Source organism: Haematobia irritans, chromosome 4, assembly GCF_050003625.1.
Source record: "Haematobia irritans isolate KBUSLIRL chromosome 4, ASM5000362v1, whole genome shotgun sequence".
Classification (NCBI taxonomy): domain Eukaryota; kingdom Metazoa; phylum Arthropoda; class Insecta; order Diptera; family Muscidae; genus Haematobia; species Haematobia irritans.
In genome coordinates, this window is record NC_134400.1 from 8,760,771 (window position 1) to 8,903,514 (window position 142,744).

Below are 142,744 nucleotides of genomic sequence, written 5' to 3' on the forward strand. Positions count from 1 at the left end.
TAATATGTCAAGAAGAATTGATGGCCATTGCGGGTAAAAAAGATAAACACGAAAATATGCAGGTAAGCTAAGAACAATTAACAACAAATGTTTAGAATCGAATAAGAAAGGTTCAAAGTTCGAGGTCGGGGTGAATCCTATGAATAATCCAGGATTGAAAACAATTTGGAGAAAATTTTACCAAAAAACTACCAAAGAAAATTATTTAGCAAAATTTTATGCCTATGTTATAGAAAGTTTTGTCAATTTTTTTTCTATAGAAAATTTTGTCAAAATTTTATTTCTATAGAAAATTTTGTCAAAATTTTATTTCTATAGAAAATTTTGTCAAAATTTTATTTCTATAGAACATTTTGTCAAAATTTTATTTCTATAGAAAATTTTGTCAAAATTTTATTTCTATAGAAAATTTTGTCAAAATTTTATTTCTATAGAAAATTTTGTAAAAATTTTATTTCTATAGAAAATTTTGTCAAAATTTTATTTCTATAGAAAATTTTGTCAAAATTTTATTTCTATAGAAAATTTTGTCAAAATTTTATTTCTATAGAAAATTTTTTCAAAATTTTATTTCTATAGAAAATTTTGTCAGAGTTTTATTTCTATAGAAAATTTTGTCAAAATGTTATTTCTGTAGAAAATTTTGTCAAAATTTTCTTTCTATAGAAAATTTTATCAAAATTTTTAATTCTATAGAAAATTTTGTCAAAATTTTATTTCTATAGAAATTTTTGTTTTTATTGCTATAGACAATTTGTGAAGTACCTCTTAGTTGGAGAGGAAAAATTTGCAAAATCTACCAAAACATCAAGAATTCTACGAATCTACCAAATAGTAAAAAATCTACAGGCAACCGTGATTATACCCTGCGCCACACTGTGGAACAGGGTATTATAAGTTAGTGCATATGTGGTGCAATGGTTAGCATGTCCGCCTTGCATACACAAGGTCGTGGGTTCGATTCCTGCTTCAACCGAACACCAAAAAGTTTTTCAGCGGTGGATTATCCCACCTCAGTAATGCTGGTGACATTTCTGAGGGTTTCAAAGCTTCTCTAAGTGCTTTCATTGCAATGTGGAACGCCGTTCAGACTCGGCTATAAAAATGAGGTCCCTTGTCATTGAGCTTAATATGGAATCGGGCAGCACTCAGTGATAAGAGAGAGGTTCACCAATGTGGTATCACAATGGACTGAATAGTCTAAGTGAGCCTGATACATCGGGCTGCCACCTAACCTATGGGCACCTACCTACCTAGTGCATATGTTTGTAACACCCAGAAGGAGACGAGATAGACACATGGTGTCTTTGGCAATTATGCTCAGGGTGGGTCCCTGAGTCGATCTAGCCATGTCCGTCTGTCCGTCCGTCTGTCTGTGAACATATTTTTGTGATCAAGTCTAGGTCGCAGTTTTAGTCCAATCGACTTCAAATTTGGCACAAGTTTCTGTTTTGGGGCAGAATAGAAACCTATTTATTTTCGCCCGATATGCACTTATATGGACCCAGAAGCCAAAGTTTTACCCTGAATTGCTTGAAATTTTGTACAAACATCACGCTTAGTCGTATAGATTTTAGAAGAAATTGGTTCGGATTTAGATATAGCTCTCATATATATCTTTCATCCGATATGGACCTATATGGCCCAGAAGCCAGAGTTTTAGCCCAATTTGGTTGAAATTTTGCACTAGGAGTACAATTAGTAGTGTAGTCAAGTGTGCTAAATTTTATTGAAATCGGTTCAGATTTAGATATAGCTCCCATATATATATCTTTCGCCCGATTTTCCGTCATATGACCACAGAGGTCAAAGTTGCAGTCCGATTTACGCGATTTTGCACAGGGAGTAGAATTAAAATACTTAGTATACATGTCAAACTTGGTTCAAATCGGTTCAGATTTCGATATAGCTTCCATATATATGTTTTTCCGATTTGAGCAAAAATTGTCAGAATACCCACATTTTCGCCAGTCGAAAACTTGTAAAAGTGACTAAAATCTTCCTTTGTTTCTAATACATATCTATCGACCGATAAATCATAGTACACTTTTGCGAAGTTGCCCCAAAATTGGTTCAGATTTAAAAGTTTCCCATATTTTGTTTTTTTTTTCCTAACATTGTGTTCCACCCCAGGGCAGTAGCCGACTTAAATTTAAAGTCTATAAATATTGTAGAACACATTTGACGGATTTGGTATGGTACCGAAAATGTGGATCAAGCAAAGTGGTGCAGGGTATAATATAGTCGGCCCCGCCCGATTTTAGACCTTCCTTACTTGTTGAAAATCCACAAATAACCAGAAAAGGCAAGTTATAGCTACGAAACTTCCCTTACAATTGGGAAAATTTTAAAGATCTGGAGCCCTTTAGCGACTTGCTATAGTTCCCCATTTATCGTGTTTGCGGTTCTGCAATCCAATATAATAAACTTGTGAGCTATTACTTCTACCCTATGAAATTTTTCTTAATTATTAGCCTCTTAAATATCCTTGAAATTTCCATAAAAACTAAAACAAAAATAACCACACATTTTCCCCACAAAAAATTAATACCAAAAAATCAATTTCATCTATTTAGGTCACCGTACACATGTCTACACGCGAAGTGCTGGCTGTTTATTCGATCGATGAGGCTCGCATGGAATTGGTAATTACACTTGCTTCCAATTATCCATTGGGTTCAGTGAAAGTGGATTGTAATAAACAAATTGGAGGACGTTCCTCTTCTCGTAATGTGGCTATGCAATTGACCATATTCTTAACACATCAGGTCCTACATCATAAAGTGAATTTTATTCATCCTTAATTCATGTCATATCTAATTTTTAGAATGGTACTATATTCGATGGTCTTGCTTTGTGGAAAAATAATCTGGACAAGAAATTCGAAGGTGTGGAGGAATGTTACGTCTGTTACACAGTAATACATCAAGACACATGTCAATTGCCTAAATTAACATGTAAAACATGTAAAAAGAAATTCCATGGACCGTGTTTGGTATGTATTTTCTTTTTCTTATGTTTATTTCTTATATTTATTTAAAATATTTCTATTTCTTTAGTATAAATGGTTTACGACCAGCTCTAAATCTACGTGTCCCATATGTAGAAATGTTTTCTAATTTCAACCCAACAATGAGCAACAATAATTTATGCATAAATTATTAAAATTAAATTATTATATATATAGAATGTATTTTCAATAAAGGATGTAATGTAATTATTAAAAAACAACTATTGGAAAAAATAAATGTGTTTAATTACACACAGAAAAAATGAGATTAAAAAGTCCCCCGTTCCGACACGTACACTAATCTCACACTGGTGTATCTGTCTAGACTAGAAACAAAATTTTCTATAGAAATACAATTTTGCAAAAGTTTTCTATAGAAATAAAATGTTGACAAAATTTTCGGTTAAATAATATTCTATATTTTTGCCAAGCTTGAGATCTTTTTGTTTTATTATTTATTTATTAAATTCATCACTCCTGATATTTCGCAATTTTCGCTGATTTACGAAATATCAGGACTGATGATTTGAATAAATAAATAATAACCCAAAAAGATCTCAAGCATTGCAAAAATACATACTATTATTTAAACAAAACAAGGTCGCATAAAAAACAAAATAACTCAAATTTTCGGTTAAGTAAAATTTTATTTCTATAGAAATAAAAATTTTGACAAAATATTCTATAGAATTAAAAATTTTGACAAAATTTTCTATAGAAATAAAATTTTGACAAAATTTTCTATAGAAATAAAATTTTGACAAAATTTTCTATAGAAATAAAATTTGGACAGAACTTTCTATAGAAATAAAATTTTGGAAACATTTTCTATAGAAATAAAATTTTGCAAAAATTTTCTATAGAAATAAAATTTCGACAAAATTTTCTATAGAAACAAAATTTTGATAAAATTTCCTATAGAAATAAAATTTTGACAAAATTTTCTATAGAAATAAAATTTTGACAAAATTGTACATAGATATCAAATTTTGCAAAAAATTTTCTATAGAAATAAAATTTTACAAACAATTTTCTATAGAAATAAAATTTTGCAAAAAACTTTCTATAGAAATAAAATTTTGCAAAAAATGTTCTATAGAAATAAAATTTTGCAAAAAATGTTCTATAGAAATAAAATTTTGCAAAAAATGTTCTATAGAAATAAAAATTTGCAAAATTTTCTATAGAAATAAAAATTTTGACAAAATTTTCTTTCAATCAATAGATCAAAAATTACATTTTCTGAATCGAAATTTGTCTTACCTTCTTGAATGTTCCGTACCTTTACAACAAAGAAGGAATGTTCCACCCGACAAAACCTGGTTCAATGGTAATATCATTGATCTAATTAAAAAAAAGATCATGCATACAAACGGTGGAAATGATTTAGAACTCCTGAGCTTCACGAGGAATACCGAAGACTAAGAGCGGTGACTAGCAAATCGGTAAAAAAGGCTAAGTCTGACTATTATGAAAATAAATGTCGCACTGCAATTGACTCAAAAAAGAAATGGGATATAATCAAAGAAGTTGGTATTGGTAAAACCAAAAACACAAGAATTGTCGGTGACCCAGATGATAGGAATGAAAACTTTATTAGTTTACCTTTTACAATACCATCAAGTAACCATCCACTTAATAATCTATCAGCATTACAAATGGACCATGTTTTTCCACAATTTTCTTGTTTCGAATTTAAATGTGTGAACTCTGCTGATGTCTTGGATGTCTGACGCTGTTGGTCTGGATAAAATTTATCCTAAATTCATAAAAGTGTTGTTGCCAAATTTACTGCTGCATATCACACACATATTCAATTCTATCATAACAACAAGTCAATATCCCATGGAATGGAAACAAGCAAAAGTAATACCGAACCCTAAACTGGGTACAAATAATGATTACGGGCCTATTGCAATACTGCCATTCTTGTCAAAAGCCTTTGAACGTCTCATACATAAACAAATCTGTGAGTATCTGGATCAAAATAAACTGTTAAATGCACGTCAATCTTGTTTCCGACCTAAACATAGCTGTGTGACAGCCTTGGTAGAAGTGGCGGAAAATATTAGATCTATCATTGACGAGGGATCATTGGCATTACTGGTACTTTTGGATAATTCAAAGGCTTTTGATTGCGTAAATCATGATATCCTTTGTAAAAAACTTATAAATCTTTTTAATTTCTCTCCCACTGCTGTACATATAATGTTATTAATCCTCATTTCGTTTTATGATATACTAAATATTTTGTTTAATCATCTTGAATCACATACTATATATATGAGATTGTAATCTTTTGTATGTGAAACTATAAATAAAATAAACTTGAAACTTGATATAAAAATTTTGCAAACATTTTCTATAGAAAAAAAAAATTGACAAAATTCTCTATAGAATAAAAAATTTTGACAAAATTTTCTATAGAATTAAAATTTTTGACAAAATTTTCTATAGAATTAAAAATTTTGACAAAATTTTCTATAGAATTAAAAAAAATTGACAAAATTTTCTATAGAAATAAAATATTGCAAAAATTTTCTATAGAAATAAAATATTGCAAAAATTTTCTATAGAAATAACATTTCGACAAAGTTTTCTATAGAAATACATAACTCAATTCTGAATATTCCCTAGGGAATGTGTTCCCTGGGAATTCATTTTCCCCGGGAATAAAATCCTCCTATTCTAAACAGTAGGGGAAGGGAATAACATGGGAGAAATAATTCAGAGTATTCGAAGTCAGCTGTTTTACTTCAACGGTTTTATTTTAATAAATTTTTAATATTAAAATTTTGAATTGAAATTGTATTAAATTGATGTAAAATTTGAGTTAAAGCCGAAAATGTTTAGTGCCGTGTTTATGGGAGTAGCTAAGGAGAGGCGTATCAACGTAACAAGATCTAAAGGATAGAACGGAGAAAGCTACGCGATGCAAAAATTTTCTATATAAATAAAATTTTGCAAAAAATTTTCTATAGAAATAAAATATTGCAAAAATTTTCTATAGAAATAAAATATTGCAAAAATTTTCTATAGAAATAAAAATTTGAAAATTTTTTTTGGGTCTAAACTAGTTTCTGCCGTGTCTTTCTGTTTGAGCGAAGAATAAAAGGAATCTATTAAAACATATTTTATTTATTTGTTATTGTACCATCAATTACATTTGATTTTATTCTTTCATACATACATCATTGATAAAAAGCACACAAACGAAAGACTCATTTACTTTCCACAATCACAAATACATTGCGCTGTATTGCCAATAGCTATACCTATAGTTATTTTATAATATGAAATGGATTCTACTTTGACTTAAAGAATAATTAGTTTGAAAAAGAAATAATTGTTCTGTGAGAAAGTTAGTCAAAAATGTTAGCTTTTTCTTCTTCCAAATTCTCAAGAATATGGCAAACCATATACCATATAAGATTTGCTAAATATAAATATGTTTATGCGCGTATGTATAACAGAACAGAATTTATATATTTAGTCTTCAATTGGTAACAGCAGAACCACTGCCCAAAGATTTCATGAGTTGGTAACACTCTTTTAGTTTACGTTTGTCGCCAACTTTCTCCAAAGTTTTTGCGGCTTCCGCTAGCATACCAGCACGTTCGCCCGGTGAGCATAGTAAAGCTGATGGTAAATACTTACAGGCGACATACATGGCCGCAGCTCGTTCACGTTCACCACCTTCAAGGCTGTGATTTTTATCTTTGCTGCCACAAATAATTGAAGATCTGGCATGACGATAGCGTAAACTACGATCCAAAAGTTGTTGAGTGGGACCTGGAGAAGCACCGGCCATAAGACGACAAACCGCTTCATACAAATATATACGAGATTGACCACTCTGAAAAGAAAATGAACGATATTGTGTGTTAGGAAAGGGAACACGACTTTATATACTTACTGGTATATTTTCAACAATGCTTCTCAAAGAGTTTAGATCTTTTTGGAATTTTTCCAATACATCGCCTGGTATTTGATAGTAACCATCATCATCGACGGTCATGTATTCCCTTTCCCATAGTTGAGTTCTTGTTTCCAATATCCAATCACATGTTAGTAATTGGAAAAGCTAAATTTACAAAATTATAACATAAAGTGTACATAACGATTGAAATTACAATGATGGGGATTAGTAAGTTTTAGTTTTTGGAAAATTTCATCACACTAACTAAACCTATAGACGTCTTGGATATTAACAAAGTTTGCATTGCAGAAGTATTGCCTGACTTTTATATATATTACAGACAATGCGACCACAATGCACCTTTGTCCAATATCAATTAATTTAAACTATTTTGCATTGGTCGTTATCATTACATGAAACTTACCAATTTTATTCCCTTGGCATTTGTTATTTTATTCACTGTCAAACATTCTTGTAGGTATGAGCTCGATTCATCACACATATTCATAATTTGTTGTATTTCACGAGTTTCCAAAGAATTGCCATTAGTTCTGCAAAGAGATATAAATGGAAATGCATACAATTATATTTGTTAATGTATATATAAAAAAATACATTGACTGCCATTTATTTTTACCATTGCAATGGTTACAGTCATTCATATAATTACTATAGCAGGGATATTGTATTTACACTAAATCATGAGAAATGAGGGTTAGTCGGTTAATAAACGGGAGCCACTGTGGTGCAATGGTTAGCATACACAAGGTCGTGGGTTCGATTCCTGCTTCGACCGAACACCAAAAAGTTTTTCAGCGGTGGATTACCCCACCTCATTAATGCTGGTGAAAATTCTGAGGGTTTCAAAGCTTCTCTAAGTGGTTTCACTGGAATGTGGAACGCCGTTCGGACTCGGCTATAAAAAGGAGGTCCCTTGTCATTGAGCTTAACATGGAATCGGGCTGCACTCAGTGATAAGAGAGAAGTTCACCACTGTGGTATCACAATGGACTGAATAGTCTAAGTGAGCCTGATACATCGGGCTGCCACATAACCTAACCTAACGGTTAAAAAGTAGCAGTTGTACCAAGCAATGAACCCTGGAAAAAAATTATGAACTGGACTTCGAATTGCCTCACTAAACACCGTGTTCACGGGATTTTCGTATGGAGGGGCTATTTCCAGTTTTCTGAATTCTCAAAAAAAATATATATACGCAAGTTTCAATGTAAACATTGTTATCGACCGTTTCTTGTTTTCTTAAGCTGGTATGCAGCTGTTCGAAAAATTCTGTTATGAGCTGATAAAATAGTTTGGCCAGAGTTTCTTATGAAGGAAAAATCCACAAAAAATTTGACGAACTACGTTCTGATTTTAAAGACCGCTATGCATCTCCTCTGAAAGTTTCTACTACTCATAAGAATTGCAAATATTTGCTAACGAAAATTCCGTTAAGTATTATTTTCCACAGTTTACATGTTGCTACCAATGTCGAGCTTATGAAAATAATTAAGCGAGGGTTTTTGAAAGAAGGTTTCGTTCTTGCAGTTAAAGCTATATATGTAATAAACGATCTGTATCGAAATACCAGTTTTGAAACATTGGCTATATGAAAGCCAAAGCTGTGGTTTCGGAGTTATCGACCACAGTGCTAATATGCTTTTTACTACAATGTCGACTTAAAAATATAAAAACAAATGATATACAACCTATTCCGGTAACTTACCCCATAAGAATAGATTTCGCCTTTAGGATTGTATGTAATGCCTTTGGCAAATGATCACCACTTTCGGACAATGCCTTTGGTAATATTTTCACTGTCTCCATAAGATTTTCAGCCAGATTATCTTCGCCCAAAAGCCAATGTACAGAGATTTCCAAAACACTTGACCACCACTCAGTTTTAACATCATGGTTATCTTCGGAAAATGTGTCATACATCAATGATGTATATTTCAAAACATTGCTAACAATAGTTCCAGGAGCAGCAGCTGATGTATTGCTGTTATTTGGATCTGAAGATGCCGTTTTTGTTGTTTGAACATGAGTCTTAGCATGACTTCTATTACTGCCCGAACCCAATAGGCATTGTATGGCTCTAAGAAGCAAATGTTCACGATAATGTTTCAAAACATATGACATGGGATCTGCGGGATTGTTTAAAGTGGCAAAGAGGGTAACATTGGGATTCTCATTTTCATTGTCCACAAAATCGAAATCATGTGTTATAAAGTAGCGATAGCCATACGATGTGAAAAGCCAATGGGTTTCTCTTGTGTGGTCACGAATTTTTGAATTTTCATTCTTGGCACGACTAATAAAGTAACGACCAAAGAATTTCAAATATTTGGGATAGCTACGTTTGACACGCAAGGCTGAAGTTATAAAGATGCTGGCCAACTCATTTGGAGTAAGCAGATGAGAAGCAACTTCTGTCATATTAATGGCATACAAAGACATAACTAAACCATGGGAATCATTAATTTTCGATGTCAAATGCAATTGATTTAAACGATTAAAAATCAAAGCCAATTCACGGGCAGAAGCCAAAGCTTCTTTACGTTGTTCCTCACTGCAAAATAGACCGCCAGCCTTGCGCGATAGAACACGTCCAATCCAAATACGATGGAAAAATAAACGTATAAATTGCCAAGAAGCCAGTGTAAACGATTCCAGACGTGTTGTGGGCAAAGATATTCCAAAAATATGCAAGCAACGTAAATATTCTGAATAAGCATTCTTCGAGTCTCCCTGAAATAGAAATAGAAAAAGAAACGAAATGGAAATAAATTTTTACTCTGCCAGATATTGTCTTGGACCTACATTTGCAAAATATTGTTCAGCCACTTGTTTGCATTTCCAATAAGCACCTGAAGCTTGAGTTTCAGAGCTTAACAATGGATCTCCATATACCAACAGTTTAACCATACACATTAACATAACCAATATATTCATTGTCCATAAAATTAAAGTGGATGTAGAATTACCCCATATAGCTGCATTTGAATCTGATAGACAAGTCTTGTTAAAATAAATGCACTTTTTTATAAATAACCAAAATTACCTTCATCATCAACCGATAATATTTTCCTTTGGCCCACCAGATCATCATCATCGAACATATAATTGTTGCCCAAAACTGAAGATCCCATGAAATTCTTAAAGGGATTAACAGCCAATATGGCAAACATAAACATACATAGTGCAAGTCGGGAATGGGCAGCCATTCCTTGCATACGTTTTGGTAAAATTTCTATATCACCATCTTTAACACTCGCCGTACTTGAACTCGATCCATCGTAGGGTGATGGTGGCATTGAAGAATCAGAATGCATGGGTGACAATGAGGGATCGGAGTCATCGCTGCGAGGAGGAGTCATTAGCGAAGCCTCTTTTCCATAAATTATTAAGCCCTCAATAGATGAGCCCTTTCGTTTCTTCCCTTGAACAGGGTGCAATAAATCTTGAACTTTAGATCCATCGCGTGACATTAGCTCGCCCTGTAGTCGCTGTACTTCCATTTTTAATTCATAATTTTGACGCTGAAGTTCACGTATTTTATCGACGGATTTACGCAAAACTGCCGATTTGTTCAATTTGGCCGCTTCTCCAACTACCAAATTTTTAAGTTCATTAATTTTATCATTGATTGACGTACGATATCGTCTTTCAATAGCATTATGGGCGGAACGTTTGACTTCTTTGACTTTGGGTGGGCCTTGCTGCAGTGGTGAACGGTTAATTGGTAGTTTATTTTCCACCGCAGATGGAACTGTCGAGACCGGAGGATTGGTAGTGTTACTTGTGGGCGCTGGTTGTGAAGGTGTTGTAGTTATTGAAGATTGTGTGGGTGATGGTGATCCAGAGGGTACTTGTGCCAGGGAAGTGACAGGTTCTAAGACGACGGGTATATGAGATGCTAAGATTGCTGTTCCATTTGCCGTGGTATACATAACGGGATTAGTTTGAATGATGACTTGGGGAGGCGGTTGTGCTGCCATTTGTGGTTGTCCTGCATTATGCTGCTGTAGATTATGTGGATTCGAAGTATACTAAAAGAAAACATTTTAGCACCCATAAAACTTAGATATTATAGAATTCCATATTACCTTTAAAGTTGTTTGTAGTCCTGTTGTTGTGGCCTGTGGTTTTTCGATACTCTGAGAATTGCCAATATTTTGTACTGTCAAAATTTGTGGCATACTTTGAAACTTCTTAACAAATTGCTGTTGTTGCGTACATATATTTGACGCTGGGCTTATTTTTACTCCACCATTGCTATTATGCGGGATTTGTACTTTCTTCTCGTGAGTTATATTAGTCGACACACTGTTAGTTGTAGTTGGAGCCGTTTGCAATATGAACGTATTATTATTGTTGGCATTTACTGTGGCTGCTGTTGTTGCATAAATAATAGATGGTAAAGCCGATATTTGATTATTCATATCCATGTGACCCAATTGTAGGGAGTTTGCCGCAGTTACACTATTGTTTTGCAAAATTAAATTTCCAGTGTTGTTTAAATTTGGAGTGCTATCCATACTTTGTAAAAGATTGGGTGAATGTTGTTGGGGCACAGGTGTTGACATTTGACTGTGCCTAGCCATGGCCATGGGTGTTGCCGTCTTCTGTCCCGCTGATATCATAGATGGCGAGGGGCTTGAAATATTGGCCACTGGACTAAAGTTTGATGCCATTAGAGGATCGGATGATAAAAGCGGCTTATAGGACGGAGATCCACCCATTTCATTGTGATGATGTTGTGGTGACATATGCATGGGTGAAAGCGATTCCTGTTTTATGTGTTGCTCTGGTGTCGAATGTTCTGATTTCATAACTTGTCCATCCATGGGACAATCAATGGTTGTGAGCAAATCATTGTTCAATTGTTCTTGATCTATGTCATCCAAAAAGTTTTTTAACATTTCTACAAGAAAACAAAAATTAATCAAAGCGGAAGACATGTTTTGCTACATCTAAATATTTATATAACTCAAAATTATATAGCTTATAAGAGTATTAAACGATCGGCAACAAAAATGTAACATATCAATTTTCTAAACAATATTAGGTACATTGCTATCAAAATTTTGATTACGACGGAATTTTTGATTGGTTATTTTTTATTTCTTTAGCCCGGTATGCACCTCTAGCGGAAATTTTGTTTGCAAGCCAATAACAATGTATTTCTTATGGGAGCAAAATATAAACAATCAATAATAACGTCTCACGGAATTTTCGTTAGCACATTTCGGCTGGAGGCAACGTTGCCACAATGAATTTTTATTTTTCCCAAAATTGGACGCCAAGTTCGTACCAGCGGACCATTTTTCCAAACTAAATTAATATTCATTTAAAATTAAATTTTTTTTCAAAATTTTACTTTGATAGAAAATTTTGTAAAGTTTTTTATTTCTATTTATTTATATAGAAAATTTTATCAAAGTTATATTTTTATAGTATAGTAGTAAATTTTTTCAAAATTTTATTTCTATAGAAATTTTCTTCAAACCTTTATTTCTATAGAAAATTTTGCCACAATTTTAATTCCATAGAAAATTTTGTCAAAATTTTATTTCGATTATTAATTTTGTTCACCTTCGGAAGTCCATAAATTCTTGGGGCTATAGCAGTTCTACTCGTCAATTTATTCTTTTCCTCAACACAAAAATACGTAAAATTTTATTTCTACAGAAATTTTTTTCAAACATTTATTTCTAAAGAAAATTTTGTCAAAAATTTATTTCAATAGAAAAATTTTTCAAAATTTTATTTCTAGGTTAGGTTAGGTTAGGTGGCAGCCCGATGTATCAGGCTCACAGACTATTCAGTCCATTGTGATACCACATTGGTGAACTTCTCTCTTATCACTGAGTGCTGCCCGATTCTATGTTAAGCTCAATGACAAGGGACCTCCTTTTTATAGCCGAGTCCGAACGGCGTTCCACATTGCAGTGAAACCACTTAGAGAAGCTTTGAAACCCTCAGAAATGTCACCAGCATTACTGAGGTGGGATAATCCACCGCTGAAAAACTTTTTGGTGTTCGGTCGAAGCAGGAATCGAACCCACGACCTTGTGTATGCAAGGCGGGCATGCTAACCATTGCACCACGGTGGCTCCCTTTATTTCTATAGAAAATTTTGTCAAAATTTTATTTCCATAGAAAATTTTGTCAGAATCTTATTTCCATAAAAAAAAATTGTTAAAATTTTATTTTTTTTTTTTGCTTATTTTTATTTATTCATTCAGAGCATGTAATTCTAAGAAAATTTTGTCAAAATTTTATTTCTATAGAAAATTTTGTCAACATTTTTTTTCCACATATCAGATTTTAAGCCCGATCGCATCCCGAGTGTATAATGTGTCATGCTGCTTTGATGGGTACTACAGATGCATATCTGGTCCTAACCCCACGAAAGATATTTTCAAATTCAATTTATTAAGACAATACAAATACAAATAACCCAAAGGAGGCCAATAATAGTGTTTCGCAATGTCCACGAAAATTTCCTGATTATCGATATATTGCTACCATTTTTGTATTGTAGGGAGAACGATGTTACCGATTGCCCCTCCACCTGACAAACTGCCTTATCGGCATCCGACAGGAAAGCATGGTATCGACTTTTTGCGAAATTTCCCGAATTTTTTTGGTGGTTTACAACTTGTGGAGAGATTGGGATTATCGTCTTCTATAGGTCATCTTCGAATTCCTGGTATGTTTTATCATTCCAATAATGCCGTGGTTGAACCTTATCACAAGAATATGGTTGATTTCAATTCTCCCTATCTTCTTATATACACAAATCTTAGCATTGATGTAGTAAACGTAAAATAATAATACATTCCAAGCAATAAATATTTAGTAAGAACTTAGGTCTTGATTTTTTGATTTCATGCAAAAGGTGATGGAGATATACCATCGAATTTTCACAAAAAAAAGGATATCGTAGAAACTCTGCCAATGAACGTTTCATCATGGGGGTAGTAAATTTTTCGCAAGAACTTTTATAGGAAATACCCAGCTAATAAGAAATCCCTATTTAGCTGGGTGAATCAGCAAACAAACGTATCTAAGCGTATTAGCAAATAACCATATCAAATTTTTAAGCAATGTAGATTATACGTAATATATAATAACAATTGAGTAAGCCACTTACCTGGCGACATCATTTCCTTTATAATTGATAGTGCATCCTCATCCTTAAAGAGGTCAAGCGACTCTACCATTCCACTTGACATTAGATCCATGTCAAGAGATGAATCCATATCCATTTTGAAAGTTTAACGTTTCCTATTCTTGTTTGATAACCGCAAAATTTTAACGATATTTCTAAATGCAAAAAATAAGAAAAACATAGACGTAAAAACAAATATTACAATTATACAAGCGTCAAAAACACCTAATTTCGCCAATACGCACTTGATGTTTAATCAATGATTAACACAATAACAAGTGGAATTTCACCACAAAAGTCGATGCATTAACTATTAATAAGACAAATGATAGTTAATATTATGAAAGAAAGAAACGCAAAAAATATATCAATGGACCATATACACGCGTTACGTTCTCCTCCGTTACAAATAAAAACATAAACAGCTGTGTTTGTGGACTCAAGAAGGGTAATACAGGATGGGGAAAGAGGGGATTTACTTGGAAAACAACCAATCATAGCGCTTTATTTTGATCATACGATTGTGACGTCACATAATACACACTATAATAATTCCTGCATTTTTTTCATATTAAAGGCAATTGTTCGACTGTAAGGATATTTATTCCTTGCCTATTTATTGCTACCAACCTTAAATTGGAATTATTAATCCAATCCATTTTATGTGCTTCTCTGATTTAGTGGAGCTTCATTGTGCCGTGTAAAGCCGATAAACTCTCATATATTTTTGAAGAATAGCTAAGAACACAAAGCCGATACTGTTCCGTTCGATGAAATGTACAGCTGATTGCTTCTGGCGACTTGAAGCAGACTACCATAAAGCGGGTACTAAGTTCGAGTATAAACCCAACAAACACAAGGATGAGTATTTTTCACATGTAATACGGCGTTCCAAGGCATATTAAAGAGGTAAAGTCATGCAATCAGGTGACTAATATCGACATTCATCTTGTCAAAGGCTTTGTTTACGTTTAGTATTCAACAATGTTGATGTTTTATATATGCATTCAACAATACAACAACACTACACATGCACAAACATAACAACACTACACATACAAACAAAACTTGAGTGATCTGCCATTTTAGTTTGACATTATTAATATCATGGGGGGGGGTACACACGCTTGCTCGTGACTTTACCTTTAATTAATATGCCTTGACGGCGTTCTCACCAAGCATGTTTTGGAGTTTGAAATGTTTTCCCTTTATAAGCACTTCAAAACGAGTCGTTTTCGCCATACTAAAAAACAAGTTCAAAACACAAGTTTTCCTCCAAAACACGTCAATTTTAGAATGTGAACCCACCTAATTTGGAATATACCCCTAATAACATGCCCTTTTCAAATAAATATGTCAAAATATTGAAATAGTTTTTATTTTCCCTTTGCGCTCGCGGTAATTATTTGAACATACGTTGCATATATGTGAATTTCGAGTAAATGTGAATTTCTAGTTTCCATGGTAACTGTAAAACTAAAACATCTCAAACCGGTGTGAACGGTGAAATGTTTTGGAAAAACGAATGAGGAAAACGAGTCGGTGGGAACATAGCATAACACCATATCAATTTGATAGTGAATCCCATACTAAAACAAGTTCGATTTCACGGTTACTTTTTTGAATCAATTATGCGCCGACAAGTCGTATCGATTGGACCAGAGAATGAAGCCGACCCAGACATTCCGTCCAGAAAAACTTATAGAGTGTAATGCGCTTTATGCGCTTTATGCGCTTTACAGACTATCAGTTATTCCGGACGACAGTGCCCTGCCAGCATTTCAAAGTTCCATTTCATCCTCATCGCTACCACAGACTCGTTAGTGACACTGCAACAATCGCACACTGTGATAGTATTTTGCCATCACTATTCGCATGAAAGTATGTTGCCATCACTATTGTTACAAGAGCCATTTTATATTTTGTGAAACACCAAGCATAACTAGCTTCTTATAATTTATTTAAATAAAAACGATAATGAAGTGCTGAAAACATAGTTATTTCGCTTAAAATTGTAAAAGGTATATTGGTGAACAATTTTTGACTTTCCAAATGGAATAAAGTGATAGTTTTTTAAATACTTTCCCAGGCACGCTGCCTCCATTGGGAATAAAAGCACTGGCTGATATACAACATGTAACTTGCAACTTGTAACTCAACATCAATCTTTTATTAATGCATAAAAATATGTTAAATGTGATGTGATAGTCGTATAAATGTTATATTTATGAGATTTTATAAATGTTTAATAAAATTAATAAACATCTAAACAATCGTGTATTACTTGACCACAATATTCTTTTACAACTATCTTAAAATGCACTTTGTCTGATTATTTGAAGGGGCTCTTATTGGCGTCCTTCTAAATGTATCCAGAAGGGCACCTAATAATTGCACTCATGCGATACTTTTTTATAGTAACTTGGCGTGGTACAACTTCTCAATAGTGATGGCGCTTTTCCGAGGAGTTTTTGATATCGTATACGACTGTTTTCGACGTAGTGGGGATTCTCAGAAGCGCCCCCAAATTCAAAAAATGTTGCAGGGAAGGCATAATCCATACTGCTGCATGTTTATGGGATCGATAACACATTTATCGGTTATTTAGTCATCGCCGACAAGTCGTATCGATCCAACACACTGTAAGATTCTTTACAAACACCAACATTCCGTCCGGAGTAATTGATAATCTGTAAAGCGCATTACAGACTACCCTGCCAACATTTTTTGAATTTGGGGGCGCTTCAGAGAATCCCCACTACGTCGAAAACAGTCGTATACGATATCCAAAACTCCTCGGAAAAGCGCCGTCACTATTGAGAAGTTGTACCACGCCAAGTTACTACAAAAAAGTATCGCATGAGTGCAATTATTAGGAGCCCTTCTGGATACATTTAGAAGGACGCCGATAAGAGCCCCTTCAAACAATCAGACAAAGTGCATTTTAAGATAGTTGTAAAAGAATCATTGTGGTCAAATAAAACACGATTGTTTAGATGTTTATTAATTTTATGAAACATTTATAAATTTTCATAAATATAACATTTATACGGCTATCACATCACATTTAACACATTTTATGCATTAATAAGAGATTGATGTTGAGTTACAAGTTGTAAGTTAAATGTTGTAGCGTCTATCAGCCAGTACTTTTACTCCCAATGGAGGGAATCACTTTATTCCATTTGGAAAGTCAAAAATTGTTCACCAATTTACTTTTCACAATTTTAAGCGTAATAACTATGTTTTCAGCATTTTATTTTCGTTTTTATTTAAATAAAATATAACAAGCTGGTTGCGCTTGGCGTTTCACAAAAAATAAAATGGCTCTTCTAACAGTAGTGATGGCAAAATACTTTCATGTACATTTTGTACTTTTTTATATGCTTCCCCCATCACAGTTCGCGATGGTTGTGGTGACATGTACGAGTCTGTGGTAGCGATGAGGATGAAATGGAACTTTGAAATGCTGGCAGGGTACAGACTCAGTTATTCCGGACGGAATGTCGGTGTTTGTAAAGAATCTTACAGTGTGTCGAATCGATACGACTTGTCGGCGATGACTAAATAATCGACAAATGGGTTATCGATCCCATAAACATGCAGCAGTATCGATTATGTCTTCGGATTTAACTCATAATGTGTCCAATATCCCTGCCAACATTTTTTGAATTTGGGGGCGCTTCTGAGAATCCCCACTACGTCGGAAAAGCGCCGTCACTATTGAGAAGTTGTACCACGCCAAGTTACTACGAAAAAGTTTCTCATCAGTGCAATTATTATGTGCCTATTTAGATCAATTTCGAAGGACGCCAATAAGAACCCCTGCAAACTATCAGAAAAAGTGAATTTTAAGATAATTGTAGAAGAATCATTGTGGTCAAGTAAAACACGATTGTGTAGATGTTTATTGATTTGATTAAACATTTATAATTTCTTATAAATATAACATTTTTCGGTTTATCTCATCACATTTAACATAATTTTTTGCATTAATAAAATAATGATGTTGAGTTTTAAGTAGCAAGTTACATATTGCAGCGTCTATCAGCCAGTTTGTTTATTTTCGATGGAGACAGCGTGCCTGGAAAAATATTTGAAAAACGATCACTTTATTCTATTTGGAAAGTCGAAAATTGTTCACCTTTCATATACCTTTCACAATTTTAAGCGTAATATCTATGTTTTCAGAACTTTATTTTCGTTTTTATTGAAATAAAATATAACAAGCTGGTTGCGCTTGACGTTTCACAAAAAATAAAATTGCTCTTCTAACAGTAGCGATGGCAAAATACTTTCATGTACATTTTGTACTTTTTGATATGCTTCCCCCATCACAGTTCGCGATGGTTGTGGTGACATTTACGAGTCTGTGGTAGCGATGAGGATGAAATGGAAATTTGAAATGCTGGCAGGGAAGTGGGATATGTACGACACGAGCACTGTCGTCCGGATTAACTGATAGTCAGATAAACTTATAATCTGAACGGCGCATAAGGTATATAATGCAATAAATTTAAACGACCCTTCTAATTTGCCGACGCTCGTAGTTTTTCATTGTGTTCATATGGTCGGCGATTGTATCAATTCATTCAACTGTCAAATTGACTGCTGCACGCCATTTTATGATTTTGGTTTTATTCAAGATCGAAGTGAGAAACAAGAACATCATCATAGCACAGCCTAAAAAGGATTTGGGAGTGATTTTTTTTACCATCCATCACTCGAAAATTAAGGAGTAGTTGAATGAGTCCCCAAAAATAAGTAAAATATTTACCATCTAAAAGAACATTCAGAAAGAGCAATTTTGTGGAAAGACAAGCTAACAAATTAATCGGTGGTAGGAAAAAAATTCCCGATACTGTCAGCTTTCTTGATAAAAAGAAGAATAAGACCAACAAATAGAATAAATATGGAAGACTCGAAGCTCCAAGAGCAGCAGCAACAACAACAGCCTCAAGACTCCCCACAAGGTGATGCTGCTCAACAAAAACAGCCGCCGATTGTCAAGGAAGTTGTTGGTGAGTATTCACAAACTCATGAATGGTGGTAAATATGTATATTCATAATTTAATTAGGAAAATTTCTGTCTGCAATAGTTTTACCTACTTCATTCACATGTGGCTGAGCTTTTCTATTATTGTGCTTAAAATACATTTTAATGGCCGCCATTTTGTATAATAGTATGGCCATCGCCGGTTCTGCACACTTTTTAGGTTGTTTTTCTTCAATTCCCTCTACTACAAGAACATTAAGGAGGGCAAAGGCTGGCAAAAATAAAACACACCGGTCTGTGAAACCAACCTCAAAACCAAAGAATCTTTTTAAACAATGAAAGAAATGTTGGCCGCCGTAATTTCCCACGTTTTGCATTGTAGACATAATCAACTACCCTTCTGTGGTCTTTCTCGACCCCTCTTTGTTCACACTGAAACTTGCATAGGAAAATTGAAAAGTCAACCCACTTCAAGCACACAAAATATTTCAATGTGCTATGTATTGCAATAGTGTGCGCTATCCAACTAAGAAGAGTGAACGCGCACACACATACCTGTGTAAATCCATAGATATCTTTTTGTTATTGAATTTTCTTGGTTCCGTTCACTTTTCCACGTTTTCTTTTCACACTTTTATTTGTTTTTAGTTGTTTGTGGTTATGTATGCGAGCGGGATTCGCACAATTTGTTTTTGCCATTTATTTATATACGGAATAGAGTTGCCAAGTTTTTGTATAAATATAGCGTTTTTAAATGCGTCTTCAACATCCAAAGTGTATGTGGGGATTTCTTCTAAAGCCAATGTAAGATTTTTATTGACATTTTCAGTTTTTCTTTTTGTGTTCTAAAGGCCGGTACTATGTTCCTTTTTCGAAAAAAAATTAGTTTATTGTCGCGTTTATTTAAACAATTTAAAATGTGAATCGAAACAAACATATTCCAGTTAAATTTTGACTAAATCTATTGTAGACGGTAAAACGATCACAGCACATTATTAAGAAGAGTATATGGTTAAATTACATCTGTCATTGAGTTAAACCTACAATCTGTCTGCTCTCTTTGGTAACAGAGAATCAAAGTGTAACAACATCATACAATCAGGGCTGTCAATAAAATTTTAAGAAAAATCGTCACTTTTCCCGAAAAAATCGTCATAATCGGCACTTGCATTATAAAAATCGTCACAAATTCGGAAATTTGATTAATATTTAAATAAAACATATGTTTTGGTTAAAAACAAAACAAATGTATTCATTTCATATAAAAACACACAATTCTACTGTAATTAGTACATGCATAGTGGAAGCATTCTGAGTATGCCATAGCCGAAAAGTACGCGAACGTCATCCAGTAACTCTTTGCATATTCTAAATTTCAACTTCCAAACAAAAACAATAAATACATACAGATTTTATATCCTAATCGACATAGTGTTTAGGGAATAATAACTTTTTTTTTTACTTTAGACTGCATAAAACATACTGATCGGCTTAGATTCACCACCTGAGTCGAATTATTCGTATTCGTCCGTTCATCGGTCGGTCTGTCTATGTATTGTTCGCAGGATTCCGATCGCAATTATTATATATATGCATCGCCCGATTTCAACAAATGGGGTCGTATTGAGCCTATTTACTAACCGGTCGTCTTCAAATTTAATACAAGGTAATTAAGTGCCCTTAAAGTAAGCTAAATTTAATCAAAATCGGTTAAGATTTCGAATTCGCCCGATTTTCCCAAATTTTTGAACGGAGTAAATATCGTCATTTTCGAGGCAAAAATCGGAAATAGATATTTTTTGAGTCAAAAATCGTCAAAATGCCGATAAAGCGGCAAAATTGGCAGCCCTGCATACAATAGCTTCTATCGAAATATAACGTAGCTTTCATTTACAATAGAATAGACAAGAGAGTAGTAATCAATTCCTCTTTTTTTATATTCATATATCAAATTGTTTTTGTAAGGTAGTCTAAATATAGTAGTAAGATATACATACTTAGAATTAAGGTGTAACTATATGTCAAGTTTTTGCAGTCCTTGATTGTAGTTCTAATAATTTTTATTATTTTTTTAAGTAAATTTAATGTATTTCTTTATGATGAGTATCTCTGTAACCGTATATGGCCATTTCGGCTTGGTGGTAAAATGAGTTAAATAAATAAAAATAAAAAAAAAAAAAAAAAAGTTTAATTGTGTCCGAGTATAACATATTCATTACATGCATTATGACTGACAATGGAAAGTACTTTTCTAAGCCAAAATGTACGGATCGCAGACGCCTCAACATTTAGATTCTGCAAAAATAACGTTTGGAAATCAAATTTTCAAAGCATTTCTCTCTCTTTTCAGCTACCAAGGTAACTGGTACCGTTAAATGGTTTAATGTTAAGAGCGGTTATGGGTTTATCAACCGTGACGACACTAAAGAAGATGTGTTTGTCCATCAAAGTGCTATCATCAGAAATAACCCCAAAAAAGCTGTTCGGTCTGTTGGCGATGGCGAAGTTGTGGAATTCGACGTTGTAATAGGCGAAAAAGGCAACGAGGCAGCCAATGTTACTGGTCCATCTGGTGAACCAGTACGTGGAAGTCAATTTGCCGCCGACAGACGTCGCGGTGTCCCATGGAAAAGAAACCGTCGTCGTCAGGGTGGCCCACAACAGCCACAACACCAACAAGAAGGTGGTCAAGGCCCAATTCAACATGGTGGTGCTGGTGGCAACGAACATGAAGGTCCTGATGGTGGTGATCAACAAAACCAACAGCAACGACAACAACGTAACTTCAGGCGCGGAGGCAGTGGCGGGCCAGTGAGAGGTGCTCGTCGTGGTGGACGCTTTAGAAACAGCTACTATCCACGTAATCAACCCAGACGTCAGGGTGGTGATGGAGGTGGTATGGGCGTAGATGGAGGCCACGACCAGAACGCTGATCCTAATCAACGGGGCGGCGATGGTCAAGGCGGTCCAATGCGTCGTGGTGGTCCACAAAGGCGTTTCTTCCGTCGTAGTTTCAATGGTCGCGGCGGTGGACCACGTGGTGGTGGTGGCCCACGTAATGACGGTGGTCAACGCAATGACGGTAAGTGTATAATTTAGATGTATCAATCATTCCAGCGAAACTATTACAATGCAAGAAAAAACGACAACATCAGGTTTCTAATGTCAATACGGGCTACTTCAGATTGTAAGCCTGTTCGTACCCTATTGTAAGTTGTTTATACTCCTTGTAGTATGAACTTCCCTAGCAATCCAATTTGAAATATTAAACGCACACCTTATTTCTACAATTTTTTTCTTTAAAACTTCGAAAAGATATACAATTAAATTATGGTTTAAAAAGTATGAAAACTATTAAAATTGAAACGATTCAATTCGGTTTTATATTCTACGATAAGGTTACTGACCTTGCCTTTAAACTATTTTCTTAAAATCAAACTCGAAAATTGTCATTTGCGTCCAGCTAGAAACATTAGCAATTTTAGCAGCTACACTAGATTTTTTAGCGACAAGCATGTTATTACATAAAAAACGTTTGCTTAAAAACCAGTTGTATTTGTAATTACCAGCACAGCTTTTTTAATTTATAACTAAAATATAAATATGAAGTTCAATTTTTTATGATTTGTTTTAGGCAATGGTGGACAAGGTGGTGGCCCCCCACGTAACAATCGTCCACACCGTCAAAACCGAAAACCCAACAACGGCGGAGGACAAAATAATCAACAGGTAAACTAAAGAAGAAACTAAAAAAGAAATCAATTCATTTTACTAAAATGCATACAAAACCATTATCAATAACAATATAACGAAAAAAACATAGCGGTCAGGTAATACATAATTATATTTGAAGGTGGGTATTGACATAATTTTCACTAGTGAAATAATATTTAAATTTAAAAATTTAATTTTTTTTTTTTGTAAAATGATTACAATATTGTCGTACATTTCTTCATCGAAGAAATCGATAATTTCGAAAAAAACAAGTGAAAATGAGATGTAGTAATACCCATCTTCACGTTCAAATCTAATTTTAAATTAAAAAAAAAACTGTACACACTTGTCGTGCATCAAACTAGCAGTGTACATACATGTGTATGCATTTAAATCCTGCTGTTTTTTTCTACACATCTATGAGAATTAACATGTATGTATGTTTTTTGTATTACTACAAAAATAACACAATCACATCATAAGAACTTATTGTAAAATGACTGCATTATTTATTAAACAAATAAATAAATAAATAAATAACATCATAAAATAAAACTAAAACGAATAAAATTCATTGTGAAAACAGAAACCATACGTTTTAATCTCTTTACTGTCGTTTTGTATAGACATATCCTTAGATGCTAATATTTACTAACACCTTGGTTGATTACACTATGTGACAAATGTCAAAACATTAATTCCCCCACAATACTTTTTCATACTAAGCTCGACACACTGATCACATAAAAAACTTTTAATGATATTGTTAGGATAGGTTAAGCCTGAAATTTTGAAGTCTCGCATTGACTATTCTGTCCATTGTGATAATGCTAACTGAAAATATCTATTATATATAGATACTTATAGGTTTTAACGTTGAAAGTGATTGTTCCAAAAATGTTGGCGCCTACTTAAGTTAAGGGTTTGCTTATACCTTTCTTCTTTCCTTCATTTGGGCAGATACCAAAATCTATATAGAAAAAATATTTTGAAAATGTAATTGAATCAATTCATTTGTTTTTTTTTTTTTTTTTTTTTTTTTTTTTTTTTTTTTTGTGATCAGTATGTTGAACGTAGAAATAACCATGGCAATACTTTTGGTCTAATAACGGTCAATATTGAGAACATTTAGAAGGCACAAATTGTTAGTGTTTAAACTTTTTCCTGTTGACATTTTGGCGGTTAGTTTATTTAAATGGTCAATTGTAAAGCATATAATTTTAGCCTTTTTCATTTAGATTTTGTTTATTTATGTTAAATATTTCATTTAGAACCAGTTTCTTAAACGTGTTCACTAAATACCGTTATTAGACACTTGATTTAAAATTTTTGTTTCATAGTGTATTCATTCTCACCTTTCTCCTTTTATCCTTATAAACATCAAAATTCAAAAATATTTTTATTCTGATTCACTAATTTTTTTTATTATTTTTGTTTTCTTTTTTTATTTTTTTCCCCCGTATCTTGACACACATTCCATATTCCTACTCGAAATCCTGTATTTATAACCTATTTAAAATCTTTCGGGGTATAGAATGTTGGCCAGGAGGTTCAAAATACCACTACTGAAAGCAGTGCTTAAATCAACAACTATTTGGAAAGTACACAACCAACATCAGTAAGAAATAAAACAACGTAATGATGATAGTAGTGGTGGTACAGACAGAACACTGAGCGTAACATTAACACACACACAACAAAATTAGAAACAAAAAAAAATAAGTTTTTTTTTTTTGCTTTACCAAAAACTAGACCAACTATGTATCTATGTAACATCTTTAGTCGGAACATGAAGAAACCAACCAACCAACAAGAACCTCCCCTCCTATTATCCTCTAGAAATCAAGTCCCTCGTTTTATTGTGCTAATTATATTAAGTGTTCTCTGTATTAAGGGAAATCTCGAAATTCATTTTAATTTTAATGCGACGAAAATATAAATTGTTTCTTGCAAAAATATTGATATGGTATGTATATATTCTTATACATATATATGTATGGACTGATTATATATAATCCATAAAATATTTTATATGCAAATACTATAGAGTATATCCACTATAGTTTTGACACACCGATTTATTATACTATATTATATATAAAAGATGTAACAAGTTTGTTTGAGAAAATAATGTGTGTGGATTCCCAAAAAGAAAATTTTAATAAGTCATTTAAAAAATTGGTGTACGAAATTTTAGTAATATGCAATATATGTATTTTAATAATAAACACAGTATTATGTTTTTTGCATTACTAAAGTTCAAATGAATTGATAGAGAAAATATCTCCCTTCCAACATGACACTTATGTATGGCATAACATCTTTTATGTACTAATAATAAAAAAACAAATATCATTTTGTTACAAATTTCTTAAAAAATGAAACCAAAAAGAAATTAAAACCTTGAATCATCATATTTTGCATAAAATGTTCTTTTATGTTGCCTTTTTATTTATTTTTTTTTTTCAATTTTTTCATTATCCTTTTTTTTGCAATTTTTCATATGGTTATATTTAAGTGGGGCATAGAAAAATATCTCTCTTGGTATTATTATGTGCTAAACAATTTTTGTTTTACCACGATTTTCTTGACTTGTCTAAAATATAATGTTTTTTACCAAAAACTATTTCATTTATTTTACATTAAAACACAAAAGCATACACATTTAAAAAAAGAACAATTACAAAATATGTAATGTCTGTACACTTTCTGAGAATCTTATTTAAATGAGAAAACTAAAACAATAAATTTTTGGAAAAATTGAATATTGGATTTTGATTGTTGGGTGGTTAGTGTATAATTTTTGCTATATCAGTAAGTATATTGTGTGATTCCTCATTTCACGCTTGTCCGGATATAGAGATCATATTGAAAATTAATCAAATCATGACAAAAATTCAAAAAATCGAAGTGATCTTTTTGTAGTGTACAAAGTCCGATTATAGACTGTGGATATTTTTTAGGTACCCAAGAAAATTGATTAACATATATAGCGCTTCTAGAATTATAGTGCTGTCTACTATTTATGATTATATACTTTAATGTAAGCCATTTGAGTCACGTATGGTCTGAGGACTATATTATTTATATAATAATAAGAGAAATAAATTCGTGCGATTAATTAGTTTCTCTTCGAAAGAGGCGTGTATAAATTTTATGGATAACTAGTTTAAGAATTAGAGCATTTTGAGTGAACCAACTTTGTGTGGATAAAAGGATTTTCATGTCGATTGATTACAAAGCCTACAAGGGCAAATAAATGAAAAAATAAAATGTGGACTTAAAAATATATAACAATCCAATAAAGGACCTGATGAGGATGTGGAAATCCAAAACTGATGTCTTTTTAGCCACTGTGGACAACATTTTTGCCTTTCCATAATAAATAATGAGTAATGATATGCTCATATATATGAGCCATAATATTACTTGTACTAGAGTACAATAATCGTACAGCAACAGTCTCGAAAGCGAGCATCATAGCTGGTCAATGTATTTTGAAACAGACTGAATAAAAACAAAAACAACATATAACAATTTTCACATGAGTAACTCAAGGAAAACTCCAGCCAATTAAGTAAACTTTCAAGAAATGAGAAATCAAAAGATAATTTTCGCATGTTGTTGAAATATTACCGGTTGAAAAAATGGTATTTAGCAACCGATATATAAAAGAAAGCACAGCCCTTCAGTTACGGGCTGGTCTCATCCTCCTCCATAATCTAAACACAAGATAAATTTCAGCTTAAATATTCTTTTAATAACTTTATACGTCCAACATGTAAAATATTAATCAGTGGAAGACATAATGGTACATGTCATATCAAGCTAAGCTAAAATATATTAAAATCATTTATTATATTACAAATCATATTTATATTAAAAAACATTTTTAGCTATTTAAATAAAAGCTACGATTACTGAAACTTAAGTATAATTCACATCCTAGCTTCATATTTCATATTCCTTCAAATGGTTCGCAAATTCAGTTGAAATATTTCTGTAAAGCTCCAGTTTCGTACATTTTTTTAACGTCAGTTCCGCCACCAATGAAAGTTCCGTCAATGAAGCAACGAGGAACCTACCAATAGGAAAAAATTAAAAAAATATTTAAAATTAAAATTATTTAAATTTAAAAATTATTTAAATATCATATAAAGGGTGATTCTTTTGAGGTTAGGATTTTCATGCATTAGTATTTGACAGATCACGTGGGATTTCAGACATGGTGTCAAAGAGAAAGATGCTCAGTATGCTTTGACATTTCATCATGAATAGACTTACTAACGAGCCACAACGTCGAATTTTCAGTGAATGGGCCCTAGAAAAGTTGGCAGAAAATCCGCTTTTTTATCGACAAATTTTGTTCAGCGATGAGGCTCATTTCTGGTTGAATGGCTACGTAAATAAGCAAAATTGCCGCATTTGGAGTGAAGAGCAACCAGAAGCCGTTCAAGAACTGCCCATGCATCCCGAAAAATGCACTGTTTGGTGTGGTTTGTACGCTGGTGGAATCATTGGACCGTATTTTTTCAAAGATGCTGTTGGACGCAACGTTACGGTGAATGGCGATCGCTATCGTTCGACGCTAACAAACTTTTTGTTGCCAAAAATGGAAGAACTGAACTTGGTTGACATGTGGTTTCAACAAGATGGCGCTACATGCCACATTTTGCCATGCTTTGACATTTTGAGGGAAAACTTCGGAGAACAATTCATCTCAAGAAATGGACCGGTAAGTTGGCCACCAAGACCATGCGATTTGACGCCTTTAGACTATTTTTTGTGGGGCTACGTCAAGTCTAAAGTCTACAGAAATAAGCCAGCAACTATTCCAGCTTTGGAAGACAACATTTCCGAAGAAATTCGGGCTATTCCGGCCGAAATGCTCGAAAAAGTTGCCCAAAATTGGACTTTCCGAATGGACCACCTAAGACGCAGCCGCGGTCAACATTTAAATGAAATTATCTTCAAAAAGTAAATGTCATGGACCAATCTAACGTTTCAAATAAAGAACCGATGAGATTTTGCAAATTTTATGCGTTTTTTTTTAAAAAAAAGTTATCAAGCTCTTAACAAATCACCCTTTATAATAGAGCGATTGATAGACGCAGCGATAGCGATACAAGAATAAAAGCAGTATACATTTAACAAAATTTTAGTGGACCAACCTTTGGCATTTCATAAAACAAAATAATAAAGATAAGAACAATAATAAACCACCACCCATTATATGAAAGGCGGGAATACTAACCCATGCACCAAAGTGGCTATGGAGTCGATCTACATTTGCTTCACTCCACTTAACTCCAGCAAGATTCTTGAGAATAACTGACTTGTTTCATTTATTGTTTTCAAGATACAATTAAGACTTGAGGTTATTCTCGCTCATGAATCCAATTTTTTTTTATTATAAAGAAAACGGTCCTGCCTTTTAAAGCCAATTTTTGAAGCCTTTATTAAGGCAAAATACTTGTACATTGTTTTGATTTTCTTTCAAATAAAACTAATAGCTAAGTAGGCTATAAATATTTTCCCCATTCGCAGGAACTACCAAGCATTTATATAAAAATTATTTGCAATGAAGAGCCATTAAAAACTTTTAATAGGGGAAGCATAGGTTAGGTGGCAGCCCGATGTATCGGCTCACTTAGACTATTCAGTCCATTGTGATACCACATTGGTGAACTTCTCTCTTATCACTGAGTGCTGCCCGATTCCATGCGAAGCTCAATGACAAGTCGAGTCCGAACGGCGTTCCCTATTGCAGTGAAACCACTTAGAGAAGCTTTGAAACACTCAGAAATGTCACCAGCATTACTGAGGTGGGATAACCTAACGCTGAAAAACTTTGGTGTTCGTTCGAAACAGGAATCGATCCCACGACCTTGTGTATGCAAGGCGGGCATGCTAACCATTGCACTACGGTGGGGAAGCATAGGGAGTACAATATGTTGAGGTAACTAATGTAATATATATATTTTTTAAAATACTATAGTGTTACAGCGAACAAGGTATATTCGGATATTAGCACAGAATTCTTTCTCAATATTTTAAATGTTTCTATGTCACCCCTATTGGAACCTATTTTAACTCACATTTTTTTTATAATGTGTGGTTATTTATATTATGGAATATGAATAATCCCTATATTTCCGGAAATAAATTCTTCAATATTTATCAAATAGTTGGTTCGTTCTCCAATCGTTATAACACTTACCGTCCTGGCACCCGTCATTTCTCCCAATACATTTTGTATATCAGAACAGTCATTACGTTGATCCAATTCCACAACGTGGTATGGAACATTTAATTTCTTGAATTGCTATGAAAAAGAGCAAAAAAAATTGCAATGTTTTGTAATTACAAAAAATGCTATGTATATTTACGTCTTTTGCCATGGAGCAATAGGGACAGGAGGATTTGGAGAAGATTACAACTTTATGCTGCTTCAATGTATTTTGTACAAAAACTGCTTGTGGAGAAGACATGTCGACAATTGATGCTTTTGGTAGCTGAGAAACAACTGATCCCATGTGTACAAAAGTTATTGCAATTAGGTGGTTGTATGAGATTGTAGGGTGAGGTTTTTTCTCTTTCTGAGTCAACTTTATGCGCAAGTGTTAGTAAGGCACCTGAAAAACATAATAATACAACTATAAAAAAAATGATTGATTTTAGGAGTCACTATGGGAATTTTTTCATAATAATAAACAGTTTATCACGTATTTTTCATTGGAACAAATGGTAGTATAAATAAAAAAGAAGTTATGATATTTCGCATTTTAGCTTAATACACACAAACGAGGACAAAAGTGATGATGGTGCAGAAATAAACTACGTAAAATAAAATATATACATTTCAGAGAATGAAGAAACCCTTACTTGATAGATTCTTAATTATTTTTTGTGCAGTCTTAATACATTTTACGTATATTTTCCAGTTGTCTCTTTATTTATTCTTTGGGGAACTTTGTTGTAACGTCGGCAGAAAATTTGAAGGCCGTACAAATATATAGGCGGCTAGGGAACGGCGAAATAGACGTAATTATAAACAGCTGTTGCATACTTTTTTGGATCGTTGCCACCTAATTATAAATCATAGTGACTAACGGTAACCGATTTTTTGGATAAATTCTGTGCCATAACAGAAGCCGCCTGTTCAGTATGACTAACTGTAATGTGCAATTTAGACTATAAGTTTATCCGGATCACAATGCCCGTGTCCAAAATTTCGAGACATATCCCAGGTGTTGGCCACATATAAGCTATGTTCGACAGCATAAGTGTGTAAATATAACCATAGCGATAGGCGGTAGGCGAAACATTTTTGCCGCAACGGCAAATACAATAAGCTTGACGGCGAATAATTCCCTTTTTCACGTTTCCTAGCGTTTTTGTTGTCAATACAGCACGCTTTGACAATATTAAACAATGAAGTTGAATAAAAACATACAATGGCTTGTTATTTGTTGAGTTATTTCAAGAAAAAATAATCTACACGTGTCCAGGCAACAGCAATTCCTAGTGGTGAGTTAAAAAAATTGATAAGCGATGGCAACACTATACCAGTTTTCGCCACGGAGTTCGAATAAGTTTTAATTTAGCGACACGCCGCTAGCCGTCACGGTATTCCGTCGCGGATTTTGGGCTTCCCATAAGAAATACACGTAAATAAGTGTTCGCCTACCGCCTATCGCTAGGGTTATATTTACACACTAATAGATACCGTAGCTTTTTATCGCGTCTGGCCACATTGTAAGATTCCGAACATTTCGTTCGGATAAACTTATAATCTGAACGGTGCATAACATTGTATTAACGTAACGGCGACGTAGGTCTTTACATGTCTATTGAGTATATTTACGTTATCTCCGCCACTAACCACGCTATAAGGAAAACATATGATAACAACTATCCCTCTGTGTCTTTTTTTCTGACATTACGCAAATTCCGTTCTTCGTATCATTCATTTTACTTCTTTCAAGTCGGACGATACTTTTCGGCCTTATGTGAGGTGTGAATATTATTAAAATTTTATATAAAAATAGTCCATCATAGAATTAAATAAGGAATATTTGCTAACAAAACAGTTAATTAATTTTGAAATTAGTCTTTAAAAGATATTAAGGTGAGTGTAGACAAGAAAAAGCATAAAATTTGTCTAGAAAATATCCACTATTAAGAGTGTGTGTGTCCAAATCAAAGTGTGCGTGTACGATTGTGTATTGGGGAGACAAATGTAATATATACTTATATATATGTTCAACAGAAAGCCAGTCGCCAAGCTGTACTTTTGCTATTTACGAAGTGTAGTGATTTATTTTGTTATATCAGTAAAATTCGGATTTCACGTTTTAATACGAAATTTTGTTTTAGAATTTTTATCAAAAAATATACGGCTTTTCTAAATAAAATGAATACCAGTGATGGAAGCAATGGTACGGGTGGTGGTCCAGGTGGAGGAGGTGCAACAACACCAACAGGAGGTAAGTTTGTAACATTTGTATATATTTAAGGTGCCTACATACCTCGTTTTCCCCCACAACGAAGAAAATATTCTCAAAATTTTCATTTTGTTTTTGTGGACGCTTTTCGTTTATTCGTTTTATTCTTGCCTTCATTTGGAAGTTTTCCTTTATCATTATTTTCAGTATCTATTAGCGTATTTTCTGTTGCCAGTGTTGCCATTACATTATTTTACAAAACATACCAAACTAGAAAAAATGCCATTTGAATATTCTACAACGCCAATCTCTAGCGAAATCTTTGATATCCGTAAAAAATTGCATTGCGGGTAGAAACAATTTTTCATGGGGAAAATGTAATTGAATACGAGGCTGGCTTAAATAAACTTAGTACAAGTGGTCCGATTGGTCCAATTGTAGACTTTTCGATTCTAAACACAAAATGTAATATCCCTGCCAACATTTTTTGAATTTGGGGGCGCTTCTGAGAATCCCCACTACGTCGAAAACAATCATATACGACATCAAAAACTCGTCGGAAAAGCGCCGTCACTATTGAGAAGTTGTACCACGCCAAGTTACTACGAAAAAGTTCCTCATCAGTGCAATTATTAGGTGCCTATTTAGATCAATTTCGAAGGACGCCAATAAGAACCCCTGCAAACTATCAGAAAAAGTGCATTTTAATATAGTTGTAAAAGAATCATTGTGGTCAAGTAAAACACGATTGTGTAGATGTTTATTGATTTGATTAAACGTTTATAATTTCTTATAAATATAACATTTTTCGGTTTATCTCATCACATTTAACATAATTTTTTGCATTAATAAAAGAATGATGTTGAGTTTTAAGTAGCAAGTTACATATTACAGCGTCTATCAGCCAGATAGTTTATTTTCGATGGAGACAGCGTGCCTGGAAAAATATTTGAAAAACAATCACTTTATTCTATTTGGAAAGTCGAAAATTGTTCACCATATACCTTTCACAATTTTAAGCGTAATATCTATGTTTTCAGAACTTTATTTTCGTTTTTATTTAAATAAAATATAACAAGCTGGTTGCGCTTGGCGTTTCACAAAAAATAAAATGGCTCTTCTAACAGTAGTGATGGCAAAATACTTGCATGTACATTTTGTACTTTTTGATATGCTTCCCCCATCACAGTTCACGATGGTTATGGTGACATTTACGAGTCTGTGGTAGCGATGAGGATGAATTAGAACTTTGAAATGCTGGCAGGGATACCACTTTTTGTCGGAAAGACCTATTTTCGGAGTTACGGGCCCCTAAAGTTTTCATTATCACGTATATTGGATTTAGTATCCATCGCACATAATCATCCTAATAGTAATATATTTAGAGTAACATGGACCCGGAGAGGTCCTGGGTTCGTTTACCCCACTTTGGACTCTGTCCATAGGATAAAGTCTCAAACCTCGTCCGAAGGCCGGCCACCTGTCTACTTTGGGTTCGCGTTAGCCCACTTTGGACTCTGTCTATAGGAGAAAGTCTCAAACCCCGCCCGAAGCCGGCCACCTAAAGGCCAATTTTCAAGGGTCGGTATCTCGAAAACTACGTTCTTGCGACAACATTTTTACTTAATATGTTCTTTTTAAAATGTACAATTTTTACCAAAAAAAACGCGCAAATTCATTCATTTCGTGAAAAATTGCTGTCAGAATTAACAAAAATATAAAGGAAAATACTGATTTTCAGATGTCGATATCTCGAAAACAATGCTTTTCCGACAAATACGATAGAATAAAATAGAGTTGGTCCCATGCCCATTTTGTATGCAATAATCACTCAATTCCTATGGAAAGTCAAAAATACGCTCCTTTAGAGTGCCTCGAATAACAAAAATTTTCATTCCTGTTGCATGCAGATAATACAGGGTTTTCATGTATTTTTTATGGCAGAAAAATGTAAACAATCGATAACACTCGGTAACGATAGTACCAATGCAATTTCTGTGTAGCGGAAATTTTGTTAAGGGTCCATAGGGGGCGTTGAGTTTACTCCACCCACGACCCTTTTGTATGCAAAAATAATTGCTCAATTCCTTTGGAAAGACAAAAATCCACGGTTATCAATGGTCTGTGATTCAATCATAACACTTTTACGTATTTTACCTATTCTGCATAGAGCCCAAATTTATTCCTTTGATATTTGTTGGTACAAGCAAAGTGGCAACACTGTTCATTTACATTTTCATGGCATTCGTGTCATGGTTGTATGGTTGTGTTCTTTTTTATACACTCTTATCGGTTGCAAGTAGAAGAAAATATATCGTTGACAAAATTTTCAATTTATAAGAATATGATTTATAATCTCAAAAGTAGTTGTGGATTCAGCAGCTAGGAAGGATCGTAAAAAAAGTGTAGTATATACATATAAAAAATCCATACAGTGTATTTCGCAACTGTCTGCAAATTACAAGGGTGGCCGGTAGTTGGAAGTATGAGTGGGATTATATTTATAAAGTACAGTATATTTATTAAAATATATGAAGTGTTTTAGCCGACAATCAATAAAATTAGTGTCGAATATGGGCTTGATTAGATATTATGACAGTATAAAAAGATTGTGTTGCCTTCTTTTGTGGAAGGGGTTGGAAAATTGCATACACCCACAACCTACAATAGAGCAAAACTCTTCAGATACAGAATGACAATACAAAAGACAAAACCAAAATAGTGCTTTATATTCTATACGTACGTATATACATCGTTATTGGTATACATAGGTATAAAGGTGCAACGTTCTAATTTTCCAACTAGAATTCAAAATAAATTTTAATATTAACTGCAATGGATTCATATATTCCGTATAAACAGGATATAACTTTCCAGAGTAATTTTCATACAGGTTTTTAGCATATTTCCCCTTAAATAGTTACCATGGCCATTTTGTTTCTAATATAAAGTGCAATATATTCGAAATCGGTTATAGCATGTAAACGGTATTAACCAGATTTGTGTATTTAGGATAACTCATAGTATTATAGCTTCCAAAAGGAGGAAAAATTAGTGTAACACTCTCCCATCCCTTTCCTATTCCCATCGCCTGTTGCAAGAGTATCATAAGAGCAATATGCTATGGAAATGTCATAGGTTTCATATCTTTGTTTTTTACTTCGGGAGTATGCTTGGATTTTGGAAAAACAGAAAAATCGAAATATGAATAGGTAATTTATTTTTATTCAATTTCCATTTATTTAAACAATTTCAAAGCCTTTTAGTTCCATTTTTGTTTTTACAAGGAATGTTGCTTAACAAAAATTGAGAAATACAGAGGTTTCGATGACAGGTGGACTGGTCGGTCGGCTATATTATGTCTCTTTTATTTTTAGTATTTCATCCTGAAAGGCACAGAAAAGGCAACATATGAGTAACGGACAAACGGCTCTATTGCAATTAAATTGTACATTAAAATACACATTCTTTTTTTTTTCTAAAATGATCCTTTTTTATTTTCCCCCTCTTCATAGAACCCCTGAAAATTATTAAAACCCAATTAATACCCCATCCACATCCAGTATCTTTACAACAACAATCACAAAATTCACCATTGTCTTCACCAACAACATCGACTCCAACACCGTTACAGTTACAGTCTTCCGCTATCACAACATCCAATACCAACACAATTATCAATCCACAGACAGCACAAGCCCATCATCCACCTTCCATACAATTGAAAAATCCAACAAATGTTACAAATTTATTTTCTTTAAATCCAGTTGCAGCCAAAATAACCCATGTCAAGACAGCTACCATTGATGCCAATGCCGCAGCTGGTGGGGGAATAACTTTAAGTGGTTTGACACCGACGGCTATAGGAGGCGGAAGCGGTGCGACTTTGTCTACTGTGGGAGCTATAAAGGTTGGAACTAGTGGTGCTGTTGCAACATCAATTAGTGGTACACCTATTGCTCTAAATTCTTCCCAGTCATCTGGTGCAGGTGGAGCCACATCAATTCGGGCCATTGGAAGTGGTGGCCAGTCGACACAAGTGCGTGTAGTTATGAGCAATATGATGACACCTTCGATGATAAAGCAATTGGAGAATGCCGGTTCGGGACGTACACAAATTACCGCTTTTCCAACGGCCCCAGCGAGATCGGTATCGAATACCTCTATAACTGTTACCAGAACAGCAACTCAAGCCACTTATCTACCCAGAGCAACTATTAGGACCACGCCTGCTCCGGTCACAGGTGGAACTAGTGGCGGGACCACTGTAACGGGTATAACTGCGGCTGGTAATTTTGTGCGTGGAACAGCGGTTAGTCGCAATACATCATCTCCGGCCACAACAGTCATATCACCAGCAACTAGCACTACATGGATGGCAGCAAATCAGACAGGACAAATGCAATTAATACGGGCTATACCACACCAATCCAGACAACGTATTATAACACAAGGTATAAGTGGATCACCCGTTTCTGTTAGTGGTTCTGTAGCACCAGTAAGCGGCACAGTGGTCACAACCACAGCTTCAGCTCTACAAACTAATGCAGGATTGCTAACGGGACAACACCATCCACCGACATCCCAACAGGGACAGCAATGTAAGATTTCTATAAACGTTACTGTAATATTTTTATAGCGTTGATATTTATTTTCATTTTTATTTCGTTTTGGTAGCAACCATACAATCTGTGTCGTCGGCTTCGCAACAGCAACAACAACAGCAAACTTATGTAGCCACCGTCTTACCACCTAGACAACATCAAGCCACCCTAGTATATTCCTCCAATGTGAGCGGTGCCCAAACACTATCGACCCAACAGCAACAATTCAATTCTTCCTCTGTAACTGGCGGTGGACCACGTTTTGCGGTAGCCACACCATTGACACCAGTCAGTGGAACTGCAGGAGCTCCACGTCAAATACGACCGATACCATTTGCAAAATCATTTTCGGCAACAAAATTGAATACAACAAGTATTAGTATAAGAGCTCCGAATTTGCCGCAATTAACACCTACAATGGCATCGAGTGTTTCAAATGCAACTCCTGGGGCCGCAAACTCCCCACGCAGTACCACCGTTACCGGCGTTACGGCGTCAAGTGTAAATGTTATACCATCGACAACAACGCGTATTATACAATTGCAGCAGCAGCCTGGAGGAACAACACAACAAATTATTGGATCTACTGGTCGCCTGGCCACGAATGTAATGCTGCAACCGATTATTGTGAATACATCAGGTGCCGGTAAGATAGGTGAGTTTTTATCTTAACATTTAAATGCGGCATCTTCATGGGGGGCAATATTTGACCATTAAGAACCCTTTGAACCCAGTAAAATTGACACCCTGAAGTCGACTTTGCGGTCGCTTCTTGTCGTCTTTCGACGTCTGTTATATTCTGCTATCTTTTATCAACGAACCACCGTGGTGCAATGGTTAGCATGTCGGCCTTGCATACACAAGGCCATGGGTTCGATTCCCGCTTCGACGAACACCAAAAAGTTTTTTACCAGTGGATTATCTCACCTTATTAAAGCTGGTGACATTTCAAAGCTTCTCTAAGTGGTTTCACTGCAATGTGGAACGTCATTGAGCTTAACATGGAATCGGGCAGCACTCAGTGATAAGAGAGAAGTTCACCACTGTGGTATCACAATTGACTGAATAGTCTTAGTGAGCCATCAACGAACCTAACCATCAACGCTGTCAATATTTTCGAGTTTAGTGATAGTTTTTAAATAAAAAAAATTATTCGAGCCTCAACGTTCTGAAAAGTTATTTTTCACTGGATCGACACACAAAAAATTGTCAATATCGGTACGTAATTAGATATAGCCCCCATATTAGCCGAGATTTGACTTCCTGAGTTAACTATTGCTTAGTTTTCATCCATCCCGCCTGAAATGCGGTACCTGTAGTTCATATCACAAAATTATGGTCAATCAGATTTGAAAATAGAGTAATCATTCGATTTTCGAAAATTGAATTAAATCGACTAGTCAAAATCATGTATGTTGCACAAAATTTTACACAAGGCTTCATAACAACTATAGAATTGATGATATAGAACAAGATTAACCTTTAACTGGGTACGTGGTGGTAAAATTTACCACCTCGAACACTCGTTTACATATATTTTAAAAAAGACGTGTGAAATAAAGTATATGTTAATCATTGAAAGAACATATAATATTTCGAAATATTGTTTTATTTTCGTTAAATACAATGTTTACTAATCAACAAATATAATAATGATACAAAAAAACAATTTTTTTACAGAAAAAATATTAATGTAAAAGAGGGGGTAAAATTTACCACACGTCGCAAATTACGCAAAAAAATTTCACCTCACCGGTTAAAGGTTAATAAAATACTATCTATGCACACTTTAATTATGACAATAAACTAAACATTACTCCTCTATATGTGTAATTGTGTTTGTATTGATGCGACATACTTACACATTGTTTCATATCATTAACCCTACACAGAAGGTTCTTTACTAGTCTGTGACTTACACATATTGAAAATCACATGAGTGATTCATTTTTATCTGTAATTTGTGATGATACTTCCATATAAAATTTTCTCACTGTTGAATCTGACACAATCATTTGCCTTCCCAGAAATATATACCTTGGAGGAGTAGATTTTTAGAAGAAATTAACAGATTTTATGTAAAATATTCTTTTGTTATGGTAGAGGGCATATTAAAAATATTTTTAACTTTTTTCCTTTACTCTCCTCCATAGGCATTCGACCACCCGTAACAATGGCTGCTAAAGTACAGCCATCTCTGACCATAACACAATTGGGTATTGGAAAACTTCCACCTTCTTCGGTTGCTGGCGGTCAACAGAATATAAACACAAGTTCAGGCAGTGCATCTCCATCAATTTCAAGTGCCAATATAACAGCCACAAATCTCTCTACAAATGCCACAGCTCAATTGGTAAATGTCTCGCAGGGTGGCCAATTGTTGACTACACAAAACTTAGTTACCCCTACATCGGCGGTGACGGCAGCGGGTGGCGCAACTGTAATGCCTTTGGCAATCAGTGCTCGAGGATCGGGTGGGGGTAATATTATAACCGGTACAATGACACCTATCAAAAATGCAAGTGCCATAACTGTGGGCAAAGTAATGACTCAAGCTCAATTAGCTTCTCCTATGGATAATTCATCTTGTGTAAATTCATCAAGCGGTGGAGCCTCTTCGACCAATGTATTTATACACACGGCTGCAGCACCACAAAGACCGCATAGCAACAGTAGTACTAGCAGCAATAGTGGCACCATTGTCAATACCCCAGTGTCGGCTGTTAATGTTGGAAATTCTGGGCAAACGGCGGCAAGTGTATTGAGCTCATCGGGAAATGTGCCTACAGGCACATTTTTACAACCAGGAAGTACTATTTACTATGAATCAGTGCCAGCAAGTTCGGTGCAAGTTTCGACGGGTGTATTATCGCTTACAACAACAACAGTCACCAGCAGCACCATGTCCCAGAATCAAATAGGTAGCTCTGCAGCTAATCTATCAATATCTTCATTGCCATTTGTTACTCATGCTGGAAGTGGTAACTCAACTACGGCCACATTTACGGTGGTGCCGTCAACTGGTGGACGTACTATTGGTCAATTGCAAATACCTGTTTCTAGTGCCGGGGCACAAATTCAAGCTGTCCCCGTAAGATTTAGCCAATTGTCATCGGTTGGGCAAATGGCCAGTGCGGCAGCTGCAGACGCAATTGCAGTTTCTCAAGCAACGCCACAGATATTGCAGCAAACGTCCTCAGGCCTGGAAACCTCACAAATTGTTATACCATCTTCACAATGCCAGCAAAATATTTCATCCCTCAGCTCTTCACAGCAACAGCAGCAAAGTCATCAAATGGTGATACCATTACAAACTTCTATAAAAGTGACATCTGGGGTAGGTTCAACGGGAACCGCTGTGGTATCAAATATCTTGCGCAAACGTGATATTGATGGATCTCCCATAAGGGCGGCCAAAAATCTCCAACCCACTTTACTGTCCATGGGCGGGGGAAGTTCTTCAAATATTGTTCCCAGTTCATCTTCCCCTGCATCCTCGTCCATTGGAAGTTCGTATAGTTTAACTTCAGTCACCACATCATCAATCGGTTCTACAGTTCTAACAGCCGAGTCATTGGCTAAAAAGGAAAGATCTCTAAATAATCCCTCAACTCCAGTTAATTCGTCTATGCCAATGACTAGATCTTCAAGAGCCGATTCCCCAGCATCATCTGATGGTTCTACAACGGTGTCTGCTAATTCTTCGCCGGGAGTAGAACAACAGATACAAGATAATAACATGATAATAAATCGTTTGCCAGGCGGAGGTCCAAACATCGATTCCCATTTTAATCCAATAAACGATGTAAGTTGTTTTCTTGACAAGATCAAAGTACTCCATACCCCTTGTCTTCTGTTTGTGCGTCCTCTATGTGTGTTTTTTCTTTTCTTGTATATTTTTCTGAAAATTATTAAAGCTTTACTCCAATCATCATTCTGTGGTTTCACAACAGCATGTAGTAACTGGTGCGCCAGTTACATCAAGAAATCTTGTGACCCTTGAGCATCAACATAGCATACATGGACCAACAGCGATGACTATACAACAGCGTCTTAATGGCGGACCAATGGATTGCCCACCACGCAAAAAATCTAGGAGATCAACGTGAGTTCTAATTGTTTGTTTTTGCATACCAAGTGTGTTGATAACTTCTTAAAATTTCTTATCATAGGAACGATAGTCAACTATCTACACAGAGTCAACCTTCACTTAGTCTCCCACCACCACAGGCCAACAACAACAATAATAGCAATAGTACGTCGCAGAGTTTAACAAATCCCTCGATAACTCATGATTCCAATATTACTAATGCTGTTAGTAATGGGACTCTTCAGAATATTGGATCAGCTACACAGGGTCATGAAGGTAAGCATTTGTCTTCAATTAAATTAGTATCGATTTAAATTTTTTTCATTTCAGTGATTAATGGTAAAGAAAACACTAAACCAGTGGAATTTATACTAAAACGTCCCAAAAACTGTACCTTATTGAGTGTAAGTAATATATCCAAATATATGATTTGTTGGCATTGACGCTTTAACTATGGTCCAATCTATTTCCATAGACCTACAAACAATCATGGAAATCGGCATATAACCATTTTCAACGTTATACGGATGTTAAACCTCGTGAAGAAAGACGACCCACAATAATGGATTTGGCTAATCAAACAAATGTAATGGGAAAAATAAATGGCTGGAAAATTTATCACTTGAAAAATCAAATGGAGGATCTGGTAAATATACTAGTTTAAGACCTTGGCTATTTCTTTACATAGAAAGGCAGATATTGGGCGGTGTTGGCAGAGATGGCAAAATATTTGCCATCAGACCATTTCCAAAAATTACCACCAAAAAGTTCGCTTCAAAATTGAGTTTGAAAAATATTTCAAAGTAATTGAAATAGTAATGTAACTGAAAATAATTATACATATAGCCTCTGACAATTGGCATAATCCCTCATGTTCCAATATTAGAAATCGCAAGAATTTATTTTTCTTATAATGGAAATATGAAGATACTCTTGGGCTACAATCAAATATTTTCGTTAAAGTAAACTATACTGGAACATTTTAAGTTTATAAAATAGGGTTTAACAAATATCGCCAAACGAAAATTTTGCGATTTTTTAGTCCGAATATCGGACCATGGGGAATGATGCGATTTTTGCGTGAACGGCCAAAAGTAAATGAGTCGATAAGAAAACGGGATGATTTAGTTTATTTTTTTACAATTATGTTAATACTAATATGTTTTTATTTTAGTTTGTTTCAGTCCTCATTAAAAGTAACACATTCTCATTCCTTATTTTCAGTGCGAGAATGAGTCTCTGGGTTATGACAAATTATCAAACATGTTAAAACAAATGGAATCGAATGGTATTACCAATGAAATTGAACGCATCAGCGATCTTTTAAAGGTTAATTCAAATGGAATTATAAATAACATCAGCATATAATAAATATTTTTTAATTTCTTTCTATTGACAGGGTAACATGCAGCGAAGTAAAATCATTGTGGATGGTGTTAGCGAAGCGCAAAATCAAATAATGAAAATATTTGAACACAAGTCTCATGTTTCGGATATCATAACTCGTTGTGCTTCCAAACGTAATTATAAAAAACGAGAAAAAGTGTAGATTGTCTAAAAGAGTCTACCGTGCATCCTCAGCAGAGCATCTTTGTACAGTGTACATTTTTATTATTTTCTCATAATCATTACGTACGTCTACACTAAGGTGTGTATTTTGTTAGCAAACAATCATAGATTGTCCTAAATATTAGACTATTGTTTAGTTATTTATATTCATCCATCATATGTACAGAAATTTGTATTGTTTTCCCATCAACACTCATATATAAATTAAAATTTATAAATATTTTAAATAAAGTTTTATAGTAGTATTAATTGTGCGCCAAAATATTGTACATATTTTATTAATTATTACCGAAATCTATTGAAATTACAGAAAGAAAAAAAAATAAAAAGGAAATAAAATTAAGCATATAGTATTTCAAAATTTAAACTATAATTATAAGTTTAATTTTAAATTACGAGTCAAAGATGCAAAATATTTTTTTAATTTATGGAAGCAACATCAATACAAATTTATAATGTTTTAAAAAGCCATGTAAACGTAGAATGAAAAAATACTTGGAAATCAATAAAGTGTAAAAATAAAAACAATTCATTAAAGAAACTTGTAATTATTGCTGGGTGAATTTTTGATATCTTTCTAGAAAATCGACTTTTTGAAATATGGCATGAACCTCAAAACCAAACAAAATCTGTACTCTAAACCAAGAAAGCCAAAGTTTCATTAGCGTTTTCTCCCGTATCTAATGTCCTGTTCGAAAAACTCATTCGAAAAGAAAGCAGTCTGTCAAATTCGAACCAATTTGGCGGTTTCTATTTTTAAAATTTCGGTTGTTTTGTATCAATGTATTCTCATTGATTTTCAAAAATTGCTATTTTTAAATTTGGATCCTGAGAACTCATTCAAATTCTACAAAATCTATTTTTCTTTCGTTTTGTAAACGAAATAAAGCTTTCGTATGAGATAGGGAGGGTATCAATAACTCGACGCAATCCTGCACCGCCGAATTATTTGGAGAAGGATAGGACGAAACAAGGTGTAATAGCGGTCTATTCCTGTATCTATGGGACCTTTATAATAAAACCAGAATTCTTTTAGCTTTTATTGGGAGAAACTTTATCTTCCCCATATTTATTTAAAAAAACGACCTGATTCGTACAAACTAGTTTTTCATTCTGCTTATATTGCATCGGAAATAACTTCTCACATCGGTGGTGGTGGGACAGGTAAAACTCCCATTGGTGGTGGTGGAGGAACCCCATTGAACATATGACGTGGTGGTCCAGGCATTGGGAAGCCAGCGGGAGCTCCTAATGCCCTATGTAGATTTGGTGGTGGCGGCGGTATAATTTTCGGTTCTAGTTTAAATGAGAACTGCAAGAAGAACTGTTTAGTATCACGATTCCAATGTGTCCAAAATTTCCCCTCTGTTTTTTCGACTTCTCTCGATGGAACCTTGAAACCAATTGTCTCATAGGGTTCGGCCGCAAATAGTAGATATTGCCATTTACGGTCTGGAGGTTCAATTTTTTGCTCATAGGCCGACATAAAACGATGACGCGGAATGATACCCTCGGTTATTTCTGGATAATCGATTTGGAACAAAAGTGATTGTTGGCCATTGCTTGGGTCGCGTTGTTTCGTCACTCTATAACCGGGACGACCGATTTTGACAAATTTCTTAGGTTCTACTCGAGGCTTTTCTGGTGCCATCATGGATGGGGCCTCCTTGGCCTCTTTCGCGGCACGTCTTGCCAAATTCTCTTGATGTTTCTTTCCCTGCGTATGTGCCAAATATGAACCTTCATTGTTATGTAGGGTTAAACATAATTTGCATTCATATGAGCCAAGATGATTTTTCATAAAATATGGATCCTTATTAAGATCTATTGTTTCCAAAGCCAATTGCCGCAGGCGTTCCTTCCTATCGCGGTTGGTTTCGGACCATGAGGCCACACCACCACTGCCGGTCTTTCCACCGGCTCGATTTTGGAAATCCATCGATTGATTGGTTGTGTTTTACGCGAATCTATCGAATCGAAATTAATATACGAAAAACATGCGAGACAAATATGTATGTAAATAATTGTCCGAACTATACAATGAAGCCAAGTCAATAAACTTGACGTCGCGTTGCCAATATTAATGATACTCTCCCTCATATGCAGTGTTGACCAGTGCTGCCGCTAGTGACAAATTGAGTGAAGTAGATTTTGGAAAAAAGTGAAGTAGAATGAATAAAATTGAAGTAGCATACATTTTTGAAAACAAACAATAGAATTCATTTTATTATACCCTCCACCATAGGATGGGGGTATATTAACTTTGTCACTCCGTTTGTAACACATCGAAATATTGCTCTAAGACCCCATAAAGTATTGTTACGTTTTTATATTTAGGCGTTTTTAATTACCCGACAATTAAAACACAGTTCTTTTAAATAACGACAATCTACAATTTATTTACTATGACTTCACACTTTACAATTCGTTCACACTGAAGTTATTCGTTTGACGCTTTAATTAAGACTGACTCGCAAGCAGCATGCGAGCGCTTTTATATATGACGGGGTGGCAATACGAGAACATTCTGGTAGCACTACAATATTCTGGCAACGCCAGAACATTCTTAGACAATGCTAGAAGGATCTACGACCATTAAGTAATTCGTCTGGTGGCTGCCAAACACATACACACTCACATTGATATATGCTCGCATTACTACAACAACAATGACAATAGACAATGAGATGAAATGAGAAAGCAAAATAACAAAGCAAAGGGGTTGTTATTCTATGAGAGAGTAAGAACTAACATTTCGGTAAGCAAACAAAAGAACATAAAAGAAATTCAGGAAAATACTAGAAAATGAATAGATGATTCCAACAAGTGATAGCGAAATTTTATCGTTACAATTTTAAATTTTAAATTAACGGAAACTAATTTAAATAAACTTATATCTATAATTATCAAATTCGTAACACTGCCTCCCGCTTAAGCCTGTTCGTCCCGAACAGGCACAGAACCTGTTCCGTAAGGAGCCAATCGTTCCAGATGTACAACTTTCATCTTTGATCTAGGGCTGTCGTCCTTCTGAATCCGGTATACAACATCATTGATCTTCTTGATGACTTTGTATGGGCCTTCCCACTGTGTTTGCAGTTTAGGACACAATCCTTTCTTTCGTTGCGGGTTAAATAGCAGAACCAATTCTTCTTCTTGGAAGCCTTCAGTATTTACAGCACGATTGTATCTCGCCTTCATTCTGTTGCTGACCATTTTTATTTTGTTGCGCACTGATTCGTGAACTTCACCGAAAGTGTTTGGGATGTCGTTTCTGTTTTCTTCCATGGCGAGCTCATTAGGTTTAGCACCGAATATCAGATCACCAGGCAACTTCAACTCAGTTCCGAATAGAACATTGGCAGGTGTTCGAGAGGTGGAATCATGAATGGCAGATCTATACGACAGCAAAAACTTTGGTATATGCTCGTCCCAGTCCCTCTGGCCGTTGTCCACTACTTTTCGAAGATGTTCCTCCAGAGTGCGATTAAACCTTTCTACCATGCCATCGGATTGTGGATGTAATGGTGTAGTCCTCGTTTTCTTGATACCAAGGGATTCACACATCTCTTTGAATATGGCCGATTCCAAATTTCTTCCCTGGTCTGAGTGAATCTCGGACGGCACACCGTAGCGACATATCCAGTTTTTGTTGACAACATCCACAATCGTTTTTGCTTCTTGGTTTGGAATTGCATACACCTCCGGCCATTTGCTGAAGTAATCCATGACCACAAGGACATAACGGTTTCCAGAATCACTTACTGGGAAAGGGCCTGCCGCGTCCATTGCTATTCTTTCAAACGGGGCTCCTGGTCTATATTCTTGCATAGGACCTCGACTTTTCCTTGTTGGACCTTTCGCCTTCATGCACTTCTCGCAATTGGCTACCCATTCAGCAATTGATTTCTGGCATCCAACCCAGTAGAATCGTTGCTTCACTTTCTCGGCGGTTTTGGTTATTCCCAGATGACCTCCACTGGGACCATTATGGAACTCCGCCAAAACATCTCTTATTTTGGAATCTGGAACGATGATCAAATTTCGGCTGCTCTTGCCATCTTCGCTTTCCCATTTACGTTGCAGGGATCCATTGACTAGAACTAAACTATCCCATTGAGCCCAGTATGATTTCATAAGTGGACTTTCGGCTGCGATGTCTTTCTTACTGGGCTTCTTGTTCTCTTCGTTTGCCGAAATAATTTTGTTCAAAATGGGATCTTTACGCTGTTCTGTTGGCCAGTCCACTCCAGATTCGACGTGTAACAGCCGAATATCAACAATCTCCTCCTTGTGTTCAGCCTTCGAGCAGTGCTTGCATTCTATACTGCAAGGTCGACGTGACAAAGCGTCAGCGTTACCGTGTTTTCCACCTTTTCTATGCTCGACACTGAAATCATAGCTTTGGAGCCTCTCGATCCAACGTGCCAGTTGAGCTTCCGGATTCTTGAATTGGAGCAACCATCGTAGAGCTGAGTGATCAGTCCTGAGCAAGAAGTGTTGTCCATACAAATATTTATGATAATGTTTTACACTCTCTATGACGGCTAGCAGCTCTCGTCGCGTTACACAGTAGTTCTTTTCGGGCTTGGACAACGTTCGGCTGAAATATCCGATGACCTTCTCCTTGCCGTCTATCTGTTGGGATAGCACACCTCCAATACCATGCGCGCTAGCATCTGTATCCAAAACAAATTTTTCGCCCGGAATAGGATACGCTAGAACAGGAGCTGAACATAAAAGTTCTTTTAAATGTTGGAATGAATCCTCCTGTTCGTCGCTCCACTGGAACTTCTGACCTTTTTGCGTCAATTTGTGGAGACTAGCGGCGATGCTGGCGAAGTTTGGGACGAATCGTCGGTAATATGTACATAACCCAATGAAACTTCTTAATTCGTGGAGATTTCGGGGTCGTGGCCAATCTCTGACAGCTTGGATTTTGTCTTCATCGGTGGATATGCCCTCTGCAGTCACATGATGACCCAGGTATTTAACTTCCCGCTGGAAAAGGGAGCATTTCTTTGCGTTAAGGCGTAGACCAGCGGCTGACAATTGCTGGATAACGTCTTTCAAGTTCTTAAGGTGCTCGTCAAATGTTTTGCCCATCACTATGATGTCGTCCAAGTATATCAAGCACGACTTCCAGTGCAACCCCTTCAGTACCCGCTCCATCAATCTTTCGAAGGTAGCCGGAGCGTTGCAGAGCCCGAACGGCATTACATTGAATTGCCAGAGACCGCCATTAACGCCAAAAGCCGTCTTTTCCTTGTCTTTCTCGGCGATCTCTACTTGCCAATATCCACTCTGCAAATCAAGCGTAGAAAACCATGTTGTTCCGGCTAGTGTGTCCAACGTGTCATCAATGCGTGGAAGCGGATAACTGTCCTTTTTGGTGACATCATTCAGTTTTCTGTAGTCCACGCAGAATCGGGTACTTCCATCTTTCTTTTTGACCAGCACAACTGGGGAACACCAAGGACTTGATGATGGCTCGATCACTCCACTCTCCGCCATTTCCTTTATGAGCTTTTGAACTTCGTCTCTTTTTGCCAGGGGAACACTTCGTGGTGCCTGTTTTATGGGCCTTTCTTCTGCGGTTTTAATTTCATGTTTCACTACAGATGTTCTTCCTTGATTTCCCTTTTCAGAAGCAAAAGCACAGGCGTTTTTCCACAACAATTGCTTGGCTTTATTTCTCTCTGACGGCGATAGATGACGTGTCCAAGCCTCGACATACGCTTCTAGATGTTTTCTCACTGCTCCATGTGTCTTTGATGAGTTGCCTTCCAAATTGACTATTGCCTCGGCTGGTGTACATTTGCCAATGTCAGAAAATTTTACAATTTGCTCGTGATTGTCAGACAAGTTCAAGACACGAACTGGTATTAGTCTCTCTTCGTTCGTTGTTACCAGGGCATTTGCTATCAAGATGTTGTTGCTTTTGTTTTCTGCTGGTTCAACAACCCACAATTGGCCGACTTCACAATCTCCATTCATAGAAACCCATATAATTGCTTCGGCATTCGGTGGTATAGACTCTGACTGGCTCGTTGTCAAACGTCTGACAGGTGTATTCCCGTCGTATCCCACGTTTACCGTTATTTCGGCATCGCACCATGTCATTACACGACGCTTCATATCCAAATTGAGACCAAAAGCAATCATGAAATCCGCTCCAATTATAACTTCGTCTACTATATCGGCCACAATGAAATCATAAGTAACGGATTTGTTAGCAATAGTTAATTTTACGGTGACCTTTCCATATACGGTTGCGGGTTCCCCTGTAGCCGTGCGTAGCTTGACTCCAATCAGTGGTGTAACTTTTCCTTTTACTAAATCAGATCTAATGATAGACTTTGATGCACCAGTATCCAACGTCAAAGTACGCTTGTCGCCATTAATAACACCCGCAATAGTTAAATTGTTATTTTTCTGTTGAACTATTGCTATGGAGATGGTGGGGCCATCGTATGTGGGAGCCAGCTCTTGCCCCGCTGAACTAGCTCGATTTAGTTTAAAGGTGACTCACTTGACTGTGGGGTCACCTTCTTATGGCTATTGTTTAATGGAGACCCAATAAACACAAACGTTTGAAAAATGCTAAATTTCAACAATTTTTCAAACATTTTTTCAAAGGATTAGGGTAATATTCAAGTTGAGAAATTGTTGAGAAAATCGCGTTCTCAACAAAAAACAGACATTACCCTCAACAGTGAAATTCAACACATTAGCAATAATATCTCAAGTGTTATCCTCAAATTGAAATGCATCGCTACTCAATAATTTGTCAAACAATTTTCGATGCGAGTCAAATTCAAAATTAACATCGTTGCAAATACTTTTCAACCTAAATTTGTATGAATGATATCCCCACTTCAAATTGAAAGTCAAAGCCAAAATTCTATGAATTTTGTATAATTTATTCATTTTCATCAAAATAAAATATATAATAATACACTACACTACATAATACACAACAATACCAATCGATAAATAATAATCTTATTAAACATATCAACAAATAAGAACAAAAAAAAAAAAACAACAAAACTTTAAATATCTTAAACATTATTAGTAAACACTTTTGCATTGATAATTCGTTTTCCTTCCTTTTGGTGTCATAAAACAGCATTAAAATTTATTAACAAGCGGGCAATTTGAAATTAGGAACGTACTGGACCGCGAGTTAGAATTGATTTCCAGCAGAAGGAATTCACAAAATATCCATTTTAAACTGATAATAGCATATGAATTAAACTGACGATGTGATGCCCATTTTCATCCAGAAGTTGTTGATTTCAACAATTTGTTGTTTTTAACAATTTTAATTTGTTGCACTTGTAATGTTTCTGGAAACTTTTTCTTGTCGATAAGCCACTCATTTTTCATTGGTCGTCTTCTTAATGTTTGCAAGAATGTAGCATCCAAAGATTTTGGTTTTCTGCAAAGAGATTTAAATTTAGTGACTTCTCTAAAGTGTTGATTTAATTTTTCATATTGACGTACCAATTATTATAAACTATTTGAAGCAGTTCCAGTTAATTGTCCACCATTTTTTCATCGGTCAGCTTTTTAATGTTTTCAAGAACGTAGAATCCATAATTTTAGTTTTCTGCAAAGAGATATACATTTAGTGACTTCCTTAAAGTTTTATTTCATTTTTTATTTTCACTTACCTATTTTTATAAACTATTTGGTTATTTGTCTAAAATTTTCCATTTTTTTATTTCTTGCAATTGACCACGAACTTCGTTGCACAAATAAGTATTGAAAACCACATGGGTTTTTCGTTGCATTTTAGGGTAGTGTTTTGTCAAAGTTTTCTCATATTATCTTCAACAACTTTTCAAAGATTTCGTCAACATTTTGGCAAATTGGAAGTAATTCGCAAACAGTTTGAAGATTTATTGAAGATGAGCTATTTCAAGTCAAGTTGAATTTATGTTGAAAATTATATTTACCCTCAAACTGAAAAGTTGTTGCATTTGAAAAACGCTCATCCTGTGTTTATTGGGGATGGTGATGTGGACCTTGACCGTTTGCGTCGTGCTTTGCATTCTCGAGCTAGATGTCCCGGCTTATCACAGTTATAGCATTTGATCCGGGATTTATTTGCTTCTTGCTTCATTTCTTGCATTGCCTGCTTCATGGCCTCTTTCATCGACTCAATAACGGACTTTGATTCATCACACTCTGTCTCTACTTTACGGGGGTCCCATATAAACGGACCCCCAAATTTGGACCCTATCACATCACATTTAACATATTTTTATGCATTAATAAAAGATTGATGTTGAGTTACAAGCTGCAAGTTACATGTTGTAGCGTCTATCAGCCAGTGCTTTTATTCCCAATGGAGGCAGTGTGTCTGGAAAAATATTTCAAAAACTTGTAACAATAGTGATGGCAAAATACTTTCATGCGAATAGTGATGGCAAAATACTATCACAGTCTATGGTAGCGATAAGGATGAAATGGAACTTTGATATGCTATCGACTATTCCTAGCGATTGACCACACTGTAAGATTGTTTACAAACGGTATAGTCATACTGACTACGTGGCAGGATGCTGTGCCAGCGATAGCAGCAGTGGGACGTCTGACTATGCGATCCCCCTGACATCTCCCGTACAACAATAGGGCTGTTTTCTTTTAGCACTGGATATCCTAAGCCGTGAAGGACTAAAAGAAAACAGAATACTCGCTTATCCAGAACATCTCCAAAAATATGCAACACTGTCATCAGCTGTTTAAAAACAATCACAGAAAAGAAGTTAAATCTTGCATTTTTAATATATGAAATGCTCCAATTTGTAATAAATATTTACTGCTGCGATTATTTATGACACTGTACTACTTTGAATGTTTTTTGATAAATTAGTCAAAATAAGTTGCTATTGTGAATCACTTTATCAAAATACAATCCGGCAACATTGGCGCGACTTGCACTGATGAGTTGTTCTGGATAGAACACCAGTGCAACGATGTTCTGGATAGCCCATACAAATGTTTCATCCAGTGCTAAAAGAAAACAGCCCTTTTATATGTAAGGATTTGGTATTTTTTTTTGTGATTTTGCCCTTCGGGAGTTGGCACCACTGTTTTCTACCCAATTTCAGACAGCTCACGCAGAAACGGCAATACTGGCAAGTGACAATTTTGTGCAGAGAAAATATATTACCACATGTTCTTGAAATAAATATATTTTTGCATGCTTTGGTATTGTTAAAATCTTTAAATCTGTTCAAATAAAGCAAATTAAAGTGAATTAAAAAATTTAAAAAGAAAATAAATATTTATTACGTGAGGAAAAATACGGCATGCTTGCAAATGACGTCGTCGTAATTAATGGTCGTCTGTTAAGTATGGAATGACGGAACATGAAATTATAAATAATAGTGTATTAATGCCATTGCGTGTTCGGGTTATTGAAAGTGCTAAATATGCGAATTTCTGTTGGAAAAAATATTAAGAAAATATTGAAAAAGCAGTTTTAACTTATCAAGTGAAAATGAATCCACAAGAGGAGCCCATTAAGAGGACCTACGCGAATCTCTTGGGTGGAGGTTCGTCAATATCTTCTCCATCAAATGTGGCAACTGAATCACAATCAACGCCTTCAAAAGATTGTTCGCTTACAAACAACACCAATAATGTAAAAATGATTAAAACCTCGAAAGCAGGGGGGGTTGTAAAGCCAGAGCAAACGAAAACATCCACGGAGGATTCAGGAGGAAGCAAGCGTTTAATTCGCACAATTAGACCCATAGATGTTAGAAAATTACAGCAGTCCGGTTTGGATCGTAAAATTGCCGAGGCATTGAGTAAACAGAAACAACAAAAAATCGTAATAACAAACAAAAAACCAAATCCGAATGTTTCCTCGAATGAAAAGAAACAATTTGCAATATTAAAAGAGCCACCAGTTGGAGGAGCACAAACATCTCCAAAGCCATTGCCAGTACTACCCACTAAACCGAAGACTGCATCAAATTCAGTTCCCAAGCAGGCACCAACACAGCTTTCGTATAGTGTAAAACCAACAAGCCGTACTTTGCCAGTGGTCATACCATCAACTTCGACGGCGCCGCTTCCAGTTGCACCAGGTAATTGTTGGAGTTGTTTTTCTTACTTTTTTTTGTATAAGCACACGCTTCCAGCTGCCAAAATTTATTTGTTTGAGTCACCATAATTCCTTGTGGTAAATTAAACATTAAACAGCCTGAACGCTGATGTGGCTGTGGTCTAAAGGTTAAAGTCGTTGTTCTGAAATCTGGGAGTCCGGGTTCAAATCCAGATTGGAATCATTTTATTTTTTTTTATTATTTATTTTTTTTTATATAATGAAAATGGGAAATTTCGTGTCCGTACTTGGGTGACACCGAGAAGTAGACTAGGTGAGTGCGTGATCCATGGACCCACATGAGTAGAGTTGGAGGAATGAGTGATGAAAAATTGTTCCGAAAGGGAAAACGTATCTTCATAACAAAAATTGTTTTTTTTATACCCTGCGCCACACTGTGGAACAGGGTATTATAAGTTAGTGCATATGTTTGCAACACCCAGAAGGAGACGAGATAGACACATGGTGTTTTTGGCAAAAATGCTCAGGGTGGGCTCCTGAGTCGATATAGCAATGTCCATCTGTCGGTCTGTCCGTGAACACATTTTTGTAATCAAAGTCTAGGTCGCAGTTTTAGTCCAATCGACTTCAAATTAGGCAATCGACTTCAAATTGGCTCAGAATAGAACCCTATTGATTTTGGTATATATCTCCCATATATAGCTTTCGCCCGATTTGCACTCATATGACCACAGAGGCCAAATTTTTAACTCCGATTTAGTTGAAATTTTGCATAGGGAGTAAAATTAGCATTGTAGCTATGCGTGCCAAATTTGGTTGAAATCAGATTTAGATATAGCTGCCATATATATGTTTTTCTGATTTCGACAAAAATGATCAAAATACCAACATTTTCCTTGTAAAATCGCCACTGCTTAGTCGAAAAGTTGTAAAAATTACTCTAATTTTCCCAAACTTCTAATACATGTATATCGCGAAGTTTCCTTAAAATTGCTTCAAATTAAAATGTTTCCCATATTTTTTTTTACTAACATCGTGTTCCACCCTAGTGCATTAGCCGACTTAAATTTTCAGTCTATAGATTTTGCAGAAGTCTATCAAATTCTGTCCAGATCGAGAGATATTTAAATGTATGTATTTGGGACAAACCTATATATATAGCCCCCAACACATTTGACGGATGTGATATGATATGGAAAATTTAGATCTACAAAGTGGTGCAGGGTATAATAAAGTCGGCCCCGCCCGACTTTAGACTTTCCTTACTTGTTTTTTCCTATGAAGATGCACTCTCCCCCATTTTCCGATATTCGGATTCGCATATCCTCAGAATTTAGTTTTCTCATAAAGAAAAAAATGAGACTATTGGACATATTAAATATCAAACCTAAAATTAGTATTGTGCATATTATTCAAAAACTAGGCCGCGTGCGGTATAGAGACCAGGTTCATTGGAAAGGCTTGAGCTCAGCTTTCATACCCACGAAAGTCTTCATTAAAAGTATTTGTGAAAAGCTCAAATTTGAAAATGCTTTTTCAACAAATTTTTACAACGGAGCCCATTTCATTTTTTTACAACTGAGCATTTTCAAAATTGCGCTTTTCACAAATACTTTTCTAATGAAGGCTTTCGTGGGTATAAAAGCTGAGCTCAAGCCCTTTCCAATGAACCTAGTCTGTATACCGCACGCGGCTTAGTTTTTGCACAGTGGGCCCGCTTTAAAAATTTGTTGAAAATTTTATGTTCCAATTTGCGCTTTTCACAAATACTTTTCTAATGAGGACTTTAGTGGGTATGAAAGCTGAACTCAAGCCCTTTCCAATGAACCTAGTCTCTATACCGTACACGGCTTAGGTTTTGAATAATAAGAAAAATACTAAAAATACAAAATTCGAAAAGTATTTTTGGTGGTTGTTTGTGTCTCGGCTAGGTTTTTGCCGCACATTTCAAATTCGAATTTATCTTCACACACATTTCGAGCTCCCTATTTGTTGTAGAACATTTTGGGATTTTAAATACATGACATGAACATAGAGAAAAACTAAGGGCAGCTCATAATATTGATTATAAGCCACTAAGAGCATTACGTCTTAGTTCAGTCAAAATAAATAAAAACCCCATAATAAGAATAAAATCTTTATTGTATCCTAGATCATTATAATGACACTGGTATACCATGGAGGTGCTCCAAAAAATTGCAATAATAGGTGAAGTGGGTTGTCAAGTGAAAGGTCTGTCCGAAGAAATTAAAATCAGACGTTTTAGATTATATTCATATCACAGCATTAGTCATATGGACATATCGAGCAAACGCGAATGGATTTTTTTTTTAAATTTGAATCAAAAATCACTTGCAAAAATATATTGTTTGAATTGGTAGTATTTCGTTTGAGCTTTCCTGTATTATCCAAAAAAATTATTCGAATACATATCTTTTGTTTGGTTTGGTAGAAATTTTAAGCCGATCTGGCGATGTCCTTTCCTTTGGTATTGTAATATGAAAATATTAAGCAGTTCCATAAAGCAGATATCATCCTAAAATTTGGTATACATACAAAAAAATGTTTTTCTGATTCAATCACGAAATTTATTGATCCAATTAATTTTTTAATTGAAATGTTCATAAAAACGTAACTATTTTCAATCACTTTCTCAACTGTCGTACGTAGTGTTTTGTTTTAAAAAATGTCTTCGTCTTCCGAGTTTGATTAAAAAGTTGTTTGTGTCAATTATTAATTTAATTAAAATTTAAAAATTCCAATCATTCATTTAATTGATTTTTTGTTTTGAGTTTGATTAAAAATTTATTAATTAATTTTTTAATTGAAAAAGTTTCAGCTTCAATCAACTTTTTAATTGGAAATATTTCGGTGACATTTTTTTCTGTGTAGATTCGATAGGCTTGATCTTTAAAATTTTCTGATATAATTCCTATACAAACCGATCTCCTGATTTGACTTTATGTGCGCATAGAAGGTGTTTCCGAAATTGGAAAAACCATGGACCAAAGATATCACAATGGACTGAATAGTCTAAGTGGGCCTGAAACTTGGAATCGGGATGCCACTTTAACCTAACCTTTATGGACCAAATATTTTTCGCATTATCCGATCGATGATTTTTATTTTCTCCACATCTCGATATCGCAGACTTGCTTGAAATTTTCAATCTCGCTTTACATCATAGCAAGGAGGTGTAGCGAATAGTTTTTATATAAACCCTATATAAACCGATCCTCCTAAGCCTAGAAAAACTGGCGATTTGTCGACGATCATAAAAGTAGAATTTTTTAATTAAAATTTGAGAAGAAGCGGATAGTCGACAATTGTAAATTTTGAAATCCTTTGGAGCCGATAAAAAGATAAGTCGATTTTTCAATAAACAAAGTTGTAGATTTTGCCAAGATTCTGGTGTCTTATCAGAATATAGATACCAGCCGACCGTTTTGAGAAGAAGACTTTTTGGAAAAGTGAAAAACTCGAAAAGTCTTCATTTCCATAAACAGATGACTTTTGAAAAATCGTCTCTACCAAAAAGTTTCGTTATCCAAATTCTGAAAAGTTTACATTTGATGACAATGAAGTTTTCATTGCAATCAGATTAATTTATATATATATATATATATATATATATAAGAGAATCCTCTATTATAGTGCAATAATGCTTATACATATCAAGGCTGGAAAATTACTCAGATATTCGCATGGGACCTATGTATCTATTTCTTCTACTAATTTTCGTTACGAAAAAAAAAAACTCCTTACTATCACAGTTCAGGTGATGGGTGTATGTAACGATAAACTATAGTAGCCATAGAAAATTGTCGTGTAACAAAAATAATACTCTCATCTTTTAAAATTGATGCTTCTTTTCTTATTGCTTCATTTAACCGATCTGCAAAAATATAAATATTTAGCCATTTGACAAGAATTCAAATTGACACCGAATAGCTCAGCTAGCTGAGATATTCGTTTCATTTGTCTTAATTTCCATAAACACAAGTTCGAATCCCAACAGAGCAAGTAAGGCTAAATTTGGAATTGTATTTATGACCAAACACAGCCAAACAAAAAAAAACCGGTACATATTTTATAAAACACTTTATTTGATTTTGTGTCTAAAAATAAGCCTATGCTTATCATGAACATATGCCACGTACCGAGTTTATGTTGTATGGCCGAATGTGCTAAGGCGCGCGCTGTCGGCATTGTCATTGTATGAACGTGAGTTCAAATTCCCGCATCGGTGTTTGATTTGTTGGTATAGAGTAAAAATGCTTGATAATCTAAACAGGTGTGTGTGTGTTTTTTTTTTCTTTTGTATATCGGCTAAATTTGTAATAGCATAATTTTAAAATGAAGTAATAAATTTATTTTTATATATTGAGATTTTCTTAACAGAAAATTAGAAAAAGCTAATTATACGCATGCACATTAAAACAATTCAATTAAGTTGATTTTTTAATTGTAAACCTATGGTTTTTTTAATTATTTATTATCTTTTTTTAATTTAATTTTTTAGGGCTATTATTATTTATTTGATTATAATATTCTCTATATTAATATTATTTTTCTTTAAACACCAAAAATATTAAAAATTAGTGGTGTGCACGTGACACGAAATTGTCGTGACTTACGCTGACGGCTACGGCGTGAGTGTGCGTGAGTAACGAATTTCGGAACAACACGCTCACGAAAATAATCCCGCTTACGAACAAAAAATGCCTACGAGTTGAATTCATTTATAATTTTAGTGACATCCTACTAGTTAATCATACTCATGTTTTTAGTCAGGTTCTATAGGTAAATTACTCATAAAATTATTCGTGAGTCACGAGGTTTTTCGTGAGTCACGACATTTTTCGTGAGTCACGATATTTTAAAGATTTTCGTGCGTGAGTCCTACCAAAAAATATCGTGCGTGAGTGTGCGTGAATAAGATTTCTCCGTCGTGAGTGTGCGTGAGCAAAACATTACTCACGTGCACACCTCTATTAAAAATTTTGAAAATCTCAATTAAAATTGAAAAAAAAAACAAAACAAAAATCATTCACATAAATTGGTTTTTTGAAAGGGATTATTTAATTTTTAAATGGCCTTTGAAATTTTTATTATAATTTCCTCGATGAAAGCAATTTCAATTAAAAATGTTTGAGACTAGTATTGAATTCCTAATACTTTCAAATATTTTTTATATTCATGCTTATTTAAATATAGTAATTTCCAATTCTTTTATTTAACCTCAGCTATGTACTTAGAAGTGCCCATATGTAATAGGTACTTTTAGTTAATGTGGTATCACAATGGACTGAATAGTCTAAGTGAGCCTGAATCTTAATCGGGCTGCCACTTTAACCTAACCTATGTACTTAGTTTTATCTATATGATTGTAGTCCTAATTATTTTTATTTTAAAGCAAATTTAATGTTTTTTTCTATATTGAGTATAGAATATGAAATAATAATATGGCCGTTTGGGCTTAGTTGTAAAATGAGTTAATAAAAAAAAAATTGATTGGATCAGTAAATTATTTTTGTATACACGAAAAAAAAAGAAAAATTTGACCAAATTCTTCAATATACATTTTAATTAAATTTTAAAAATATTTAATAAAAAATCGATGAGGATATTTTGTAAGCGGGCTATATACAATTATATTAAAAAACTGTGCGTATGGCTATCACGGTTGCCACAGTTGGTAGAATTCTTCCAAAAATGGTAGTTTTTTTTTACTGTTTGCTAGATTGGTAGAATTCCTGATGTTTTGGTAGATTTTGCAAGATATTCCTCTCCAACTAAGAGATACTTCACAAATTTTCTATAGAAGTAATTTTTTTTTACAAAATTTTCTATAGAAATAAAATGTTGACAAAGTTTTCTATAGAAATAAAATTTTGAGAGAATATTCTATAGAAATACAATTATGACAAAATTTTCTATAGAAATTTTTCCTTAGAATAGAGTAGTACATTGTAATTCGGTTAAGGGCTTTGAATTGCATAAATAAATAGAAATAAAATAAATAAATAAATAAAATTTTGATAAAATTTTCTATAAAATGTTGACAAAATCTTCTATCTTCTTCCAAAAATGGTAGATTTTTTTTACTGTTTGCTAGATTGGTAGAATTCCTGATGTTTTGGTAGATTTTGCAAGATATTCCTCTCCAACTAAGAGATACTTCACAAATTTTCTATAGAAGTAATTTTTTACAAAATTTTCTATAGAAATGAAATGTTGACAAAATTTTCTATAGAAATAAAATTTTGACAGAATTTTCTATAGAAATACAATTATGACAAAATTTTTCTATTTTTACATTGTACTTCGGTTAAGGGCTTTGAATTGCATAAATAAATGGAAATAAAAAGTAAATAAATAAAATTTTGATAAATCTTCAATAAAATTTTGATAACATTTTCTACAGAAATAAAAATTTTGTAAGAAAAGATTTTTTTGTTTGATAGATTTTTGGTAAAATTGTCTCCAAATTTTGGTGGATTATTTTTTGCTCGAGTGGCAACCGTGATGGCTATTCGTGAATGGAAACTTAAGTCACATGCCGGATTTCAACTGGATCGAATGGAAACTGCGTAACCAGGTGGCTTAGAAAGTCAAGTCTAGAGGTCGTTTCATCTATACAGCCACATACCAGGTGGCTTAGAAAGTCAAGTCTAGAGGTCGTTTCATCTATACAGCCACATACACAGAAAAAAAATATCACGGAAATTTTTCCAATTAAATTTTTAAGTGAGTTTTAAAAAATATTCAATTAAAAAATTAATTGATTTAATAAATTTTTTTTAATGAAACAAGAAAATATATTGTGTGAATTTTTAATTGGATCAATTAATTTTTTAATTGACTTTGGTGATTGATACTATCATTTCTGTGATTGAAGACATTTCATTTAAAAATTAATTGGATTAACTAATTTCGTGATTGAAGAGAAAAAATATTTTTTTTGTGTATATATATATCCGTTTTATGCGGATACCGACATCACGTGCAGAATTCCAATTTGATTGGAAGAGAAATTTGTCCCCATGAAGCTTAAGAATTGAAAATGTGAGGATATATGTAGGTTTCATAAATATGGATCGATGGACTATAATGTGCGATATATTTCGAATAATTCTTGGTTGGAGGCTAGGCTAAGGATGAACTCTGAGTTCATATGTATCAACCTATATAAATGACATATTTATTTTGAATCACTTTTACAAAACTAAATTAACTACTAAGAAATAATAGAAATATTATTGCATGTCATTACGGGCAAGAAGATGATTCCATCCTCTGTGCTTGGTATTTGTGTTATTAGTTTGAATTTGAAAATTTTCGCTTGTTGTTCGTTTTTTTTTCAGTCGTGACTACATCACCCAAACCAACATTAACAACAAAACCCATTGTACCACCTAAGATTACCATAACGGGACCAGAAGCATCAAATGTTAGCGACCACAATAAACAAGAAATTGTAAATCATAAAGAACATATGAAAGAATTTACTCCGGAACAACGCATGAAACATGTTAAAAGTTTGTTACATAAAAAAATCTTGCAAAGACAAAACTCTGGTGAGGAACGAAAATTTTATGCCCATCTCAGCATGCCTGCTAACGAAATGTCACCGCCTTCATCATTTATACAAACTCCAAAAATGCCCATACAATCATCTCAACAATATGGTTATAAGAATACTAATAAACAGAAATTATATATTCCAGATAAATCTGAGAGTTCCCAAACGGCACCAATTACGGGACCTGAAATTAGGATTAAACAGGATGGCCACTGCACACAGATGTCACCAAATAGGCCAAGAATTATAAATGGTAACAAACAATTTAGACAACAGCAGACAAATCAACAGCTACCCAATAATGAAGTAGTCTACAACAACAGCAAACAATATGTCCTACCACCAGTATCGTCCTCAAATTTTGGGCGGCAATCTCATCAAATGTTACCTTTAAAGAGTTTTAATCCAGCACCACAACAAACAAATCAATGGGATCAACAAATGTTGTACAAAAGACAATATGCTACTTATAATATGCCTGCAAATATATCAGGCAGGTCCAATTCATTTCCGAATATTGTAGGGGGTGCATATGATGTTGGAAGCTATGGTCAAAATTTCCCATATAATGACATGAATGATGACTATGGCAAACATTGGATGGTGCCCCAAGATGATTGGAAAGTTTCCAACAGCCTAAGTACTTCTTTAAATGTTGACCATAAAAATTGCATACAAACTTCAACTCCCAGCGTTACACCACATACTTATGCCATACAACGACCGATAAAAGGAGAATTTTCTGGTAGAGGGGTTTCAGAGACAAGACCATATACCATATCTAATTCCAATAGTTATTTTGTTCCAATACCATCACAAAATGTTTCGAATTCCCCCCAATTCGAAGTGGTCAAAGAGCAAGAGACTGCCACATCTTTGCCATATAACAAAACTACATTGATGAAACCTCAAATGAAACATTTACACCATCAAGAATATCCATTGGAGCAAAAGTATGATCCTCCATCACCAATTGTTAATGTCAGAAATATAGAAGGATTTGCCGAAACAACTCCCACCAATAAAGTGATCACTAAACCAAAAACCCCTCAAAAATCACCACAAGATATTGCACGAAAACTTGATTTTGAAAATGATGGAGATAAGGAAAAGCAAAAATCTCCTGGTGGTGGTGCTGGCGGCAGTAACAACACCAAAACAGATTGTTCCACTATACAAACGGTGCACAATTTGCTGTATCCTAATTTGCCCAGCAATAATATACCAAAAGCATCTGTTAAGCCAGTTCACACACCACCTTCTTTATCAAGACAGAGAATAGTTGTACCAGATGTGTCACCATTGAAAACACCATTTCCCACTGCCAATGTTCCACAGGAAACACCATTGCCCACAATTGATACATTCAAGAAGCCATATCCTTTGCCCGATACAAGTTACTATCATATGTTACAGCAGGATATGTCAACGATTGGTGCTTCATCAATTAGTAGTGGTGGAGAGGATTTAAACACAGCAGCAGCAGCTTATCGCGACCAACGTTCAAGTGATGAAAATTTCCACAACAATCCTAATACTCTACATACAATGCCGGATGAGAACGTGGTATGTGATAAAACTCCAGTTGTTCATGTGGCTCCAAATTCTTTGATTGTATTGGAAAATAAAGTTCTGTCACAGGATGAAATGATTGATTTAACAGCCTTACGTTTATCGACATCTAAAATTGATACTCCACAACGGTTTGCAAGACCACATAAACCCATACCTGAAGTGGTGATAAAACAGGAAAAGCTTGATGATTTAGCTACGCAATCGGAGAATAGTCAAACGAGTAATTTAGCTACACAAGCAAAAGCTAATAAAGAAAAAGACCAACAAACACAAAACCTAGGATTCACATTAACCTCTTCCAAACACAATAGAAAATATGTTATTAATGCATCCAAATTAAAATTACCTCCTGAGAAAATAGCAGATCTAGCTAAGAGAATTGCTGAAAGTACAGTAGCAAATAGGAATAATAATGGATCGAATGTTTCAATAGCAATTAGCTCTTCGCAACAACAACAGCAACAACCACAGCGAGATAATGGCAATATTATGGCAACAACACAGAGGTTAGCGAACTCCATCCCCAATCAGATCAATCAAAATCAAATTATTGGAAATTTTTTTGTTAATACATCTGCAACTCAAAAGATTCCAACTACGAATTTTACCAAGAAAGTTTTTCTAATTGTTAAAAAAGAACCATCATCATCCACTACAATATCATCCAATGCTAAAGAGATAGGCTCAATCAAACCCCCAACTGATTATAATCCTCTAATAAAGGTTGAAAAACCGGAAACGAAAATTAAAATAGAACCTTCCATGGAAAATGATCATAAATCTGCGGCGGTGCCTTTAAAATATTCACCAAATAAATACCGTAAACCTGCAGTTGAAATTATTGAAGATTCCGATGAGGATAATGCATCAGAGGAAGATTTTTCAGCAGTTGATTTTATAGCTTCTCTTAATCATAGCAATCCCATAACCGAAGAAACCCAATTGGAATTATCACCCGAAGAGTTAAATTTAAATGCCTCTTGTGCAATGAATTTCTCACCTTTACGTATACCATTTTCACCAAGAAAAGGAAAGCTCCCTCCATACTCACACAGATATTTACCCAACAATCCGGTATATAACAATGATGAGACTCTGGGTGAGAGTTCCATTGATATTGGTAAAATTGTTATGCTTAAACAAGAGAATAGTGTGGTTAGTATAGTTGAACCTAAAAATATAAGTTTGCAAAGTGACGATCATACAATTGGTGTGGACTCAGTTGTTACTGATTGTGATGGTACTACGAAATTATGTGAAACTCCGAACATATCTACAGAGAATTTCAGCCAGATTATTGGTTTAAAGGAAACTGACGAGAGAAGCAAGCAAACAAAGCCAGTGGATGATAAAGAACCAATGTCCAACGAGCTCAACTTAGACAATAATAAAATATCCCAGGATATTAGCATAAAGGAGATTCAAACTCTTAAGCCTTTATCTGAAGAAGCCTTGGACAAATCTGTCAACAATATCTTAGAAACGGTGCCAGATCCAGATGTAGGTGAATGTGATAAAGCATTTCAAAATATTCAACCTGTGGAACCCTCTACCAAACAAATTATTATAAAAGTGATATCACCTTCTAAGTTGTCACCTATGAAAAAAACGCAAATTATGGAACCAAACAAGGGCCAAGCAGATTTATCACAAAATATAGATAGATCCTTGGAAGAAGTAACAAGAAATGAGGAAAAATTAACATCTGAAGACATTGCCAAGCAATCAGACAAATGTCAAGATGTAGAAATTCCCACACCAACTATTGTTAATAGATCAGAAAAACTAATCAATTTAAAATCAATCTTAAAGGTTACAAGTTCTCCACAAGTTGATACAACTGAAAAAGATAACAATTATGTGAATATTCCTTTAGAGGATAGTATATCAATTCCTATGGAAGATAAATCTATGCCAATAGCGAATAATAACAGTATGCCGGCTACTAAGAAAAGAATTTCTCGTTTCAAAAAAGGAAAAATAAATTTAGTTCAACGCAACAAATCCGGTCCAAGTGTAAAGTCTGGAATAAATTCAAGTGAAGTTTCCAATATGACAGAAGATACAACAATTGAGTCACATAATTCAGATGGGGAAGCAGCTAAAGAGCTGCCGCAATATTCGGGCGTAACAATAGAAAGTCAACCAACCGATACAGAACCTTCAACACTACGCAAAGCCAATGAACTGCAGACTATGGAAAATACTTTATCCATATCCAAAGACCATACTGATCTAGTAAAAGAAACAAATTCCAAAGATACTTCTAAACTTTTAACATCAATCTCAGACGATAATACTAAAGGTGTTTTCGACAATACACAACATATGGCTGAAGATCCAGAACAGATAGTAACAAACCCAGTTGGGATTTCAAATTATGAAAATAATATGCATATGGCAATAAAGGAAACCACTGAACCACTGGTTATAACTATCCATCCAATAGAATCATCGGGAAACCCCATTGTTAGCAGAACGGAGACTTGTTTGGAATCCCATGATATTGTGGAAACTTCAATGAAAAATTCGTCTAATGATGATAGCATTCATATACAAAAGGGTAAATCTATATTGTTATCAGATACATTCCCTGAAACTCCAAAAGAATCATTATTAGCTTCTAAACCACAAAAAGATCAAGACCGTGAAGAAACTATTGAAAACTGTATGGGCCCCACACCCACGACCAGTGATGGTAGTAACATTTCCTCTCAATCAAATGCGTATAAATCTTTGTCAGAAATTCAAAAGGAAAATACATCAATTGATTCATTGCAAGAAATATGCATACAAAATGACCCCAATATGACGCAAATATTAAGTGAAGAACCTAAAGTGACCAAACGAAATGTTGCTTTAAAGTTAATTAATCCACCGAAAATGCCTAAACGTAAAACAATAAATAAAAATACTGAAGATACAATACACACACCTCCCATCACAATACCAAAAGAACTGCAACAAGCTTCTGTATCATTAGTGGATATTGTTAAAAATCCACCTACAGATCTTGCCACAAAACCACCACAAATACCATTTAAACGAAAGGCTGAACAAGTAACCAAAGTAGAATCTAAACTAGAAGAAATAAAAGGCATTAAAAATTTACTTCAACAAATTAAAAAAACCGATGTCATAGCAGCGGATCACAATTATTCTGGTAAAGATACGAGCAGCGCTAAAGATTCCGATGAGTTGGAGACAAGTACAAAAACCTTTAAAAACAAAAAAGATGGTGGTAAAGATTTGAAAACCCTAAGAAAATCGGAAGAGTCAAAGACAATTGAAAATCCAATTCAATCAAGTAGCCAAAGATCTCAAAAACATAAAGAGGTATTAAAAATAAGCAGTGACCAATATTCACCAAGCAATAATGAAGTTTTGCAGAAACCTTTACAAGCAACTAAGATCGTGGAAAATTCTGTAGATTTAGAGACAACTGGAAATTTAGTTAAATCATGTGATAAAATATCTCAAAAACATAAAGAGACCCTCAAAATATCCAGCAACCAATCTCCATTAATCAATGATGAAGTTTTGCAAAAACCTAAGATCTTGGAAGATAAGCAAATAAGAAGTAAAAAACGTAGAAAATCCGACGGAGATTTTGTTCCAAATCCAGCAGATACTATAAGTATTGGAAGGGAGAAAGATGTCTGTGAGAATATTGTAATTGAAAATGAAATGTCATATATTCCAAGTCCAATTAATCGAAGAAGATCTACTAGGCATGGTTTGTGTAGTAGTGCTATGGATTCCAATAAAACTGAAAGTGAAATTGAAACCAAGCCCTCTTCAAAAAGGCAACGAAAAATTCAGGCCCAAGAAATCTTTGATGATTCTAAAATCCCTGCAAAGGATAATGAAAATCAAAAGTCTTCATTAAGAACTCGCCGTTTATCAAAGTTTAATGAAATTCCCATTAGCAGTTCACCAACACCACTATCCGTTTTTGATACAATTAAAAGTACTGAAATTGCTACCCCAACAAAAGCAAACCTTCTTCTCATTAAACCCTGTGAGGTATTGCTGGAGCATATAAAACATACCGAAAAAGATCCTTCTTTATCTTCTAACTCAATGGATGTTGAAGACTCATGTCAAGATAGTACCGAACAGGGTATAGAAAAACCCCATACATCAAATCCCCGCAAACGTCTGCGAAAAACTTTGGATGATATAAAAAAATCACATAAAATTGACAGTGATTCAGATGGAGACCGAGATTTTGGGGAAGATGAAATTCCTTGCAATGAATTTCTAGGTTTCGTGGAATCCGACAAAAGGATGGAAAATACCAAGGATATTGTTAAAAAGGAAAAAAATTCTCCCATCAAAGTGTCGACCACAACAAAAGGGGGGACTTTGAAAAATTGGCTAACTACAGGAAAAGCTATTTCTCCAACGTCCAGTAGAGAAGGTCAAACGAAACGACTGCGCCATGATCGCAAGTCATATGCAATACGAGGGATACCCTTGAAAAAACGTTGGGATGCCTCACAGCAATCATGCTTCCGTGAAGAGACTGATATTACTGATGATGATTCACCAGTAAACGATGACCAAGACGAAGAATTACAAATGCCAGAGAAGACTATTGGAAACAAAAGAAATTTAAAATCTGTGATTGATAATAGTAATAAGGAATTAATAGAAATTAAGAGATTTAAGTTGGATGAGGAGGAGGAGGATAATGAAAAGTCGGAACTTATGAAACCAAAATCATTGTTGGCAATGAGCAAGGCTAAAATTTCAGAAACAGATTCTGATACACCAATTTGTGTTGGTAAGCGGTTAAAAAAACCAAGGCGGCGTTTAATATCCAATGATTTCGATGAGGAGGATCCAGTAACGAACAATGTTAAGAGAATAGAAGATAATGGTGAAATGACCAAAGTATTGAATAGCTTTGAACCACAATTAGAAAAGGACAACGAAACCCCAAAGAGTATCAAATCTGCCATGCAAACTGTAGATCCAGTGAAAGCTACAAAAGTGAAGGACAATTTAGGAAAAGAAGAAGCTCTTGTTGCGCCACCAAAGAAAAGAGGTCGTAAACCGGCAAATAAATCCCTTATTGCGGAACGTGAAGAAAAACCAATTGTGGTTGGTGTTGATGAGAAATCGGTTGTTGTTGGTCAACAAGATGATGACACGAAAGCAGCAACAGCTATAAAATCCAATAGTGATACAAAGAAAGAAATTTCATTGGAAACAAAGAACAATTTAGAAACCCCCATACCAATGGCCAAAGGAAAACGAGGCAGAAAAAGAAAAGTTGACACTGAGGAAAACAAGAATGAAAATGCAATAAATCCCAGTGAAACTTCTTCAAGTGCTGCAGCAATAGAAAAACCTATTAATTCTGAAAATATATTCAATCCCCGCCTACTTCTCATAACAAAACGAGAACAGCTTGAAACGGATGAGATTTTAACAGTGGCTGCAAGTGGTATAGGGCCAATACAATGTGCACTTTGTTTAAAACGTACAACCGAAAGCAAATGGATAACTCATTTAGCCGAACACTATGGAGTTGGCTGGAAACTGGGCAAAGAACATGAATTGGTTAGTACTTACTGATATACTTAGAGGGTCATTTACTTTTATTCTATCCCTCCTTTCTAGAATATTCATTATCGTCCTGCTGTAGTAAATGCCATTATGGCTTATATTAAAGATACCGGAATAAAAGGTTTAAATTGCCGTATGTGTAAGAAACTTTATCGATCAGCACTGGGGCTTATGATGCATATTGAGGGTTGTGGCATTGAGAGACAACGCATGGACTGTGAATTTTGTCATAAGAATTATTCATATTCTTCTTATCCTATTCATGTGAGATCGTGCCCTGAAAGAACGAAACTGTACAGAGCAAAAGATGAACACCTTAATGATGAAAACAATATCGAAGAAGTCGTGTTAAGCGTAACCGGCCGAGCCAAACGACATTCCACAATGAGGGCCGAAAGTAAACTTAAACAAATGGGTGCAGCTTTGACAAAAGAGAATGAAGAATGTCCAGATTTTAATCCTTTAGACCATATACGCTATAACGCCCCCCTAGGTGACGATGTTCGAGAGAAATGGTCCAGTGATATTACAAAATTTGCAAAGGCATTTTGTCCCAAGAAATTGTGTTCGTTCTCAAGTGATAAATTGGATGCATTGGAAGAGCACACTAAACAATGTCGTCATATATTGAAAGTTGGCTACTATTGTACGTATTGCAAACGTCGTTGCTTTGAAACAGAGAAAGAGGCTGTTGATCATGTTAATAGTGTCCATCGATCAAATGAAGATTTCGTTGCATCCGATTCTGATTGCAATATAAAAACCGATGATGAAGCCTCCTCCAATGATGAAGATGATGGTGTATCTGATGTGATCGATGATGATGGTCAATCTGAAAATACAAGTATTCAGAAGAGAAAATCTCCCAACAAATCACATCAAATTAGTGTGCGCAAAAAGAGTATGTAGACATGTTCAGATTTATCTTTTGTTTTTTTTTTTAGGGTAATCATATTAAATAAATGGTATTCAGTTTTTCAGATACGCAGCCGTGATGGTCCCAAAGATGTTGTTTTACAAAAATGGCATAATTTGTAAGTATGGAAATTTGATGATTTTTTCGAAAATTTTACTCGAATCCCGGAAGAATTACAAATATTTTACGATATCGTATTGTTTTATCGCATACATGTGGTGCCTGAAAGTATGCAAGTACCTATAAATTTTCTGTGATAGCTAAACTGACTGTGAACTGTCAACTTCAAAATGTAATTTTAAATGGATTGGGGATAAAATTAGATTTTATTTTTTATCAAAAGATTTCACGATTCTATTTTGACAAAATTTTCTGTAGAAATAAAATGTTGACAAACATTTTCTATAGGAATAACATTTTCAGAAAATTTTCTATAGAAATTAAATTTTTAAAAAAATGTTCTTTAGAAATAAAATTAAAAAAAATGTTCTTTAGAAATAAAATTTTGACAAAATTTTCTATAGAAATATAATGTTGACAAAAAAATTATATAGAAATAAAATTTGGATAAAATTTTCTATAGAAATAAAATGTTGACAAAATTTTCTATAGAAATGAAATGTTGACAAAATTTTCTATAGAATAAAATTTTGACAAAATTTTCTATAGAAATAAAATTCGGACAAAATTTTCTATAGAAATAAAATTTTGACAAAATTTTCGATAGAAATAAAATTTTGACAAAAATTTCTATAGAAATAAAATTTTAACAAAATTTTCTATAGAAATAAAAATTTTAACAAAAATTTCTATAGAAATAAAATTTTGACAAAATTTTCTATAGAAATAAAATTTTGTCAAAATTTTCTATAGAAATAAAATTTTGTCAAAATTTTCTATAGAAATAAAATTTTGACAAAATTTTCTATAGAAATAAAATTTTTACAAAAATTTCTATAGAAATAAAATTTTGACAAAATTTTCTATATAAATAAAATTTTGACAAAATTTTCTATAGAAATAAAATTTTGATAAAATTGTCTATAGAAATAAAATTTGGCAAAATTTTCTATAGAAATAAAATTTTGTCACAATTTTCTATAGAAATAAAATTTTGACAAAATTTTCTATAGAATTATAATTTTGACAAAAATTTCCTATAGAAATAAAATTTGGACAAAATTTTCTATAGAAATAAAATGTTGACAAAATTTTCTATAGAAATAAAATGTTGACAAAATTTTCTATAGAAATAAAGTTTTGACAAAATTTTCTATAGAAATAAAATTAAAAAAAAATGTTCTTTAGAAATAACATTTTGACAAAATTTTCTTTAGAAATAAAATTTTGACAAAATTTTCTTTAAAAAGAAAATTTTGACGAAATTTTCTATAGAAATAAAATTTTGACAAAATTTTATACAGACATAAAATTTTGACAAAGTTTTCTATAGAAATAAAATTTTGACAAAATTTTCGATAGAAATAAAATTTTTACAAAAATTTCTATAGAAATAAAATTTTGACAAAATTTTCTATAGAAATAAAATTTTGACAAAATTTTCTATAGAAATAAAATTTTGATAAAATTGTCTATAGAAATAAAATTTGGCAAAATTTTCTATAGAAATAAAATTTTGTCACAATTTTCTATAAAATAAAATTTTGACAAAATTTTCTATAGAAATATAATTTTGACAAAAATTTCCTATAGAAATAAAATTTATACAAAATTTTCTATAGAAATAAAATGTTGACAAAATTTTCTATAGAAATAAAATTTTGACAACATTTTCTATAGAAATATAATTTTGAAAAATAGAAATAAAAATTGGACAAAATTTTCTATAGAAATAAAATGTTGACAAAATTTTCTATAGAAATGAAATTTTGACAAAATTTTCTATAGAAATAAAATTTTGACGAAATTTTCTATAGAAAAAATACCACAAAAATATGACCGAAAACTTCAAAGAAAGATTTTTTAAATTTGGTTGATTTGTGGTGAAATTGTCTTCAAATTTTGTTAGATTAGTTGGCAACCGTGGTTGTTGTAAATTGTATTATTCATTTCTTTTCTTTAAGTTTTCTCTATATTGAATCAATTTATGGGGGTCATATTTTCTTTGCGCGATATTCTTCTCATTATTCTCAGCTATATAAGCTTATGTAACCACTTTGTTATTTTTTTTCTTTTTTAGTATACGTTCCAATTATTCATCTAAGATGTTATTTTGCGACTTCAAACCTCAGTATTCAATGCTGAAAACGCAATACAATGCCAAATATTTGCCGCGGCAAGAAGAGTCGATGAAATTTGCATTTAAAAAAAATGGTAAACTACACTCGAGTATAGGAGAACCTGAAGATAATATCGAATGGCGACAAATGAAACGATATCAAGCGATAAACGACAAAAGTAAAACGTCTTATTCTTTTATTTATACCAAAGACCCTAATTTGCTTCCTTATCATTTCAGCTGATGCATTTCTATTTGTTGGCTCTCCTGTAGTATGTTGTGCCTGGTTGCCTCTGCCTGCCCAAGTTGAAGAACAATACCTTTTAGTTGCACATCGAAAGGATATGTTTAAATTTACCAAATTTCTCAATCCGAAACATCATAAGACAAGTCTATTGCTGTTTAAAGTTAAACAACCAAAGCAACATGATGGCCCACAAATCCAGCTACATTATGCCATTGCTATTGAAGATGGTCCTGTGTACAATGTTTCGTTTTTACCTAGCGGTGGTTATAATCGTGAGGAAAATCGGTTGGGTGTAGTAGCTGTAGCATCTGTTGAAAGTAATGTTAAAGTTTACGCTTTACCCATTGAATTGGAAAATGCTGAACGAAATATGGATGATGTTCCTTTGATTAACATTACTCCAAGTTTTGAATTAAAATTGGATATTTTGGAGGAAAATCAAGCAGAAACTCATCAGCTAATGTGTCCGCAATGTTTGCAGATACAATGGTCAGAGGTATTATTATTTTTTATTTGAAATACTATATATCGTCAATCACTGACTCCAATTGAAAACAGAATTCAAATAGAAATTTAATTGATTTTGGTAATCTTTGTGATTGTATTTTCTTTTAATTTAAAAATGAATGGAATCTATTAATATTTCAATTGAAAATTTTTCAAATTCACCCAGCAAAAAAAAAAAATGAAATAACTATAAAAGCACTTCCAAAAATGTCCTCCCAAAGATGTTATTTATTTTAATTATGCAGGATGTTTTTTAAAATTTTTATAACTCGCTTTTTTCATACTTTTGATTGGTAATTTTTCACTTTTTTTGTTTAAAATAGTCTAAAAAACAGAATTAATAAAATGGTTCAAATTACTTAAATTTTGTCGAAAAAATGCTAAGTGCATTAGGAAAAATATTGCGAAGTTTTAAAAAAATTTGAAGCCAAATGCAAAGCGTTAGAATGCATTAAAAATCATGCAAAAAATTGTACAAATTTTATATTTCACATTACATTATCACAAACTTTTTTAATTCACATCTAAAACACTGATTTTGTATCACGCCTTAAGAAGTGATGCAAATTCAGTGCAACGGCTGTTGAAATGGTGTACATCCGTTCTATGACAAACCCATGTTAAATTCGTTGCTTGCTTCTGCGTCAATTTTCATTCCCAGCAAAAAATAGCTTCCAAAAAAGTAGTTTGGATCCCCAATTTGTGATCCGGAAGTAGTGCAAACTTGGATCTCCTCCAATGAATGTTTGGGCTTGTCATAGGGCCGAAGTATTTCATTTTTGGATCCTTTGCATTGCTTTAGAAGTTGTACCTTGGATGTTCATTTGGATGAAGAAATTAAAAAAAAAAAAAAATAAAAACAATTTTTTTCCAATTTCACTTTTTATTTTTATCAGTATTTTTTGGTACACTTTCATTTTCTTATTAACTAATTTTTACGTATTGAAAAACTTCTTCGCTTCCACCGGGGGTTGAACCTGGGTTGGCAAATGTTTGTGATATGAACCTATGACATTCTAACTACTTCCTGAGATGTTCTTTATTATTTTGAATGAAAAAATAAAAAACGCTGGTTCAAACCTCACCAGAGGAAAGTTTTTTATTAAATATTTTTCAAAAAAAAATATTTTTTTATGTTATACATCGTTTTTATTTGTTTGTTTTTTTTTTTTTGCGGCATATTGTTTTTCCATGTAAAACTCAACAAAAAATTAAAAAATAATCGTAATTTGCTAACCCTTCTCAATGGAAGTGATAAAGTCAAAAGCACAGGTTCAAATCCCAGCGGGGATGAATTTTTTATTATTACTTTTTTATTATTTTCTTTTTTGCGAAATATAATTGTCCAAAACTTCAATTTTCACTTAAAACGGCCTAACTCCGTACTTTTTAAGACTTTTCCTAAAGGATTGCATCGAAAGTGAAAAAAAAAATCGATAGGGGATCCCGGGATGCGCTTTGCAAAAATTGTGTGTGGACCTGTCCAAAAGGAATTCATCGGAAGTGGAAAAAACTTAATGGGGGATCCCGGGAAGCGCTTTAAAAAAATGTTTTTAGACTTGTCCAAAAGGACTGCATTGGAAATGGAAAAAAACTTGATGGGGGATTCCGGGATGCGCTTTAAAAGAAATGTTTGTGGAACACCTTCCAATTTTTTTTTGCTGGGATTTTATTTTGCATCATTTCCGGATCCAAAAAGAACATTTTCGCTACTTTTTCGGAGACGCTTTTTTGCTGGGTAATTATTGAAGAAATTGTATGCAAGGTTTCAAGAATGTATACATGTCTCTTACATTATTTCAATGTTTTAAATATATCTGGTTGAGTTTATAAAAATATCAAATTGGTATACTTTTCATTGAATTTACATTTACATTGAAATTTTCTTTAGTATTCGGGTCACCAGCACATTTTTGCCAGCTTTTCCAATGGTTTTATTGCAATATGGGATGTTACCAATGATTCGGAAGAAAATTTGAATCGTTTCGAAATGGATGGTGGTTCTATAAAATATGCTCCCATAAATTATTTCTATGTAGGAGAAAAGGGAATAAGGTGTAAGTTTATTGATACATTTATCAAATTCGATGAATCTCCATGAATTGTGTCTATTTTCAGATATCGCTTTGCATTACGATACTTCAGGGCCCAGATGGCTAGCTGTGAATTGTTTTTATCGTAGATTTGTTATTTACGATATACGAAATTTAATGGAACCCATACCACTAAAAGAAGATAGTGCAAAAAATGTTGTGCGTAACATGGACTGGTGTCCCATTTGGGAACCAGTAATGATAGCCTATTGCGATTCCATACCTAATAGTAAGTAAAATATTTAGGTTTAAGGATAACCACGGTGATAAAATGTTATTTTGCAATTTTTTGTTTGTTAGATGGCCGTTGTGTTCTTAATGTAAATCCAACAAATGTTATGTTCCAACAGCAAAAATTGGATAATTTTGTTAGTGCTGCGACGTGTATTCATTATACGCCATTAACTAATACCTGTATTGCTTCGGTGGATAATGGTGATATTGTGTTTATGGATACCAGAGAAATACACTATGAACATGTGGTTGGCAAAAAATTTGGAGAAAGACGAATACTTTCCTGCATGGATGTTAAACAATTAGATGGAAAACCAATTGAAAGATTTGATAATATTAAGAAGAAGAATGAAAGTAAACCCCTTGAAAATGAATGGTGTATGTATGATTACAATTACAAGGAGAAATATGGTTTGGTATTTCAATCGTTTATCAAGGTGAGCTACAGACATACTCATGTTAAATTGCAAAATAATTTGAAATAAATAATCATATAAAAATTCTTTTACAGCTGAGAGAATCTCTAAAGAATGCCTATTTTAACGATAATCGAAGAGCGCCTCTTAATATTGTGCCCTATATGCGTATAAATACTTTACGCTATAATTTGAATGAATGTGGTTCAAATCTAATAGCTGTTGGTTATGAAAATGGTTTCATACGTATTATCTATTTTGATAAAAAATCTCATTTCCGTAATTGGTAAATACATTCAATGTATATATATTTATGTACATATACATATAATAGTATAACTACATATGTTTCAGTTGTATGTAGGTAGATGTTAAGTAAATCATATTGATCGGGAATGATCTTTGTCTCACGTAAACAACTCTTATTTACTCGTCCTTAAACATAGATTTCATTTGTCTATAGTTAATTTTTATTATATATAGCGCATATTTACATTATAAAAATCTAATTATGAACCGAAGCTAATAGCCTTAGGTTCTTTGGATTTTTTTTAATTTAATATAACTTGTAATTATAAAGTTTTTAAATAATAATAATAATATTGAGACCTCTTCTTTTTTTAATTTTTTTTTAACTTTTTTCTTCACGTGAGATCTAGAACTAATCCCAAGATAGTATATAATTAATTTATTATTTTCCTTTTTAAGAACATATAAAAATTTCAAGTACTATGTATATTTTTTTAAAAATAGTTTTTATTTTGAATTTATGGATTAATAATATTATTTTTTTTAATGATTTTGTTTATTTATTGTACCACTCAATTATAGCTTAGATCTTTAAGTGTTTTTCTTGGATGAATTCCATTAAATGTTATGAAGTTCACTACAAAAAGCGAATAAACTAAGGTAAAAAAAACAGTAAAATATAAAATTTTTATACGCAAAAAAAAAATACATAAATAAATGGAATGTAAAATAAGCCCTAATTTAGTATTGTAATTCACACGTATGTATGTGATGGAGATTGGAACAAAAAAATGGTAAACATTAAGAATTCAGGCCTGAAATAAGTGTAATTAGCAAACGCAAGTACCCTCCAACGTAATTACATCAGACAACGATCCTGCCTGTTCTGGTTCTCACCGCAGCAGTGTACACCATACAACACACTTTCTTCACACCACACAAAAAGTTAGTCCTTCTGGCTCACACGTGAGAATACATTTTTTCGGACTTCTGCTCGAAAAATATTGTTACGAATTTATGTTAATTTAAATAAGTTTCCGTTAATTTCAAATTGTAACGATAACATTTCGTTATCACTTGTTAGAATTTCACAGGGTTGCCATGTTGGTCCGATCGGACCAAAATTGGTCCAAAGAATTATTAATTTTTTGGTTGAATTTGAAAAAAATTCTATAGAAATAAAATTTTGACAAAATTTTCTATAGAAATAAAATTTTGACAAAATTTTCTATAGAAATAAAATTTTGACAAAATTTTCTATATAAATAAAAATTTGACTAAATTTTCTATAGAAATATAATTTTGACAAAATTATATAGAAATAAAATTTTGACAAAATTTTCTATAGAAATAAAATTTTGACAAAATTTTCTATAGAAATAAAATTTTGACAAAATTTTCTATAGAAATAAAAGTTTGACAAAATTTTCTATAGAAATAAAATTTTGACAAAATTTTCTATAGAAATAAAAATTTGAGAAATTTTCTATTGAAATAAACTTTTGACAAAATTTTCTATAGAAATAAAATTTTGTCAAAATTTTGTATATAAATAAAATTTTGACAAAAATCTTCTATGGAAATAAAATTTTGACAAAATCTTCTATAGAAATAAAAATTTGACAAAATTTTCTATAGAAATACAATTTTGAAAAAAATTTCTATAGGAATTAAATTTTGACAAAATTTTCTATATAAATAAAAATTTGACAAAATTTTCTACAGAAATAAAATTTTGACAAAATTTTTTATACAAATAAAATTTTGACAAAATTTTTTATACAAATAAAATTTTTACAAAATCTATGGCAATAAAATTTTGGCAAAAATCTTCAATGGGAAAAAAATTTTGACAAAATTTTCTATAGAAATAAAAATTTGACAAATTTTCTATTGAAATAAACTTTTGACAATAATAAAATTTTGTCAAAATTTTCTATAGAAATAAAAATTGTCAAAATTTTCTATAGAAATAAAATTTTGTCAAAATTTTGTATGGAAATAAAGTTTTGACAAAATTTTCTATAGAAATAAAATTTTGACAAAATTTACTATAGAAATGAAATTTTGACTAAATTATCTATAGAAATAAAATTTTGTCAAAATTTTCTATAGAAATAAAATTTTGATGTTTTCTATAGAAATAATATTTTAACAAAATTTTCTATAGAAAAAAAATTTTGCAAAATAAGATTTTTTTTAGAAAATCTAGTCTTTAATTTGATATTATGTAAAATTACACCTTTTGGCTTCAAAAAGTGCATTTTAGTACTATTTCGTCAACATCATTTATCATCCCTTTGCCTCCAAACATAATAATTCCATGAACTAAAGTAAAGTTGAATTGGCTTTAGTTAAATAGAGGGTTTACTTTTTTTAGTGTATAAGAAAAAAAAATTTTTTCTGATTTTCGTATATCCATTAACTACTATGCTTTCAATTTTTGGTTTTTAACTAGTGAAAGACTCGCTTTAATGTTCAATACCAAATCCCAACCATTCTTAGCGTAAATGCCACACAGACATAAGGTAATAAATTTCGATGCAATTAACACTCTGGCAACACTTTTTACGTTTGGTTGGTTCTCTTCGCATCTCTCTTCTCTCAGCAGAGACACAAAATAGGTGCATTAAAAGCCGGTCAAACAAAAATTGACGACTTCAAACAAAAATATGTTAACATCAAGTCAGTCGTAAATCAAACGTCGAGCTAACAATTTCGGTGTGAGTTGATTATAAAGTGAATTAGTGCGAAGTAAAGTGTTCACAAGAATGGAATTTTGGTAGATGAAGGCCGCCAAACCAAATATTGGTAAAAAATTCGAAATTTTGGACATCTGGAAAATAGGCAAGAGTACCCTATGGGTTGAATTAACTACAACATCTTTGGTTATGGGTAAGTTTTTATGTGTTTATTTTCATTGTAGTATCTATAATATTTATTGGAGTTATATTGTGGCTATAATATATAATCATTCGATTATCCAAGTCAATTTGGATAATCCCTTTGGTTGTTGTTGTAACAGTTTATTGAGATTTCATCCATTTTATGTTATACGCTTTGGTACTTCAGCTTGTAGCCAGATCGCGGAACTCTGCGACTTAGGTGGGGCGTGTTCAGAGTGATCTGGTAGTAAGTCGGGTTGGTTTAAGGCCGGTACGCACCTCTAGTGAAAAATTTTATTCCCATAAGAAATGCATTGCTATTTATGCTAACGAAATTTTCGGTAGCGTTCAATTTCGTAACGCTAAATAAAATAACCTCTAAATAAAATAACAGGGTTGTCAAAAGCATATTTTGGGAGCAAACATTTAATTTATTACAATCATTGTGTACGTAAAAGTTTTAAAAGGTCTATAAGTAATCAACAATGTATTTGAGGAATATTTGGAACATATATTAACAATTTTTAAAAGCGATTAGCTGGTTTAAAATGTGTGTACACAACCCTGTTTTTTTGTTGCAGACTTAAATAAATTTTTGCTACCGAAAATTTTGCTAGAGGTGCATACCGGCCTTTAGCTGGGCAAGAGCAAAGAAAAAATAATCCCTTTGTTAATCTTAATCGCCAGCTTCTCGTTCGCCTTCTCCTCCTTCACCGTCAGCAGATGTGCTCTCACCACTCTCCTCCTCACCACTTGACGATGGTGTTGCATCAACTTCAGTTTCTTTTTCAGTCTGAGCTTCTGCAGCAGCGGCCTTTTTAGATTTACGAGATTTACGCATTTTCTTAGCAATCTCAGCGGCTAAAGCAGCAGCTTCAGCTTCCTCTTGTTCAACAGTTTTATATGATGGTGGGAAGAATTTTCCGGCATCCTCCTGGCCCACTACACTATTCGGGCTAACATAGCTGGGACAATATGAAATCATTGTAAGCATAGTTTCTTCGGAACCTTTGTTGACCTTCATAACGAGTTTGTCATTCCTAAAGGGAAAAATTGGTAGAAAATTTACAAAAAAAAAAAAATGAAATGTGCACTCAATGATCTTTGTAAGAAATCTTGAAAACTATTATAATAATGCAGAGATAATCAAAGCCTATTTAAGAACCAAAAATAGTTTTTGTATATCCGTGCAATATCCTATCAGCTAACATTATGCCTTAATTTGATAAATATTTAGATTTACGGTCTAATGCTATTTTTAGGTTACGTCAAACTCACAACCTTTTCCAGTAGATTTTTCGGGGTTTTAGCAGACTTTTTTGCTGTGTTTACTAACAAATTTCTTTGGTGTTGAGAAAATGTTGATGAAAAGGAGATGACTTTTCAAAATCGCCTAGTACAAGGGGTCGCAAGGATCGGTTTGGGACCTTTGTTGTTTTTTTTATTATACCCTGCCCCACACTGTGGAACAGGGTATTATATGTTAGTGCCTATGTTTGCAACACCCAGAAGGAGACGAGATAGACACATGGTGTCTTTGGCAATAATGCTCAGGGTGGGTTTCTGAGTCGATCTAGCCATATCCATCTGTCCGTCTGTCTGTGAACACATTTTTGTAATCAAAGTCTAGATAGCAAATTGAGTCCAATCGACTTCAAATTTGGCACAAGTATGTATTTTTGGTAAGAATAGAAACCTATTGATTTTGGAAGATATCGATTCAGTTTTAGATATAGCTGTCATATATATCTTTCGCCTTATATCTACTAATATGGCCCCAGAAGCCAGAATTTCAGCCTGATTTACTTAAAATTTTGCACAAGGAGTGCAAATGCTAGTGTCGTAAGGTGCGCAGAATTTCGTTGAAATCGGTTCAGATTTAGATAAAGCTCCCAAATATAGCATACGCCCGATATGCACATATATGGCCCCAGAAGCCAAAGTTATACTCTGATATAGGTGAAATTTTGCACAGGGAGTAGAATTAATATTGTAGCTATGTATGTCATATTTGGTTGAAATCGGTTCAGATTAAGATATAGCTCCCATATATATCTTTCGGCCGATTTATACTAATATGACCACAGAAGTCACAGTTATAGTCTGATATACGTGAAATTTTGCACATATAGTAGAATTAACATTCCAACTATGCTTGTTGAATTTGGTTGAAATCGGTTCAGATTTATATATAGCTCCCATATATATCTTTCCCCCGATTTTCTCTCATATGACCGCAGAGTTCAATGTTGCAATCCGATTTACGATTTGCACAGTGAGTAGAAATAACATTGTAACTATGCATACCAAATTTAGTTGAAATCGGTTCAGATTTAGATATAGCTCCCATATATATGTTTTTCTGATTTCGGCAAAAATTGTCACAATATTTCTATGTAAAATCGCCATTGCTAAGTCGAAAACTTGTAAGAATGACTTCAATGTGCCTATAATTCTAATACATACCTATCGACCGATAAATCATAAATACACTTTGGCGTAGTTGTCTAGAAATTGCTTTAAATTTAAATGTTTCCCTTATTATACCCACCACCATAGAATGGTGACGGGGGTATAATTAGTTTGTCATTCAGTTTGTAACACATCGAAATATCGATTTCCGACTATATCAAGTATATATTCTTGATCAGGGAGAAATTCTAAGACGACATAACCATGTCCGTCTGTCTGTCTGTCTGTTGTAATCACGCTACAGTCTTCAATAATGAACCAATCGTGCTCAAATTTTGCACAAATTAGTCTTTTGTCTGCAGGCAGGTCAAGTTCGAAGATGGGCTATATCGGTCCAGGTTTTGATATAGTCCCCATATAAAGTGACCTCCCGATTTGGGGTCTTGGGCTTATAGAAATCGTAGTTTTTATCCAATTTGCCTGAAATTCGAAATCTAGAGGTATTTTAGGACCATAAAGAGGTGTGCCAAAAGTGGTGAGTATCGGCCCTTGTTTTGGTATAGCCCCCAAATAGACCGATCTCCCGATTTTACTTCTTGGGCTTCTAGAATCCGCAGTTTTTATTCAATTTACCTGAAATTGGAAATCGAGAGTTACTTTAGAACCATAAAAAGGTGTGATGAAAATGGTGAGTATCGGTCCATGTTTTGGTATGGTCCCCATATAAACCGACCTACCGATTTGGGGTCTTGGGCTTATAGAAACCGTAGCTTTTATGCAATTTGCCTGAAAATGGAAATCTAGAGGTATTTTAGGACCATAAAGAGGTGTGCCAAAAATTGTGAGTATCGGCCATGTTTTGGTATAGCCCCCATATAGACCGATCTCCCGATTTTTCTTCTTGGGCTTCTAGAATCCGAAGTTTTTATCCTATTTGCCTGAAATTGGAAATCTAGAGGTATTTTCGGGCCATATAGAGGAGTGCCGAAAACGGTGAGTATCGGTCCATATTTTAGTATAGCCTCCATAAGAACGATCTCCCGATTTAACTCCTTGGGTTTCTAGAAACCGTACTTTTTATCCGATTTGCCGGAAATTGTAAATATTCTGGTATTTTAGGCTCACAAAAACGTGTATCGGATTAAGTTTTTAGCGGTCCATTTGGTAATGCCTCCATATAGACCGATTTCACTTCTTGAGGGTATAGAATGCGCACTGATCATGAAAATTGCTTGAAACTTAATGTAAAATTTCAAGATTTTACTTCTCGGGTGAAAATCTACAGATTTAAGATTTCAAATCAAGACGTTATTTTATAATTTTCTTGCACACTTACAAGAGATGTTAATGATTCCTCTAAAACTCAAACAAAAATTGTTCTTATTAATCCAGAATCTTATATAGTCTTCATCGGTAAAATCTTTAAATTTATCTTCTGGAAGTGTAGTGTTTGAACTGTCCTCAAACCCCCCTGAAATTTCAAAGGAAACCCTAATCATGGTGGTGGGTATTTAAGATTCGGCCCGGCCGAACTTACTGCTGTATATATGTACTTGTTTTTTTATTAACACTGTGCTCCACCCCAGGGCATTAACCGACTTAAATTTTAAGTCTACAAACTTTGTCCTGATCGAGTCAGATTTAAATGTATGTATAAGGTAACAAAAATCCATATAGCACCCAACACATTTGGTGGATCTATAAAGTGGTGCAGGGTATAATATAGCCGGTCCCGCCCGGCTTTAGACTTTCCTTACTTGTTTTTTTCCCTTTATATACCAAAGGTGTGTGCTATTATTTTTCGATGAGTGTCAAAACCAAAATGTTCGGATCCATCTATATAGACCCTTTTTTTAACCCACTACCCAGGAGCCTTCGTACGCCACACTTCACCATTGGGAAACATTCTCTTGTTAAGGATAAATTTCCCCTCTATTATTGCAATCAAATCGATCTATACTCACGGTGTCTGAACCTTATATTTAGGCATGGAATTGGTTATATATTCAGCGCTGTTTGGATCATCGCTGGTAAAGAATCCATACACTGGAACATTTTCCCTATTATTATCGGCATAGGCTATTAGATCACGCTTCTTGTATGTGTCGAATGTCATGATGACAAATGGTGGTTCTGGTGGTGGATCTGGAGGTAGAAATTCTTTAGTTTGATTTCGAAAGTAAACATAAATCAAAGCAGCATGCGTGCGATGATCATTGGGTACCCATATTGCTGGTAATGTTACGGTCTTGGTACAAATACGCTTGCGAGATGTTGGAATGTCTTTTGGTTCATTAGGGTTGGCATCATCCGGTATAATATCTTTCTCAAGGTCCTCCAAGTCTAGATTTAAATCAGTTGCAGGTATTTCTAATTCAGGTTCATCGACTGCTTCGAGATTAAGTTCTTCGTCGTTTTCCTGTCCATCAGTGGTGGCCTCATTTTCATTATTTTCATTTTCTTGGGATTCTTTGCCGCAATTTTCTTCAGCAGGAGGTAATGCTTCTCCATTCTCATCCTCATCGCCTTCTGCTTCATCATCTTTAGTTAGGAAGAAAAACGAACATTATTTACTAAATATTTTTTCTGATCAAGAACAAAACAAAGAGCAGAACAATAATGAACCCATCCACGGGACACTCACAGGAGTGGTGTTTGATTGTTCCATAATCAACATGACTCGATTTTCAAAAAAAAAGACAAAAAGATCCCAATTTCAATTTGACGATCCCAAAAAGTCGACTTGAACAGTTTTTGACCAAAAGTCGATTATTGGAAAGAAACCGCCGCCCTCGTTACAAATCCATTCGATTTTGAATTGAAGTTTTCCCGAGACTTTATATACTTAATAATATTTTCCTAGACCTATATAAACATTTTGACTAAATTTTCTATAGAAATAAAATTTTGACAAAATTTTCTATAGAAATAAAATGTTGACAAAATTTTCTATAGAAATAAAGTTTTGACAAATTTTTTTTTAGAGAAATAAAATTTTGACAAAATTTTCTATAGAAATAAAGCTTTGACAAATTTTTTTTGAGAAATAAAATTTTGACAAAATTTTCTATAGAAATAAAATTTTGACAATATTTTCTATAGAAATAAAATTTTGACAATATTTTCTATAGAAATAAAATTTTAACAAAATTTCCTATAGAAATAAAATTTTGACAAAATTTTCTATAGAAATAAAATTTTAACAAAATTTTCTATAGAAATAAAATTTTGACAAAATTTTCTATAGAAATGAAATTTTGACAAAATTGTGTGTAGCGATAAAATTGTCATCGTCTTGAGTTAGAAAGACAAACGAAAATTATTTAATTTCTTTTATATCTATTCTGATCCAGAATAAAAGTTTTTCCTAACCAGTACTCTAGAAGAAATCTTACAAATTTACTTACCAGTCACTTCATATTCGACCACTAAATCCAAAGGTGGAACTATTGGTGGTTTTATTCTTTCTTCTTCGTTATTTTCATCTGGTGGCATTGTCACAGTTTTTGTCAATTCCCTGGCGTATTCATTCAATACATGCGGTACATCAACATTTTCGCCTGGTATCTTCCAATAGCATAGTAGCAATTCTTTACCTTCCAGTTGTTCTATAACATCATCGGGTATAGGATTTTCACTTTGGAAATGGATCACTTTGAAATCCTCTTTAGTAATTTGGGTGACTTTACGATCTTTACATTGAATCTTTAAGGCATCGGCAGGCTCCATGATCTTTTTGAACATATCACGATTTACTTGAGGTCCAAATAAGGTAACACCCATATCCATTAAGTTTTCCATTATGGTATCGGTAACAAATTTCAAATAATTCATGCGTTTATTTTCCACAACGACCGCTTCAATACGGGCACAGGCTTCGTTGGCCTCTTCGATAACTTTTAGGCGAGCAATTTCTTCAGGTTGAAGTTCATCAATTTCGTAGAACTTGCGATTTTTGTCGCCTAACATTTTGAGTTCACTTACAATAAGGGCCATCAATTTGGGTACATTTGTACCGAACATTAGGTTGACCGCTTTGCCACCCTGTGGGGAAAATACACCGAAAAAAGTGAATCCATTATCATTTAATATTTTACTAATTGCTACATTATACAAATAAATGAACAATTTTTGTGAAGAATTAAAAATAACATTTTTTTCTGTATTTTAAGAAAATTTCAAAGGAAAAAATTGGAGTTAGAAATACGGTTGCCACGGTTACCAAAAATGTTATTGTTAGGTAGATTGGTAGAATTCTCAATGTTTTGGTAGAAATAAAATTTTGACAAAATCTATCTATATATATAAAATTCAAATTATGTTTGTTTATTTGTTTGTTTGTTTGTTTGTTTATTTGTATGTTCCGGGTTGGCGCGAAAACGGCTGAACCGATTTACTTGAAACTTTCAGAGATCGTGGGGGGCACTCATGTGCTGAAAATAGGGTACCTCATTTTTTGACATATGGTCGCGGAGAGGAACCTCCCCTTTGTCCCACTTTTTGAAATTTGGACCAAAGTTTACCGATTTGCTTGAAATTTTCATTGAAGGTTGGGGTTGGCATCTAGACAAAGATCCGCTACTTTATATTTCGATATTTGGTGGCGGAGGGGGACCTCCCCTTTGTTCGACATTTTTTAAAGTACAGTGAAGGTGTTGGGAACAACCCCTTTGCCGGACATTTGTTTAAAGTACAGTGAAAACAAAACTAAATTCCCCCGACTGAAATTTTACGGAAAAAATGGGCGAGGTTATGAAATTTATATCAGGTTCCTGATTTTTTAATAAAAACAAAGGGGCATAGGGAGACATCGGCTTCTCTTAAGTACATACAGAGAAACAATTAAACTTTACCGAGTTACTTGAAATTTACAGAGGACTGGGGAGAGGTTACGATATTAATAGTTGATACCTGACTTTGTGATATTTGGACGGAAGAGAGGCCGCCCCTTTAGGCTTATAATTCCGATATCAGGTCGGTGTGGAGCGAAGGTGGGGAGAGGGTTCCCTTTTGTCCGTTTTTTTTCTTAAATTGAAAGTAGAGGGTTGTCCATAAATGGGAACTCGGTACATAATTTTATGATTTTTGCACAGGCTTCTGCCAGACTTCTTTTTAGTAACGAACTTAAATTTACATGAAATTGGCAGCCAACATAGAGGGTTAATGTGGTAAACTTTTTTACTACTTTTGCTTTTTCCGATTTATTGGATGGGAAACAGTAATTCTTTGTATGTTATTATAATATAGTGCTTAATTTTGAGGAGAAGGATACCTTTCCTTGACAAACCACACTTAAAATTCTCAAGAAATATAGAAGATTGTCCAACTACTTGAATACAGAACATTATTTAAAAAATTTGGAGGAAAGGGTACACCCTCTCCCCGACATTTATTAAGACGAACCGTTTTACATATGAATATCCTCCGTATTTTCGAATTTGTTTTCAGCACGAAGGATATGGTTGACTAAGTTAACGCAAATTGTTCCTACAAATATGCTTCGGAATGCGCAGCGAAGCGGGCCGGGTTACGCTAGTTTTCTATAGAAATAAAATTTTGACAAAATTTTCTATAGAAATAAAATTTTAACAAAATTTTCTATAGAAATAAAATTTTGACAAAATTTTCTATAGAAATAAAATTTTAACAAAATTTTCTATAGAAATAAAATGTTGACAAAATTTTCTATAGAAATAAAATTTTGACAAAATTTTCTATAGAAATAAAATTTTGAAAAAATTTTCTATAGAAATAAAATTTTGACAAAATTTCTATAGAAATAAATTTTTGACAAAATTTTCTATAGAAATAAATTTTTGACAAAATTTTCTATAGAAATACAATTTTTTCTATAGAAATAAAATTTTGACAACATTTTCTATAGAAATAAAATTTTGACAAATATTTTTTCTATAGAAATAAATTGACAAAATTTCTTTAGCAAATTTTGTCAAAATTTTATTTGTATAGAAAATTTTGTTAAAAATTTATTTCTATAGAAAATTTTGTCAAAATTTTAATTTTATAGAAATTTTTGTCAAAAATTTATTTTTACATAAAATTTTGAGAAAATTTTCTATAGAAAAAAAAATTGTCAGAATTTTTTATAGAAATGAAATTTAATTTATATAAACTCATCATTTTTAGTTCATTATATTAAATTAAGCAAAAACTAATTAATATAAAGAAAATTTTCCCACATTCGGCAAAACTTAACTAAAATTATGTTAATTTTCATGAACTTCATTAACCCTTTTCTGAGGGTTCTTACCGTTACGAACATCCATGTAGGTTCACTTTTTCGCCGAAATCTAGCCAAAGCTTTTATATGATCTGCTTTACACTGAAATTAAATCGTAAATTAATCGGTTTTCGTTTGGTTTTAATGTATGGAACTCACAATGCCCAACTGAAGATTGTCTCCCACTTCCAGTTTTACTTTTTTCAAACTTCCTACCATACCTACGCAAGGACCACACCATTCTGCACAGATATCTAAAACTATATAAAGCAATTAAGCACATATCAAGTAATGTTAACCAAGACAGAAAATCCTGGATCGTCTTTTCATCTTAACGTACAAGATTTAATTGAAGTAAAATTAGATTTTCATTATAACATTGAGTGAATAAAACCTCTTACAAAAGTTATGAAGTTTAGTTTAAAGGAATACCTCGATATTTCTAAATCAATACTATAATATAACGATGAATAAATAAAATTGACATTTTTTATCTTAACTCCTAACCAGTTTAAACAAAAAGAAATGTCTCACCTAGTAGACCAGGTTTTTCCAAAAACTTTTCAAAATCTTCATCATTTGAAATATCCGTTTGTAATTGTTGTACACCACCCTTTTTAGCCATTGTGCACTATTTTTGTTTTAAATAAATTTTTATTTTTATTGGTATATATATATATATATATATTTTTTTTTTTTTGATATTAAAATACTTTCTATTTATCCGTAAAATGTATTATCCGTTTTCTTTGTATTTTCTTACTGTTAAAGTTTCATCATCAGTTATAACGTTTAACTAAATTTATTGATAAAACGCAATGGAAACGTTTGGTGGTGGCGTTGACGATTGTTGTTAAGGACAACATTATATACATTGCCTGAGTGGACATGGAATAAACAAAACAACAAAAGAATAATTATGTAGGTTATTGTGCATTTTCGCGGAAGGTTAGAACTGTGCAGTTTTTGTAGGGTTAAATGCTTCTACGAGGGTGATCCGATACCTTAGCATTTTACTTTATTTTTTTTTTTTTGGAAAATTTTGTCAAAATTTCATTTCTATAGAAAATTTTGTCAACATTTTATTTCTATAGAAAATTTTGTCAAAATTTTTCTTTCTATAGAAAATTTTGTCAAAATTTTATTTCAAAACTTAGTCAGCCGCTTGGTGCAAATATCAGACGAATAAGAAGTTTATCGCTTTCATGGTTCGTATAAAATAACATTTTCATTTTGAAGTGTTATACTTTTCCAAAATGAGCTTGATGTCTTTTTTGTTGTCTAACTAGATATCGGAACACCCTAATATATGTCATGACAACATGCCAGTTTGAAATTCAAAACTTTTCTTTTAATTCGCTATGAATTCAAGGTCTTGCAGTGAGATAAAAGGTGTTGGCCTTAACTTTGTACTAATTACTAATTTGTTGATGTTTATTTATTAATCCTTGGTTGAATTGCATTACATATATGCAATGTTAGGTTTTTGGCTGTATGACCCTATTCTTTTATAAATTTTACCGGTGTTGTTTCATACTTACTCTTACGATAAAGACTATCTTTGAGGTTATGAAATTTATATCAGGTTCCTGATTTTTTAATAAAAACAAAGGGGCATAGGGAGACATCGGCTTCTCTTAAGTACATACAGAGAAACAATTAAACTTTACCGAGTTACTTGAAATTTACAGAGGACTGGGGAGAGGTTACGATATTAATAGTTGATACCTGACTTTGTGATATTTGGACGGAAGAGAGGCCGCCCCTTTAGGCTTATAATTCCGATATCAGGTCGGTGTGGAGCGAAGGTGGGGAGAGGGTTCCCTTTTGTCCGTTTTTTTTTCTTAAATTGAAAGTAGAGGGTTGTCCATAAATGGGAACTCGGTACATAATTTTATGATTTTTGCACAGGCTTCTGCCAGACTTCTTTTTAGTAACGAACTTAAATTTACATGAAATTGGCATTAATATAAAGAAAATTTTCCCACATTCGGCAAAACTTAACTAAAATTATGTTAATTTTCATGAACTTCATTAACCCTTTTCTGAGGGTTCTTACCGTTACGAACATCCATGTAGGTTCACTTTTTCGCCGAAATCTAGCCAAAGCTTTTATATGATCTGCTTTACACTGAAATTAAATCGTAAATTAATCGGTTTTCGTTTGGTTTTAATGTATGGAACTCACAATGCCCAACTGAAGATTGTCTCCCACTTCCAGTTTTACTTTTTTCAAACTTCCTACCATACCTACGCAAGGACCACACCATTCTGCACAGATATCTAAAACTATATAAAGCAATTAAGCACATATCAAGTAATGTTAACCAAGACAGAAAATCCTGGATCGTCTTTTCATCTTAACGTACAAGATTTAATTGAAGTAAAATTAGATTTTCATTATAACATTGAGTGAATAAAACCTCTTACAAAAGTTATGAAGTTTAGTTTAAAGGAATACCTCGATATTTCTAAATCAATACTATAATATAACGATGAATAAATAAAATTGACATTTTTTATCTTAACTCCTAACCAGTTTAAACAAAAAGAAATGTCTCACCTAGTAGACCAGGTTTTTCCAAAAACTTTTCAAAATCTTCATCATTTGAAATATCCGTTTGTAATTGTTGTACACCACCCTTTTTAGCCATTGTGCACTATTTTTGTTTTAAATAAATTTTTATTTTTATTGGTATATATATATATATATATATATTTTTTTTTTTGATATTAAAATACTTTCTATTTATCCGTAAAATGTATTATCCGTTTTCTTTGTATTTTCTTACTGTTAAAGTTTCATCATCAGTTATAACGTTTAACTAAATTTATTGATAAAACGCAATGGAAACGTTTGGTGGTGGCGTTGACGATTGTTGTTAAGGACAACATTATATACATTGCCTGAGTGGACATGGAATAAACAAAACAACAAAAGAATAATTATGTAGGTTATTGTGCATTTTCGCGGAAGGTTAGAACTGTGCAGTTTTTGTAGGGTTAAATGCTTCTACGAGGGTGATCCGATACCTTAGCATTTTACTTTATTTTTTTTTTTTTTGGAAAATTTTGTCAAAATTTCATTTCTATAGAAAATTTTGTCAACATTTTATTTCTATAGAAAATTTTGTCAAAATTTTTCTTTCTATAGAAAATTTTGTCAAAATTTTATTTCAAAACTTAGTCAGCCGCTTGGTGCAAATATCAGACGAATAAGAAGTTTATCGCTTTCATGGTTCGTATAAAATAACATTTTCATTTTGAAGTGTTATACTTTTCCAAAATGAGCTTGATGTCTTTTTTGTTGTCTAACTAGATATCGGAACACCCTAATATATGTCATGACAACATGCCAGTTTGAAATTCAAAACTTTTCTTTTAATTCGCTATGAATTCAAGGTCTTGCAGTGAGATAAAAGGTGTTGGCCTTAACTTTGTACTAATTACTAATTTGTTGATGTTTATTTATTAATCCTTGGTTGAATTGCATTACATATATGCAATGTTAGGTTTTTGGCTGTATGACCCTATTCTTTTATAAATTTTACCGGTGTTGTTTCATACTTACTCTTACGATAAAGACTATCTTTGAGGTTATGAAATTTATATCAGGTTCCTGATTTTTTAATAAAAACAAAGGGGCATAGGGAGACATCGGCTTCTCTTAAGTACATACAGAGAAACAATTAAACTTTACCGAGTTACTTGAAATTTACAGAGGACTGGGGAGAGGTTACGATATTAATAGTTGATACCTGACTTTGTGATATTTGGACGGAAGAGAGGCCGCCCCTTTAGGCTTATAATTCCGATATCAGGTCGGTGTGGAGCGAAGGTGGGGAGAGGGTTCCCTTTTGTCCGTTTTTTTTTCTTAAATTGAAAGTAGAGGGTTGTCCATAAATGGGAACTCGGTACATAATTTTATGATTTTTGCACAGGCTTCTGCCAGACTTCTTTTTAGTAACGAACTTAAATTTACATGAAATTGGCAGCCAACATAGAGGGTTAATGTGGTAAACTTTTTTACTACTTTTGCTTTTTCCGATTTATTGGATGGGAAACAGTAATTCTTTGTATGTTATTATAATATAGTGCTTAATTTTGAGGAGAAGGATACCTTTCCTTGACAAACCACACTTAAAATTCTCAAGAAATATAGAAGATTGTCCAACTACTTGAATACAGAACATTATTTAAAAAATTTGGAGGAAAGGGTACACCCTCTCCCCGACATTTATTAAGACGAACCGTTTTACATATGAATATCCTCCGTATTTTCGAATTTGTTTTCAGCACGAAGGATATGGTTGACTAAGTTAACGCAAATTGTTCCTACAAATATGCTTCGGAATGCGCAGCGAAGCGGGCCGGGTTACGCTAGTTTTCTATAGAAATAAAATTTTGACAAAATTTTCTATAGAAATAAAATTTTAACAAAATTTTCTATAGAAATAAAATTTTGACAAAATTTTCTATAGAAATAAAATTTTAACAAAATTTTCTATAGAAATAAAATGTTGACAAAATTTTCTATAGAAATAAAATTTTGACAAAATTTTCTATAGAAATAAAATTTTGAAAAAATTTTCTATAGAAATAAAATTTTGACAAAATTTCTATAGAAATAAATTTTTGACAAAATTTTCTATAGAAATAAATTTTTGACAAAATTTTCTATAGAAATACAATTTTTTCTATAGAAATAAAATTTTGACAAAATTTTCTATAGAAATAAAATTTTGACAAATATTTTTTCTATAGAAATAAATTGACAAAATTTCTTTAGCAAATTTTGTCAAAATTTTATTTGTATAGAAAATTTTGTTAAAAATTTATTTCTATAGAAAATTTTGTCAAAATTTTAATTTTATAGAAATTTTTGTCAAAAATTTATTTTTACATAAAATTTTGAGAAAATTTTCTATAGAAAAAAAAATTGTCAGAATTTTTTATAGAAATGAAATTTAATTTATATAAACTCATCATTTTTAGTTCATTATATTAAATTAAGCAAAAACTAATTAATATAAAGAAAATTTTCCCACATTCGGCAAAACTTAACTAAAATTATGTTAATTTTCATGAACTTCATTAACCCTTTTCTGAGGGTTCTTACCGTTACGAACATCCATGTAGGTTCACTTTTTCGCCGAAATCTAGCCAAAGCTTTTATATGATCTGCTTTACACTGAAATTAAATCGTAAATTAATCGGTTTTCGTTTGGTTTTAATGTATGGAACTCACAATGCCCAACTGAAGATTGTCTCCCACTTCCAGTTTTACTTTTTTCAAACTTCCTACCATACCTACGCAAGGACCACACCATTCTGCACAGATATCTAAAACTATATAAAGCAATTAAGCACATATCAAGTAATGTTAACCAAGACAGAAAATCCTGGATCGTCTTTTCATCTTAACGTACAAGATTTAATTGAAGTAAAATTAGATTTTCATTATAACATTGAGTGAATAAAACCTCTTACAAAAGTTATGAAGTTTAGTTTAAAGGAATACCTCGATATTTCTAAATCAATACTATAATATAACGATGAATAAATAAAATTGACATTTTTTATCTTAACTCCTAACCAGTTTAAACAAAAAGAAATGTCTCACCTAGTAGACCAGGTTTTTCCAAAAACTTTTCAAAATCTTCATCATTTGAAATATCCGTTTGTAATTGTTGTACACCACCCTTTTTAGCCATTGTGCACTATTTTTGTTTTAAATAAATTTTTATTTTTATTGGTATATATATATATATATATATATATATATTTTTTTTTTGATATTAAAATACTTTCTATTTATCCGTAAAATGTATTATCCGTTTTCTTTGTATTTTCTTACTGTTAAAGTTTCATCATCAGTTATAACGTTTAACTAAATTTATTGATAAAACGCAATGGAAACGTTTGGTGGTGGCGTTGACGATTGTTGTTAAGGACAACATTATATACATTGCCTGAGTGGACATGGAATAAACAAAACAACAAAAGAATAATTATGTAGGTTATTGTGCATTTTCGCGGAAGGTTAGAACTGTGCAGTTTTTGTAGGGTTAAATGCTTCTACGAGGGTGATCCGATACCTTAGCATTTTACTTTATTTTTTTTTTTTTGGAAAATTTTGTCAAAATTTCATTTCTATAGAAAATTTTGTCAACATTTTATTTCTATAGAAAATTTTGTCAAAATTTTTCTTTCTATAGAAAATTTTGTCAAAATTTTATTTCAAAACTTAGTCAGCCGCTTGGTGCAAATATCAGACGAATAAGAAGTTTATCGCTTTCATGGTTCGTATAAAATAACATTTTCATTTTGAAGTGTTATACTTTTCCAAAATGAGCTTGATGTCTTTTTTGTTGTCTAACTAGATATCGGAACACCCTAATATATGTCATGACAACATGCCAGTTTGAAATTCAAAACTTTTCTTTTAATTCGCTATGAATTCAAGGTCTTGCAGTGAGATAAAAGGTGTTGGCCTTAACTTTGTACTAATTACTAATTTGTTGATGTTTATTTATTAATCCTTGGTTGAATTGCATTACATATATGCAATGTTAGGTTTTTGGCTGTATGACCCTATTCTTTTATAAATTTTACCGGTGTTGTTTCATACTTACTCTTACGATAAAGACTATCTTTGATAAGCAGAATTGAAAGGAAATTGGTTTCATATATCAAAAAACAAAAAAATTCCTTACAAAAATTAAATCATGCCAAGAAGGGTTAAGCACTACACCAAAAAAAACCAAAAAAATATACTTTTATCTAATAAATTCTTCTTCAATACAGTAATAAATTTTGTGCTCTAAATGTTGGGGTAACATAATATTTATTGTTAAGTCATAATTCTCATTTTTCGTGTAAATGTTTTAAATTTTTTATAGATTGGCAAGTTCAGTGTCTACGTCAACGCTTTCGATAACATATCCTGTGATCAATTTAATTGTATATTTTTCATCTTAAGGATTATCTCCTGTATTCAGCGGTCATTTATTCCTTCTGAATAAATTCAAAGTTATTTATTATCATCCATTTCATTTTCGTCAGGTAGTGGCTGTTTGCCCTTCTTCTTCTTTGTAGGGTCTTCAGCAGCAGTCTTTGCTTCTTCCAGCATTTCTTGTTCTGCTGTCTTATAAGATTCGGGGAAGAATTTTTTGGCGTCTTGTTGACCCACCATTACATTTGGGCTTATATAACTGGGATCATAGGTAACCAGAGATAACATTGTGTACGAGGTAGCCTTATTCACTTTCAATACGATTTTATCATTCCTATTAATGAAATTAATTTTTCACACTGAGGTATAGTTACGCTCACAAGAAAAAGTTGGTAATAAAAGTAAAAATCCTAGCTGGTTCAGCAGTCTTCACTGCAGCTGCAGTCTTATTTGCTTAAACTTGCTAAACAAAACTTCAATCGGTATTACGTATTATTAGCATAGCTTTTTCTGTGAGTGTAGAAGCTTTGTACATCTTATACTTACGCTGAGTTAACGCAAATTGTTCCTACAAATATGCTTCGGAATGCGCAGCGAAGCGGGCCGGGTTACGCTAGTTTTCTATAGAAATAAAATTTTGACAAAATTTTCTATAGAAATAAAATTTTAACAAAATTTTCTATAGAAATAAAATTTTGACAAAATTTTCTATAGAAATAAAATTTTAACAAAATTTTCTATAGAAATAAAATGTTGACAAAATTTTCTATAGAAATAAAATTTTGACAAAATTTTCTGTAGAAATAAAATTTTGAAAAAATTTTCTATAGAAATAAAATTTTGACAAAATTTCTATAGAAATAAATTTTTGACAAAATTTTCTATAGAAATAAATTTTTGACAAAATTTTCTATAGAAATACAATTTTTTCTATAGAAATAAAATTTTGACAAAATTTTCTATAGAAATAAAATTTTGACAAATATTTTTTCTATAGAAATAAATTGACAAAATTTCTTTAGCAAATTTTGTCAAAATTTTATTTGTATAGAAAATTTTGTTAAAAATTTATTTCTATAGAAAATTTTGTCAAAATTTTAATTTTATAGAAATTTTTGTCAAAAATTTATTTTTACATAAAATTTTGAGAAAATTTTCTATAGAAAAAAAAATTGTCAGAATTTTTTATAGAAATGAAATTTAATTTATATAAACTCATCATTTTTAGTTCATTATATTAAATTAAGCAAAAACTAATTAATATAAAGAAAATTTTCCCACATTCGGCAAAACTTAACTAAAATTATGTTAATTTTCATGAACTTCATTAACCCTTTTCTGAGGGTTCTTACCGTTACGAACATCCATGTAGGTTCACTTTTTCGCCGAAATCTAGCCAAAGCTTTTATATGATCTGCTTTACACTGAAATTAAATCGTAAATTAATCGGTTTTCGTTTGGTTTTAATGTATGGAACTCACAATGCCCAACTGAAGATTGTCTCCCACTTCCAGTTTTTCTTTTTTCAAACTTCCTACCATACCTACGCAAGGACCACACCATTCTGCACAGATATCTAAAACTATATAAAGCAATTAAGCACATATCAAGTAATGTTAACCAAGACAGAAAATCCTGGATCGTCTTTTCATCTTAACGTACAAGATTTAATTGAAGTAAAATTAGATTTTCATTATAACATTGAGTGAATAAAACCTCTTACAAAAGTTATGAAGTTTAGTTTAAAGGAATACCTCGATATTTCTAAATCAATACTATAATATAACGATGAATAAATAAAATTGACATTTTTTATCTTAACTCCTAACCAGTTTAAACAAAAAGAAATGTCTCACCTAGTAGACCAGGTTTTTCCAAAAACTTTTCAAAATCTTCATCATTTGAAATATCCGTTTGTAATTGTTGTACACCACCCTTTTTAGCCATTGTGCACTATTTTTGTTTTAAATAAATTTTTATTTTTATTGGTATATATATATATATATATATATATATTTTTTTTTTTTTGATATTAAAATACTTTCTATTTATCCGTAAAATGTATTATCCGTTTTCTTTGTATTTTCTTACTGTTAAAGTTTCATCATCAGTTATAACGTTTAACTAAATTTATTGATAAAACGCAATGGAAACGTTTGGTGGTGGCGTTGACGATTGTTGTTAAGGACAACATTATATACATTGCCTGAGTGGACATGGAATAAACAAAACAACAAAAGAATAATTATGTAGGTTATTGTGCATTTTCGCGGAAGGTTAGAACTGTGCAGTTTTTGTAGGGTTAAATGCTTCTACGAGGGTGATCCGATACCTTAGCATTTTACTTTATTTTTTTTTTTTTTTGGAAAATTTTGTCAAAATTTCATTTCTATAGAAAATTTTGTCAACATTTTATTTCTATAGAAAATTTTGTCAAAATTTTTCTTTCTATAGAAAATTTTGTCAAAATTTTATTTCAAAACTTAGTCAGCCGCTTGGTGCAAATATCAGACGAATAAGAAGTTTATCGCTTTCATGGTTCGTATAAAATAACATTTTCATTTTGAAGTGTTATACTTTTCCAAAATGAGCTTGATGTCTTTTTTGTTGTCTAACTAGATATCGGAACACCCTAATATATGTCATGACAACATGCCAGTTTGAAATTCAAAACTTTTCTTTTAATTCGCTATGAATTCAAGGTCTTGCAGTGAGATAAAAGGTGTTGGCCTTAACTTTGTACTAATTACTAATTTGTTGATGTTTATTTATTAATCCTTGGTTGAATTGCATTACATATATGCAATGTTAGGTTTTTGGCTGTATGACCCTATTCTTTTATAAATTTTACCGGTGTTGTTTCATACTTACTCTTACGATAAAGACTATCTTTGATAAGCAGAATTGAAAGGAAATTGGTTTCATATATCAAAAAACAAAAAAATTCCTTACAAAAATTAAATCATGCCAAGAAGGGTTAAGCACTACACCAAAAAAAACCAAAAAAATATACTTTTATCTAATAAATTCTTCTTCAATACAGTAATAAATTTTGTGCTCTAAATGTTGGGGTAACATAATATTTATTGTTAAGTCATAATTCTCATTTTTCGTGTAAATGTTTTAAATTTTTTATAGATTGGCAAGTTCAGTGTCTACGTCAACGCTTTCGATAACATATCCTGTGATCAATTTAATTGTATATTTTTCATCTTAAGGATTATCTCCTGTATTCAGCGGTCATTTATTCCTTCTGAATAAATTCAAAGTTATTTATTATCATCCATTTCATTTTCGTCAGGTAGTGGCTGTTTGCCCTTCTTCTTCTTTGTAGGGTCTTCAGCAGCAGTCTTTGCTTCTTCCAGCATTTCTTGTTCTGCTGTCTTATAAGATTCGGGGAAGAATTTTTTGGCGTCTTGTTGACCCACCATTACATTTGGGCTTATATAACTGGGATCATAGGTAACCAGAGATAACATTGTGTACGAGGTAGCCTTATTCACTTTCAATACGATTTTATCATTCCTATTAATGAAATTAATTTTTCACACTGAGGTATAGTTACGCTCACAAGAAAAAGTTGGTAATAAAAGTAAAAATCCTAGCTGGTTCAGCAGTCTTCACTGCAGCTGCAGTCTTATTTGCTTGAACTTGCTAAACAAAACTTCAATCGGTATTACGTATTATTAGCATAGCTTTTTCTGTGAGTGTAGAAGCTTTGTACATCTTATACTTACGCTGTTCGAGCTTTGTATTTTGCTAATGAATTCGATATGAATTCTGCCTCATTCGCATCGTCACTGGTGAAAAATCCATACATGGGTATATCGTCTTTGTGTTGTTCGGCATGGTTAATAAGATCACGTTTTTTGAGTGTATCAAAGGCCATTATAATATGTGGTGGATCGGGCACTGGATCCGGTGGCAAAAAACTTGTTGTTTGAGAACGAAAGAAGACATAAATCATTGCTGCATGGGTCCGATGATTATTGGGTACCCATATCGGTGGGATGCGAATTTTTTTAATGCGCATTTTTTTCTTTGGTTCATCGATGATATTGTCTTGCTCTTTATTTTCTTCTACGATATCGTCTAAACCGGCATCTACCAAATCAAAATTAGGCATCTCCGGAGATGGTATATAGTGGACATCAATATTAACTTCTTGTTCTTCGATTTCTTCTTCTATATAATTTTCTAACTCTTGAATATCCGCCATATCCTCTTTCGCTTTGAGATCTTCTTCAGATGAAGATTTATAGGGTTCTTCCCATGTGTCGCCATCTACAGCAAATAAAGGAATCACAAATTAAGAATATTTCGGTGAGTGTTTGTTATGTCCAGATGTCCTGAAATCGTTTAACTCGGAGGATAAAGTGACGATAATCGACGTCACGTATGGGCAGAATGCCGATTCAGCCACTAGGCATTTTCAAAAAGTACAAAGTTATTAAGGCGATGGAGGCGCAGGTTCTCACTCCGAACATGAAGCGCAACCGTAGGATCGATGTCTTTGACGCTCTTTAAGAGAAATACCAGAGAATACCAGAGATTAAGAAAAGTCAAACAGATTTTAACCGGCGAATGTGTTTGGTAGAAGGCGAAGATTGTCCCATCGTCAGGAAAGGTGGTAAAGGTAAATTTTTCCTTTGAATCCAAGAAGGTGTGAACCAAAACGACTAGTAGAAGGTTGTACTAAGGCGAATTGTCCGCTTTTTCATTGACTTCTGGTGGAGGCTCAGCCCTCTCCAGAACTCTCCTAGACAACGGCTACCAAAACTCCTTATTTCATTTTTCTTTAGATTACAGAGAGCCGCCAATAAAACCAAAATAAAACAAAATTTTCTATAGAAATAAAATTTTGACAAATTTTTCTATAGAATAAAATTTTGACAAAATTTTCTAAGGAAATACAATTTTGACAAAATTTTCTATAGAAATAAAATGCTTACAAAATTTTCTACAGAAATAAAATTTTGACAAAAATTTTCTATAGAAATAAAATTTTTACAAAATTTTCTACAGAAATAACATTTTGATAAAATTTTCTATAGAAAGAAAAATAAAATTTGGACAAAATTTTCTAAAGAAATAAAATTTTTGTTATTGTTGAAATAAAATTTTGACAAAATTTTCTATAAAAATAAAATTTTGACAAAATTTTCTATAAAAATAAAATTTTGACAAAATTTTCTATAGAAATAACATTTTTACAAAATTTTCTATAGAAATAAAATGTTGACGAAATTTTCTATACAAATAAAATGTTAACAAAATTTTCTATAGATATGCAATTTTGACAAAATTTTCTATAGAAATAGAATTTTTACAAAATTTTCTATAGAAATAAAATTTTGACAAAATTTTCTATAGAAATAACATTTTGACAAAATTTTCTATAGAAACAAAATTTTCTATAGAAATAAAATTTTGAAAAAATTTTCTATAGAAATAAAAAAAATTTTGAAAAAAATTTCTATAGAAATAAAATTTTGACAACATTTTCTATAGAAATAAAATTTGACAAAATTTTCTATAGAAATAAAATTTGGACAACATTTTCTATAGAAAGAAAGTTATGGAAAAATTGTCTATGGAAATAAAAATATGGCAAAATTTTCTATAGAAATAACATTTTGACAAAATTTTCTATAGAAATAAAATTTTGAGAAAATTTTCTATAGAAATAAAATTTTGACAACATTTTCCATAGCAATAAAATTTGGACAAATTTTTCTATAGAAATAAAATTTTGAAAAAACTTTCTATAGAAAGAAAATTATGGCAAAATTTTCTATGGAAATAAAATTATGGCAAAATTTTTTATAAAAATAGAATTTTGACTAAATTTTCTATAGAAATAAAATTTGGACAAAGATTTCTAAAGAAATAAAATGTTGACAAAATTTTCTATAGAAAAAAAATTGAGAAAATTTTCTATAGAAATACAATTTTGACAAAATTTTCTACAGAAATAAAATGTTGACAAAATTTTCTATGGAAATAACATTTTGATAAAATTGACAAAATGTTGACAACATTTGTATATAAATAAAATGTTGACAACACTTGCTAAGAAATAAAATGTTGACAAAATGTTCTATAGAAATAACATTTTGAAAAAATTTTCTATAAAAAGAAAATTCTGACAAAATTTTCTATATAAATTTTTTAAAATAAAATTTTTTGTTTGGTAGTTTTTTGGTAAAACTTTGTAGATTATTTTTGTCTCGAGTGGCAACCGTGTATGGGACACTACATAGTTCCCCCCATGCGACTTGATGCCGCTTTATCTTACCTTGTATTTCCAATTCAACTTTAACATCCAATGGCTTCAATATTGGAGGAACTACAATCTCATCTTCATTGAATTCATCCGGTGGATATGTGTGCGCTACAGTTAGCTCCTTTGCAAAGGCATTTAAAACTTTTGGTATATCTTTACTATCGTCAGTTATTTTCCAGAAACATACTAGAAGTTCTTTGCCATCTAATTGCTCTAAAATATCACCATCAATGGGATTGGGACAGGCAAAATTGATGGTGTCAAACATCTCTTTGGAGACTTGAATAAATTTTCGATCTTTACATTGAATTTTTAAACCATCAGCTGATTCTAAGATCATTTTGATCAGATCACGAGTAACCTGAGGCCCGAAAAGCGTTACACCAATATCGCATAGATTTTCCATTATAACATCAGTAACATGATTAAGATATTCCAGACGTTTCTTTTCCTTGGCTTCAAATTCTATACGCTGAGCTTGGGCTATCGCATCTTCTTTGGCCCGACGAATCGCTTCCTCTTCTGGCTGATATTGCGATATTTCATAGAAGTTTCTCTTTTTATTGCCCAATTCATTGAGTTCCGCAAGTATAAGGTTCATTAATTTTGGAATATCACTTCCAAACATAATATTCACAGCTTTGCCTTCCTAGAATGAAAATGTTAGCCGCACCAGGGAACATAAAGGGTTCAGAAAAATTATCTAAGAGACACATTTTGTCAAAATTTTATTTCTATAGAAAATTTTGTCAAAATTTTATTTCTATAAAAAATTTTGTCAAAATTTTATTTCTATAGAAAATTTTGTCAACAATTTTCCAACGCTGCTTTTATATGATCTAGAACCAACCATATCGGGGAAGAAGTGATTTGGGATCTGGACCAGCTTGGAAACATGATCTTAAAAAAATAGGGAATGCGAATAAGTTTTCTTGGTCATATTTCGTCTTTTCACTAAGAGAATTCTTCCGGTGTAGAAGACTGGCGAAGCCCATTCTATTGTCATCTCTAGGTTAAAGGAGTTTGTGGCCATATCACTTTGTAAGTCGATTTTAAACATCATAAAACACGAATGGGTCGATTCCAGTTGCCTTTCAAATCTAATACAATCCAATCTTACCGTTACAAAAAGCCATGTGGGTTCACTTTTTCTGCGGAATCTTTTCAAGGCTTCTATAGTATCACTCTTGCACTGTAATGGTAAATTGGACACCGTGTTATTGATATCAAAATAAAGAAATTATTCAACTTACAATGGCTAATGAAAGATTCTCTTTGCCTGATTCTAGTTTAATTTTCTTCAAACTACCCACCATGCCCAAACAGGGTCCACACCATTCCGAGTACACATCTAATACTATATTGGGTTGTGATAAAAAGAGAGCTTATTTGTGCACAATTCAAACTTGCCTAATAATCCTGGTCTATCCAAAAATCTTATCAAATCATTATCTGTTGATATTTCCTCTTGTAATTTTTGTACACCACCCTTTTTTGCCATAATTTTGATTTATTTATAAATTTTAAGAGTTTCGAAATATACTATTTAATTTTGAGGAAGTTTTGTGAAACAAATGACGTAGAAATGAATTGAATGAAATGAAATAAATAAATTTTGAGGTTTGATATTTATATTTATTTTTTGCTTGGGTATATGAACCTATAGTTTGTGTTTTTTTCGAAATGTAGTAAATTAAACCAAGAAATAGTTTTTTTTTTTTTTTTTATTTATGGAATGAAATTTTCAAAATTTATTTTCTACTTGGAACACGTATGGTAAGTGTAGGAAATTTTAATGTAACATAGCATATCAAAATCTGTTAAGTTTCTATCTTTGCTTTGGGTTTTAGTTGACCCGATGGAGGTAGACGGCAAAGCTCACATTTTTCCTGTTGTTTGATCAAATCAATATAAAATTTTAATGTTAAATAAGGGTTAAACGGTCATCTAGTGGCAATAGAATATGACTACCTTTTTTTTTTGTTCAGTTAAGGTGAGTATTAAGTTCGAGTTTAGCCGCTAAAATCGCTAAAGTGAAAACTAAATCAGTAAGAACCAGTAAGGAAAGTCTAAAGTCGGGCGGGGCCGACTATATTATACCCTGCACCACTTTGTAGATCTAAATTTTCGATACCATATCACATCCGTCAAATGTGTTGGGGGCTATATATAAAGGTTTGTCCCAAATACATACATTTAAATATCACTCGATCTGGAAGAAATTGATAGACTTCTACAAAATCTATAGACTCAAAATTTAAGTCGGCTAATGCACTAGGGTGGAACACAATGTTAGTAAAAAAATATGGGAAACATTTAAATCTGAAGCAATTTTAAGGAAACTTTGCAAAAGTTTATTTATGATTTATCGCTCGATATATATGTATTAGAAGTTTAGGAAAATTAGAGTCATTTTTACAACTTTGCCACTAAGCAGTGGCGATTTTACAAGGAAATTGTTGGTATTAGAGGTCTGCATCGAATAACTTTTCACTACATGTATGCAATTCGCTGTCGAATATAGTACATACACTGTCTTTCTCTCAGAGCGCAAGTAGTGAAGTGAAGAGAACACTTGCTGGTCAAATACCACCAAGTACTTATCCGAAACAATATGTGTTCCGAAAAATAGGAACAATAAAAATGCAGGTACTTGAGAAAAAGTACAACATGGACTCTCTTCACTTCACGTGGTACCACAAGTATTTCTCAGTTATGTGCGAAGCAAAACTTTCCATTATTATTAATCATAGATATGTATGTATGTCACATATTTCATATATTTATGTATGTCACACACTTATCTTAACGTTTGCCGTTCTTTATATTAACCGAAAACACATATTGTGGAGAGTAACTGTTTTTGTATTTCTGAAACTGCACGTGGTACATGGAGTACTCTATGAAGTTTTGTTCTCGCAACATACTCGACGTGATCACTCTGAGTACACTTCAATAAGAGAGAAAGAGGAATATGTGTTTGTTGGTAGTGAAGACATAAGAGTAGCAAGAAGTAGTTACTCGTGGCTTTTGGTGTTCATCAAAATGTGTACCAATTGTTTTGCGACTCTCTCAAATAGATGTACTCATGTAGCAAGTACACGTGTACTCTACATTTACAAATGGAATTGTGCAGACCTCTAGTTGGTATTTTGACCATTTTTGTCGAAATCAGAAAAACATATATATGGGAGCTATATCTAAATCTGAACCGATTTCAACCAAATTTGACACGCATAGTTACAATGCTAATCCTACTCCCTGTGCAATATTTCAACTAAATCGGAGTTAAAAATTGGCCTCTGTGGTCATATGAGTGTAAATCGGGCGAAAGCTACATATGGGAGATATATCTAAATCTGAACCGATTTCAACCAAATTTGGCACGTATAGCTACAATGCTAATTCTACTCCCTGTGCAAAATTTCAACTAAATCGGAGTTAAAAATTGGCCTCTGTGGTCATATGAGTGTAAATCGGGCGAAAGCTATATATGGGAGATATATCAAAATCTGAACCGATTTCAACCAAATTTGGCACGCATAGTTACAATGCTAATTCTACTCCCCGTGCAAAATTTCAACCAAATCGGAGTTAAAAATTGGCCTCTTTGGGCAAATGAGTGTAAATCGGGCGAAAGCTATATATGAGAGCTATATCTAAATCTGAACCGATTTGGCTGGTATTTTGCAAGTTTTTCGAGATCCATAAAATATGTACGGAATTTGAGGAAGATCGGTTGATATACACGCCAATTATGACCAGATCGGCGAAAATTATATATGGCAGCTATATCTAAATCTGAACCGATTTTTTCCAAAATCAATAGGGATCGTCTTTGAGCCGAAACAGGACCCTATACCAAATTTTAGGACAATCGGACTAAAACTGCGAGCTGTACTTTGCACACAAAAATACATCAACAGACAGACAGACAGACAGACAGACAGACGGACAGACAGACAGACGGACATCGCTAAATCGACTCAGAATTTAATTCTAAGCCGATCCATATACTAAAAGGTTGGTCTATGATTACTCCTTCTTGGCGTTACATACAAATGCACAAACTTATTATACCCTGTACCACAGTAGTGGTGAAGGGTATAAAAATGGATGAAATTATACATATTTGTTGCAAAATTTTATTATAACTTGATGGGGAAAAATCCAAAGCAAATTTTCACAAAGTTTGTATTCCTTAAAATGGATTATTAAAGAAAAGTAATCGTGAAAAAATGACGGTTTTAGCGGCTAAACTCGAACTTAATACCCACCTTTACTCGAAAAGAGGATTATTTGGCCACCGAAATATGACTACCTTTAAATTATTGATACATTGTCGCCATCTATTAGTGATTGTGGCAACATTATAAGTGTTGGTAAACGAAATGCATACTTTTGTCAACAATGTGTATAATAAGGAGTCGCACTTACATTGTAGGCAAATCTCAACAAGTATATACGGCCGTAAGTTCGGCCAGGCCGAATCTTTTGTACCCTCCACCATGGATTGCGAAGAAACTTCTACAAAAGACTGTCATCCACAATCCAATTAATTGGGTTGTGGTATCTTAAAACTTCTTAACATTGTTTTCTAAATTGTTAGTTAGTCCATACGTGGTATATATTAGACAAAACAAGTATATACGGCCGTAAGTTCGGCCAGGCCGAAGCTCCATCATGGATTGCGTAGAAACTTCTTCTAAACACTGCCAGCCTCAATCGAATTACTTAAGTTGCGGTAACGCTTGCCGATGGCAAGGTATCTTAAAACCTCCTAACACCATCTTCTAAAATGTATGTAAGTCCATACGTGGTATATATTAAATCAAAAAAGATCGATCCAATACGTATATAATTCAGTTTGACAAATTAGACATAAAATTTTGACAAAATTTTCTACAGATATAAAATTTTAACAAAATTTTCTATAGAAATAAAATTTTGACAAAATTTTCTATAGAAATAAAATTTTGGTAGACTATTTTTGGCTCTAATGGCAACCATGATTATGAACCGATATGGACCAATTTTTGTGTGATTGGGCCAATTTTGGTATGGTTGTTAGCGACCATATACTAACACCACGTTCCTAATTTGAACCGGATCGGATGAATTTTGCTCCTCCAAGAGGCTCCGGAGGTCAAATGTGGAGAACGTTTTATATGGGGGCTATATATAATTATGGACCGATATGGACCAATTCTGGCACGGTTGTTAAAGATCATATACTAACCCATGTTCCAAATTACAACCGGATTGGATGAAATTTGCTTCTCTTGGAGACTTCGCAAACCAAATCTGGGGATCGGTTTATATGGGGGCTATATATAATTTTGAACCGATGTGGACCAATTTTTGCATGGTTGTTAGAGACCATATACCACTATCATGTACCAAATTTCAGGCGGATCGGATGAAACTTGCTCCTCTTTGAGGCTCCGGAACCCAAATCTGGGGATCGGTTTATATGGGCGCTATATATTATTATGGACCGATGTGGACCAATTTTTGCACGGTTGTTAGAGACCATATACCAACACCATGTACCAAATCTCAACCGGATCGGATGCAATTTGCTTCTCTTTGAGGCTTCGCAAGCCAAATCTGGAGATCGGTTTATATGGGGGCTATATATAATTAAGGACCGATGTGGACCAATTTTTGCATGGTTGTTAGAGACCATATACCAACATCATGTACCGAATTTCAGCCGGATCGGATGGAATTTGCTTCTCTTTGAGGCTCCGCAAGCCAAATCTGGGCATCGGTTTATATGGGGGCTATATATAATTATGGACCGATGTGGACCAATTTTTGCATGATTGTTAGAGACCATATACCAACACCACGTACCAAATTTCAACCGGATCGGATGAAATATGCTTCTCTTAGAGGCTCCACAAGCCAAATCTGGGGATCGGTTTATATGGGGGCTATATATAATTAAGGACCGATATGGACCAATTTTTGCATGGTTATTAGAGACCATATACCAACACCATGTACCAAATTTCAGCAATCCTACGGCGGCGGGTTCTACGCACCGGATTGACCCGATGGATACCAGCTATCGGCCAGCGGCTGCCACCTCAGTGTACGTGTTGTCTCGTCCGTTTTTTCGTGTTGGAGAAGGTGCATCCCGGGGAGCCTTCTCCGCCTGCTTTTGGTCCGAGCCGGGATAGAGGAAAACCCCGGACCATGGTACTGTGCCGTCTGCCGAAATCGAATTCACCATCGCTCGGTTTCGGTGAGGTGTAACCGGTGCATGGAATGGGTGCACTTCCGGAACTGCTCCGGCCTAACATCGCTGCGGGAGTATAGTCAAACTGACTTCGTGGCAGGATGCTGTGCCAATGACAGCAGCAGTGGGTCATCTGATTATGTGACCCCACCGACTTCTCCCGCACAACAATATTCTCCGCCGCAGCATCTTACACCGAATATTGTTGTACCAGTTCCGGAGAGTGCATCATTTTTGCAATTTAATTGCAACGGGCTCCGTGGTAAGATTAGTGAGATCGTAGACTTTATGAATCGGAAAAGGATAAGGGTCGCGGCGATCCAGGAAACAAAGCTGAATCCCACCTGCAGCCTACGACATTGTGATGGGTACAATGTCCTACGGAAGGATCGCACAAGAAATGGAGGTGGTGGCCTGGCTTTCATATTACACCGTTCCGTGCAGTATAGACCTATCACGCTTGTGCTAGACACTAATGACCCGTACATGGAATGTATGGGGGTAGCAGTTAAGTGTGGGGCTGCCGAGATAGAGCTATACAATGTGTACATACCGCCGGTTGGTAGCTGTGCTCCTGGTTATAGCCCAAACATTGAGTGGTTGTTGAGCGGGCATAACCGATTGGTTCTAGGAGATTTTAATGCCCACCATGAACTTTGGCATTCTCTCCTGGGTAATGACCAGAGGGGCATAGCTTTGGCAGAGCAGATAGACGACTCCACATTTTGCACGGTGAACGAAGAGGCCCCCACGAGAATTATGGGTGACTGCAGCAGTTCGCCAGATTTATCGTTAGCATCGCCTGGTCTGATAAATGACGTCTCCTGGCAACCCGTCATTTCATTGGGTTCGGACCACCTCCCCATAATTCTCACCATCAACCGACCCTCCGATTTCATAACCTCTGAACGCCGGACGTTTATTAATCAAAAGAAAGCCAACTGGGAAGGCTTCAGAGAATACACCGATCGCCGCTTCAGTGAGCTCCCGTCCCCCTCACATGTTCATGTTGCCCAGAGGGAGTTCCGGGACATCATCAACGCAGCAGCCGCTCGCTTCATACCCGCTGGTCGAATTGCCCAGGTGAGGCCCAACTTCCCAGCCGAAGCGGCGGGACTCGCAGACGAGCGTGATGAACGCCGTCGTGCTAACCCTGCTGATCCTAGAATCAGAGAACTAAATCTAGAGATTAGTAAGATAGTCGACGAGCACAAGCGGAACACTTGGTTAGAGCACCTGAAGCAATGTAACTTAGGAACAGGAACTGGTAAATTGTGGTCAACAGTTAGAGCCCTCTCGAACCCCTCCACAAGGGATGATGGGATTTCAGTCACATTTGGCGACGTGACTGTGACTGATCCGAAGAGGTGCGCCAAATACTTCAACCGACAGTTTGTCGAGCATCCCGAGAGTGATAGAGCGAAAAGGAGAGCCACCCGTCGTGTACGTGGTCTCCGAGCCGATGACACACCACAATTTACTGCAGCCGAAGTTACCAATGTCATCAACAGCGCGAAACCATCTAAGGCGCTGGGCCCTGACGGAATTTCAATGCTAATGCTGAAGCATCTGGGAATACTGGGAGTTGAGTACCTGACCAGACTCCTCAATTTGTCTTTGGAATCACACATTATACCCGATGTCTGGAAAATGGGAAGGGTGATTCCACTACTGAAACCGGGCAAAGATTCGAGCAAAGGTGAATCGTACAGACCGATATCCCTTCTCTCGCCAGTAGCCAAGACACTTGAGGCATTACTCCTCCCCAGCCTTGTGGAGAATTTTCCAGCTGCCCACCATCAACATGGATTCCGTAAGGTACATAGTACGACAACAGCCTTACATGCCATTTCGACACATATTAATAAGGGACTTAACCAGCCCAGGCCGTGTCACAGGACGGTCCTCGTGGCGCTTGACCTATCGAAAGCATTCGATACGGTCAACCATGCCACATTATTTGAGGACATCGAGAATACGTCCCTACCGGCAGGAGCGAAGCGTTGGGTGCTGAATTATATGTGTGGACGCCAGTCGTACGTGGAATTCAGGGACAGAAAGTCAAGACCGCGTAGAGTTAAACAGGGAGTTCCCCAAGGTGGGGTGATATCTCCGGCACTGTTTAACCTCTACATGTCCTCGATTCCACCCCCTCCTGACGGCGTCGAGATTGTATCATATGCGGATGACTGTACAATCTTGGCATCTGGGCCCAATGTTGATGACATTTGCGATCGGTTGAACGTCTACATAGCTAATCTTACCAGTTATTTCACTGCGAGAAACTTGAGGATATCCCCCACCAAATCCTCAGCCACACTATTTACTACATGGACGGCAGAAGTGCGCAGGCAGTTGAATATCAGAGTCGATGGAGTAATAATTCCGACCACAAATTACCCCAAGATTCTTGGGGTCACATTCGACAGCCTTTTTAGGTCATCTGCCCATGCCACTGCAATATGTAATAAGCTCCGTGGTAGAAACAAGGTCCTCAAGTCACTAGCCGGCAGTACTTGGGGTGCGGACAAAGAAACCTTGCTAACTACTTATAAGGCAATTGGCCGGTCAGTGGTAAACTATGCAGCGCCAGTGTGGACACCGCAGACCAGTGATACGCAGTGGAATAACATACAAACCTGCCAGAACGCTGCCCTTAGAACTGCGACTGGGTGTCTCCGCAGCACACCCCTGGATCACCTTTATGTGGAGACAAAGATCATCCCTGTGCGAAGACACAACTACATGCTGTCAAAGCAGTATCTCCTGGGTTGTTATCGCAGTAATCATCCAAACCACCATCTTATGGATACACAACCACCACCCAGGAACGTAAGGGTTGATATACATAATCTAGAGCGCGAGATCCAGCGCTATAAAAGAGAGCCTCTAGATCAAGCAGCGTACCAGGCAGGTTTGAACAGGATTCATGAGGATACTGTAGCTGAAGCGGTGAGAAGCTACAAGGTTAATCCTGTTCTTGGAGTCCGACCACCGCCCATAGCATCGGAGGAAAGAGACCTCCCACGGCAGACTAGGGTAATTTTGGCCCAATTAAGATCAGGCAAGTGCAGCCGCCTCAATTCCTACTTATCGGTGATTGATAGCAGCGTAGCTGACGTTTGTCCAATTTGCAACCAAGGGCCACACGACACGCGTCATCTTTTCTCTTGCCCAGCCAAACCAACCCGACTTACCACCAGATCACTCTGGACACACCCCATCTTAGTCGCAGAGTTCCTTGATCTGCCAACAAGCTGATGTACCAAGCGTATAACATGAAATGGATGAGATCACAATAAACTGTTACAACAACAACAACCAAATTTCAGCCGGATCGGATGAAATTTTCTTCTCTTTGAGGCTCCGCAAGCCAAATCTGGGGATCGGTTTATATGGGGGCTATATATAATTATGGACCGATGTGGACCAATTTTTGCATGGTTGTTAGAGACCATATACCAACATCATGTACCGAATTTCAGCCGGATCGGATGGAATTTGCTTCTCTTTGAGGCTCCGCAAGCCAAATCTGGGCATCGGTTTATATGGGGGCTATATATAATTATGGACCGATGTGGACCAATTTTTACATGATTGTTAGAGACCATATACCAACACCACGTACCAAATTTCAACCGGATCGGATGAAATATGCTTCTCTTAGAGGCTCCACAAGCCAAATCTGGGGATCGGTTTATATGGGGGCTATATATAATTAAGGACCGATATGGACCAATTTTTGCATGGTTATTAGAGACCATATACCAACACCATGTACCAAATTTCAGCCGGATCGGATGAAATTTTCTTCTCTTTGAGGCTCCGCAAGCCAAATCTGGGGATCGGTTTATATGGGGGCTATATATAATTATGGACCGATGTGGACCAATTTTGGCATGGTTGTTAGAGACCATATACCAACACCATGTACCAAATTTCAGCCGGATCGGATGAAATATGCTTCTGTTAGAGGCTACGCAACCAAATCGGGGCATCGATTTATATGGGGGCTATATATGAATGATTATGAACTGATATGGACCACTTTTGTTAGAAATCATATGCTGACACCATGTACCAAATTTCAACTGGATCGGATGAAATATGCTTCTCTTAGAGGCTCCGCAAGCCAAATCTTGGGATCGGTTTATATGGGGGCTATATATAATTATGGACCGATGTGAACCAATTTTTGCATGGTTGTTAGAGGCAATATACCAACACCATATACCTAATTTCAGCCGGATCGGATGAAATTTGCTTCTCTTAGAGGCTCCGCAAGCCAAATCGGGGGATCGGTTTGTATGGGGCTATATATAATTATGGACCGATGTGGCCCGATGTAGTTGTTAGAGATCATATGCTGACACCATGTACCAAATTTCAACCGGATCGGATGAAATTTGCTTCTCTTAGAGGCACCGCAAGCCAAATCTGGGGATCGGTTTATATGGGGGCTATATATAATTATGAATCGATGTGGACCAATTTTTGCATGGTTGTCAGAGACCATATACTAACACCATGTACCCAATTTCAGCCGGATCGGATATATATATATATATATATATATATATATATATATATATATATATATATATATATATATATATATATATATATATATATATATATATATATATATATATATATATATATATATATATATATATATATATATATATATATATATATATATATATATATATATATATATATATATATATATATATATATATATATATATATATATATATATATATATATATATATATATATATATATATATATATATATATATATATATATATATATATATATATATATATATATATATATATATATATATATATATATATATATATATATATATATATATATGTGGGCTATACGTAAAAGTGGTCCGATATTGCCCATTTGCAATACCATTCGACCTACATCAATAACAACTACTTCTGCCAAGTTTCAAGTCGATAGCTTGTTTCGTTCGGAAGTTAGCGTGATTTCAACAGACGGACGGACATGCTCAGATCGACTCAGAATGTCACCACGACCCAGAATATATATACTTTATGGGATCTTAGAGCAATATTTCCATGTGTTACAAACGGAATGACAAAGTTAATATACCCCCATCCTATGGTGGAGGGTATAATAAAGATCGTCGTTGAATATTAGCCCAAACTCTCACTCATTGGAAAAATTTATTTCTGAACTTGCACTCAAAATAGCACATACACATTTTTAAAGTACTTGTGGATGGTTTTACCTCACACCTGTTTCAAAGGCAATTTTGGTATTGCTTATTGGCGCATAATAATAAAGTTAAACTCTGCCATAGAGTCTTTGCATATTATTAAATTGGTTTTGCCGTGTAAACGGAGGATGGGAAACCGGTCATTAGTGTGTGAATTTTTACTGAGAAATACACCCACTATGCAACTTTACGATGGTAACACTATGCCACTTTTAAATGGAGCAACGTTGTATGATTGTAATAACATTATTGCATTTTATAGCATGGGTTTTGGCGCTTATTTTATTTAAATTTGTAATGGAGTGGGTCTTCGATATGTGTACTTTTTTAAGTGTTGTATTTTGTGTGATATTCGATTCAAACGGTCATTTGAAATTTGCTAGTCCATAAAAAAGCCATAACTAAGGTATTTTATAATATATTTTATTATTTATTTATCACACATTAAAATGAACCTCTCGTAACAATACATCACCAAAAATAAGGGACTATGAGTGTTCAATTCCAAGATATTTTGTGCAACATTTCTTCAACTATAGCTTAGAATGCAACTCTAAGTTGCTTTTTACTCAACAGTCTCTTTTAGTATATTTTTAATGTGCCAAGTTTTTTCGAAAATAGCATAGAATGCAACTCTAAAACTTCGTTTCATTCAACCATCTCTTCTGGAATAAAATGAATTCACGTTACAATAAAAAGAGACATCTCTATGGCCAAAATTATCCCTACTGGAAAAATGCAGTTGCCTCATCTTTATTTTTGCCGAAAGACTTATATGAAGATAAGCCAAGCATTTATATTGCCATCAAAATCCAATAGATGTCGCTGTGTCTTATTGGTCTTTCTTTCACTCATTAGCTCCGTTCGAGAACCCGATAATTTTTGATATTTATCACAAATTTTTACTGGAAGTCGTTCGTTTACACCAAAAAGCCACCTAAAGACAGCTGGAGAGAGACTATTGATAACAAACAAAGTACCAGTACATGTTCGGCAACTACAATTGGCTGTTAAATAAACAGGATTCGTTTTTTGTTTTAGCAGCTGAAATTTTGAATGTGCAAATAGTTACTGGATACCGTTCGTGTACTTTTCAGCAATTTTAAGCAAAGAGAGTAAAATACACTCTTACTCTCTTGCTAGTTTTTACTGGCAAAGTACGCGAACAGACCTATAGGAATAATTATTTTCTGAACATGCGCTCAATTGTCCATGTTGAAAGTAGTTGTTGGGAAATTTAATCTCCTACCTATTTTCCCGACTGCTGCAGGTGTAATAAAGCTAAACTAACATCACTGATGCTTTGAAACCACTATCTACTCATTGAGAATGGTCAAGAACTATCTAACCGTTTTTATGGGGGTTTGTATCTTTGATCTTGGTGTTACCGGAGTCTTAAAAAATTATCTTGTTTACGAGTACATCTTGAAAGTAAATTGGACTACTTATTTACACCGGATTATCATCGGGTTACGTTTTACTTGGAGGATTTGAAACTGGTCATTATTGTTATTTATGTTGATAAGCTTTCTCCAATGGAGCTTATACACCTCATCCCTTTGCTTGTGTTAGAAATGGGTTCTGATATAGCACCTCCTATATATATTTCTCAATATGCACTTAAATGGCCTTACAAGCACGCTTGCCTTTCGTGCCAAAAATAATCTAACAACATTGGAAGAAAATTTTAACAAAATTCTACCAAATTAATAATATGTTATTTTAAACTTTTCGATCAAATTTTTGTCAATTTTTTTTTGTGCAAATTTTATTTCTATAGAAACTTTTCGATCAAATTTTTGTCAAATTTTTTTTTTGTGCAAATTTTATTTCTATAGTAAACTTTTTTATCAAAATTTTATTTCTATAGAAAATTTTGTCAAAATTTTATTTCTATAGAAAATTTTATCAAAATTTTATTTCTATAGACAATTTCGTCAAAATTTTATTTCTATAGACAATTTCGTCAAAATTTTATTTCTATAGAGAATTTTGTCAAAATTTTATTTCTATAGAAAATTTTGTCAAAATTTTATTTCTATAGAAAATTGTTGCAAAATTTTATTTCTATAGAAAATTGTTGCAAAATTTCATTTCTATAGAAAATTTTTGAAAAATTTTATTTCTATAGAAAATTTTTGCAAAATTTTATTTCTATAGAAAATTTTTGCAAAATTTTATTTCTATAGTAAATTTTGTCAAAATTTTATTTATATAGAAAATTTTATCAAACTTTTAATTCTATAGACAATTTCTTCAAAATTTTATTCCTATAGAACATTTTGTCAAAATTTTATTTCTATAGAAAATTTTGTCAAAATTTTATTTCTATAGGAAATTTTGTCAAAATTTTATTTCTATAGAAAATTTTGTCAAAATGTTATTTCTATAGAAAATTGTTGCAAAATTTTATTTCTATAGAAAATTTTATTTCTATAGACAATTTCGCCAAAATTTTATTTCTATAGAAAATTTTGTCAAAATTTTATTTCTATAGAAAATTTTGTCAATTTTTTTTTATAGAAAATTGTTGCAAAATTTTATTTCTATAGAAAGTTGTTGCAAAATTTTATTTCTATAGAAAATGTTTGAAAAATTTTATTTCTATTGAAAATTTTTGGAGAGGAATATTTTGCAAAATCTACCAAAACCTCAAGAATTCAAATTTCTCAAATACTTTTGTTGGTCAAATCTGTCGTCAGCTGATATCACCACATGATGGCTATGTGCTACTATCTTCAAAATAATTTTTTTCGTTCATTTCCGCCCAATTTATTTATTTCCACTATATTTTGGCCCAAATTAAACACATGTTAGTTTGTTTTTTTTTAATAATTTTTATTTCATTTTATGTTTTCTTTTTCTTTATTTACCATCATATATAATTAATATATAATGCTTTATGACAAAGTATTCCTTTTTATCATTTTATTTGTATGTTTGTTTTTTTTTTTCATGTATTTTTGTATGTACGTAAAATTGATTTTGTTGTGGTTTTTGTTGACATTTTTGCTTTTGTAATGTAAATTTATGTATATGAGAGGATGAATGACAATTGTGTGTGTGTGTGTTTATAATTTATGGGTTTTTTCTTTAAGTGTATCCTCTTCGAAATACACTATGCAATGCAAAATGTTTATTAGTACATGGGGGGTTTTGAGCTAGGATTAGGGAAATTTGGGAGGGAGAATTTATATCTTACGTTGTAACTATTTTCATTTACTGTCAATGACAAAATGGTTTGAATGTGTGTTCAAGCCCGGAGAGATATACTGTTATAGGTGTGACATATATGTATGTATGTATAGTATAGCTGTGGAGAGTTTTGGTGTATTCAGGGATTATTGTGGTGAGAATATGCTGTTTTGTTTCTTTTGCAAATATTATAATTTTTTCAGGAGGATTTTTTTGGAATTTATTATTTCTCTAAATTACATTATACAAAATAAATGCAACTGAAGGGATATGATAAGAAATTAGAAATACTTTTTTTTTGTATTTTTAAAATTTTTTTTTTTTTGAAAATGAGAGTACCATCCATATGTTAATTTTATAGTTAATATTTCAATTTTGCAAAACAAAAATAGATTAATGCTTGAATGTTTTCTTTTTTTAATATTCCTTGTATCAGTCATTTCATTTAGAGAGGGTATTTTGTATAAATTTTATAATATTTGCAAATTATGTTTTTTGTTATTGTGTTTTAAGTTTTTAATAATGTTAAAATTGTTGCTGTCGTTTTTGTTTTTCTTTTTTAAGAAATATTGCATTTTTACACATATTCATTTGTATTTAATAATGTACACTTACTAAGCTTAGGTTATGTTTTAGGGGGGTTTCTTGTTTTTTTTTTTTTTTTGGTGTATAGGAAGAGTCTAGAAGGGGGGATTTAGGAATATTTGTCGAAATTTTTGGGGGATTTTCAAAAAATTTTTACACAACTTTTTGTTTTTATTGTATGCAATTATTTTGTTTTTTTTTTCAAAAGGATCTATATGACTATTACTAATTTAAGGGATGAGGGAGGTTGTTTAGTTTTTGTGTTTTATAGATATAGTTGAGGCTTAAAACATATGTAGTTTTATTGTTATTTAGTTTGTTTTTAATATATCTCCTTAATTGCCTTAAAATCTACAATAATTTTATTTGATAAAATTGCTAAACCACCACTTTATAATTCTTCTTTTTCATCATTCATATATTGGCTATTTTTTTGTCATAGTTTTGTTTTACGATTAAATCATTTGTTTTTTACGAAATGCTTTTAATAGCCAATTTGTTTTTTTTTTCTTATATTTTTTTATCATGATTTTAGTTTTATTTTAAGCTATAACTTAATGACTAAGCAGTTACTATATTACAGGGTCCAATGTTACAAACTATCATGGGGGATTTTGTGTTATTTATATTTTCAATATGTTTAATATATATATTTTGTTTTATTCATTACGTTTAATTAGTCAACACTAAATATTAGTAAACAATAATTTATAATAATAATAATAATATTTATATAAACGATCGAGCATTACATTTGTTGGTTTTATTCGTATATTTAATAAGCATAGTTGGTTTATAATTAAATAAATTTAAAAATTGAGTAAAAAAATCAAATAAAAAATATATATGGCCTTTCTAAAAAAATATATAAATGAAAATTATATATGTATATATACATATATTACTAAATATATTAAGGATTTGAGTATATATAGAAAATAATAATAAAAAAATATTGCATAACGTTGTATTATAGAAAAAAATCCATAATATATAAAAACTAAAATGAGTAGTATGGTAACGGGTGTTCCATAATATATAAAAACTAAAATGAGTAGTATGGTAATGGGTGTTCTATCCTGTCAATGTATTGCAAAAATTGTGTCGTATAGACGCTTAAAATCGTTTTGACTTAGTGAAGTCAAATTATTAAACATTTTAATAATAATCAAAAAATATTGAAAGCTTTGACTTGCACACAAATTTTTTTCTGATTCAATCACGAAATTGATTGATCCAATTATTTTTTTAATTTAAATGTCTTCAATCACAGAAACGATAGTATCAATTAAAAAATTAATTGATACTATTAATTTTTGTGATTGATTTTAGTATCAATTAAAAAATTTGTTTGAATCAATTATATTTTTAATTGAATACTTTTTAAAACTCAATTAATTGGGAAAATTTTCGTGAATTTTTTTTCTGTGTGGTGGAATCGTAAATTTATTGATAAAAAATATTTTATTGATTTTTGCCATTGAATTCAATCTCAATTACTTTTTGGAACTACAAAATAATAAAAAAAAAAAAAAATAAAATAAAATGAAAAAAACATATACATTTTAGTTTATTATCGCTATACTAACAAATCTTAAAGAAACTTGCACATTTTTTATTAGAAAAAGTAAAAAAGTTTATACATTTTCAAAACGTTCTTTATCCTAGAAAATATATAAATTATGAAAGTAAGTTTCTCAAGTTGTGTTAGTATAACGACTCTTTGTGTATTGCGTCATGGAGATTTCTGTGGTTAAATGTTATGTTTTAATTTATAGAAGTATATCACAATTGTAAAAATTTGCTTGATTTTCGTTACTTTTTTATTTTATTTTGTTTTTGCTTGATTTCTATGCAATGTCAAATAAAATAAATTTGCTGGAAAATCAAAAATTTTGTTTATATTTTTTTTTGCTTTATTATTATTCGTCTGTTTATTTCTTTTTTTTTTGGTATGAAAATCAGGGAAAACTGACTCTAATATAAGGTATAATGTGTAGAAAATAGAAAGAAATCGTAAAAAAATAAGGCAACAATCAAAATTTTAAAATATGCGGAAATAAGGTAGACATAGAGGATCTTGTGATGATTTAATAATATAAAGAAATCACGGTCATATAATTCAACATTGTTTTTCAAATTTGTATTAATATTTAGTGGAGTGCCATCTCACGAAACATCGATAATTTCCAACCTCAAATTTATTGAATTTGTGTTCGCTACCAATTTTTATGGCTATTTCAAGTTTTACTTTATTTCTAAATTGAAATACACACAGCAATAATATAGTTTGTCTTAAATTACGAAATTAATTGATCCAATTAATTTTTAATTGAAATGTCTTCAATTACAGAAATGATAGTATCAATTAAAAAATTAATTGATTCAATTAAAAATTAAAAGTAAATATTATTAATTTTTGTAATTGATTTTTGTTTCAATTAAAAAAATTGAATTAATTAAATTTTTAATTGAATATTTTTTAAACTCAATTAAGAATTTATTTGATATTATTAATTTTTGTGATTGATTTAATCAATTAAAAAAAAGTTGTTGAATCAATTAATTTTTTAATTGATTTTAATTGGAAAAAATTTCGCGAAATTTTTTTCTGTGAATGGAAAAGATTTTTTTTTTTATTATAGTTTTGGAAGTCAACTGTCTATGGAACATCAAAAGTCTTTTTACATATTTTTTGGTTTTGAAAAAGCTGATTTTTTGACCTATAATATTGGCTAGGTGAACTTTTTTTCCATCCTATACTTTCATTGAAAACTGGCCTTTTGCTATTGTAGTAACCGACTTTGTGTTGATTAATCGAGAGGTTGGTGAAACTGAATATTGCCGTAGAAAATTGATAAGTGGCTCGGTTTTGATTTCGATGGCCTATGGAAGGTCGATACAAGGCTTCGGTTGTTCCACAACAAAAAAATTGATTCAATCACGAAATTAATTGATCCAATTAATTTATAATTGAAATGTCTTCAATCACAAAAATGATCAATTCAAAAATTTATTGAAAGTCAATTAAAAAATTAATTGATACTATTAATTATTGTGATTGATTTTTGTTTCAATTAAAAAATTTGTTGAATCAATTAAATTTTTAATTGAATATTTTTTAACTCAATCAAAACTTTAATTGGAAAACATTTAGTGGACTTTTTTTTAAAGAAAAAATCGATTAATCGACTCTGCTATGCCTAAATCATCACTATATCTTTATCATTCTCTACACCAACAAAATACATAAACAAAACATGAAATTTATTTTTTTTATAACCGTTTTATGTGTGTTTTTTCGTATATATTTATATTTAAAGCTTTTTGTATAATATATAATTTTAGGAGAATTAAAAAAATATTAAAAGAAATATTTTGGTATTTTACAATATAAATGTATTTAATAATAATGTTATTGTTAGGAAAAAAAAGAGAGGAAAAAAAATACCAAAAAAAATTAATACTTTCCATGCTATGGCATTTATTATTAAAAATATAAAATAAAATAAAGTTTTTATGGAAAAGGAAAGTTGTTATTTTTTGGATGTGTTTTGCATATGTAGCTATAGGTCTGTTTTTTTTTTTGTAATAATTATTGTGGACATTTCTCTGTGTGTATTGAGTGTGGAGTTTTGTGTTTGTTTATGTTTTATTATCGATAATTATTATGTTTTAACATTACAATTATTTTTAAGAAGTTTATTTTTCTGTTGTTTTGTGATCTTTTTTAGCTAAGTTTATCTCACATTAAATCGGTTCTTATTTTTGCATTTGAAATACATAAAAACATTTATTTTTATATCATTATTTCTTGCTTAAGATTTGAGATTCTATTTTACTGAGTTTCTTTTATTTTTTGTTTGTTTATCTAAAATGTTTTGGTTTTTTTTTAAGTATGATACAAAACTAAAATATTTAATTTTTTGTATTCTGATTACTATATATGCATTTATGATTTTTTGTTTGTTTCATATATATGTATAAATATCTGTGTATATATCTAGAAAGTTAGATACGGTTTTTATTTTTATGTCACAATTTTTTTTTTACCAAAAATAAGCAATTTCTAAAAAAAAACTAAAGAAATATCTAAGGGATGTTTGGTTATAAGCAAAAAATTATTACAATTTGGAATTATCTGGGAAACATCCCTTTAGAAATCACTTTAATTTTTAGAGATGGTAATGCCATATGTTTTATTGTGACTTAGGGCCAGGGTTCCCCTGCCTTCACGAATGCAATGTTGTTTCTTTTTTAAACTTATATAACTGTGTGATGTCGTGTCGTGTTTTACAATGCCTTTAAATTTAAATTTCTATACAAGTTTTGGTGATGACATTCTCTAATCATTATATGCATTAATATAGTTTTCGAAATATCTTTACATTTCCCAGATTTCTTCGGGAGGGGGAAATCTTTGTCTATGCGATTTTGCTTTTCTTCTTTTGCTTAAGTAGTTCTTAATTTGTGTCTTATATTTTGGATTGGTTTTCTTATTTCGATTTCTTTTTGTTTTGTTTGTTTTTTTAATTAATAATACAAATCATCTTCGGTTAAGTTGCTTACCAAGTCTTTTTTATCGTTATCGTGAAAGTCGTCTTCGATCTCATCTTCATCATATTCTATATCATATGTATTATATTGTTGTTGTAGTTGTTTTTCTTGTGTTCGTTCGTCTTCTTCTTCGTAAAGGTCGTCATTTATATCCAGGTATTCTTCGAAAGCTTCTTTTCACGCTGACATATCTTTTAGTCTTTGTTGATGGCGACTTCTGAGCGACGACCTACTGTGATTGCTGCCAATCTTTCTTCGTTTGCGTTTGGCATCGCGTTGGAAGGCCACATTGCCTGGGTCATCGGCAAGTTGAGGATATTTGTAAATACTATGTATGTCAACTCCAATCCATCCGTCGACATCACCGTGTGATACTAGTTCCTCCTTTTCTTCTTCGGTCCAATCGCCTCGACCTTGGAAACCGGCTGCCACCAATTGTTTCTCCAGTTCCCAAGCTCTTTCTACGGCTCGTTTGTGGGCATGCTTGAGAATGCGGTGCCTTTCTTGTTCGGGATCGACTCCGTATTTAATGATGACCACAGCATCGGGTCCATGTAAACGCAATTCCTTGGCTGCTGAGCCCCCATGATCGGTAATTTCATGTGTTGATATGTTAAACATGCCTCCCAAGCGGCGTAATTCCTCATTGTCATCGCGCAACTTCAATATATTGTCCTTGACAAAATAGAAGACATCCTGATCGTGTATACTGAAGTGTAAGTCCAGGAAATGGGAATTATTAAAGACTGAGGAGACCACATCTTGAACCACACTATTCGAGCCATCAACCACACTGACCAGAGCCCTACCTCCAATGCGTGAGAGTAGGACACCCTCACCAAACACAGCCCGACGATAGCTAACTCTGGGTAGTAGATTACGCATTTTAGGTTCCATTTTCAATAATGGCTTGGGTACGAAATCAAAATCGCTGAACTTCTCATTGGTCTTCTCAACAATGCATTCCAAACCGGAAATTACACCAAAATCTGGAGCTAAAGTGTGAGATTTTATGGATGCCTGGGGATTATATTGAGCCGCCTTGGTATATTTGGAACTCTGCATGTTACTCAAATCATAGCCAAATAATTGCAACCATGATTCTAATTCAATCATGTAATTCTGTTGCTTGCTGGGATTGACGGGATCATTATTGTGATAACGATAGATGAAGACATCCGTGGGATGGGACATTTCGGTAGCCAAAGTTTCCCACAAAGGTGTCATCCATTGTCCTAAGGTGGGATCATATAGGCGACCTTCGGTATATACCAACTTAGTGTGGGGATCCAATAGGCCACCATGGAAATCAATAGGTATAAAGAAGTCAGGATTGGTATCCTTGATAATGCGACCAAAGGGAGTTCTTTTCATTTCCTTGACTATGGCTCCATTCATATCGAAGTAGGCTAAAGGTGAACCATTCTGATCGGTAGCCACATAGAAGCGTTGTTCTCCTGTTTCCACAGCCATCAGCATATCGCGATCATCGTAGAAGAAACGTATGGTCTTTTGTACCTTAGGGAAATGCATGTGGGTCAAGAGCATTGGTGACTTGGGATTGGCATAGTAGTACTGGGTCACATTACCCTTGCTGTCATGCCACGCCACCAAACGGCTGCGATCATCATAGTAGTACCAGGTTTGGAACCGTTCCCTTTCAAAGGCGTGGATCAATTGGCCGCGATTATTGTATCGATATTTCTGCTCTCCATGGCGTACCACAAATCCTCGGGCATCATAATTGTTAAATTCAACTTCGCCCACCTGTATTACACGATCACCTATGTCATAGCCCAAATTGATCTTTTCTCCTTGATCAATAACACCCACCGTGTTGCCATTCTCATCATACAAATATTTCCAGTTATTGGTACCCAAAACTTCCACCACATGACCATCGGCATTGTAGTTGATCTTATCGAAGGCAGTGGAACGGCCAAATGTGGTCTTTTGTGACTTAATGCGATTCCTTAAGTCATAGTCCAATTCCAAACGGAAAACATCAAAACTCTTGATATTCATTAGCACACTCTTGATGCGGCCATGTTGGTCATAATCAATGATGGTGAAGAACTGTTTCGATGAGTCCTGTATCACAGTTCGATTAAAGGCATTGCGTGTTATCTTCAGATCCTGGACCACCTCCAATTGACCCAGATTTTGGCTGAATTTGTAACGTGTTGTAGGCATTTCCTTATCGTCAATGGACATTTCCACTCCCGTCAAACGGGCATTGCCATCGTAGGCATACTTGTAGTGAGCCGAAGCCAAAGAGTTTTTGGAACCAAAACGTAGTTTCTCATCCTTCAAGATACCAGCATGGTATTTAAACTCTCGACGCAATTCGAATCCTGGCTCTTGTACCTCTACAGACTTCACCAAACTGGTAGCCTCTTGGTAAGTGTAGTGAGTACTGGAGAGACCAGCCAGTATGGTTTCCAAGCGACCCGAATTATCATGAACAAAAGCCACTTTGCCAGACTGATGGGGATGGATTTTTGCCAATATTTGTCCTTCATCGTTGTAGAGAATTTCGAAGGGATGACGGTTGATGGGAGAGAAGTACTGGTATTTGAAGAAGCCCAAGGATGTTTGCAATGAAAACGAATGAATATGACCTCTAGGTGTGGTCAGGCTTTGTAGAGCGCCCGCATCATCGTATTGCAAGAGGTAATCTGATTTTCTGGGAGTGGTCACTTTTAGAGGCAATGACCCATACATATCCTTGAAATTATAGAACATGGAGGAACCATCGCCGTATTTGATTTCATTCAAACGTCCATTACGATCGAATGTATAGGCCTCTTGTAAATTACCCCATTTCCAGGTGACCAAACGTCCAAAGCGATCATATTCCAAATCGACATCAGCATAATCACCTGATTGGGGCCGGAAGCTAACAGGTCGGGAGGTGCGATCATAGGTAACATTCAGCAGTTCCTGTTTATCATCAACCAAAACCACAATGGACTGGGTATCACGATCATATTCCAGAGTGAGAACATTGTCACCATTGACACGTAACTTGCGTCCCACCTGGGTAACGGTACGAGGACCCTTATTCAGTTTGCCCTGTTGCAAACGCCTAACAAAGTAACGCCATTCAAAACGATTGGCAAGGTCACCAGCAATTTCTGTACGTTGTTTGGCCGGCACTGGATAACTTTCTCCAATAATAGGACTAATTTCAGCCAAAATGGGATAGGGCACAACTTCCATTTGCAACAAATGACCCCATGGTGTCAAGCTTGTGGTTGAACCATCCATCTCGACCATGGTCTTGGATTCGGCTTCGCCATTTCTCACCACAACCGATGATCCTTGGATCAGCATGGAAATTTCCTTTTGGGCATTTTCGGAAACCTTGACTTGGGCACCTTTTACACTTAAATCGAAGGCCAAATCAATGACACGTCCAGTAGGTGTAACAGCTGAAGTCAAGCGGCCGAATTCGTCGTAGTTGTAGACATACGATCTGCCAGTGGAGTCCAATTTCGTTTTCAGCAAACCAGTGGGACCATGATATTCAAAGGTCACATTATAGTTGTCGGGAGTATTCAATTCATGCAACATTTTCATACGGGTCATTCGCAGACGACATTTCTGCCCTTTCGTGTTTTCAATGGAGTTGACTTGAGAAGTGTAGTCTCGTAACAGGAAGACCTTGTTGCCAGCTGCATCGGTTACCGTGCTCAATTTGCCATTTGATGTATTGACATTGTAGGTGAATACATAGGTAGTTTCTCCAGTCAAAATATTCTTCGTCAAAACGTGTTGTCCAAAACGATTGAAGATGTATATTTCTTGCATATCGGGAGCATAGATCTCATATTCGCGTGATGAACTGGCCTCGGGAATACTGGACATAACAGCTCGTATACGGTAATTGGCTTGATCAGCAATATGAACATGGCCGTCGGGAGTAACAGCTAAAGCGGCAATAGTATTGAATTTAGCGCTGGTGGCCAGGAAATGATCGGCTTCAAAGCAATCGCATCCACGTTCCAAGCAATTGCATTTCGACTCAACTCCAGCAAAAGCAGAAATTCGGCCATTTGTGCCTATGACACGTACGCGATTGATACGTTGCGAATCGCTTTCCGCCACATATAGTTCACCCAAAGGACCAAATGCAATCGATTGAGGCATTACCAATGTGGCATGTGTTGCCAAGTCCGAGTCATATATGAAAGATGAAGTGGCACAGTGCAAAGGACGGCCGGAAATTACTCGCACGCGTCCATCTGGGGTCATGCGCAAAATCATATGGTCATCGATTATATGAAGAGTATTGTCCAAAGGACTCACAGCCAATTCAGTGGGCCAACGTAAATGCATCTCCTCCAGTTTCAAAGTTCCCTCACAAGGTATGGGTTTCCAGTGGGATTTATGCATATGGTTGCCAATCAAGGTACTAACAATGCCATCTCTATCCACCATGCGTATATTGGTTCCATCGGCAAAGTAAAGGATATTATCACTGGATATGGCAATGCCTTTGGGGTAGGCCAATTTGGCATCTTTGGCTAGGGCTCCATCGCCACAATGGGCTTCATCACCGGGTAAACAGCGTTCTCCAGACCCCACTATGGGTTCCCAGTTCTTTTCGGGTTGTGAGTAGTCATTCGTATCTCTTACTCTTATGATTTGATGAGATTCTGGATCAGAGATATAGAGAGTACCATCCAAGGGACTTAAAGCCATGTGGTAACGATAACTGACACGGGTTGCATTCAGTTTCACTACCGTCCTCACAGTACCATCGGTCATAATACGACGTATGTAATTGAAATCACCCACATACAAACTACCATCGGGAGAGGCAGCTAAGGCGACAGGAGCCAATAGACGTTGACGCAAGGCCAAACCATCACAATCCATACATTCCAATGGACGCTGGTGGCCATCACCCATAGTGGTGAGGATAACACGAGGTTTATTCTTCAAATAGATATTGGAGCCATCGCCTTTTTGTAAAATACCCTCATGGAAATTATAACGGTGATGAATATCGAGATTCCATCCGCCCACCTCAGATATGGACATATCATGACCCGACAATTTGGTGGTTTGTATATCCCAAATAATGTCTTTGCAGTCGGTGTATTGATAACCCACCTTGACCACAGCTGTGGTCACACCATACACTCGTTGCCTATAGATATTCAGACGATTCCAGGCATAGGTAAATTTAATTCCAGGATCAGCTTCGAAAACGCGATCAAACAAGATACCCTCAATGGTAATGCGTAGATGGATTAAATGCAATGTCGGTGGTATAGATTCCGGAGTTAATTGAAGTTTTATGGTGGATAGATATCCAGCTGCCCGAGACGAGTGATAGACTAGATTGAGGCCAGTACCTGGTATTTGCAAAGATTCCTGTATGACTTGTGATTCAGCCAATATGGCTGAGCGATCAGGACAAGCCCCCTGGAAGCCATGTTTCCATGAGGCTAACACCACCGGTTTCATTAGATCGTAATCATGTGAGAAACATGTATGTGTAGTGGATGTAACACTCTTCTCTTCGGACATGGACATTACAACGGTATCGATGATAATCACTTCATTCCATGGAACTTGAACGATGCGTGATTGCGGACGGAATGGAGAACGGCCGAATTGCAATGTTACAGCACCTCCACCATTTACCATCAAATCAAACCATCCATCATCACGGGTGAGTGTGAAACCCTCTAGCAGAGTAGTGGTAGATACACGAACTCCCACTAAACCCATGCCCAATGAAGTGACCACACGTCCTCGTATAACAGCAGATCGACTATATAGGGGAGGGAAATAAAAACAAGGCGTAATCATTAGTTTTGAAAGGATTTTGATTTTTGTTTTTTTTTTTCTTATTTATTTCTAACAAGGCTAGCAAGCAATATTTTTTTGTTTACAAAATACAAAGAAAAGAAATATTTTAACGAAAAAAAAAAAAATTCAAAAATTTCACACACACAATAACTTAAAAAATACAAGAACATTTAAGGTTTTACATAAATTCACTTTCTATTTTTTTAATACTAAAATAAACAGTATCAATGAAATTCGTAGATTAATTTTTGTTTTTTTTTGTTTGTTTTGAAACCCAATAGATGTATCCAGGTTTTTAGGTTTAGTAAAAACTATAGCGAATAAACTTGGTCTCCAACAGATTGTTTTCTTATAACACTACCGGTCGATATATATAGTGAATGTAGACGAGAAAAATTTGTGAAATTAAAAAAAAAAATAATGGAGAAAAAAATGTTAAACCAAAATTGTGAGAATTGTTAGGATATTTCGTTAGAATTTCGATAACAACGATTAATATATTTAATGAATGAAAATTGTTTCGTTTTTAACTAATATTAAGAAAGAAATATTAAGTTTTATAAAAATATACCGGAAAAATCTCCGAAAACAAAAACAAATTACCCCCAACAGCTGATGTCAATATGTTTAAATGTAATAATGGCAAGTAAAAAAATACTTAATTTTTATATATATATAAAATCCCTAAATAGCAATAAGTTGGTTATTAATATTGCTAATTTATTAGTGAAGGGATTTAATCTAAAAATAGACCTATTAGCATTAGGTTTTTTCTTTGTGCAGTTGATTCACAATAGACTGCTATTGTCAATATGAGAAACATCAATTTTACATCGGGCTTTTAATTTCCTCTTTGTTTACAATTTTAACCGATTCAATCGAAATTCTTACGTTATATCTTAGATAGAAATAAATTCCGTTAGTAAAAAAAATAAAAATAAAAAAAAAATTAAAAAAAGAATAGTAATTAAGACCAAACAACCAGGAATTATTTTTGTTAGCAGTTAGAAACATATTAGTAAAGTTTTTGTTTTGTAATCTCAAGAAGACCATCTTACCTTGCATTGAAATAATTCCAAAAAATGCTGTTAGTTTTGTTTTTAGAGGTTAGTTTCAATTTCAAACGTTTAGACGAATTATTTGTTTAATTTTTGTTTTATATGCCGATTTTTTTTTGTGAAGTTAGTTAGTTTTAATTTTTTATGATTTTTTTTAATTGTTATTAGGGATGATAATATCAGTTAGATGAGAGCACGCGCGCGTTTTGTATTTTATATTTGTTTTTTTATTAAGAGGGAGAGTTAGGAAGAGAAAAAGAGCAAAGAAAAAATTTTCAACATTAGCAAATGTTTGTTAACCAAAAACCCATGACCAAAAGATAAAATAAAATAAATGTATTTATATATAAATATGAACCCTAGAACCTCTTAAGATTTTGTTCTTTAAAAGTTGTTTTCCCCGCCCATAATTTCTTTAAACCACTAAACATAAAACAAAGGACTTTCTTTTTTTTTATAAAATAAACAAAGGGAGTTTGGTTAAACATTTAAAAGATGAGGAGAGTAATTCGCAGAGGGATTAGGAAGTTTTTTATAGACAAGGTCACAAAACTTAAAACGAATAACATTAAATTTAAGTATATTGAATAAAAGTAAATCAGTTGTTAATTTTTGGAAGAGTGCGACTTGACTTGATTACAATTATTGGCCATTTCGTATTTTTTTATGGGTATGAAAAAATAAATCTTAATATTTTTATGATTTTTGTTTTAATATTTAGTATTTGGTAGAATTCTTGGTAGAATTATCTATACAAAAAATTTTGACAAAATTTTCTATAGAAATAAAATTTTGAAAACAATTGTCTATAGAAATAAAATTTGGACAAAATTTTCTATAGAAATAAAATTTTGACCAAATTGTCTATAGAAAAAAAATGTTGACAAAATTTTCTATAGAAAAAAAAATGTTGACAAAATTTTCTATAGATAAAAAATTGGACAACATTTTCTATAGAAATTAAATTTTGTGCAAAATTGTCTATAGAAATAAAATGTTGACAAAATTTTCTATAGAAATAAAATTTTGACAAAATTTTCTATAGAAATAAAATTTTGACAAAATTTTCGATAGAAATAAAATTTTGACAAAATTGTCTATAGAAATAAAATCTGGACAAAATTTTCTACAGAAATAAAATTTGGATAATATTGTCTATGGAAATAAAATGTTGACAAAATTTCTATAGAAAAAAAATTGACAAAATTGTCTATAGAAATAAAATTTTGATACAATTTTCTATAGATATAAAACTTTGACAAAAATTGAAATTTTTTATTGTGGTAAAATTTTCTTAAAATTTTGGTAGATTATTTTTGGCACGAGTGGCAACCGTGGTCCCATGTTAAATTTATTTCTCTTGATCATTGTGGTTTTTGTCTGGGCGTATTACCTCAATACATTGTATGTATTTTTGACCCATCTGGTGATGATCGTGATGAGTATTTCAAGCCTTTCTCATTCTCTTCGTATTAACAACTGAATTTTTAATCATTTTTTTAAACAAAATTATTTTAATTTAATTTTCCATAACAAAATATTAAGCCCAATTGGTTTTAAGAAACACAAAAAAAAATAATAATAATTATCTAAAATATTTTGAGCCAATATTTTGGAACTTACCTTTCATTGAAAGTTTCCAACTTTGCATAATTCTGTAAACTACTTTCATCGATTAAGAATTTCATGCGTTCAAAGAAGGAAGCGGTTATAGCTGGTGGTTGTTTGCGTAGCAAAACATCGATGGGTTTGGGGGCAGATACACAAAGTTGGGATGTTTTGCAAACATGACTGGCACAGCATTCAGGATCTTCACAATCCACTAAGCCATCTAAGAAAATATAGAAATCAACGCATTATAATCTAGATTCTATGAAGGTTTTCATATTTCTACCTTTGTCATTATCCTTGCTATCGCCACAATTCATTTCTAAGGCAATACCACAATCTGTACCATCCCAGCCTTCATAACAGCGACATTCCCATTGTCCTTCGCCGCTAACACGACACTGACCATGGCCGGAACAAGAGTTGGGACAACCTTCTATTGTACAATGTTTGCCATTCCAACCGGTTACACAAAGGCATGTGCCATTCTTACATTGACCATGCTCATTACATCGGGCATCACATAATTTGGTATTGCAATATTCTCCACCCCAGCCCTCATCACAGGCACAGGCATCACCCACGCATCGTCCATGTTGACCACAATCTAGATCGCATAATTCTTTGGAGCAATCATCTCCACTCCATTTGGGTTCACAGGTACATGTTTGTGAGTCCAGATCGAATGTTCCATGACCCGTACAATCGGGTAGGCATTGTAAAGCATCTTGATCCATGGTAGCACAATCGGGTCCTTTCCAGCCTTTTTTGCAAATGCATGTACCATCGGCACAGAAACCATGTCCAGAACATGTAGGATGAGGGCAATCAACTGCAACGTGGAAAAAAGAAATATTTTAGATGATGATGACTATACTGATTAGAACTTAGAACTTTTCGTTCTAAGGTTTTAGCAAAATGGACCGAGGGAATAATTCGGTATTAAAAAATATACACATATTTTTTTTTGAACAAAAGACATTCTAAATTAAAATTTTAATATCCACTTATGTACAAAGTCTCTTTGCAAATCACTTCTACACAGAAAAAAAATATTTTTGTCTTCAATCACGAAATTAATTGATTCAATTATTTTTTAATTGAAATGTCTTCAATCACAGAAATGATTGTATCAATCACCAACGTTAATTACAAAATTAATTGCTCTAATTAAAAAAATTAATTGATACAGTTAATTTCTGTGAGGGATTTTTTTTTCAATTAAAAAATTTGTTGAATCAATTAAATTTTCAATTGAATTTTTTTAAAATTCAATTAAAATTTTAATTGGAAAACTTTTGGTGATATTTTTTTCTGTGTACCTTTCAAGTGTTAGATTTTGTTATCCTAACCAATATAATCATACATCTATGATTATATTATAGCCGGATCACGGTTGCCATAGTTTGTAAAATTCTACCAAAACTGGTGGATTTTTTACTGTTTGGTAGATTGATAGAATTGTTTATAGTTTGGTAGGTTTAGCAAAATACACCTCTCCCACTAAGAGATAATTCACAAATCTTGCATAGAAATAAAATTTTGACAAAATTTTCTATAGAAATAAAATTTTGACAAAATTTTCTATAGGAATAAAATTTTGTATAGAAATAAAATTTTGACAAAATTTTCTATAGAAATACAAATTTGACAACATTTTCTATAGAAATGCAAATTTGACAAAATTTTCTATAGAAATAAAATTTTGACAAAATTATCTATAGAAATAAAAATTTGACAAAATTTTCTATAGAAATACAAATTTTGACAAAATTTTCTATAGAAATAAAAATTTCGAAAAAATGTTGTATAGACATCAAATTTTGATAAAATTTTCTATAGAAATAAAATTTTTACAAAGTTTTCTATAGAAATACAAATTTGACAAAATTTTCTATAGAAATAACATTTTTACAAAATTTTCTATAGAAATAAAATTTAGACAAAATTTTCTATAGAAATAAAATTTTACGAAAAATTTTTATAACAATAACATTTTGAGAAAATTTTTTATAGAAATAAAATTTTTTAGTTTGGTAGTTTTCTCTAAATTTTGTTAGATAATTTTTGGATCGGGGGGCAACCGTGCGTCTGAGTCAAAAATTTACTGTCAACAGCCGCCGACAAAAATGGGTCGGCTCCATTCTCAGATGTGGGCAGTATAACATAGATTTATAAGAAAATATATATTAGTTAAGACGAAAACAAAATTAATTTAACATTTACAGAAATAAATAATAATTCGTTTCCTCTTATTGGATATAACATACAAAAAAAAATAAATAAAATAAAAGAAATCATAGATACACAAATTAATTGATCCATAATTTTTTAATTGAAATGTCTTCAATCATAGAAATGATAGTATCAATTAAAAAATTAGTTGAAAGTCAATTAAAAAATTAATTGATATTATTAATTTTTGTGATTGACTGTTGTTTCAATTGAAAAAATTGTTGATTCAATCAACTCAACTAAGACTTTAATTGAAAAAAAAAATTGTTCTGTGTAGGAATTTGTTGTCCAATCTATGATTTTTAATTTTGAGTTTAAACATAAAATTGTGGAAGACTTTGATATATAATCGATAGCGATTTATATACACAATGTTTATGAAAAATTTTTAAAAATAATTCAAAATTAACAAATATCTTAAATATTAATTTCCTAGCAAAATTATGAAAATCGGTTTTCACCACGCTTTATATATGATATGTATATGGTTTTACCTTCTTCACAGAATTTTCCTTTGTAGCCACGCATACATTGACACTTTCCACTGACACAATGACCATGGCCATTACAATCGGCCACCTCACATTCATCGTGACGTAATGAACACTCTTTACCCTTCCAGCCGGGATTACAAATACATTCACCATTTATATATTCACCATGCTGGGAACACAATACCGGGCAAACGCTTTCGCTACAATCATCACCGCCAAAACCAGGATTACACTGGCAGTGGCCAAGCAAACACTGTCCATTGCCAGAACAACCATTTGGACAATTTTGAGTCATATCTTCGGCAATTGTGGCATAAAAAGTAATTTCCTGTGCATCACCATCATCGTTGTACAGTGAAACGAACCAATGACCTGGTTCCATATAACGGGTAACTTCACGCGTTATCGATTGCTGTTGTCAGATTGTATTGTAATCGACGATAGTCATATGTTCGATGATGTATGTACGCAAATCCCGTCCGTCCGCAAGATATGATTGATTGAGTAGGAAATGTGTAACGGTAATGAAGAATGATAGTGTTTTTTTGTGTTGTGTTGGTGATATATGTGTGTATATTTGATATGGCGGCCAGATGCGCATGAGTGTTGGTTTATATATATAGGTGTGAGGATGAGGGTGTATGTTTGGTTTTGATTTGTGAAGAGGAAGCATGAAAATACACAAAAAAGACAAAAAAACACAAACGATTAGGTGGTTAATTTAAGCAGAGTTTTAGTAAAACACCCAATAAAACAACACAATCACCCCTTTATTTGAACCTCACCAAATTATTTCTATTCTAGGGGAAAACCAAAGTTCAAAATATACTTACATGTGCTGATCGGGTAGATCGTGTACTGGCACTGAAACCACTCAATACTTCTTTGAAATGATATTGGGTATGTGTGGGTAAAGCATTGCGTCGGCCATAAACTCCTATTGAGGCTCCTCGTGGTATGGTATAATCGAATTTGACATATGCTGGTTCCGACTGATAGAACTGCATATTCCAATAGCTATAGGGTTGTATTTCCTTGGTTAATTTTTGACCCAATGTTATCTGACCAAAGGTTGTACCATCTGGTGGGAAACTACGAGCTGGGAAAGTTCGTGCTCCTTTATAAATTCGCACACACAAAGCGCAACGGAGGGGTGAGGAAAAGAAAACGAAATATTGCAATTTATTGGGGTTAGTAAGTTTGTAAATTGTTATACATACATAGACCATAATTGATATACAATAGATTTAATAAACATAAACCTTTGAGAAAATTCATCTCATTTCATCAAAGAAAAATATTTGAAAATGATTTGAATTTAAATATTTTTCAAAGGTTAGTATTTATTACGAATAATTATACCCGAAAATGACTTGAATTCAAATTTTTTTCAAAGGTTAGTGTTTATTACGAGTAATTATACCCGAATATGATATTGAAGTATATTTGTCGATTTTTACAAAGTTTTTTTTTATAATTAGAGTAATATTTTCATAATATTTTTGGGAATGTAGTATGAGATTTGTTCCCTTTTCATGACTTCATTAATGCCTGTCCATGATAGTGTAAATGTGATTTCTGTTAGAGATGTAAAAAATTAGTTCATTAACTAAAATGATTTTGTTGTGGTTAATTTGAATTAATGAAATGTATGATGTAGTAAATAAAAAATTGTCCAAATGAATGTATAAATAAATTTTAGAAATCCTGTTGCTGTCGCTAATATTATGCTTTTTGTCTTCCATTTGTATTCTGGAATAAAACTTGCTTGATTTCGATATTCTTCAATGACGAAATAAATTAATCAATGTTTTTTAAGGATAAATCCATATTTGTCATAATTTACTATCTTTTTCGACTTATTTGACTCATGTAAAAAAAAATTTGTTATTGATATTAAACTGCTGGGATTTAACAGAGTATAATAACATTGAAAAAAAAAAAAGAAACAATAAATATACTTTTCCAGCATCGAATCATTAGTTTCTAATATTATCGCAAGTCAGCAATAGTTTTTGCTTAATGTAACTAAGTAAGTTTCAGTGGCTCTTTATGAATGAAATAAAATTAGGTCCTACTTGAATTTATCGATATACCACTTGCTGACATACCGCACACAAAAAAATTTTTTTTTCTGATTCAATCACGAAATTAATTGATTCAATTAATTTTTTAATTAAAATGTCTTCAATCACAGAAATGATTGCATCAATAAAAACATTAATTGATACTATTAATTTTTGTTTCAATTAAAAAAATTCGTTGAATCAATTAAATTTTTAATTGAATATTTTTCAAAACTCATTTAAAATTTTAATTGAAAAAATTTTCGTGATTTTTTTTTCTGTGAGTTATCCAGATTTAACCAAAAACAGAAAAATTATATTTTATCTTCAATTACGCAATTAATTGATCCAATTAATTTTTAATTAAATTTTCTTTAATACTTAACACAAATGTTTTTTTCTCTGCTGCAATCATTGAAATGTCTTCAATCGCGAAAATGATAGTATCAATCACAGTTTTAATTGGAAATTATTGTTTGAATAAAAAAAAATTAATTGATCCAATTAATTTTTTTCATTGAAATGTCTTCAATCGCGAAAATGATAGTATCAATCACTGTTTTAATTGGAAATTAAAAAATACTTGATTAAAAAAGCAAATTTCAATTAATATTTTAATTGATTCAATTAAGAATTTCATTGACGTTGATTGAAAAACTCAATTAATTTTTTCATTAAAAACGTAACTATTTTCAATTACTTTACTTCAATTACTTAACTGACTTACCCCCATTTTCAGGAAGCTCCGTTAGTGCTACGTTAGCTAACGAACTTTTAAACCGTACTATGGACATGTCTGTCATCTTGTCTATATAATTCATATACCAGTTAGGAACTTAACTGCTAAAAATTTTTCAGTTAAAGTTGACCGGAGAGAAGAAATTTCGATTTTACTTTCTGCTAACTGGGAGTTAAAGTCTAACGGAGATACATGAAAATGGCCGTTAATATTTTTAGTTTGATTAAAAAATTGATTGTTTGAAATAAATTTTTAGTTAAAAATTTGAAAAAAATTTCGATCGTTTTTTTATGTGATTTAGTCTTCCGAATATAATTAAAAAGTTAATTGTATCAATTAATTTTTAAATTTTAAATCATTGACTTACAGTTTCTATCTTGATTAAAAAATTAATTGTATCAATTATTTTATTAATCGAAAATATTTTCCACTTCAATCAACTTTTTAATTGGAAATATTTTGGTGATATTTTTTTTTCTGTGTTGAAATGATAATATCAATCACCAATGAAATGAAATCAATGAAAAAATTAATTGATCCAATACAAAAAATTAATTGATTCAATTAGTTTTTGTGATTAATTTTTATATTAATTAAAAAATTAGTGTAATTGAAATTGAATTAAAATTTTTATTGGACAAATTTTGGTGTTATTTCTCTCTCTCTAGATGACACCAAAAACAATGTCCTCTATGCAACTCTGTATGAGAGGTCGTTATTCTCTCTGTCAAATTCAGTATTTGCAGAAAAAATATCAAAAAAAAAATTACCAATTAAAATTTTAAATGAATTTAAAAAAACTCAATGAAAAATTTTATTGATTCACATAGTTAAAATAAAAAATAACAAAAAAGAAGATAAATTAATTTTTTATTTGAAACAATTAACTCTTTAATTGATGTTGGTTATTGCTAATATCATTTCCACGATTGATGAAATTCCAAGTAAACATTAATTGGATCAAATAATTTAGTGATTGAAAACAATATCTTTTTCTGTGTTGCATGGTGTTTTGTGCACAGTACAGAGTACTGTTGACGTGAAGAATTCGGTTACAATGAAAAAATTAAATCAGCAGACTTTATATCGCTACCTTAAAGCCAATTTATTCTAATTAAATAGTAGGCCTGTTTTCTTTTAGTACTGAATGCAACTTTTGTATGAGCTTTCCAGAAAATCGTTGCCCTGGTTTTCTATACAGAATATCTCATTAGTGCAAGTCGCGTCGGTGTTGCTAGATTGCATTTTGATAAAGTGACGTTTTTCGATTCACAATAGCAACTTATTGTGACTAATTTGTCGAATGGCATAAAATTCAAAGTGGTATAGTGTCAAAAAAATAATTACAACAGTAATTATGGTATTTATTGCTATTGCATTCAATTCATTAAAAATGTAAAATTTCGCTTGTTTTCTGTTATTGTTTTTAAACAGCTGATGTCAGTGTTGCATATTTTTGGAGATGTCCTCGATAAACGAGTACGCTGTTTTCTTTTAGTCCTTCACGGCTTAGGCTATCCAGTACTAAAAGAAAACAGCCCTAGTAATTGTGAGGAGTTTCCATGAATGAATGATATTTATGTTGTTTTTGATGAATAGCCAATACTTTCTTGAAATAGGGTGATGTGATATGGAATGATAAAAATTTTTTCAATGACTTTGTGGTGAAAAATTCATATGTATATTTACAATGTAAAAGTATAAAAAAATAAATAAAATAAAAATATTAAAAAAAATAGTAATTAGTTGTTTAGTATTGCATTTTTTTTTTAGTAGGAAGGTTAGTCCAGTTTAGTATTTAAAAATGTAAAAAAATAAAAAAAATACAAATCACCTTCAAGTATAAGTATAGGCATAACATCAGGACATGCAAACTTTTCACCATTACTGTTATTATAAGAATTAGTTATAGCATTGCCATGCGAAAGGGTATTAGGAGCAGTTGTCATATTATCGTCAGGCATATTAGTAGATGTCCCATCACTAACATTTATGTTATCATCTCTAACAGTAGTATCCTCATTATTTGGCAAATAAGTGCTTGTAGTAGTGACAGATAAAATGCTTGTTTTGGCAGTTGGTGATATATGCCTGATATTTTGCATTGTGTCATCGACTGATGTAGATGGCATAGTGGATATTGTAAATATGTCATTGTCAAAGTCATTATTGTCGAAGGTATTTCTGGAAGAAGTGTCCACTGTTGTATAGTCCATTGAAGATGTCTGACTGGTACTTGTAAAGAGATCACATGAACAGATAGGACATTCTGGTATCGGTGGAGGAGGTTCGGGTATGCAATAGGATGGACTTGTTATAGTTTCTTCTGGATTATTTACCAAAGGTAAGATCTTACTATTGGATGAGTCTACACTTTCTTCCATTTTTGGCGGAAACTTTTTAACCAATTCTGCTGGTGGTAATTGATCATGGGTCAATACCTGTTTGATATTTTGTATTTCTCCATTTTCTTGAAAAGCTGGTATATCCACATGTAGGGTATACATATTGCCTGATCCATCATTTGTGCCTATGGTCAAATTAACTACGATACGTTTATCAACTGCTGCATGAGGAATTATCTCGGCCTTCCAGGGTTTCAAGGTATTAATTTCCTGTATTCTTTCCGGGGCTGAAGTAATTGGTTGGTCATAGTTGGCAGTTGTAGGATTTTGTTTTATTTTGGGATAACCAAATCTTCTTTGCCATTCCTCTTCACGATTGATAACCTCATTCCAATGTTTGCTATAATCTCCCATGGATTGTGGAAGATTTTGAATATTTTGGGTGTTACTTTGAGGTTTACCCCTAGGACTTTTATCGAATGTTATTGTCTTGTAGATTTCATCTTCAGAGGAATGGGTTTTTTCTAGCTTCACAATATCTATGTCATCCATTTCCATAAATCCATTGTGGGCATTCAAGGGTAACAGGCCATCATTTAGCATTAGACTCTCCAAAGAATTTTCGGGTACTTGAAGAATATCATTGGCCGCAGACCTTCTATTATGTACATTGAATATCTTCAAATTTTTCTCATTTGGGAATATTTTTTGTGTCAAGCTTTTGGCAAGTTCTTCTGCTTCTGCTTTTGGCGGCGGCGGTCGTGATGATGGTGTTGAATAAATGTCATCATTGATGTCAGATAAATGATGGCTATTAAATGTCATTGAATCAATGTTGTCAGTATGCTGAACCTTGTTAGGAGGAGCATGGTTGCGTTCACGATTGATTCGAAAATTATTGTCAACTTTATCATTTTTATCATCATCGGCAACATTATGGGTGTCATCATTTTGAGTAGATTTGCTATTGCCATTCAGCTCAGTTCCAGGGGGAACATTTTTATGGCCTACTTCTTCTAGACCATCATTCTCATCATCATTATCATTATTTACATTCCTTTTACTCCATAAATATGGTGTATTTATGATGGAGCCATCAATTATGTTATCGATATTTTGTTGTTTGAAATGTAATGTTGACACTTTCATTGTGGCATTTGTCAATGATTCATTAGGAGTATTGCCAGATTGTTCTATTGCTTGAAATGGTAGAAATTCAGCAGAATCTTCTGGTGCTATTAGGATCTCTTCTTCGTCATAAATATAGTTTTCAAATATGGTAAAAGCTTTAGTAGTTGCCTGAGGATATTCAGATGTGGTATAAAGTTGTGCGCCATCATCACCATCTTTAAGGAAGTCTTTATTGATATCATTTGAAAGTTGTAAGACTTGTTCTTGGCCGTTGCTTATCATATTATCAGGATTGTTTCTTTCCTTATTATCCTTATTGTCATTATTTTGATTGTGACTTAATATGTTATTGATTTTCAAAGTTTTCTCATCGTCATTATTCGATGATATGACCGGCAAAGATGTCGAAGACATCCCAACTTCTGGCACAACAGATTGTTGCGACTCATTCACCTCGGTGGAGGATAAAGTTCCATCCAACAGTTGTGACTCTTCTTCATCATCATTCTCTTTGATATAGCTATTGTCATAATTACTTTTTATCACTAAAACATTACCATCTCCCATATTTTCATTTATTTCATCCATTTCATTGAAGTCGTCTCCACCAGTTTTCAGAGTCACTGCTGCTGCTACCATGTCCTTGTCTTCACTCGTATTGACTTTATTGTCATAAATTGTTTGTGTATTTGGCAAATCCATTGTATCACCATTTACCCTGCTACTGCTGTAGTATTCATCAAACTCTTCTTCATCTTCTTGAGCTACAACCACTCCAGTAGTGTCATCATCTTCTGGTGGCATATCTACTTCGTCTTTTTTCTTAATTAAGTGCTCGAAAGTTTGTGCTGGCAATGACGATGAGGATAAACTTCGTCGATATCTTTGTTTCTGCGACATATTTTGTTTTTCAAGGTATGGTGGCATTTCCGTAAGGCTAATGGAGTTTTCGTTGCGCGGTATGGTTTGGTTGTTTTCTCCAATATCATATGCATACTTTTGATTATTTCCCACATCAATATCATCTATTACCAAGGGGTCTGTGTCTAAATATAATATAGTAATAAGAGTTTTTTTTAAAGCAATAGCCCTAAGAGGATGTCCTTTGAAAGTTGAAACTTCGCTTCAAATATATCCTAAAGTTTACTTATAAAATGAACCAGTTGACAAGAAACTATAAAAGATTTATTTTTTTGTTTGTTTCAGAGAAACCTCAACTAGAAGAAGCTCGTTACAAAAAGACAGGTAGGTAACTTTTACAAAAACAAAACAAGTATGTAGGGCTATAGAAAATTTATCGAAATTTTATTTTTATAAAAAATTTTTGCAAAATTTTATTTCTACAGAAAATTTTTGCAAAATTTTATTTCTATAGAAAATTTTGTCAACATTTTATTTCTATAAAAATTTTTTGCAAAATTTTATTTCTACAGCAAATTTTTGCAAAATATTATTTCTATCGAAAATTTTGTCAAAATTTTATTTCTATAAAAAATTTGTCAAAATTGTATTTCTAGAAAAAAATTTTGCAACATTTTATTTCTATAGAAAATTTTTGTAAAATTTTATTTTTACAAAAAATTTGTGCCAAATTTTATTTTTATAAAAAAATTTTGCAAAATTTTATTTCTATAGAAACTTTTTGAAAAATTTTATTTCTATAGAAAATTTTATTTCTATAAAAAATTTTGTCAAAATTTTATTTCTATAAAAACTTTCGTCAAAATTTTATTTCTATAGAAAATTTTTGTCAAAACTTTGTTTCTATAGAAAATTTTTGTCAAAATTTTATTTCTATAGAAAATTTTTGCAAAATCTTATTTCTATAGAAAATATTTGCAAAATTTTATTTCTATAGAAAAAATTTTATTTCCATAGAAAATTTTCTCAAAATTTTATTTCTATAGAACATTTTCTAAACATTTTGTCAAAATTTTATTTCTATAGAAAATTTTCTATAAAAAATTTTTGCAAAATTTTATTTCTATAGAACATTTTTGTAAAATTTTATTCCTATAGAAAATTTTGTCAAAATTTTATTTCTATAGAAAATTTTTGTCAAAATTTTATTTCTATAGAAAATTTTTGCAAAATTTTATTTCTATCAAAAATTTTTGTAAAATTTTATTTCTATAGAAAATGTCAAAATTTTATTTCCATAGAAAATTTTTGCAAAATCTTATTTCTATAGAAAATATTTGCAAAATTTTATTTCTATAGAAAAAATTTTATTTCCATAGACAATTTTTTCAAAATTTTATTTCTATAGAACATTTTCTAAACATTTTGTCAAAATTTTATTTCTATAGAAAATTTTCTATAAAAATTTTTTGCAAAATTTTGTCAAAATTTTATTTCTATAGAAAATTTTTGTAAAATTTTATTTCTATAGAAAATGTCAAAATTTTATTTCCATAGAAAATTTTTTGCAAAATTTTATTTCTATAGAAAATTTTGTCAAAATCTTATTTCTATATAAAATTTTTGCAAAATTTTATTTTTATAAAAAATGTTTGCAAAATTTTATTTTTATATTTTCAAAATTTTATTTCCATAGAAAATTTTTTGCAAAATTTTATTTCTATAGAAAATTTTGTCAAAATTTTATTTCTATATAAAATTTTGTCAAAATCTTATTTCTATATAAAATTTCTGCAAAATTTTATTTCTATTGTACATTTTTGCAAAATTTTATTTCTATAGAAAATTTTTGCAAAATTTTATTTCTATAGAACATTTTTGCAAAATTTTATTTCTTTCTAAAGAAAATGTTCTCAAACTTTTATTTTGCTCAATAATTTATTTCTATAGAAAATTTTCACTGTTTTTTTTTTTTTGAGTGTAGTTCCTAGAGAATTTCATAAAAATTCCGATTTTTTCTAAAATCCTTTAATCTTCTTTAAATATATTTATTTGTATAGCTAAACTGTGTGTTCTTTAAGTTCATCACTTCATGAAATTTTGGACAGGGTTGTTTCTATTGACATTCTATCTCACTCGTATTCAAGGGAAGTTTTCTATATAAAAAAGGTAGTTGCAATAATATAGCAGGGGGATATTTTCAATTCTGCTGTTAGAATACGAGTGATAATAGCGGTGGTGGCGTGGCGATGGTAGTGGTGGTGGTGTTAATATTTTCAGCCATTCTCTCAAAGCAGACACCTTAAAGACGTTTAAGATTTCACGGTTTAATTATGCGAGAGAAATGTATTTATAACTAGATTATTTCCTTTAACTAAATGATGGCAACAATAAAAACAACGTCCATATAAACTGTATTGTATTGGGGACATTACAGGGAGAGAGAGTGAGAAAAAAATTTATAAAATTATGGGAGCAGAGATGGAGGCTTGAAGTATTTTCACATTAAAATTTCATTTCCAGGAATTGTGATTTTTTCAAAGGGGGATAAATTTATATAATATCAGTAAAGGTGACTTTAATTATATTTGAATTTAGTCTAAGGGAAAAGAATTTATCTATTGAGATAAAACTGTGGCCGGAAAAAGAAAAAACTTTCACGAGAATTTTTCCAATTAAAGTCTTAATTGAGTTTTAAAACATATTCAATTAAATATTTAATTGATTTAACACATTTTTTAATAGAAACAAAAATCAGTCACAAAAATTAATAGTATTAATTAATTTTTTAATTGGATCAATTAATCTTTTAATTGACTTTCAATCAATTTTCCAATTGATACCATCATTTCTGTGATTGGAGACATTTCAATTAAAAATTAATTGGATCAATTAATTTCGTGATTGAATCACAAAAATTTTTTTGGTGTGTACATCAATTAATTGAAAGTCAATTAAACAATTTATTGATCCAATTAAGAAGTTAATTGATACTATTAATTTTGTGATTGAATTACAAAATGAATCCATAAAATTTTTAATTGGATATTTTTTTATAAACTCAATTAAGACTTTAATTGGAAAAATTTTCGTGAATTTTTTTGTGTAGTAGAGCATAGAGAATAGAGATATTTTTATACTACACAAAGTTTTTACCAACATTTGTTTCATTTCTGGTAAAAAAATTATTATTCTCCAATATGTAGGTTTCTGAATTTCCGGACAAAATTTATTTCAATTATATTTTAATTTTGGCTTCAATTTACACAGATGTACTATAGATATATCCGGAAATATAGTTTTTAAAACTATGTTACGATGTTTTAAATGCAAAAAACTTGATTTCGTGGCATACGGTCAAAATCTTAAGACCTTAGACTTTTTTCTGGTTGTATCTTAAAAGATACAGTGGGCATTTAAGGGTTAAACTTTCTTAACATTGTCTTTTAAAATGTTAAAGTTAGGAGGAGTCTAGGTACGATGGAAAATTCAGATTGAAAACCTATGTAAAAAACTTTAGTTCTTTATTGAACTAAAGTCTATGAATAATTATGAGCGGCATGTCTTCTTCGAAAATCTGGGAAAATAAACTCTGGTTAATATTTCATCAACTGATTCATTGACACTTTTGTCCAAGAAAACTTAGTTCGTATTTTTTTGAAAATTTTTCCAAAAATAGACCCATGATTTATTTTATTTGTTGGTTTTCTTTGAAGATGTCGTTGGATATTGTTTTTCGGCTAAGTGAAATGAATGACACTTTTATTTCAATTTACTTAAATATCAACCTCCCCGCGGCTTCCTCAACACGACATTAACACATGAAATAGGAATGTCTTCTTTACCACAGTATGTCGAATGTTTTCAAATTCCCCCCGTCTTAGAAAAATAAAACCGCGTATAAGAAACCCACCAAAAAAAATAAAATAAAAACAAACAAAGAAAGAGGAAAAAACTTTTGCGTAGTTAGTGTCGTTCTTGTCCTGATTTTGTTATTGCTTCTGTCTATCTGTCATTCGTTGGTGGGTGAGTGGTGTTGGGGATAGATTTTTCATTTAATCGTCGCTGTCGTTAGAAATTTTTTCTTATTTCAAAGTTTTCACTATAGCATTTTCTTTCCTTGATTGTTTTTGGGGCCCCGTTTCAGTTATTCCGGGGTTTTATATGCTTTACGCCTCTTCGTCGTCGTCTTCTTCTTCTCCTATCATTGTAAAACTCATTTAAAAATAATTAAAACTTGTGAATAATTACCTCCATTATTGGCATTTGCCAATGGTGATGAAAGCGATGTAGACGATGATGATGGGGACGATATGGAAGTGGCTGCTTGTGATCCTATGGCTACCGATGAAGCCGATGTCGATTGGAAGGCCGATGAGGAGGCTGCCGCCGCCGATACCGAGGATGGGGGCAATGAAGAGCTAGCCGTTGTCGTGGGTTGTCCGGTTTTAGAGCGTAACAATGAATTGTGTAACTTGGAGAGGTCTGTATTAGTACTTTTGGCCGCTGTTACCTCGGCGGCCTCGTTGCCGACTAGAACTGTACAGGGGGCAGTGGGGGACCAATGGAGGACACCAAAACCTACAACGAATAATGATAAATTGAAATGAAAGAAAAGAAAACATTTCGAAGAAGTCCCCCCAATTAATCTCGAATAACTTTAACTTATCATCATTCAAATAAAGAGGGGGCAAAGAAACGGAATTTCCGTTTCCTGGAGGCAAAAGAAGCTCTACTTTTAAAATTGTACAAATGTATGTGTGTGCATTTTTCATTCTCTTACCTGTTAAAAATATTAACAGCACACACATGGCCACAAACACGGATACAGATACAATGGCTATGCATTTGGCCGAGCATCGAGCTGCCAGATCTTTGCGGAAATTCATGGGAGCCGAATAATGATGCGAGGGTATGCCACTCATGACACTGCGTGGCGGAAGCACGGGACCCAGGCAATTGTTGGCATTCGAACGTTCATAACCTTTCAAGGTATCCTTGGTGGGTGTCGAACAAGTCGAACCGCTTTTATAATCGATGGGTGAACCTTTGTTCATGTCTGTAATGAAAGGGGGAAAGAAAAAACGAAAAGAAATTAAATGAAAGGATTTATAACAAATTCTCGGTGAATATAATTTAAATAAATTTAAAAAAAAAGGATTTTGTATATCTGTGATGAAAGAGAATGTCCAAGAGTAGGCAATAAGAAAAAAATCAATTAAACCCTCTCCAATGAAAAAAGCTATACATTCGGAAGTTAGTGATGAAGAACATTTAAAAATCACACCTAATTCCTGGCACGTAACTATGTCTATACCAATTCGAAATCTTGTTAGCCCGCTGTATATCCGCAAACTCCATAACCCTGTATAATTTTTGTTTTTAGTAAAAATAACAAAGTCCCAAAATCACGCATTTTTTCAGTTTTGTTATGTTTTTTTTTTGCTTTTTTTGTCTCTTCAAATACTTCCTCAGTTTATGTTCTTTATAGTAAGGCTTTGCTCCATTGGGATAATAAAACATAACCTCAAACAAAACATTGGCTTTAGCCTTCACTTATTATCAGGGATATTTCCACAGTTGAAAGGGATTTAACGTTTTCATTTCCGTTATTGGGAGAAAAAGGACCGAGTGTGAGCAGTTGGTGTTTGGAGCAGTCTATGATAGCGAAACAAAGATTTGTTCGACGTAGAGAGAGATAATAAATTCGTAGATGTCAAATGCTGGACAAGGATGTTAAAGAAAATGACCATGTTGGATATTTTGTCACTAACCGAATTTGAATGTATATGCGGGTGCATGTAAATATTTAAGGATTCCCGGTAGGCCATGAATTCGAAGTAAAATAAATTGAAGTGATTTTCTAAAAAAAATGGCACGATAATACTTTTCATTTTGGGCAAAATAGTGTATACGATCTGGTACAGTGAATTGTTTGTGTGTCTAGTTAAAATTGTTGAATTTTCCATTCACAATACCAGTTTATTGTGAATTATTTGTAAGAGAAAGTTATAAAATAGGCAACACTGTCAAATAATTAGATGATTTTGGCAGAGAAAAGAGTATCCAATTGCTATATTTATCTATTTTATTGTATATTACAACTTCACGATTTAATTTATCTATTGTGATCCTTTTTAGACAAATAATATCAGAGCTCATTGTATAAAATTGTTTTGTGGTTTATTTTTCTTCTTTATAATTTAACTAATCATTATAATTAGAGAAAACAAGATGACGCATTTTCAATTCACAATTGAAGTTTATTGTGAATTATTTGAATGAAAAAAAAAATATAAAAAGTTCAATACAGATCAATAAATAGAATTTTTCTGTAATGTTAAGAGTACAATTACTATTTTTAACTATTTCATAGTTTTATATAAAGGGTGATTCTTTTGAGGTTAGGATTTTCATGCATTAGTATTTGACAGATCACGTGGGATTTCAGACATGGTGTCAAAGAGAAAGATGCTCAGTATGCTTTGACATTTCATCATGAAT

The 142,744-nt window shown here is 33.0% G+C and overlaps 13 protein-coding genes and 3 long non-coding RNA genes across 23 annotated transcripts in view; 5 read left to right on the forward strand and 11 right to left on the reverse strand.

The window, feature by feature from the left end:
• The window catches only part of Ltn1 (E3 ubiquitin-protein ligase listerin), a 16,062-nt gene extending 12,814 nt beyond the window's left edge, over positions 1 to 3,248 (forward strand). Inside the window, exons 12-15 of the mRNA XM_075303491.1 lie at positions 1 to 62; positions 2,577 to 2,768; positions 2,828 to 2,995; positions 3,060 to 3,248. The exon at positions 1 to 62 is cut by the window's left edge and continues 150 nt beyond it. Of these exons, the coding sequence (XP_075159606.1) occupies positions 1 to 62; positions 2,577 to 2,768; positions 2,828 to 2,995; positions 3,060 to 3,119 (482 nt within the window). The 3' untranslated portion in view covers positions 3,120 to 3,248. The remainder of the gene's footprint in view (positions 63 to 2,576; positions 2,769 to 2,827; positions 2,996 to 3,059) is intronic.
• A 2,884-nt stretch (positions 3,249 to 6,132) lies between these two features.
• SREBP (Sterol regulatory element binding protein) lies at positions 6,133 to 14,896 on the reverse strand. 2 transcript variants are annotated; one of them, XM_075307939.1, is made up of 9 exons: positions 14,740 to 14,896; positions 14,092 to 14,264; positions 11,039 to 11,856; positions 9,994 to 10,981; positions 9,753 to 9,937; positions 8,656 to 9,680; positions 7,354 to 7,480; positions 6,927 to 7,094; positions 6,133 to 6,866 (listed from the first exon to the last, which is right to left on the reverse strand). In XM_075307939.1, the coding sequence occupies exons 2-9, from the start codon at positions 14,204 to 14,206 to the stop codon at positions 6,507 to 6,509; spliced, it is 3,786 nt and encodes a 1,261-aa protein (XP_075164054.1). In that variant the 5' UTR covers positions 14,207 to 14,264; positions 14,740 to 14,896; the 3' UTR covers positions 6,133 to 6,506. The 2 variants fall into 2 exon arrangements, with proteins under 2 accessions (XP_075164054.1, XP_075164055.1); XM_075307940.1 differs by lacking the exon at positions 14,740 to 14,896 and adding an exon at positions 14,355 to 14,486.
• Positions 14,897 to 15,895: 999 nt separating this feature from the next.
• Positions 15,896 to 16,382, forward strand: LOC142232938 (uncharacterized). Its single transcript, XR_012721257.1, has 2 exons — positions 15,896 to 16,130; positions 16,199 to 16,382. It is a non-coding gene; the product is annotated as an uncharacterized LOC142232938 (long non-coding RNA).
• A 1,601-nt stretch (positions 16,383 to 17,983) lies between these two features.
• LOC142236127 (uncharacterized) lies at positions 17,984 to 18,684 on the reverse strand. Its single transcript, XR_012721911.1, has 2 exons — positions 18,265 to 18,684; positions 17,984 to 18,193 (listed from the first exon to the last, which is right to left on the reverse strand). It is a non-coding gene; the product is annotated as an uncharacterized LOC142236127 (long non-coding RNA).
• Positions 18,685 to 18,761: 77 nt separating this feature from the next.
• On the forward strand, positions 18,762 to 24,742 carry yps (Y-box binding protein ypsilon schachtel). Its single transcript, XM_075307382.1, has 4 exons — positions 18,762 to 19,130; positions 21,456 to 22,187; positions 22,740 to 22,834; positions 24,354 to 24,742. The coding sequence occupies exons 1-4, from the start codon at positions 19,022 to 19,024 to the stop codon at positions 24,399 to 24,401; spliced, it is 984 nt and encodes a 327-aa protein (XP_075163497.1). The 5' UTR covers positions 18,762 to 19,021; the 3' UTR covers positions 24,402 to 24,742.
• Positions 24,743 to 26,557: 1,815 nt separating this feature from the next.
• LOC142236126 (uncharacterized) lies at positions 26,558 to 29,864 on the reverse strand. Of its 2 annotated transcripts, none has more exons than XM_075307383.1 (4): positions 29,705 to 29,864; positions 29,209 to 29,454; positions 29,040 to 29,144; positions 26,558 to 26,900 (listed from the first exon to the last, which is right to left on the reverse strand). In XM_075307383.1, the coding sequence occupies exons 2-4, from the start codon at positions 29,353 to 29,355 to the stop codon at positions 26,805 to 26,807; spliced, it is 348 nt and encodes a 115-aa protein (XP_075163498.1). In that variant the 5' UTR covers positions 29,356 to 29,454; positions 29,705 to 29,864; the 3' UTR covers positions 26,558 to 26,804. The 2 variants fall into 2 exon arrangements, with proteins under 2 accessions (XP_075163498.1, XP_075163499.1); XM_075307384.1 differs by having other exon boundaries at positions 29,209 to 29,475; positions 29,705 to 29,860.
• Positions 29,865 to 30,792: 928 nt separating this feature from the next.
• On the forward strand, positions 30,793 to 42,057 carry Sap130 (Sin3A-associated protein 130). Of its 3 annotated transcripts, none has more exons than XM_075303439.1 (11): positions 30,793 to 30,950; positions 31,199 to 31,308; positions 34,782 to 35,867; positions 35,944 to 36,525; positions 38,024 to 39,675; positions 39,788 to 39,975; positions 40,043 to 40,236; positions 40,291 to 40,364; positions 40,436 to 40,606; positions 41,185 to 41,289; positions 41,360 to 42,057. In XM_075303439.1, exons 2-11 carry the CDS (start codon positions 31,236 to 31,238, stop codon positions 41,507 to 41,509), a joined length of 4,275 nt encoding a protein of 1,424 aa, XP_075159554.1. In that variant the 5' UTR covers positions 30,793 to 30,950; positions 31,199 to 31,235; the 3' UTR covers positions 41,510 to 42,057. The 3 variants fall into 3 exon arrangements, with proteins under 3 accessions (XP_075159554.1, XP_075159555.1, XP_075159556.1); XM_075303440.1 differs by having other exon boundaries at positions 30,794 to 30,950; positions 39,824 to 39,975; XM_075303441.1 differs by having other exon boundaries at positions 30,794 to 30,950; positions 35,034 to 35,867.
• A 499-nt stretch (positions 42,058 to 42,556) lies between these two features.
• Positions 42,557 to 43,573, reverse strand: Sf3a2 (splicing factor 3a subunit 2). The gene has a single exon (XM_075305898.1). It carries the CDS (start codon positions 43,466 to 43,468, stop codon positions 42,671 to 42,673), a length of 798 nt encoding a protein of 265 aa, XP_075162013.1. The 5' UTR covers positions 43,469 to 43,573; the 3' UTR covers positions 42,557 to 42,670.
• Positions 43,574 to 48,907: 5,334 nt separating this feature from the next.
• Positions 48,908 to 49,698, reverse strand: LOC142235031 (uncharacterized). Its single transcript, XR_012721773.1, has 3 exons — positions 49,209 to 49,698; positions 49,039 to 49,144; positions 48,908 to 48,973 (listed from the first exon to the last, which is right to left on the reverse strand). It is a non-coding gene; the product is annotated as an uncharacterized LOC142235031 (long non-coding RNA).
• A 996-nt stretch (positions 49,699 to 50,694) lies between these two features.
• On the forward strand, positions 50,695 to 73,963 carry LOC142233045 (uncharacterized). Of its 2 annotated transcripts, XM_075303825.1 has the most exons (11): positions 50,695 to 51,638; positions 58,984 to 59,196; positions 59,347 to 66,347; positions 66,408 to 67,254; positions 67,327 to 67,387; positions 69,470 to 69,687; positions 69,749 to 70,251; positions 72,154 to 72,319; positions 72,381 to 72,584; positions 72,656 to 73,026; positions 73,101 to 73,963. In XM_075303825.1, exons 1-11 carry the CDS (start codon positions 51,044 to 51,046, stop codon positions 73,293 to 73,295), a joined length of 10,374 nt encoding a protein of 3,457 aa, XP_075159940.1. In that variant the 5' UTR covers positions 50,695 to 51,043; the 3' UTR covers positions 73,296 to 73,963. The 2 variants fall into 2 exon arrangements, with proteins under 2 accessions (XP_075159940.1, XP_075159939.1); XM_075303824.1 differs by having other exon boundaries at positions 58,984 to 66,347.
• Positions 73,964 to 76,289: 2,326 nt separating this feature from the next.
• Positions 76,290 to 85,497, reverse strand: LOC142234249 (uncharacterized). Its single transcript, XM_075305336.1, has 6 exons — positions 85,327 to 85,497; positions 84,952 to 85,052; positions 84,823 to 84,894; positions 81,959 to 82,595; positions 80,516 to 81,092; positions 76,290 to 77,179 (listed from the first exon to the last, which is right to left on the reverse strand). The coding sequence occupies exons 1-6, from the start codon at positions 85,415 to 85,417 to the stop codon at positions 76,816 to 76,818; spliced, it is 1,842 nt and encodes a 613-aa protein (XP_075161451.1). The 5' UTR covers positions 85,418 to 85,497; the 3' UTR covers positions 76,290 to 76,815.
• Positions 85,498 to 86,666: 1,169 nt separating this feature from the next.
• LOC142234250 (thioredoxin domain-containing protein 6-like) lies at positions 86,667 to 87,492 on the reverse strand. The gene is made up of 3 exons (XM_075305337.1): positions 87,356 to 87,492; positions 86,981 to 87,081; positions 86,667 to 86,923 (listed from the first exon to the last, which is right to left on the reverse strand). Exons 1-3 carry the CDS (start codon positions 87,444 to 87,446, stop codon positions 86,741 to 86,743), a joined length of 375 nt encoding a protein of 124 aa, XP_075161452.1. The 5' UTR covers positions 87,447 to 87,492; the 3' UTR covers positions 86,667 to 86,740.
• A 2,320-nt stretch (positions 87,493 to 89,812) lies between these two features.
• Positions 89,813 to 90,552, reverse strand: LOC142233246 (thioredoxin domain-containing protein 6-like). The gene is made up of 3 exons (XM_075304096.1): positions 90,416 to 90,552; positions 90,041 to 90,141; positions 89,813 to 89,983 (listed from the first exon to the last, which is right to left on the reverse strand). The coding sequence occupies exons 1-3, from the start codon at positions 90,504 to 90,506 to the stop codon at positions 89,813 to 89,815; spliced, it is 363 nt and encodes a 120-aa protein (XP_075160211.1). The 5' UTR covers positions 90,507 to 90,552.
• A 1,273-nt stretch (positions 90,553 to 91,825) lies between these two features.
• On the reverse strand, positions 91,826 to 93,729 carry LOC142233247 (uncharacterized). Its single transcript, XM_075304097.1, has 4 exons — positions 93,604 to 93,729; positions 93,229 to 93,329; positions 93,029 to 93,171; positions 91,826 to 92,081 (listed from the first exon to the last, which is right to left on the reverse strand). Exons 1-4 carry the CDS (start codon positions 93,692 to 93,694, stop codon positions 91,826 to 91,828), a joined length of 591 nt encoding a protein of 196 aa, XP_075160212.1. The 5' UTR covers positions 93,695 to 93,729.
• A 1,084-nt stretch (positions 93,730 to 94,813) lies between these two features.
• On the reverse strand, positions 94,814 to 99,654 carry LOC142236407 (uncharacterized). 2 transcript variants are annotated; one of them, XM_075307641.1, is made up of 6 exons: positions 99,444 to 99,654; positions 99,287 to 99,390; positions 99,154 to 99,225; positions 98,046 to 98,682; positions 95,485 to 96,031; positions 94,814 to 95,272 (listed from the first exon to the last, which is right to left on the reverse strand). In XM_075307641.1, the coding sequence occupies exons 1-6, from the start codon at positions 99,532 to 99,534 to the stop codon at positions 95,017 to 95,019; spliced, it is 1,707 nt and encodes a 568-aa protein (XP_075163756.1). In that variant the 5' UTR covers positions 99,535 to 99,654; the 3' UTR covers positions 94,814 to 95,016. The 2 variants fall into 2 exon arrangements, with proteins under 2 accessions (XP_075163756.1, XP_075163757.1); XM_075307642.1 differs by lacking the exons at positions 99,154 to 99,225; positions 99,287 to 99,390; positions 99,444 to 99,654 and adding an exon at positions 98,884 to 99,139.
• Positions 99,655 to 116,586: 16,932 nt separating this feature from the next.
• Ten-m (teneurin transmembrane protein Ten-m) overlaps positions 116,587 to 142,744 on the reverse strand; it is a 394,884-nt gene continuing 368,726 nt past the window's right edge. Inside the window, exons 3-10 of one of the 2 annotated variants that reach the window (XM_075305334.1) lie at positions 141,024 to 141,299; positions 140,492 to 140,821; positions 133,738 to 136,425; positions 129,932 to 130,215; positions 129,099 to 129,510; positions 126,656 to 127,201; positions 126,385 to 126,592; positions 116,587 to 123,665 (exon numbers count right to left, since the gene is read on the reverse strand). In XM_075305334.1, the coding sequence (XP_075161449.1) occupies positions 118,055 to 123,665; positions 126,385 to 126,592; positions 126,656 to 127,201; positions 129,099 to 129,510; positions 129,932 to 130,215; positions 133,738 to 136,425; positions 140,492 to 140,821; positions 141,024 to 141,299 (10,355 nt within the window). In that variant the 3' untranslated portion in view covers positions 116,587 to 118,054. The remainder of the gene's footprint in view (positions 123,666 to 126,384; positions 126,593 to 126,655; positions 127,202 to 129,098; positions 129,511 to 129,931; positions 130,216 to 133,737; positions 136,426 to 140,491; positions 140,822 to 141,023; positions 141,300 to 142,744) is intronic. The other variant, XM_075305335.1, reaches the window with a different exon arrangement.

What these genes read in the sequence shown, in the direction of transcription:
- SREBP (XM_075307939.1), bottom strand. Translation starts at nt 14,206, where the DNA reads ATGGATATGGATTCATCTCTTGACATGGATCTAATGTCAAGTGGAATG. An exon ending in AAAGGAAATGATGTCGCCAG is followed by an intron (nt 11,857 to 14,091) that starts GTAAGTGGCTTA and finishes GTTTTCTTGTAG; the next exon opens with AAATGTTAAAAAACTTTTTG. An exon ending in ATGCCAAGGGAATAAAATTG is followed by an intron (nt 7,095 to 7,353) that starts GTAAGTTTCATG and finishes TTGTAAATTTAG; the next exon opens with CTTTTCCAATTACTAACATG.
- yps (XM_075307382.1), top strand. Translation starts at nt 19,022, where the DNA reads ATGGAAGACTCGAAGCTCCAAGAGCAGCAGCAACAACAACAGCCTCAA. An exon ending in CGGTGGTCAACGCAATGACG is followed by an intron (nt 22,188 to 22,739) that starts GTAAGTGTATAA and finishes GATTTGTTTTAG; the next exon opens with GCAATGGTGGACAAGGTGGT. An exon ending in GAGGACAAAATAATCAACAG is followed by an intron (nt 22,835 to 24,353) that starts GTAAACTAAAGA and finishes TTCGGGGTATAG; the next exon opens with AATGTTGGCCAGGAGGTTCA.
- LOC142236126 (XM_075307383.1), bottom strand. Translation starts at nt 29,355, where the DNA reads ATGGGATCAGTTGTTTCTCAGCTACCAAAAGCATCAATTGTCGACATG. An exon ending in ATTGCTCCATGGCAAAAGAC is followed by an intron (nt 29,145 to 29,208) that starts GTAAATATACAT and finishes TCTTTTTCATAG; the next exon opens with CAATTCAAGAAATTAAATGT. An exon ending in AAATGACGGGTGCCAGGACG is followed by an intron (nt 26,901 to 29,039) that starts GTAAGTGTTATA and finishes TCCTATTGGTAG; the next exon opens with GTTCCTCGTTGCTTCATTGA.
- Sap130 (XM_075303439.1), top strand. Translation starts at nt 31,236, where the DNA reads ATGAATACCAGTGATGGAAGCAATGGTACGGGTGGTGGTCCAGGTGGA. An exon ending in TGCAACAACACCAACAGGAG is followed by an intron (nt 31,309 to 34,781) that starts GTAAGTTTGTAA and finishes CCCTCTTCATAG; the next exon opens with AACCCCTGAAAATTATTAAA. An exon ending in ATTTTAATCCAATAAACGAT is followed by an intron (nt 39,676 to 39,787) that starts GTAAGTTGTTTT and finishes AAATTATTAAAG; the next exon opens with CTTTACTCCAATCATCATTC.
- Sf3a2 (XM_075305898.1), bottom strand. Translation starts at nt 43,468, where the DNA reads ATGGATTTCCAAAATCGAGCCGGTGGAAAGACCGGCAGTGGTGGTGTG.
- LOC142233045 (XM_075303824.1), top strand. Translation starts at nt 51,044, where the DNA reads ATGAATCCACAAGAGGAGCCCATTAAGAGGACCTACGCGAATCTCTTG. An exon ending in AGGAGAAAAGGGAATAAGGT is followed by an intron (nt 72,320 to 72,380) that starts GTAAGTTTATTG and finishes GTCTATTTTCAG; the next exon opens with ATATCGCTTTGCATTACGAT. An exon ending in TTGCGATTCCATACCTAATA is followed by an intron (nt 72,585 to 72,655) that starts GTAAGTAAAATA and finishes TTTGTTTGTTAG; the next exon opens with ATGGCCGTTGTGTTCTTAAT.
- LOC142234249 (XM_075305336.1), bottom strand. Translation starts at nt 85,417, where the DNA reads ATGGCTAAAAAGGGTGGTGTACAACAATTACAAACGGATATTTCAAAT. An exon ending in GGTCGAATATGAAGTGACTG is followed by an intron (nt 81,093 to 81,958) that starts GTAAGTAAATTT and finishes TCCTAACTAAAG; the next exon opens with ATGATGAAGCAGAAGGCGAT. An exon ending in AAATATAAGGTTCAGACACC is followed by an intron (nt 77,180 to 80,515) that starts GTGAGTATAGAT and finishes TTTTCCCTTTAG; the next exon opens with GAATGACAAACTCGTTATGA.
- LOC142234250 (XM_075305337.1), bottom strand. Translation starts at nt 87,446, where the DNA reads ATGGCTAAAAAGGGTGGTGTACAACAATTACAAACGGATATTTCAAAT. An exon ending in GGAAAAACCTGGTCTACTAG is followed by an intron (nt 87,082 to 87,355) that starts GTGAGACATTTC and finishes TGCTTTATATAG; the next exon opens with TTTTAGATATCTGTGCAGAA. An exon ending in ACAATCTTCAGTTGGGCATT is followed by an intron (nt 86,924 to 86,980) that starts GTGAGTTCCATA and finishes ATTTAATTTCAG; the next exon opens with TGTAAAGCAGATCATATAAA.
- LOC142233246 (XM_075304096.1), bottom strand. Translation starts at nt 90,506, where the DNA reads ATGGCTAAAAAGGGTGGTGTACAACAATTACAAACGGATATTTCAAAT. An exon ending in GGAAAAACCTGGTCTACTAG is followed by an intron (nt 90,142 to 90,415) that starts GTGAGACATTTC and finishes TGCTTTATATAG; the next exon opens with TTTTAGATATCTGTGCAGAA. An exon ending in ACAATCTTCAGTTGGGCATT is followed by an intron (nt 89,984 to 90,040) that starts GTGAGTTCCATA and finishes ATTTAATTTCAG; the next exon opens with TGTAAAGCAGATCATATAAA.
- LOC142233247 (XM_075304097.1), bottom strand. Translation starts at nt 93,694, where the DNA reads ATGGCTAAAAAGGGTGGTGTACAACAATTACAAACGGATATTTCAAAT. An exon ending in GGAAAAACCTGGTCTACTAG is followed by an intron (nt 93,330 to 93,603) that starts GTGAGACATTTC and finishes TGCTTTATATAG; the next exon opens with TTTTAGATATCTGTGCAGAA. An exon ending in ACAATCTTCAGTTGGGCATT is followed by an intron (nt 93,172 to 93,228) that starts GTGAGTTCCATA and finishes ATTTAATTTCAG; the next exon opens with TGTAAAGCAGATCATATAAA.
- LOC142236407 (XM_075307641.1), bottom strand. Translation starts at nt 99,534, where the DNA reads ATGGCAAAAAAGGGTGGTGTACAAAAATTACAAGAGGAAATATCAACA. An exon ending in CCACATGGCTTTTTGTAACG is followed by an intron (nt 98,683 to 99,153) that starts GTAAGATTGGAT and finishes TTTTCATTCTAG; the next exon opens with GAAGGCAAAGCTGTGAATAT. An exon ending in AGTTGAATTGGAAATACAAG is followed by an intron (nt 96,032 to 98,045) that starts GTAAGATAAAGC and finishes TATTTGCTGTAG; the next exon opens with ATGGCGACACATGGGAAGAA.